Source organism: Talpa europaea (assembly GCF_964194135.1).
Source record: "Talpa europaea genome assembly, chromosome: 11".
Lineage (NCBI taxonomy): Eukaryota > Metazoa > Chordata > Mammalia > Eulipotyphla > Talpidae > Talpa > Talpa europaea.
In genome coordinates, this window is record NC_140078.1 from 11,101,399 (window position 1) to 11,243,790 (window position 142,392).

General features: G+C 49.6%; 6 protein-coding genes across 9 annotated transcripts in view; 1 reads left to right on the plus strand and 5 right to left on the minus strand.

Moving 5' to 3' along the window:
* Positions 1-1,095: 1,095 nt before the first annotated feature.
* Positions 1,096-1,560, plus strand: GTSF1L (gametocyte specific factor 1 like; the record flags this gene model as incomplete). The annotated part of the gene is made up of 1 exon (XM_084247956.1): positions 1,096-1,560. The coding sequence occupies one exon, from the start codon at positions 1,096-1,098 to the stop codon at positions 1,558-1,560; it is 465 nt and encodes a 154-aa protein (XP_084104082.1).
* Positions 1,561-8,471: 6,911 nt separating this feature from the next.
* Positions 8,472-31,034, minus strand: MYBL2 (MYB proto-oncogene like 2; the record flags this gene model as incomplete). 2 transcript variants are annotated; one of them, XM_084247138.1, is made up of 14 exons in its annotated part: positions 8,472-8,955; positions 9,474-9,623; positions 10,734-10,838; positions 11,786-11,899; positions 13,022-13,121; positions 14,361-14,500; positions 15,726-16,136; positions 18,414-18,701; positions 19,703-19,865; positions 21,630-21,850; positions 22,062-22,154; positions 23,000-23,071; positions 27,799-27,892; positions 31,015-31,034. In XM_084247138.1, the coding sequence occupies 14 exons, from the start codon at positions 31,032-31,034 to the stop codon at positions 8,827-8,829; spliced, it is 2,100 nt and encodes a 699-aa protein (XP_084103264.1). In that variant the 3' UTR covers positions 8,472-8,826. The 2 variants fall into 2 exon arrangements, with proteins under 2 accessions (XP_084103264.1, XP_084103265.1); XM_084247139.1 differs by lacking the exon at positions 23,000-23,071.
* A 6,976-nt stretch (positions 31,035-38,010) lies between these two features.
* IFT52 (intraflagellar transport 52) lies at positions 38,011-65,750 on the minus strand (the record flags this gene model as incomplete). Its single annotated transcript, XM_084248232.1, has 14 exons — positions 38,011-38,058; positions 39,829-39,974; positions 42,224-42,332; positions 43,220-43,307; positions 47,613-47,767; positions 51,860-51,928; positions 52,991-53,077; positions 56,773-56,899; positions 59,229-59,300; positions 60,444-60,519; positions 60,820-60,949; positions 61,615-61,702; positions 62,294-62,418; positions 65,730-65,750. 14 exons carry the CDS (start codon positions 65,748-65,750, stop codon positions 38,011-38,013), a joined length of 1,341 nt encoding a protein of 446 aa, XP_084104358.1.
* A 4,646-nt stretch (positions 65,751-70,396) lies between these two features.
* SGK2 (serum/glucocorticoid regulated kinase 2) lies at positions 70,397-81,348 on the minus strand (the record flags this gene model as incomplete). Its single annotated transcript, XM_084247243.1, has 12 exons — positions 70,397-70,561; positions 73,191-73,280; positions 74,574-74,729; positions 75,656-75,751; positions 77,182-77,268; positions 77,760-77,796; positions 78,054-78,166; positions 79,075-79,206; positions 79,940-80,023; positions 80,232-80,289; positions 80,787-80,836; positions 81,313-81,348. 12 exons carry the CDS (start codon positions 81,346-81,348, stop codon positions 70,397-70,399), a joined length of 1,104 nt encoding a protein of 367 aa, XP_084103369.1.
* An 18,711-nt stretch (positions 81,349-100,059) lies between these two features.
* L3MBTL1 (L3MBTL histone methyl-lysine binding protein 1) lies at positions 100,060-122,398 on the minus strand (the record flags this gene model as incomplete). Of its 3 annotated transcripts, XM_084247244.1 has the most annotated exons (21): positions 100,060-100,194; positions 102,732-102,794; positions 103,227-103,384; positions 107,274-107,323; positions 107,414-107,611; positions 107,764-107,863; positions 108,736-108,850; positions 109,300-109,410; positions 109,596-109,681; positions 110,268-110,344; positions 110,694-110,845; positions 112,586-112,677; positions 113,016-113,151; positions 113,929-114,033; positions 114,525-114,613; positions 120,169-120,253; positions 120,877-121,012; positions 121,135-121,285; positions 121,472-121,613; positions 121,869-122,095; positions 122,263-122,398. In XM_084247244.1, the coding sequence occupies 21 exons, from the start codon at positions 122,396-122,398 to the stop codon at positions 100,060-100,062; spliced, it is 2,544 nt and encodes an 847-aa protein (XP_084103370.1). The 3 variants fall into 3 exon arrangements, with proteins under 3 accessions (XP_084103370.1, XP_084103371.1, XP_084103372.1); XM_084247245.1 differs by lacking the exon at positions 102,732-102,794; XM_084247246.1 differs by lacking the exons at positions 121,869-122,095; positions 122,263-122,398 and having other exon boundaries at positions 107,414-107,626; positions 121,472-121,619.
* An 18,288-nt stretch (positions 122,399-140,686) lies between these two features.
* The window catches only part of SRSF6 (serine and arginine rich splicing factor 6), a gene marked incomplete at its 3' end in the record, with an annotated part of 3,282 nt that continues 1,576 nt past the window's right edge, over positions 140,687-142,392 (minus strand). The window contains exons 3-6 of the mRNA XM_084246913.1: positions 142,041-142,165; positions 141,451-141,659; positions 141,136-141,219; positions 140,687-141,038 (exon numbers count right to left, since the gene is read on the minus strand). Of these exons, the coding sequence (XP_084103039.1) occupies positions 140,687-141,038; positions 141,136-141,219; positions 141,451-141,659; positions 142,041-142,165 (770 nt within the window). The remainder of the gene's footprint in view (positions 141,039-141,135; positions 141,220-141,450; positions 141,660-142,040; positions 142,166-142,392) is intronic.

Here is a 142,392-nt window from a genome sequence, read left to right on the forward strand (position 1 = left end):
CTGCTCTCCACTCTGTCTCTGGTGATCCTCTCACCTCCCACACCTCTGGCCAACACTCCAGTTCTTCTACACACAAAAAAATAAAGCAATCTTTAAAAGGTGAACTTCCAGAAGAAATAAGTGCCCCAATGGGAACTCACAGACACAGCAGGCAGAAGTCGCAGGGGGCCAAGCCTAAGCAAACGCTGGTGATGTAAAATGACAACAGCAGTACTGTCTGAAGTTACTTAAAATTAGGCTAAGATACAATAAATCAGAAAAGGCATAAATTAAGAAACAGCCCTATTTTATCCAGGATGAGTCTAACACTTTCATTAACGTTAAAACTTGCTAAGTTGCCTGGGAATGTTGTGATGGGTTGAATAGCCACTGACAGATAAAAGATGATGTGATTTAGTATATTTATCATGTAATACACAACCACAAAATGGAGGAGGTGAGAGTGGAAAGATTTTTAAAACTGGCTCCTTAAGAGCTTTCAAAATAAACCAAAGAATGGGCAGAGAGTTAGCAGTGGCATGTGAACCATGTAAGCCCAGACACAAGGTTGGTAGATTGAAGCCCAAAGCGATCAGGAATTCAAGGACGCATCCATATTTAAAGACAATTAAATGACACAAACAGCACCACAACTAATGGTAGATGGCAGCTTCCCCCAGGCCCAGCCCCCACAGCAGGGACAACAGGTTCTCGGGGTGACTCTCAGGGTCCATTGTGACCCCCACCGTGACTGCTTCCTGACATCACACAGTGCACCTTTTAGAGTCAACAGGCCCAGGGCTGACTCTCTTTGCCTCCCTACAAGAGCTATAGCGCGTCTGGCTCTCGCATCTGCTGTATGTGGTGCTTCTGCTTCTGTCTCACCAACCACTGATAACTGTGTTCTCTGTGCACCTGCTCCTGACAGCACCGTGTCCCTTGTCTAACTCGCCACTCCCAGAGAGTAGGGGACACCAGCGGTCAAGACCTTCACCTCCAGAGTCCAAGGCCAAGCCGGGCACAGGACAGCTGCATCCTTCTGACCAAAGGGCTTTTCCAGGAGAGGCATTTGCTTTTGATTTGGGGCTGCAAGCTACTCTGCTTCAAGAACACCTCATGGAACCTGAAGCCTTAGAGATTTGCCCTTACAACCCGCACCACCGAGTGCCACTCAGCAGATTTCAGTACCACCTTGCATCCTGCCGGAGAAAGAACCCCAAGAAAGCCAAAAAGATGGCCAGCTGCAAATACAACGCCTGCCACGTGGTCCCCATCAAGCAGCTGGAGGAGCATGAGGCTGTGTGCGTCAACAGGAGCACCATGGAGGAAGACGACATCTTGAGCCCCCTGAAAGTTAACCTTCCGGGTTCAGAGCAGAAGGGAGACACCCCTCCAGTGTCTCCCTGGCTCACTCACCCCGACACCTGGAATGTTGATAGCACCAACTGCCACCCCATGTTTGTCCTTAAGACTTTTGTTCCCCAGAAGCTTGTTTGTGAAAGCGACACAAGAGAGTCAAAGAGAGAGGACGCCCCCTCAGCCCCGACCACATCCCAGAAGACCCTCAGACCAGGAGAGTAAACCAGCAGCAGCAGAAAGACACATGGCTCTTAAATGCAAGAAAGGAGAGTACACTCAGCAAAATAAAAAGCATGCACAGTCAATTACGCTGGGAGACTTTTCTTTCAAATAGCAGCCTGGTAAAGATGAAAGGGGTTAAGAATATTCTGTTAGCAAAGGTGGGCCAAAGAAGAGGCACTTTTTTAACATGGGTGAGAATGTAAGTTGATATTCCCCAGAGGGCATTTTGGCAATTGTCAAAATTATCAATACCCTATGCTTTGATGGGGCCATCCCACTGCCAGGAATTTATCCTGTAAGTATAGACACTTGGGAAGAGCGTTAAGTACCAGGTTATTCATTGCAGCATTATTTGAGCAGAAATATAAATGCTAAATATTCAGAGGATTTGATTAAATGAATTGTGGTGCAGCCCTGTGATTGGAATAGTGCACTGCTAGGAAAAAGAAAGAGCATTCTTCCTGTACTGATATGGAAAGGCTTAGGCATATTACTCAGAGACCAGACAATTTCTGCTCTAAAAGGCCAGGGAGTAAATATTTTAGATTGGAGGTTATGGTCTCCATTGCAATCATTCAGCTCTTTGTAGCATGAAAGCAGCCACAAACAATGTGGGGACAAAAACAGATTCCAGTAAAATTACTTAAGAAAACCTGTTATGGGCTGGATATGTCAATTCCTGGTTTCACTAATAAAGGCAAGTCTGGAACACTAGATATATTAAGCCACCATTTTTATATAGTTGCAGGAGAAGACATGCCTATATATGTGGATGAGTAAAACTTCCCTTCAAAAATATGCAAGAACAGGGTCTCCCCATATAGTTTAAAATGTATACTCTGGTCCCCTACAGAAAACATTTGCTGACCTTGTTACTAGGAAATATGACTCCAGGGAAAATAATAGGAGACTGCAGGCTGGGACTTTACTATGTACCTTTCACATGTGAACATGTGCATTTTTCAGTCCAAAAGTTAAAACGTACACTTTTTAAAACAGCAAAAGAAGTCTTTGATAAATTTTTCAAGTTTTTAAAATAGTTATAACATTGCCACTCTTGATTCAACTGTTTCTACAAAGTATTAACCACTTCTCTTGGGGTGGGGTAGAGTTCTAGGTGTTAGTCTTAGAAACTCCATGACTTAATAAAACGCGGGAACTAGAATTGCCATATAGGAAGCAGGTGATATAGAATATATATCGCTGCAAACTCAGGCCAAGAAGACCAAGAAAAAATTAGTTTTTATGTTTTTGGTTATTATTTTTTAATTTTTTTTGTTTGCAGTAGGGGTGAAACAAATTGGTAGTCAGATTAAAATCATTAAAACTGAGTGATGGATATATTTTATTATTGTCTCTACTTTTATGTAAATTTGAAATCTTCCATAATGAAATAGTTTTATATATGTATGTAAATTTATGTGTGTGGTGTGTATATACACGTGTATAAGTATTACAGTGTGGTTGGTATCCTGGTATCCTGGATTGGATCCTGGAATAGAAAAATACAATGGCGAAATCCAAAGAAAAATCGATGAGGCCAAAAGGAACATGGAGGAGATTATGCTTCAGAGAACAAGCGGTAAGTGAAGAGAGACACCTGGAGGCTGTGGGCAGGCAGTGGGAGGCTGCCATATAAACCACAGCACTGCCATCCCACCAGCAGCCCCAGAAAGGGGAGCCACCATTTGGCTCTGACTGGGGGGAAATACATGTAGAGGAGCTGGGGTGATCCCCATGGGCCAGGATCCTAGTGCAAGGAACAAGGATAGTGCCCTGGGCCACACGCCCCTGTGCCACTCAGGACTGGTATTGACCTTGAGAGACTCACTGAGAATGTGCAGAGACAGCAGTCTTGGGTACAGAATCCCAAAAGGGAGTGCCACAAACATGGGCCTGCCTCCCTTCTCCCCCAGTCCCCGTGCATTCATACCAATGGCTTGACACCCACCAAGCACCCCTACCCACTGATTCAGCCCCTACAATATCAAGTCTCAGACAGACCTACAGAAGGGCAGAAAGGCCAAACATCCAAAAATTATAAAAACCACAGTGCCTCCAGCTGGAAGGGTAATAGTAGTTCACATTTCTAAGATCTAAAACAGCAAAATGGACAGACAAAAGCACCCCACATGGCAAATTGAGACCTCAAGGGAATATGACACAAGAAGAGAGCTCTCCAGAATCTAACCACAGAGATAAGGAAGATTTTATCTTCCTATCAGATAGAATTTAAAATTACCATGATAAAGAAATTCAAAGAAATGGAAGAAAATGCAGAAAAGCAAGTCAAAGTGATAGAAAAGAACTCTGAAAAGCTAATCAAAGAGAATTTGGAAAAATATGAATGTCATGATAAACATAATAAACAGAAAATAGAAATTGAAGATTTAAATAGGAAAATAAGGGAGATCAGTGGAGGAGAAAAAAAATCTACTATGGAAGCACACTAGACTGAATGGAGGATCAAATCACTGACCTTGGAAGTGTTAAAGCACAAAAGACCCAGGGAGGGGGGCCTCCCCTGGTAGCGCAATGGCAGCCTCTGCAGCGCCGGTTCGTTCCCCAGCCGCTGGCAAGGGACACACAGACACACAGCACAACCACCACCCCCGCCCCCCTCAGAGAAGAAAGAAAAATACAAAAGATTTAAAAAAAAAAATAAATGAACATTTCAAGTGCTACCCATCTCTATTCGGAAAGGCAATGAGGATGATGGATATAACAGAAGGTAAACAGAGAGGAGGGAACAAAGAACTTATTCAAAGAAAGAAGAAAACTTCCCAAAGCTGCAGAAGGAACTGAATACACCAGTCTTGAGCCATAAGGAACAGCTGGGTTATCTAAATGTACTGAAACCTACACCAAGACACTCAATTGTAAAATGACCAAGAATTCAAGACAAAAACTACTGAAAGTGACGAGAGGAAAAAAAGGTACTCCCATCAGGCTATGTCAGACTTCTCTGAGAAAACCCTGTTGGCAAGGAGAGAATGGAATCATGTACTAAAATACTTGAAGATTAAAAACTGCCAGCCTTATATGATATCCTGTAAGATTTTCCTTCAGCTATCAGGGAAAAATAAAGGTTTCCCCAGATAAGCAGAAGCTGAAGGAGTTTGCCCACAGCACACCTCTCCTACAGGAAGGTTGAAAGGAGCCCTTCTACCTAATTCAAAGAGCAGAAAATCCACACACACACGCAAAAAAAAAAAACCTCAATCAAGCCAGAGAACTAAAGACAAAAACAGCAGTAGCATCTCCTCACAAATCAATAATCACCCTAAATGTAAATGGATGAATTAACCAATCAAAAGATAGTTGGATCAGGGCCTCCCTGGTGGCGCAAGGGGTAAAGACACAATCTATGAAGCAGTCCTCAGCCTCTAGAGCAGCCTCTGCAGCACAAGGTCGATCCCCGGCTGGCCAGGGAGCTACCCACATGGCGCAGCAGACCTCTCCCGACTAGCCTGCTGCTCCCCTCAGCAGTGTACTTTGGTCAGTCTGCCTGTTTTGTTTCCCACTGTCTCTGGTGAATCCTCTCACCTCCCACACCTCTGGCCTGTACGCCAGCTCTTGTATATATAAATAAATGAATCTTTAAAAAATAAAGCCAAATTTTAAAAAAAAAGTTGGATCAGAAAACAAACCCCAACATTCTTCTGTTTCCAGGAGACCCATGTAAGCTCCAAAGAGAAACATTTTATGAAAATTCATCCAGCGCAAACGGGGACTTAAAAATTGAACCTATACCAAACACACCTGCTTTTTTTAACTGCTGCACCCTGCTGCTCTGGCTGACAGCTATGAAACTGATGATTGCAAGGAGCAGCCTTTGAGTCCAGGACTGGACTCAAGTCCCAAGTCTACCCCCATGTGGCAATTTCCCCTCAGAACTCAACTGCAATGGGGCCACCCACACCAGCTTGCAGGGCTTACTATGCATCTAAGAAAGGAGGGAGAAAGCACTCTGGAATGATGTGACAAGAGCCCATCTTATCTGCGGCCCCAACTGTGTTCTCTCATCCCTACAGTGACTCTGAAAGATGAACAATCCTCTCAGTTGGTAGCCAAGCTCCCCAAGGCTCACGGCAGGAAAGAGACACAACTATTGAGAGTCCAGCTGGGATTCACATCCACATCCATCTGATTGAGTTTGAGCTTTCTCCATGGCTGCCAGAAGCCCTGGGGAAGAATCAAACCACAGGCACAGTCCCCAAGACTCCAGATTCCGGAACCCATCATCCCTCTCATCTCCAGTAGTGTTCTGGGAGCTCCAGTTCTAAGTCCCTCCTCCACCTTGTTGAGCCCAGACTGCATTGTTCAGTGTCCTCAGGGTTTTTGAGTGAATACAAGTCCACCTTGTGTATTTATTGGCACAATGCTGAGTAAAACGCACCCCCAACATTCAGTGGCTTCAAATATTAGTATCAGTGTCAATTGGCAATTGTACAATCTAGGTCCACAAAAAGCAGCAGACCAAAAAACCAGGACATTGGCTATTTGAACAAGAGGATTGTCACATTTGCCTCCACTATGCCTGCAGACTACACATTCTTTTCAGATGCATAAGGAACATTTGCAAAAGGGGCCAAATGCTCGACCACAAGGTGAGTCACAACACTTTCCAAAGATCTGAAACCACAGACTGTGTTCCTGATCACAGGAGATTTAAGCTAAACATCAACATTAAGAAGGGCAACGCCTCCCCCTCTTCTCTGACCCTAGCTACCTTGGAACCCTCTCCTTGCCACATTGATTTATGCTGGAGCAGGTATTTACTGAGCACCTGCTGGATACGTCTGGGCTGCTCTCCGGACAGGGTGCAGGGGCTCTTCCTTGGAGAGGACAGACATCCTCCCTCCGGCCCCCTCCAAAAGGCACTGGAGACTTGGGCTCTTAACCTGCCCTTGTCACCCGGTCCCAAAGTACACAGCCCAGTCGGGGTCCATGTGCAAAGGATACCCCCTCATCCTTAAGGTGGAGTTTCTTTCTCAACCCCTATCAAAACTCAGCTTTAATTTCCTTTCAACACATTTGACCAAAGGTGGAAACATAAAATGCATCTTACTGGGGGTTAAATCACTGTCATTACTAAAGCAGAGCCCCAGTCATTTCTGGAAATATCTAGAACAGGGCCTCCCAGGGCTGAGGGGTTAAGTCTCAGTGCTTCACTGACAAGGACAAGGTTCAATCCCTGGCCTGGGAGCTGATCCACTTGGCGCAGCAGCCTCTCCTGTCTTGTCCACTGCTCCCTCAGCAGTGTATTTCAGTAGATCCTCCTGTTCTGCTCCTTGCTCCATCTTTGATGAGTCTTCTTAGCCCCACACCTCTGGCCTGCACCCCAGGTCTTGTATGCAAAAATAAATTAAAAAAAAAAAAAAAACATCCTGGACACAGAATTGATTCACATTGAGGTCTGCTGTGAAAGTGGCTAATCCAAGCAGTCAGATTCTCAAGATAAGCCTGGCCTATCAACAACCTTTCCCGGGTCCCCAATTTCCCCCCAAACCAGGTTCCAATGCCTCTCCATCATTACTATTATTTTGATATTACAAGGGGGAGAATTTTTTCTCTGGATGGAGAATCATTTTCTTCACAATTGCTGTCCAGCGGTGGTGCTGGCAGCTGAGTAGATGAACACCTCTCCCCATCAGCAGAGGTGTTCGAGCAAAGGCCACACAACTGCTGGAAGAGGCTGCTCTAGAGGGAACCTGAAAATCAAAACTGCCCCCAAGGATCTTCCAAGACCCAGAAACAGCCCACTTGACTTGCTGCCGCAAATACACTGACAGCCACTAGGGGGCAACAGAGTCACACTATCATGTCAAAGGCTTACCTAGCCCAGCGCACAATTTTTCCTGAAAATGCCAAAAACCTAATTGAAACATAAGCGACCAAAAAAAAAAATATATATATATATAATATATATATATAGGATTATCATGGCCCATCAATCCCACTTCCAAAATGCTGAAAGCAGGATGTCAAAGAAGGATTTTCACACCCACATTCATAGCACAAGCCCAGTTTCCTCCACAGGTGGATACATATAATGGAATATCGTCCTGCCTTAAGGAATTCCAACACACGACACCATAGGGAGGAAACTCGCGACTGTTAAGTTAATAAGCCAGACACAAAAAGACAAATATGACAGGACTCCTCTTACAGTACATGCCTAGAGGCCACACTCATTGAAACACAGAGCAGGACCTGAGGCGGAGACACGGGAGATGTTCCACGGCATGAATAAGCTACCACCACTAAATTCTACGCTTAAAAACGACTAAGACAGCAAATGTGTTTTTACAAAGAGTCTGGCCTGTGGAAGGAGCCAGGGCTGCTGCCAGGGCCAGAGGTGAGGGACAGCCACCAGTGGTCACTGTAGGGGCCAGCAGGGCAGGAGGTGAGAAGGGCTAGGGCCACACCCTTTTCCCTATACCATCACTCCCAAGTCAGTAACTCAGACTTGCCACCTGCTGCTCCTCAGTGCTCAGGGCCTTCTCAGCTACCAGCCAGGTACCTCCAGGGCCCAGCAGGACAAGCCCCATCCAGTCTGCAAGTGCAATCACAGCAGCAGCCAAGGCCCTTGAGTGTGGGTGGCCTGGGGGAGGCCATGTCACTGGCAGCGCAGTCGCATGGCAAGGACCAAGCAAGGCCTAGACACACCACACCCCTCCTCACCCAAAGGCCAGAGTCCTAGAGCCTTGAGGGACAGATACCCACTGGGTGCAGAGGAGAAACTGCTCCCACACTGCCCCTGGGAGGTTAAGTGTCCGGGCCTGGGCCTGAGCTGCACACTGATGAAGACCCAGTTCCTACATACTTCGGGTTGAGGCCGTCAGTAGGAAGCACAGCCAGGCCCTGGAGAAAGGTGCAATCTAGAGCAACACATGAGAAAGGCAGTTTTATTCAAGAACATGTACCAACGGGCTGCGGGAATGAGAACACCGGCCAAGTCCCCTGTCTAAGCAGGGGTCTGAGGTGAGGCCAGGCCTGACCAGGGCGCAGGAGCTGAAGGTGCCTCCTGTGTACTGGGGAGAGGACCGGGCAGGCCCAGGGGGGCTTTGTTCTGTTAGCACCATGGACTGCCCGCAGCTGCTTGAAGACAGGACAAGTGCCCTTGTCTCACCTGGACAGTCTGGGAGGACTGCTGAAGGAGGCTCCCTGCAGGCAGCCACCCGAGTGTGAATCTCAAATTCCAGAACACTCCACACCCCAGCCCCCTGTAAACATGAGAATGGGCTGTCCAGGGCAGGCGCCTCAGGACAAGATGAGGGTCCGCGATGTGTGGCTGGGCTTCAAGCGGCCCAGGAGCTGGCGCGCCTTCTCCTGCATGAAGAGCTGGTCCCTGGTGCCCCCGCAGGCCACCGTCTTCCAGGCGCTGGTCATCTGGGAGGAGGCAGGAGGGTTACCACCCAGGTGGGACAGCGTGCTCCTGATGAGCCCAGCTGCTGAGCCTGGCTGGGTGAGGGCATTCCTAGGACCCGCCCTCCCTCCCTCCAGAGGCCAAAAATGCTCTTGCGATCCCTCCAGCTGCCTGGTGATCTTGGGGGAGTCACTTCCTGTCTCCAGGCTTCCAGAACTAAAGCTGGAGACTGGACCAGGCGATGCAGCCACCTCCCCTCCAATACCCCCAGTCCTACCCGACGACAGTGCACAGCACCTAGATGGAGCTGACGACATTACCAGTGAGCTATGCCCTGTAAGAGGTGTGTGCGGGGGGGGGGGGGGGGGGGGGGGGGGGGCTGGGGGCATCCTCCAGCAAGCAGGTCCTCTGAGAAGTGGCCCCTGGACTAGATTTGAAGCCGAAGTATTTCAGGCAGTGGAAACGGCCCGTGCAAAGGCCGCAAGGTGATGGGGTCAGCGGGGCCAGTAGCCGAGGGTGATGCCACGTGGCCAGCACTCACCGGGGCCGGGGCTGGAAAGTGGCCTCGGGGCTTGTGGGCTGCCGCCGCTGGCTTCTCGGGCTTGGCCTGCAGGAAGCCCTGGTTGAGCAGGCTATTGTCCCTGCCGCCTGAGAGGGTGAGGCTGGAGGAGCTGGATGGGACACTTGTCTGCTGAAATCAAAACCAAGTCAAAGTCTCACCATTTGGCTACGAGCTGAGTGGGAAAAAGAAACACCCACAGCCACAACAGACCAGCGACTCCTGCTGTCTAAGCTCGGGGAGGACACTGACCTCCCCAAAGTCTCAGTTTCTTCTTTCAGGTGGTAAGCCCATTTAAAGATTAAGGAATAAAGATTCTGAAAGTATTTGCACAGGGCCTGTTTCAGAGCTGGGTGCCAAGTGAATGCCCAAGAAAGCTGCTTCCTAGTACAGGAAGCTGGTTCTCCCCGCTCAGGCAGAGACCAGAGTGCTCCTGGGGCAAGAAATACCCACGACCAGAGACGCCTGCATGCACCCTAGGGGCTGCACAAAGCACCCAGGGGTCCCCACTCTGCTCAGGGCTTACCCCCAACAGTCTGTTGGGCCTGATGTTTCTACAACAGGCAACACCCTGGGGGCTCAGGGAAACCACACCCCAGAGAGCAAGGGTAGTATCAGGGCTCAACCCAGGGCTACCTCACTCCAAGTCCTGGGCACCTGCTGCAACGCTTTGCTTTTCGCTAAGTATTTTCCTGCTGGCCTGCAGGCCTGGCGGGGACCCCTGGTTTCCTCTGCAAGATCTGTGGGTGCTGCTGCCATCATACTAGCAAGACCTGGCCGGGCAATCCTGTCTTTTGGCCCCCACTGAGTGCCAGGGCCAGATGGGCTCACCCCGTTGTGGCTGCATGGGGTCATCGGTGTGGTCTCTGGGGACCCCGGCTATGTGGGCAACGCCCTGTTCCTCAGGTTGGCCTGGGGCTGATATGGCTCAACCTGGCTATGCCTGAGACAGACTCCATGATCACCCCCAAGAGCAGAATGCAAAGGAAGGTGCTGGGGACCCAGATCCAGATCTCAAACTTCCCAGTAACGCAGCTCTTGCTGAACAACTTCTCTGTGGAAGCCGAGGCGGGGGCCCAGCCACACCTGGAATCACTGGACCTTCTACCTCCAGGGTCCACTCCACAGGAATAAAGGGCTCCAGGGGCAGGAGGCCTCCGGAGACTCCAGCCCCCGCCAAGAGGAGCCTCCGGCGCTGCCTGGGGGAAGAGTGGCTGACGGGTGCTTCTCTCGGACCCTTACCAAGGACAGCGCCTTGGGCAGCGTGGACATCATCAGCTTCCCATCCTCGTCCACGATGTCAAGAGCCAGAGACTTGCGGACTTTCTTGATGGGGCTCCGCCGCAGCTGGGGTGGGGGAAGGAGGCAGTTAGGGGCTCAGTGCGCCACGACAGAGCCTGCCCAGCCACAGAACTGGACCCTGCTGCTGCAAGTGGAGCCTCCAAGTCAGGCGTGGCTGTGAGGCCCAAGACCCGGTCCCTACTGGCCCCTGTGCCCTGCCAGATGCTGCAACAGGGACACAGGGATGCTCCTCACCCCAGACAACCCAAACACAGCCCCCAAGCCTCTAACCACTGCCAAACAGCACAGCAGAGAAAAGTCCTTCAAGAATCCTCACACCTAAAATATTCATCTGCAGTCAGGTAATAAAACCCCAGCAGAAGCAGGCCCTGCGCCAGCACCTGTGCAGGGATGCCAGCCCTCGCCCGCACTCCTGCGAGTAGGCTGGAATGGGATGACACAGAGGGCCCTTGTTGCCCCAGGACTAATCCTCACGGCCCCCAAGGAGCAGCGTGCCAAGAGTGATGCCACAGCACAGAACCAGCGTCCAGCTTGGAGGACCGGCCAGGTTCTCTAGGCCTCCATTCCAAGACCCCAGCACCGTGGGCACCTCCCTGCCCACCTGCCCCAGCTCTGCCCACTATCCTGGCACACTGCAGTCCCCACCGGCCCCTCCCCAGGAGAGCATCTGGCAAAAGAGGGGCCTGAAGTCTCCCGCTACTGGGAGGCTCCACAGGCAGGACAGCAGGCACAGGCTAAACTGAGCCACCCTGTGTGCCCAGGTGTCCCTGCTAGCTCTCCACCACACCTGGCCTGGCCGTCCCCCACCTGGCTTACTCCCTCTACGGGGTTCCCTCAGGAAAGAGACAAGAGTCCCTTAGTGCCATGTGGGAGAGTCACATCACCTCACCAACCACCTCACCAACCACCACTATGGGGTCGCACAGGGCACGGGATGGCAGCTACACACCCAGCACCTCCTACAGCCTCATCCCCGGCTCTGCACTGCTCACCCCTGGCTTCCTCTTCTGCTTCTGGGGCCTCACATCATCCTCGATGACCAGTTCAATGCCGGCCTCCGAGCGCAGCACCTCCTTCAAGTCCTCTTCCAGGTGGGGGGTCTGGGGCTGGGAGGCAGGGTAGGGAGCCCGGTGAGGCCCTGCACCTGGTTGGCTGCAGGATATGGGGACGGCGGGGCAGACCCAGCCCCCAATCCCCCACCACTGTCCTGGACAATCAGAAAGAAGGCCCAGTGCCATGGCCCACACACATTATCCAAAACCATTAACTGCCTGCCCCAGACACAGGCAACACCCCACCTCCCTGAGGGCCACGTGGGCCAGAAGCAGCCCCTCGCACAGCACCCCCCACACAGCTCCGCACAACAGCTGCTTCCTCTGCAGGGACATCCAGCTCAGCAGGAGCAAGAGCTGGCCCAAATCATAGCTGTGAGAACCCCACACAGGCCAGGCCCAAACTCCCTCACCCTCATTCCCCTCCACACTGGTTCCATTTCCTTTCCATAGGTCTGGGGCCTCCAGGCAACCTCTCCAGCTTCAGGGGAGGGAGAGCTAGGGAGCACAGCAGGGGCAGGACAGCCGACTCAGAAGCCCCTCGCAAAGCCCCTCTCTACTCTGATAAGTTGTCAAATGCAGTCAGACTTGCCCCCCAAGCCCGTCAGGAGGGCATGCAGACATCTCAGTATCTTGAGGCCAAACCCCAACTCGGACAGGAAAGGGTGTTGCTAACCAGTGCCTGGCTGGTGACTCAGCTCGTCACAGGACTGGGGAGACCAAGCCCCCTGCCTTTGGCTTTCACATGAAGACCCCAAGTGGCCGGGGGGAGGGGTTGGGGGGAGTTGGGGGGGGGCAGGGCCCACAGACCGTTCACAGGTGGTGCTTCTCTAAGTCTCTCAGCTTTAACTTGTTTCTAAAACACCTGGTTGGTCCCTTAAATCCAAGGAGCTGGCTCTTTCCCTCAAGCTGGGAAAAAGCATGACCCCCTCATGCACTGGGGGGCGGGCGCAGCATGCACACTGCCAGGCGAGAACCCCCAGGAGGCACGTCCTCCCCTTCCCTTCCTGGTACTTAGGCGGCAACATCCAATGACTAAGTGACGCAGCCTCACTTCCCACTGGTAAAAATCAGGGTGCCAGCGAGCCCTCGGCTGGTTGGGAGAATCAGGAGCCCTGAGCCAGGTGAGGCCCCATGACACCTGGCGCGCAGGCCCCGCCCGGCCGCCCCACGTACCAGGGGCTTCAGTGGTCCGTACTTCTCCAAGGCATTCTTGAACGGCGTGGGGGTGTGGGGAGTGTTGTCCATGGAGCACTTCTGATCGGGGGTCACAAAGCTGCAGCGCCAGAGGGGGGCTTAGCGAACGGGGTGGGGTGGACACGGCTGCTCCCCTAGAGCCTGGCCTCAGCAGCAGGAGGGCACCTGGCTCGCATGCAGCCTTCCCCATGGCCCTCTCTTGGCCACCCCTCCCCTCCCTGCCCCAGGCTCTTAATCAGCTCAGAGGGTGCAAGAGGGGACCCGCTCTGCTACTGTTCTCTACACTCACTCCACTCCAAACCTAGGGGCCTGGTTGTTGTTCTTTAAACACAAAAAGCAGGTTTTCATGTTGAAGCCACTGCAGTTGACTCTGCCTGCGATTTTTTCTCAGTATTCTGCACGGTCCCCCTCCCTGCAGGCCGTGCCGACTGCCTGTCAAGTCAGACAGCATCCATGGTGAGAAGTTAGGTGCCCCGAATGCGCCTTATCTGTCCATGAGCCACGCCCTTCCAACACCCCTTGCTGCCTGTAGCTCTTTCCAATGTCAAGATTTTTTGAGTGAAGAGGTAGGGAAACAAAAACAAACAAACAAAAAAAGCCTTCTGTGACCATCTGGATTTAAGAGTAAGCAGGGAACCTCTGGTCCAAAAACCTACATCCGGGAGCAGGTTTACTGTCCCGCTGACCCAAGACTTGATATGCAGCAGATGAAGCCACGAGTCTCAGGACCCTGGACATTGGGTGTGAAGGGCAGTGATCCCCAAGATCATAACAAGTGAGGGGAGCCCTCCACAGTGAGAGACCCCCGGGCACAGAGCAGGAGGGGGTGCAGGAGAGCCTTGCCTTGCAGAGACAACGGAGAAAACAAGGCAGTTCAGAGTTCACAAGTCACAGCATCACCGTAAAGGAGAGGCTGCCGGACACCTGCAGAGGGCCCTGACCTGAGGGGCCTGCTTAGACCCCAGAAGACCTGACCTGCAAAGATCATAGGGGCCCCAGAGAGCGGGCGAGAGCCCGGGGTACTCTCATGGCCCTTGTAAGGCTACTGCCACCCAACACAGAGGATTTGCACTTGAAACTTGTAAACACCGGGAGGTTAGTGTTTCCTAGCGACCTGGACTCCCTCCATTCCTGAGATAAGAAAGCCAAACTAAAAACTAAAGACAAGGAAGAACAAGTGAACTCCCAGACTATGCTGACAAAATGAAGGCTGAGGGGGCCAGAGAAGAGGTTGCTTTCTTGAAACAGGGCCTCAGGGTTTTTCCAGAGTGGGAGGGGGCCCCACTCGAGGCCAGCAGCAGTGGGGGACAACACTCACGCAGCGTGCTTCTGGTGCAGGGGCGTCTTGTCCCGGTGCAGGGGTGTGGTGACCACCACCTTCTGGCTGCACACTGGGGTGGACGTCAGGGAGGGGCTTTCCAGCTCCAGCGTGTCCTGCTTGTTCCAGAAGTTAAGAAACTGCCAAGACAAAGGAACCAGACAAAGTAACAACCTGTCTGGATTTTTGAGTCTGCAGAAGCGGGGTCAGCCCTTGAGGCCCAGTGTGGTACTCTATCATGGCAGTCCTAGCAAGCTGTAACCCAGGGTTCGCTCAGAAGTCACCCCCAACACACGGGCCAGGCCTCAATCCCTCTGTAGGAGAGGACAGCACAGCCACTAAATGTGCCACCAGGAGGGAGCAGACCCAAAGCTTCCACCCACCCTTCTCCTGTTTGGAGGCATCAGGCTCCAGGACTAGCCTCTGCTCACCCCTCCAGTCCAGCCTCCCAGAGCCCGACCACCCCTCCACCACGGGCCAGGCCTCAATCCCTCTGTAGGAGAGGACAGCACAGCCACTAAATGTGCCACCAGGAGGGAGCAGACCCAAAGCTTCCACCCACCCTTCTCCTGTTTGGAGGCATCAGGCTCCAGGACTAGCCTCTGCTCACCCCTCCAGTCCAGCCTCCCAGAGCCCGACCACCCCTCCACTCCCCACAGCCCCAGGGCAGGGCAAACCCCTGGGGATATCTAAGGCCCAGCTAGGCCCCTGTCCACACCTGTCACTCCCAGCTCTGGATTCACAGCCCCCACTTCTGTGCCTTTACTCAAGCCAATCTATCCCCAAAACCCGGCTCACACACCAGCCTAGGAAGCCAGAGCCCCTGACCTCTAGGAAAGCCAGGGTTCCCCCTCAGTCCTCCTATGTTACAAATGGAGCCCAAGGAAGCAGCACCCAGGTCACATGCTCTCAGTGACTTATTATCCCCACACTTTCCTCACTGAGTCTGACCAACTCCTTCCAAGCCTGCCCCCTACACCAGCTAAGTCTTCGTGGGCAGGGCCACCATCTTCACCTTTGTTCCCCACAGCTGGCAAATCTCATTTAGAAGAGTTGATTCTTTTAACAAACATCACGTCCTTTCCATTTCTGTCCAGTTATCACCTACTACATCCCAGCTCAAGCAACAACTCCTCCTGGATGACACCTCGGCCCCCACCCCCCACCCCAACCCACCTACAGGTGTCAGCTTCTCCTCCGTTCCATTCATCACATTTACATAGGCCATTTTTCAACGGAAGCTTCATGGAGCAGACCTGGTTCTGCTCATCCCTCTGCCCCAGCACATGCTCAATGCATGCTCAAACCAGCCCCTACCGGCACTGAATACGCAGCCAAACCCAACAGGCAGTGGAGGCTACACACCTGGGACGGCGAGAAGGGCAGGGTCTTGACAGGTGTGCTCTTGGGGGTGAGGCTGTTGCAAGAGTCCAGGAAGGACAGGCTGGCGCTGTTCTCCGAGACGGGGGACAGGGCCACGCGCCTCTTCTTCTGCCGCTTGAGCACCGAGGGTGGCGTGCCGATGCCCAAGCCCCCCACATCAGTGCTGGGGGAGATGGGAATCAGCTCACCCCGGCTGCTCCGGCTCAGGTCAGAGATGGTGTGGCCGTCCAGGCGGTACTCGGTCACGCTGGGCACTTGGGAGGCAGGCTGGCGGCTGGGTGGGGCCTGCTGCTCTGGCAGCTGTGGCTGCACAGGGCTGTTGTTGATGCTACCCTCTGCGGATGGCTCCTCGGGGAGGTCAAACTTACTCAGGTCACACCAAGCATCGGGGTCCTGCCCAAAGAAGGGGGTTAGAGATGACTGCAGTGCTCTGCTCTTCTACCAGCAGATACAACAGGACTCGCTCATCAAAGGAAAATACACAAGGGCAGGGATGACCCCACAGTCCAGGACCCATCATCGTTAATGCTTTCTTGAGAATTCTTCTATGGGCAAGTCTATGTCCATAACACAATGGAAGTCACATCGTGCAGACAGGGGCTTCCTGTGATTTAAGGGAATGTTCCATGAAGTATTTACGATACACAGAAAGCACAAACGAAGTGCAGGTGCTCATCAGTAGACCAAAGAAATAAATCCCCATCATGTCGCTCCAGGTCTGCCTCTCTTCTCCCTCCCTCTGCCCTAGGTGGGAAGCTGCATGCATTAATTTATTTATTTTCACACCTTTATTCTTTTACCACTTACACGTGCCCCTAAATATCTACTATTTTGCATGTTTTTAACCTTAACAGGTATTATTTCTTTATCCTGCATTTTTTTCATTTAAAATTTCTGTAAACCAGGAAACAATGCCTAATTATATTCCTAAGAGTTAAATTTTACTAGTAGCAAATATTCATAATGATGGTGAAAATTTTTTTTAACTTTGACAACCATTTTTAGGACTGTAAAATATTCCAAGACCCACTTAATTTCCCCTTTTGGTTGGACATTTAGTTTTCCAAAATAAAAAATAACATCTTGGATTACAAATCTCCTCCCGCATTTTTAGTTATTTCTATAGTAGCCTGCTCAAAGTGGAAGGCCCGGGGCATGAACAGCTGAGGGTCTTTATCTGCAAGGACAGGGCCCTGCTGGGGAGGGCAGGAGCACCCACCATGCTCCATGGGGCTGTCAACCACCCACGACAACCCTACCAGGGAAGCATCCCTTCACCCCATCATAAGCTAGGAACCCAGGCCAGAGAGGGCACGAGTTGCCCAAGGTCACTAAGTTTCTAAGTGCAAACCTGAGTGCCACCCGGGTTGCCCGTTTTTGCCCAGGAAATGACACCAAAAGTTTCTGGACAGAACCTTCCACTTTGGCCCCTGGAGGTCTGGTCCTGAGTAGAGCCAGACCCTCCAGTGATTTCCAATCCTTGGGACCTGCAAGGGCCTGGGGTTGTTCATTCCTAAGGGCAGGCCCACACTCGCAACTACAAACCCCAATCCCAGGGTGAATCCACAACTACTTCACAAACCAGAGGCACACTCTACAAGGATTCCCTGGAGCGGAGCTGCAGGAAGAAGGGCAGGCGTAAGTATCTCTGCAAATGCTCTAACTCCCACATCAGCTGTGGAAGTCACTGTAAAGAGCCTCAGCATCAAGCCAAACAGCATGGCCCATGTGGCGCCCAGAACACGCACCTGCTGAGTGACACTGGACAAACCTCTTCACCTCACTGAGCTGGGGAGTCCCTCACTGGTGAGGAGCCCACCCACTTCACAGGGCTAAGACTCTCCAAGAGCATGAGGGTAGGTGGCCAGCAGGTAACCAGCCTAGCACACAGTGGACACTTAAATGTTAGACACTACAATTACCAATTCAGCTCCGGGGCTGACTCAACAAAAGTGAGCCTCTCTCCCCTTCTCCACACCTATCATGTAGAAAATACAACATGACGGTAAAGACCAACAGGCTTTCTTGCTGTGTGACCTTGCGGCCACTACTTGACCTCTCTGAGCCTCATCTACAACCTTGAGAAAGGACACCCCTCACAGGACACCAGGTGGACGGCACATGAAGCTCAGAGCCTCGCATTTCCAGACGTTCAAAACACTGTCATTAGTCTCAGCAAGAAGCCAGGTGGAAAGGTGACTTGGTCCCACTGAACTCCACACCCCAGCTGTCAGGCCTCTGCCATCACCTCCTGAAAGCCCCTCCACACCGCAGGCCTCGCTGACGCAGCTGGGAGTAGGATGTCACAGCAAGAGGTGTGGCCCCAGTGGGCAAGGCTCCCCCACGGGAGTCCACAGCGGCATGGCCTTAAATTGGGGTACGCCACCTGAGGGTCAGAACCCACTCAAACCCCAGCACCTCCCATGCCCTCTCTGGACACTATCCCATGCGCTTCATGCTGTTACTGGCCTTAAACACCCTCTCCCCATTATCCTTGAGGACTCAGCATGGTGCCACCTCCTCTGGGGAGCCCTCCCACCCCACCCCATGGGTCCCCAGGCTGTGGTTCCGGGCGGGACCAGCAAGAGCAGGACTCAGGAGTGAGAAGGGGGCCCACCCATGAGCAGTGCTCCCACGGGTGGGTCTGCCTTGGGCCACTGTGACCATTACCGACTCGATCAGGTCCAGGGCTTCAGAGAGGCTGGACTCTGCAGCAGGGATGAGGAGGTTGGCGGCCTCCACCACCCACTTGTAGGGCAGGCTGGTGTCTGGTGGGGAGCTCGCCTCGTCCTCGTGCTTGGAAAAGTCCTCCAAGGGCTCTGGGGTCCGCACTCCATCCAGCTCTGCAGAGACAGGGTCCTGCTCCTGAGAAGCGGCGGCTGCGGGGGCCTCCTCCTCACTGCTTTCCTCCTCCTTCATGGCAGGGGGTGCGGGGGGCCAGCTGGCGACGAGGCTCCCCTGGGGACACAGGGCATGGCACAGCCTTTGGAGGGCTTGATTCAAGATACAGGTTATGCAGCTACAGACGCACAGCCCAAATCTGACAGTAAGGAAACTTGACTCCAACTTGACAAACCTATCAAATAACTGATCCAACCTTATGCTTCAAAAATACCAGTATCATGAAAGACTAAGACAGTCTGATGGAGTATTCCAGATAGGAATGGGTGAAAGAGCTATGTCAACTAAAGCAGTGGGGCCATGGGCAGGAAAAAAATGGAATCTGGACTGTAGGTTAGAAGTCCTGAATCGAGGTTAACGTCCATGGTCTGGAGGTAGCCCACTGTGGGCATGCAAACAAGTGCCCTTATTCTTAGGAAACACACACTTGACGTCTTAAGGGAAAGAGGCACAAGGTATGCGACCAGTTCTCAAATGGCTCGGATTTTTTTTTTTTTAAGATTTATTTATGCATGCATACAAGAACTGGGGTATAAGCCGGCGGCGGGGGGAGGGGGGGCGGTGGTGAGAGGATTCACCAGAGACAGAGCGGGGAATAGAACAGGCAGACTGGCTGAAATATACTGCTGAGGGGAGCAGCGGGCGAGACAGGAGAGGTCTGCTGCACCGTGTGGGTAGCTCCCTGGCCAGCCAGGGATCAAACTCATGCTGCAGAGGCTGCGGATAGCTTCATAGTGCTGTGCTTAATTAACCCCTTGCGCCACCAGGGAGGCCTGGCTTAGATTTTAAAAAGCCATCTGAGTAGAGAAGAAAAAAGTGAAGCAAATCTGGCAAATGTTAAAAACTAATGAATCCAGCCAAGGGCATATGAGCTCTCTGCAGTATTTCTGCATCTTTTCTGTATGCTAAATATTATTTCAAGATGAAAAGCCTGGAAAGGGAACAGGCAGGATGCTGTTGATGAGGCTGAGAAGCCCTGGCAAGCAGAGACCCTACGGCAGGGACTGACGGCTGCGGACAGGAAAGAGAAGAAAGGGCTCTGGTGGGCAGCCCCTCACCTGGCCCTCGGCAGGCCGGGTGCTCTGACAACTGTCCTTGTCCTCAAGCTCCAGCAGCAAGTACACGGGGGGCTTGTAGTCTTTGGACTCGTTCAGGAAGCCTCCTGTGTCCACCTTCCTTTTGATGGTGGAGTTCCAGTGATTCTTCACAGCATTGTCTGTCCTGCAGGGGAAACCAGGACTGTATGTCATCAGGGAGGTCACTGACCTCCCTGAGCTGCCACCTCTGCGGGTGATGGTTCAACCTGATGAACTGAGGTCTCAGCTTTCAGATGAACCTCTCCATTTGGTGAGGAGCAGCTATACTCACCTCTGCAAAATAAGCAAAGGGCTTGTGCAGCCAATGGTAAATGCATCAATCTCAGGTGTTCTGGGACTGTCATCCCCTTTCCACTCACCGTGCACATGCAGAAGCCACAAGGAGACAGCTGGGTGCTGACCCCTGAGGCTGGGTGACTTGAACATAAGCCATGCTCAACTCCCCGTGACTGAAGACTGGCCAGAGAGGACAGAGCGGGGTGGCCCAAAGGATCTGCTACTGTTCACTATTTGAGTCTCGATTTCTCTATCTGGAGATCAGAAGACCTCTCCACACCCCGTCATGACTGAAGCAAGGAGGCATATGTAGAGCAGCATGACGCTGAGAGCAGCAAAGAAGGCGGGGAAGTGTGGTGGCAGGTTGTTAGGGTGGCAGGACAGGGCAGCAGGGTTGCACGGGGAGGACAGCACCACGGAAATCAGATTTCACCTGAGACCCCATCCTTCCCCAATTCTCCCCTTTCAGGCGAGAATCTTTTCTTAAAGAAATCCTGGGTACCTGAATCTGTGTCTCAGGTTCTGTTTCAGGGGAACTTGACCCTAAATATTTGCCCACCCCCTACCACCCATCAATATGGGGTCCCCCAGGCTACAAAGCGCTTCATTCTTTGGAGCTTCATCTTCAGTCACCCCAGGGGGATCCGGGACCAGCAAGTAAGACAGCAAGTGCCGCTTACTTTGCAGAGTCTACTCCAAGCACTCAGAGGACATCGGGGGCCTGACCAGGATCTGGAAGGTCAGAGAAAACTTCTCTGAGGAATTAACACCCCACTGAGAAGTTCAGGATGAGAACATGTTGCTACTCAGCAGGCAGGAGGCGGAGGTGCTCAGGAAGATCGTGCTCGCAAGGTAAGGGTCCAAGGGGCAGAGTGGCTAAAGCCCAGCGGCCAAGCAAGGGTGACAGCGGGTCAAGGCGAGGCTGGCGGCACGGCACCTGTGCGCCAAGCAGGTCACCCAGAGAAGAGGCCAAGTCTTCGACCCCCATGTTAGAAGGGCCAAAAGGATATGCTCATGTTTGGGTTTGGAAAATAGACATTTCAGACTTCAGGGAAATATGCCATCTGGCATTTTATCTCCCAGCCGTGACAAAGGACTGAAGATAAAGCAAAATAAGGCAAACACACACAAGGGAGAAAACAGCATAGAAGACAGCAACGGGAGATCCTTACATGTTTCCAGAAGACAAGAAACAGTTAGGAGAGTGATAATTAGGAACTGGAAGTTGACTCCAGATACAGACCCTGGCAAGGATGGTGCCCCATCTGCCCAGTAGTGGTTCAGACAGAGTCCCAGGCCCCGATGGCACAGGTGCCGGGAGGGCGGGTCCTTCTCCAGAAGAGATCACCAGACAACTCTGGCCACCGCGGAAGACAGACCCAGCAGGGAGCAGAAGTGGGAGGATGTGAACAGTATCGAGTGGGAGGCCTCGGGCACTCCTCCCAGCCTGCTCCAGGATTCCTGAGTCCGGCCAGCGCCCCACCCAAGGGCGCAGGGACAGCCACCCTGGGAAAAGGGAGCCATTCCAGAGAAGTGTGACCAACTCTTGGGAGGCCAGGTGCCCCACCTCTGGGGACACTGCTCCGCCCTGCCTTGTACGTAGGCAGCTCACCTCCCAGGCAGCATCTTGGCGATCTCAGCCCAGCGGTTGCCCAGCACCTTGTGGGCCTCACAGATGATGCGGTCCTCCTCCTCCGTCCAGCAGGACTTCTTCACCTCGGGGTTGAGGTGGTTGTGCCAGCGCTCACGGCACTGCTTCCCCAGCCGGCCCTTCAGGTGCTTGGCAATCAGTGTCCACTGCTTCGTGCCGTACTTCTTGACCAGCTCGATGACCTTGGAGTAAAGCTGCTGTGAAGCCAGCAGGACTGGACACCACACCCACCCCAGGACCTCACTATGGCTGCGAGGCACTACTGCCTGACCTGCCGGACGCCCACACCAACCTCCCTCCCACACCCTGCTGACACAAAGGGCAGCTCACAGCCCCATGACCTGAGGGGTGGATGGAGCCCACAGCATGGGAGGCACCTGCCCCAGTGGTTACCTTCTGGTCTTCCTCTTTGGTCCAGGGCCCCTTGACAAGGTCTGGGTTCAAGACTCTCAGCCACCGGTACTGGCATTGCTGGTCAGTGCGGTTCTGAGGGAGGACAAGAATCACAAGAACTCCTGGGCCAACAGGCTGGGGACCCTGGCTAAGCGCTGGGCTCAAAGGGCTGCAGCCTGTGGCCACTGAGGCTTTTCCTTATTCCCTCCACCCCTCACACCATGCGGCCAGAAGGCAGGACACATATGCTGCCTGTTCACTACAAGAGGGCATGAGTGGCCTGGGTGTGCTCGGACCACTGCAGGCAGCCACCTTCCTGTCTAAAGCCTCCATAAGACCATGTCCTTCCTGGCTTCAGGGCTTTTTTCAATTTCCCTCAAGGTTTCAGATGCCACAGAAGAGGAGACAAGGAACGAAGCAAAAAGGGGTCTGGTGACTTTGCTCCTGAGCGACCCAGGAAACAAGTCAGAAGGTGGCTCATGCCACGTCCCTCCCCACTGAACACCTGCAGTCTGGGGGCGGGGAGCGGGGGACCCACATCACTAGGAGGCTCTAAGTGCTGGATGTGGTGGCACCAGCACCTGTGCAGGGGCCTCACTGTGGAGCTGCTCAAAGTACCATTTCCCCTTAGTTTCGGTCTCACTGCTGAGAAACTGGCAGCAACATGCTCCTGACTTGCAGGAAGAGATGCAAATATGTCACTGATCATTTGCCACAAATGTCACAGACCTACAGACCACCAGGTACACCGAGGCTGTGGGGTGGGGAAACCTGTGTCAAGGCGCCTCAAATTCCGGTTTGGGAAAGAAGGTCCTAAGAAGGTTGCTTTGTTCTGAGAGGCTTGGTAAGGAACTCCCTTTTTTCTCGCTAGCAGATCTGCCCGGGGTCACCCAGAACCCCAGTCCCTAGGGGAGGGGCCACAGAGGAACAGCACTCACAGGAAAGTGGCTGGCCAGGAACTTCCAGTCTTGCTGTCCGAACTGCCTCACCAGCGTCCTCAGCTGCTCGTCCTGCCAACACCGAAAAGACAGAGGGCTTGGCTCACACACACGAAGCCTCACAGCTGCAGCAGCAGAACTTTCTCCAAAAGCACCATGCATCATTATTCACCATGCGTCAAGTGAGAACCAACAATGTGCTGGCTACTACAGGCACAGGGCTGCCCCAACCTCATTGGGACTCAGGGTCTTGAGGGAAGCAGGTGTTGACTGAAGGTTCCTATAAGCAAGAGGAGAGCCCCCAGGTGCTGGGGTATGGATAGGCAGATGGTGACTGTCCACTCCAGAAACAAAGGGACAGGCTCAAAGTCTAGTATAAAATGCAGGAGCAGGTGAGAGATGGGTGGGAGGTGACCCTGGAGGGGCTGGCAGGGGCCAGACCACAGGCAGGCTCGGCAGACCCTGTTATGCAAAACCATGGACACACTTGAATAGTGAGTGGGTGGTCACAGGCGACGTGCTTGCTGTGAGGTTCACTTTGATAGCTGCAGGAAATGGGGTGGTAAGAGCAAAAACAGACAACAGGAAGCCACTATACCCCAAGCTAGAGAGAACAGCTGGAGACGGGGAGGCATGGGTGAGAAGGCAAAACAGCATCTTTTAAACAGCCTCCAGAAAACAAACTACTGGTTCCCACAACAACATGGAACCGGAACATGATGAGTGACAGAGGCCAGACGCGAAGGAGCGCACTCCAGACGGGGACGAGCAACTGCAGAAATCATTAGCAAGCTCCGGGGACGAAAGGGAATGGGGGCAGTGGGAGGGGAGCTGGGGGGACGGATGGACAACAAAGGGGTTCAAGGAACATTTGGGGCAGTGAGAATGTTCTCTAACATGATGGTGCTGGTAATTTCAAGGTGACACCCTAAACTGTACTTTAAATGGTTGTAATTGTGCATAAATATCCCTCATCCAAACTGATTATCATAAATACACATGTGATGTGCTCCTGGCAGAAAAGTAGGACATCACAGAAATCCAGGCCCCCAGTGAGCCCAGGACGCCATCCCCTCCCCTGCTGCTGACCATCACCCTTGCAATGGGCAACGGACACTTTGCGGTTTCCAGTCTCCCACTCCCACAGACGCATGGACCTGCCCCACCTGCCAGCTCCATGCCCTGTTCTCTCCCCGGCTGTCCTCTCTTGCCTGCCCAGCACAGCGCCCTCCCCACCAGTCTCTGCCCCAGGCTGCCCCCAAACCTAGCCGTCCTACACACAGCAGGTCAGCTCTCTGAAGTCCCCCATGTTCCTGTTACTCTCCTGCTGTAAACACCTTCACCATCAGCTGCACCAGCCTACACATCTGAATCTGACATTTGGGGCCTTCCAGGATCTGGCCCCAAGTGTTACTGTCCACGTCACTCACTCTCCCTCTATCACCCTACCCACCAGCCAAACCCAGGAGTCCCTGCCTGCACTTCCCCACCCACAGCTAGTTCCTATTCTAACTGACCACTGCTTTGCCCGTTTTACACATTTTGCAATTTTCCCTGCCTACTGGATTTCCAAATTCTTTCCATGAAACTTTTCCTAACCATTTTAGACAGCAGTCTCTTCTCCTTCTAAAGGTATTTATTTCAACAGTCACCAGGACTCTGGTATGCTAGGGGCCTTCGCGCCAGGCAGCCCAAACACAATGAGGAGCACGCAAACACGAGCCCCGCCACCGCGCCCTGGACCGGCCCCCGCTCATCCACTGTCTGCGCCCATCTTATCTCCCCATCCCAGGCGGGGAGATTCTGTGGGGGAGGGCACAATCCTGCTTGTCCACTAAGCCCACAAGAACCCGGCCCACACTGAGATAACCAGAAAAATATATTTCTCCTCCAAAGAAATGTATTTTATGATTCAAGAGTGAAAAAAAGACCTAAAACTAAACACACCCAGGAAAATAAGAGGTAGAGTTAAAAAGCCAGTAGACCTTCCCGGTGGCGCAGCGGTTGGGCGCTGGGTAGCGAAGCTGCCCGCAGCCTCTGCGACGCCGGTTCAATCCCCGGCTGCTCCCCGGCCACCGGAGGAGGGTCCCTCATGGCGCACAGACCTCTCCTGCCGCCCGCTGCTCCCCTCAGCAGTGTACTGTGGTCCTTCTGCCTGCTCTGCTCCCCGCTCTGGTGAATTCTCTCACCCTCCCGCGCTTCTGACTGTACCCAGTGCTTGTATAAATAAATAAATAAATCTTTTAAAAAAATAAAAATAAAAAGCCAGTAGAAGGCTAAAATGTACTAGCCATTTAGAAAAAGATCTGACAAATTCTATAAAACTAGGGCCTCCCTCGTGGCACAAGGAGTTAAGCACAGCACTATGAAGCTATCCTCAGCCTCTGCAGCACAAGTTCAATCCCCGGGCGGCCGGGGCGAAACCAACATGACGCAGCAGACCTCTCCTGTCTCACCCGCTGCACCCCTCGGCAGTGTATTTCAATCTGCCTGTTCTGCTCCCCACTCCGTCTCTGGTGAATCCTCTCACCCCATGCATGACTGGCTTGTACCCCAGTTCTTGTATGCATAAATAAATAAATCTTTAAAAAAAAAATCTATAGGGCCTCTCTGGTGGCGCAAGGGGTTAAGACACAACCTATAAGCTATCCACAGCCTCTGCAGCATGAGTTCAATCCCTAGCCAGGGAGCTACCCACATGGCGCAGCAGACCTCTCCTGACTCGCCCGCTGCTCCCCTCAGCAGTGTATTTCAGTCAGCCTGCCTGTTCTGTTCCCCACTCTGTCTCTGGTGGTGAATCCTCTCACCCCCTGCACTTCTTGCCTGTACCCCAGTTCTTATATGCATAAATAAATCTTTAAAAAAAAATCTATAAAACTAGACTGCATGACTGTACTGAAGTGTCCTCCCTAGAGAAATAAAAACTATCCATTCTCAGAAGATTCATGTAGGAATCCTAACAGCTCTAGCCACAAAAACCTGCAAACAACCCAAACACCCATCAAAAAATGAAACATACCATAGTATATATCATGAGTGGAATGCTACTCAGCAATAATAAAGCAAATTACTGTATCTCACAACATTATGCTGGGCAAAGAAGCCAGACAGAAAAGAATATCGGGCTGTACGGGTTCATTTATAAAATACTCAAGAACAGGCAAAATGAATCAAACACAGCCACACACCAGATCAGCAACTGCCTGGCACCAGGAAGATGGACTGACCACAATTTGAGGGATAAACAGGGTGGTGCTTATCTGAGTACACACATTTAACTGTTCACTTTAAAAGGTGCACTTGGGGCCTCCCCGGTGGCGCAGCGGTTGAGCGCTGGGTTGCGAAGCTGCCCGCGGCATCTGCGGCGCCGGTTCGATCCCCGGCTGCTCCCCGGCCACCGGAGGAGAATCCCACATGGCGCGCAGACCTCTCCTGCCGCCCGCTGCTCCCCTCAGCAGTGTACTTCGGTCCTGCCTGCTCTGCTCCCCGCTCTGGCTCTGGTGAATTCTCTCACCCTCCCACGCTTCTGACTGTACCCAGTGCATGTACAAACAAACAAACAAACAAATAAATAAATAAACATGCCTCTATTAAAAAAAAAAAAAAAGATTGTCTTAAAAAAAAAATAAAAAAAAAAAAATAAAAAATAAAAGGTGCACTTGATGTTTTCCCTTGGCACAACAGCAGCAACAACTCTCCTGCCCGCCTGTGACTATGCAGGTGGCCTTTTTCTTTCTCCTTTTCCCAATAAACCTGTACTTTTAAAAATGTAAAAAAAAAAGGGGGGGCCTCCCTGGTGCTGCAAGGGATTAAGTCTCAGCACTATGAAGTTATCAGCAGCCACTGCAGCCTAAGTTCGAACCCCAGCCAGGGAGCTACCTACATGGCACAGCAGACCTCTCCTGTCTAGCCCGCTGCTCCCCTCAGAAGTGTATTTCAGTATATTTTATATTTGCCTGTTCTGTTCCCCACTCTGTCTCTCTGGTGAGTCCTCTCACCCCCCCATCCCATGCCACACCTCTGGCTTACACCTAGCTCTTGTATGCATAAATAAATTTTAAATAAATAAAATGTAAGGAAAAAGGCAGGCACATGAATTATATTTCCATAAACTTGATTAAAAGATAAAAAAGTGAATCAATTCAGAGCGTCATGACACAAGATTCAATACAATTAATTTAAAAATGAATAATAAAGATGGGCCTCCCTGGTGGTACAAGGGGTTAAGCACCATACTATGAAGCAATCCTTAGCCTCTGCAGCATGAGTATGATGCCCGGCCGGCCAGGGAGCTACCCACATGGCACAGCAGACCTCTCCTGTCTTGCCCGCTGTTGCCCTCAGCAGTGTATTTCAGTCCGTCTGCCTGTTCTGTTCCCGGTTCTGTCTCTGGTGACTCCTCTCACCCCCCACATCTCTGGCCTGTATCCCAGATCTTGTATGCATAAATAAACCTTTTTAAAAAATTAATAAAGAGAAAGTTGCAAATTTGGCTGAACCTCCTAATTATCAAAGGACAAGAAGCACAATCACTGTCCACAATGTAGTACACGTCAGCTTCTGGGAGACACAACAGCCAGTAGCCGGCACTGAGGTCTAAGGGACATATTCCCTCATATTTGAGCCCAAGAATGCTGAGAGAAGACATCAGGGTGAACCAGAGAACACATCGGATTCTTTCACCAGCTGCTCTTTTGTCCCAGCAGTCGGGACACTCACTGGACACATCCCAGGTTCCATTCTCAGGCCAGCCCACCGATGGCCAACACACCCTGGAATTGCCCCTCACTCTCACTCACCTCCTCGTGGGTCCACTTGACCTTGCATTTGATGTCTCTCTGCTCTGGCACATCGGAATCTGTGTCCTGGTAGTGCAGTTCATCCAGCTCCTCCCTGTAGGGAAAGCAAGGTCAAGGATATGTGTCTCCACATGCTGAGCAAGATGGACAGCCAGTGGCAGGCATCTTGAGGGAAGGTTTTGATGGGGGCAGACTTTTACTCTTTCAGCTTTTGAAAACATGTATGTCCACCCTCCTCTTTTTATTCATTTTTTAAATGGAATTTTGGGCTATTTTTACTTCCTTTTTTATTTATTTTCAAGAACAATCTGTTTTCAAAAACTACAAAAAAAAAAAAAAAAAAGAAGCTATAGGGTCTCCCTGGTGGCATAGGGGTTAAAATCTCAGCGCTATCAAGTTATTGCCAGCCACTGCAGCAAGGGTTTGATCCCCAGCAAGGGACCTAACCCACATGACACAGCAGAACTCTCCTGTCTCACCCGCTGCTCCCCTCAGCAGTGTATTTCAGTAGATCCACCTGTTATGCTCCCCACTCTGTCTTTGGTAAATCCTCTCACCACCACCCCCACCTCTGGCCTACACCCCAGTTCTTGTATGCATAAAAAAAATAAAAAAGAAGTCACAATTTCACAATGAATGTTATGATATTCAAAACCAGACACCATTTAATATTTTCTTTTCAATAAACATTTTTAAACTTGCATGGTTATGTTAAGGATCAAACCTGATGTCATGTAGTCATCATGAACCACTATTTTATTATTACTGGGGGAAAATATTTTAAATACATTATCTCAGTAACTATATCTATTTTTGCATATGTCCTCTCAATCCATGCCTACTCACAGACTTAACAGAGAGAAAATCAGAATATAAGCAACTTTGACTTCTGGGTGTTTTTATTTTGCAATAGGCAATTTTTCAAGTTGCTCCAAGATCCTCACCTTCATAAGGTTTAGTGATTATGAAAATGGAGATCACAGTTCCTCCCACACCCCATATTAGGTGCTCAGGAAGGTGAGTAATCTCCCAGCTCCACCTGGTGGGGCGTGTATCAGGTGACCTCTTATCAGCTAATTCCTAAATTAGGCATTAAGCAGGGAAAGTCCACAAGACAAGCACAGCCTCAGTGACAAAAGCGGGCTTCCTTTAGTCCCTTTCCTTCTCCAGAACTCAGCATCACCCCTAAGCTTGCCCACATCTAGGAAATCCCCAGTCTCAGAATAGTCTTAACGTGCAGCTGCCTATCTCCTTGGCAGAGGTCAGCCCCCCATCCCATGCCCATTCCCCCTACCATATTGGTGGGGCCAGGATGAGGGTTGGTTGGGATGGCTCAGGGAATGACTGGATACTGAATGAGTGGATGAAAACATGCAAAGCTGTTGCCTATTCCTGATAAGATATGCTAATTAAAGTAAATGCTTTAGAGGCAGGAAAATGATACATCTAAACCCAATCAGGAGGATCTAGAGCTCAGCCTTGTCCTGCCCTCCACCTGGGGCCCTCCACCTCACCAATGAAGGCAAAAATTCAACAAGATACTAACAGAATGAAGCCGTTTTTAAAATCACTTCCCCCGCCCATGCCTTTCTGAGAGAAACCTTCGGCTTTCCAGCATCCAGCTTCTAACAGCACAGCACAAGATGAAAAGGTGTCTGTGTGAATGCTTTCTGGTGCTCCAGCCCTCTAATTATTGGGGACCAAAACTCAGATAATTGGAAGAACTCTGTGAAGACAGACTTCTACTACCATCCATTCACATGCATTCTCATATCCCCATTTACAGATGTGGAAACTGAAGCTCAAGGGGGTTATGCCACTTGCCAGGTCCACAAAGCCAGACTCCAACCTGCACTTTGAAGGGTTCCCCTCATGATCCCAGCTGAAAAAGCAGAAGTCAAGGCAGCATTGGTAACCACATGAAGGTCCCACACACCTTTCCTTTGCATTGCAGATTCTGCTCCTGGCCCAGGTGAGTTAGAAGCTGAGCAGGAAATGGGACACTGGTGCAGAGGAATTACAGCCCTTGCCAGGGAAGGCACTCAAGGACATGGGGTACAACAGAACCCATCACTCACATGGGATGGGGTTCCTCCACTGAGCCCCAAGAGTGAAGTGGCAGAGAATATGGGGTTTTGGTGGGGTTTTCTGAAGTAACAACATTTCCTGAACCAAAAACCAGGACAGGGTCTTTCCTGCAAACTCCTGGGAACTGCAGGTGTCCTGGGAGATGCGGGCCTGAGGAAGACAACCTCTGCCAGGCACCTGACCCCTGCCCAGGTTATTAGATGCCTCCCCTCTAAGAGGAATTCCCCCTTGCTGGGGAAAGCCAGCGAGGACCTACAGCCTTGGCCTGAGAAGGCAAACAGCACCATCAGAAGAGGGGTTTAAGGTTACCGACACTGCGACAATCCAAGAAGGGAACCAGGCAGCACCCCCCTGTCCTCCCTGGCTCTCTGACTGGCTGAAAACTCCTGCGCTCCGGCCGCAGGTGCACTGTTGTAAGAAAGGGCTCTGGAGGCCACACCTGGTTCGAGGCCCCGCTCTGCCGCTAATTCTCAGGGGGGGGTAAAATGGAGACGGCAGTTCCTGCGCGGGCCCCAGGGGCTGCGCGCCCAAAGCAGTCTCATCCAGGTCAGCCTCTCCCCCTCACCTTCAACCCCAACTGCCCCCAAAGCCGAGTGCCACGGGAAGACACGTCTCTCCAAACGAAACCCCACCCAGAACTCAGAGATAAGAGACAAAAAAGGCCCCACCCAACACCCTCCGCAGGTCCGGGAAAAGGCTGGGGGTGCTCCGTGCGTCCCCGAGTGCAGAGAAGAGACGCCCCCTGGCAAGTGTCCGCAGACTGCGGCCTCGGGCGGGATGGGGCGAGCCCTTCCCCCGGGGCGCGCCCCTGAGGGCTGCAGGCCCTTCCAGCTGACACGGCCGCCCCCCCACCCCGCAATTAGGCGGGAGACACAATGACATCATGCAGGCCTTGGCCCGGGGCCCAGGAGACCCGCCCGCCCGGATCTGAAGCCCAGCAGGCCCGGGGAGCAGGGCGGGGGCCCCCCAAAGCCCCCCCAAAGCCCCCGGCCCCGCGCGCGCCCCGGGCCTCGGGCCCAGACGCAGCGTTTCCCGCGGGGCCCTCCCGTCCCGAGCACTGGGCCGGGGCGGGGTGCGGGCGGGGGGTCGGGGCGGGAGGGACCCCCGGGGCGGGAGGGCCCCGCTTACCCGCGCGTCCGCCGAGACATCCCCCCGGCCCGGGCCGCGCCGCGCTCGCCCGCCCGCCGGCTGAGCCCGGGGCGGGAGCCGGGCCGGGGTCAGGGCGCGGCTGCTCCGGCCGCTCCGGGCCCGGGGGCGGCGCTCAGAGGCGGCAGCGCGGCTCCAGGTCCCGCCGCGGGTCGCAGGCTCCGCGGCCGCCGCCGCGCGCGCAGAAGCACTTTCCTATCTCCCGCCAAGCGCTCGGCGCCGCCCGGACCTGGCGCGCGGGCCAGCGGGCATGCGCGGGGCGGGGCCTCCGGGGCGGGGCCGCGCGGGGGCGTGGTCTCCTCGGCGGGGCGGGGCCGCGCGGGGGCGTGGTCTCCTCGGCGGGGCGGGGCGGGGCCGGGCGCCGAGCCCCGGGGCGGGGCGGGCTCCTGGCAGGAGAGGGGCCGTCTGGGGCGGTGCTGTGGGTCCCCCGGGCTCTGGCCAAGGATCTGTACCCGCGGCCCTGGCGTAAACCACAACGCCGAGACTGAGGAAAGGGAGTGGGGCGCAAGGAGGGGAGACTCGGAACCGCCGCGCAAAAATTCCAGACAAGCCCTTTAGGCCCCACCCTAAAGCATCTCCCACACCTACTAAGACAAGGGCTGGGCTTCCTGGTGGCGCAGGGGGTTAAGCAGGAGTTCAATCCCCCGCCGGCCAGGGAGAAACCCACATGGCGCAGCAGACCTCTCCTGGCTCGCCCGCTGTTCCCCTCAGCAGTGTGTTTCAGTCTGCCTGTTCTGCTCCCCACTCTGTCTCTGGTGAGTCCTCTCACCACCCCCACCTCTGGCCTGTACCCCAGTTCCTGTATGCATAAATAAATCTTTAAAAAATAAATAAATAAAGACCAGGGCTGCCCTGTTCCTTAACTCTTTCCCCTCCGTTAGGGTCACTCAAAACCACTGTGACATTTCTGAGATGTGAACCTAATCTTACCTCAAAATTTAAAACCTCTTCCTCACCCTCAGGGTAAAATTTCTGCTAGATCACCACCCCGCTAGCCAAAGGAAACCTGCTGTTCTCCAGGCTTTTGCAGGAGCCTTTACCTGAGTCAGAACACGTCCTGCTCATTCCACCTGACCACTCTTTATCTTTCAGTCCACTGCCCACAATCTGCTTGTTTTTTCCCCTCTCTGAACTGTGGGAATGCTGAGGTCCAAGAAGTCCCTCAGTTCACCCCAGTATTCCCCAGGGTGCTGAAACAAACTCATAGAGGCCCACCAGGCTCCCTGGGAGAAGAGTTAAGAAAAAGGTAAATGAGGGCCTCACCTGGTGGCACAGGTGGTTGAGCCCAGCACTATGAAGCTGTCTACAGCCTCTGCAGCAACAGTTTGATCCCTGCCTGCCAGCGAGGGTCCCACATGGCGCAGCAGACCTCTCCTGTCACACCCACTGCTCCCCTCAGCAGTGTGTTTCGTCGGTCTGCCTGTTCTGTCTCTGGTGAACCCTCTCACCCTCCTGTGCATCTGGCCTGTACCCCAGTTCTTGTATAAATAAATATTTTTTTTTAAAAAAAAGGTAAATGAATTAGGAGACAGGAGCCTTGGGAGGCCTGGCTGAGCCCCAGCCTCTTAGCCCCTGCGTATGTCTTAGATCCCTCTTCCAGAGACTGCTGGCCACATGGGGACAGTTCAGCCAGCTGCTGCAAGCTTCACTTACCACAGCAGAAGGAAAACCAGTGTCTTAAGTGCTGAAAGTTTCCACGTCAATTAATTCAGGACATCCCCTTCTTCATTGCTAGAGCATATTTAAGAATGCAAACTAATGGAGGATTAGAGTAGGAAAATAGGGAAGGAGGCATCACAAGACCAGGAACTGGCATCACAAGACCAGAAACTGGAGATGGAGTAAAGATGATAAACAAACATCATCATAGAACCAGTTATAGAGATGAAAAGTCCTCTGGCCCAGCCTGGAAGAGGGGATATGAAACTGGTAGCCATTACAAAAACCTGCTATAGAAAACACCCATAGGAATGGACCAGAGATGGGGAAATGTAGATTGAGGGTCATAATAGAAAATCACAGACCCTTTCAAATCTACCTAGTCACACCCTGGAAGTAATTAACCTAACTATAGTTAATAGTTACACAAAGAAATGAACCCCCTCCCCAGAGAAAGGTTGTATTAGAATAAGCCCGTCCCTTCCAAAGGCTGCTCTCCTGCCTACCTGCGACTATACAGGTGTTTCTTTTCACCGACCTTCTTCCTTTTGAAAGCAGCAGAGACTGCTTGTTCTCTGTGTCTATGGAGGCATCTCTTTTAACAAACCTGTGCCTTTCAGGGGCAGCTTTTTCTGTCCGCTTGAGTCTATGCAAGCGTCCTTTCCTTTCCTTTTATATCATAAACCTGCCCTTTTAGATATAACTAAATGTCGCTGCCTCATGGGGATACTCTCCATGTGCCATTGAAAGGAGAGCTTGGGTGAAACTTTTCTCAGAGGTAACCCCAGGACCCTGTTCTCTGAACCCAACACCTCTCCAAACTGACATTACAACACCAGACAGTCTGCGGTTTAATTCCCAGCTCCATCATTTACTAGTTTTAGGACTTAGACAAATTACTTAACTCCTCTGTGCCTCAGTTTCCTAATCTGTAAAAAAAGACTTGTCATAAATTGAGTTTTTTTTTTAAGATTTTGTTTTTATTTATTTATGCATCTTCTACAAGAACCCGGGTACAGGCCGGAGGTGTGGGAGGTAGGGGGGTAAGAGGATTCACAATAGACTGAGTGGGGAGCAGAACAGTCAAATGGACTGAAATACACTGCTGAGGGGAGCAGTGGGCAAGGCAGGAGAGGTCTGCTGCGCCATGTGGTCAGCTCCCAGGCCTGGATCTAACTCATGCCTGCTGTACCTGCAATGATTGGCAATAGGTTGATAGCACTGAGATTTTAACTCATGCGCCACCAGGGAGGCCCAAATTGAGATCATTTTCACTATTTACCAGGCACTGTTTTGTACACGCTGTAGTTTTGTTACAGGGCAGGGAGAGGGGCAGCCCAAACCCCGCAAACCTGCCTATTCTAAATGGGTTACCACCCTGTTACAGTTTAAGTTAAGTTATCCTCACAACTCCTCTATGAGGTTGCTCCCCAAGTTACACTGTTAGTAAAAGGCAGAGAAGGGATTCAAACCTGGGTTGTCTAGTTCTAGAGTCAACCACAGCACTGGCACCAATTATTTTATTTGTTTGTTTGTTTATGCATACAAGAACTGGAGTACAGGCCAGAGGTGTGGAGGGTGAGAGGATTCACCAGAGACAGAGCAGGGAACAGAACAGGCAGATTGACTGAAATACACTGCTGAGGGGAGTGCGAGTGAGTCAGGATTAGTCTGCTATGTCATGGGGGTAGCTTCCTGGCTGGGAATTGAACTCATGCTGCAGCGGCTGTGGACAGCTTCATAGGTTGTGTCTTAACCCCTTGCACCACCAGGGAGGCCCACCAATTGTTTTTTAAAAGAAACAGCAGCTTCCAAATGGAGTCCTTCATGCCATGCCCCTCCACAACTGACTTGAGACCTCACATGACTTCAGCTTCAGCCCCTCCCAAGAGTGAAAATTTGAACTAACTAATCTAGAGCTTCAGCACTAGTGATGTCATCTGCATGATAAAGACCCTCTATGTTCCTCCAATGAAAGGCGGATTTGCCTGAAATGATCTTTCCTTTCTTTTGCTAATAACCTTGTTCCATCATTAAGCTGATATCATTAGGTTACATTTATATTTTTTATGCTGAAAAACATTTGTATTGTTATTGCAGTAACCTTGCTTTACAACACTATACATATTTTAGGAGTCCAGGATCACACCTTTTCAAATGTGTGTTCCCATACCACACCCACCAGTCACCTTCCACTGCTGTCCTTTGGCCCCCCTCCATCACCTACTCTCTGACTATAAGAACCTTCCATTTTGTACAGCTTCTTTTAAAAAAAAAAAAAAGATTTTATTTATTTATGCATACAGGAGCTGGGGTGCAGGCCAGAGTTGCGGGGCGCGGGGTGAGAGGATTCACCAGAGACAGAGTGGGGAGCAGAACAGGCAGATTGACTGAAATACAGTGCTGAGGGGAGCAGTGGGGAGACAGGAGAGATCTGCTGTGCCATGTGGGTCAGCTCCCCAGCTGGCGATCGAACTTGTGCTGCAGACAGACTTAACCCCTTGCACCACCAAGGAGGCCCATTCTGTACAACTTCTTGCAGCACTTTTCCACTTGTTAGATGGGATGCCCAATTCATGAATCTAATAAAGTCGATTTAGATCTTTAACATTAACTCAGTTAAATGTTTGCTATTTGAGAGTACTTCATAAGGTAGTTGTAATATTAAGTAAGTTAAAGTGTACAAAGTACTGAGAACAATTCCTGGAGCTTAAGATATTACTTTTAGCTATTACTGTGACCCTTGTGCTGCCCTCGTGCTGGTCCTCAGATCAGGAAGCTGCCCTACACACAGCATACCCCCTCACCTGGATTAACAGTCCCATTTCAGGAGAATGACAGGCCTGTCTGCTCAGGCAGGTATTTTGCCCAAGGCAAAAGGCTGCTGAAGAGCCCCTGGAACCTGGAATGGGGCCAGTACACAGGTAGGGAGGGCCTAAGAGGCTCAAGTCGGTGCTGTGAGGCAGGCAGCAGGCACAGCACCCCAGTACCCAAATCTGTCATTTCCACAAGTGTGCCTTCTGCAGTTGTCATCCTACCAAGAGAGGACTCCCAGCATGCTAGGTGCAGCCACACCTGGAGTGGCCCCTGGCCCCAGGACCAATAAGATACAGATTGCACTTTGCTAGGAAACTTCCTGGACCTGCCCTCACCAGACAGACAGGCTCCGGTCATTTGGTCATTCCACAATCTACCCTACCCCAGGCTTCAGATCAAGGGCTTGTCTTGGGGAAACAAGAGTCAAATCTGCTTATGAAATGCTCCAACATTTTTGTGTCCCACAACAGGCTGGACACTGATTGATGACAATGACTGATGAGAAAACATGATAAGTAGGATCATATGGCTCTACGCTGAGCTTCTTCCTACTTCGCAAGCACCCTCCTTCCTTATCATCCTAGGCCTCCCACCACCGTACATTCTCCATCCACAATTCAATTGCTCTCTCAAGAGCAGGGACACTCCTACATTCACATGATCGGTTTGCATGACCCTAGATGTCCATCTTCCAGCATTGGGATAAGTGTGGGGCCATCCACCACAGCACAGGGCAACCAGCTCTGCCTGGTTTTGACCAGACTTACGCCCCCAGCTGTGTTCTTATTTAGGCACTAGCCAAGGATTGTTATTTGGTCTCCTAGAAGCCATTTAACCCAAGTCCCTCGAGTTGCTGATGAGGGTGGAGCGCCTCCCAGAAGAGTGCCCAGACCCTGGGCTGCTTTATACACACACTAAATCCAGCCCACACCCCTGACCACCTTAAGCCTTCTGGGGCATCAGTTTTTGCAAACACGTAGTTCTTTCTTTTGTAAGCTGCACCTCAGCTATCAAGCAGATTGGGGCGTTGAAGACACAATATCAGAGGACAGCAATGGACGCCAAGATAGAAACCGACAGCACAGCCCGCCCCTGGCGGTACCACCACTGTCTGTGAAGACAGAGCGGGGAACTCAGGCCTTGGAGCCTGCCCAGCGCTCTCGCCGCCGCGGTGGCCCGGGAGCAGGGCCCTGCCCCTTCCCCGGAGCCCGGGGTGGTCCGCCTCGCAGGCCCGCACCTGCGCCCGAGCGCGCCCAGGTCCGCGCGCGCACCGTGAAGCCTCGCGGGAGGCGCCCGCCTGACGTCACTAGGGGGCGCCCGCCGGGCCCGGCCGCTGCGGGGACTCCGCGGCGCCTGCGGTCGCGCGCCAAGCCCAGCGGCGGCACCTTGCCCGCCTCGCGGGTTCCGGTAGTTGCCGGGCACGGAGCCTCGGAGACTCCCGCCGCCCTCGCGGCCGTGGGCCCCTGACAGCTCTCCCCCGCGGCTTCGACTGTCCACGCCGCGCGACCAGGCAGCGCTCAAGTCGGACATCTTTTCCAAAGCTCAGGGACTTCCGCTATTGGTTGTATGAATTGCGGTTCTTATGCTCCCGCCAAACGGTTTACCCTTCAGAATCCCGTTCTCCCAGTAGCTTCCCAAGATATCGCCCCAGGTAATCAGCATCAAAATGCTGCCAATCTCTGATCTTTAACCCCATTTTGAAAGCTGTTTCAAAATGACCTTGGCCCACCTCTTTACTCTCCCCCTGAAAGCTCTTCCTTCCGCATCCTCATCTGCACAGAGCCCACTGGCTGAGCTGAACCCCAGTGGCACATCCACTGCACACCAGCAGCAGCCCTGCCATCTTCTGTCTGGAAGGTCCCCAAAGCTGGGGCCTGGGATATTCAGTACATTACTTCGCATGTCCACACCAGACGCCCCATTCTAGCAGGTAACTCTCCCACTGTCCTTGGGGCAGATGATCACATTTTGCCCTGTATTCTAACCCAAAATGAGTGCTAGGAGGCAAAGTGTGAGTGGAGACAACAGCCTCAAAGTGGTCATGTCCTGTGGGCAGCTGGGTGCTGAAGGGGTGACCTGCGCCTAGGAAGTAGCTACACCATTTTATCTTTTCCACTAGGTATTGTAGGGCAAACAGACGGTGTGGACAAGTTTGTTTTGTGTCCTGAACTTGTCCAAAAGCTGTACAATATTCACAACAAACCAGTTATTTATGCCTTTGATAAATAAAAGACAAGATAAATGAAAGAAAAGACTTCAATGACTACTTTATAAATTATAAAAGTACAGATTTAATTAGATTTAATTTAAAAAACTGAACATATCTACATAAGGATCTGTGAGTTAGAAATGCCATCACTACCTGGGCATTACAGAAAGTGCACAGACCTCCCACCACTCATTCATACAAGAAAGAGTGTATAGACAGTTTGGATAAGTAATAATTCAAAAATAGTTTACAAAGAGAGAATCAGGAGGAGAAAATGCTTCCAGGTGTAATCTTCAGAAATTGTTCTGGAATGGTGCTTCACTTGTATCAATGTCATGCTCCTAGATGAGGGAATGAGACAATTTTAGTATTTCAATTAAGCTCTTTGATCAGCAATTCTGAATCGCCACTTACTGAGACACTTAGGTCACCTTTGGCTTTAAAAGCTGAATCCAGTCCAAGGATCAAGTTCTACCATTGCCCACCACGCACCACAATGCATGGAGAGAAACACTGCACCAGTTGAGGCACTGGGACAAAGATCACACCAGACTTCTTGGCCTTGGGGACCTGTCTCTGTCTTGCCACCAGGGTAAATACTGCTGGGAACCTACCTGAGCCCCCATTCCACACTGTAGGGCTGAGCAGCTCTACCAATGGCTTGCCTCTGGGTTCTCCTTCACAGGACTTACCTCAGAGCCCTGGAATGGCCTACACACTCATGTCTCGCCTACCACACAGCTCAGAGACATAGCAACTGCATTGCTCTTGGTCACTGCCAGAGCCCCTATATCTAGCACCATGCCTGGCACATACGAGTACCCAGCAGAGCCAGCTGCCTGCCAGTAGAACCCACTCAGCATCTAAAACTTTAAGCACCTCTATATTAAAGAAAGGACTATACTGTTTAATATCCCCCCACCACCATCTTACTGTATCATGAATGCTGTCCCAAGTCCTTGATATTCTTCTAAAACATTTTCTTTTTTTTTTTTAATTTTTTTTTTATAGAGGCATGTTTTATTTATTTGTTTGTTTGTTTTGTTTATACATGCACTGGGTATAGTCAGAAGCACAGGAGGGTGAGAGAATTCACCAGAGCCAGAGCGGGGAGCAGAGCGGGCAGAAGGACCGAAGTACACTGCTGAGGGGAGCAGCGGGCGGCAGGAGAGGTCTGCGCGCCATGTGGGACCCTCCTCCGGTGGCCGGGGAGCAGCTGGGGATCGAACCGGCGCTACAGAGGCCGCGGGCAGCTTCGCAACCCAGCGCTCAACCGCTGCGCCACTGGGGAAGCCCTTCTAAAACATTTTCAATGTACAGATGTACCCAAGTTACTTAGCCAGATCCCTAGTGAGGGAGACTTTTACTTAAAAAATGCTGTACTGAGCATCCTGGCTGGTAAATGTATACAAATACAGAAATATATTAACGACAATCTTGAGGATTAAATTGCTGAAAGAAAATTGTATATATTTTGAAGCTTTTGGGGTGATAGGGATCGACATCTGTAGTCTATGAATGCTCATTTACCAACAGTGACTGGTCCTTTAATTTTAGAAATCCTGTTAAGGGATAGAAAAAATGAAGACGGGATAAATTTACAGTTCTTGGTCCTCAGTCCAGAGAGAGATGATTTGTACATAAGGCGCTGACCTCCTGTCCTGCTCACTTCTCTAGCCATGCTGATATCATCACTGTTCCTCAAACATGCCGGACATGGCCCAGCCTTATAGACTCTGCACAGGTCTCTCCCCAACCTGGGACGCTGGGCCCCCAGCGAGCTACGAGTCCCTTAGCACCTTCCAGTCTTTGCTCCAATATCAGCTGTGTGGTGAGCCTGTTCTGCCCCCCAATTTAATATTGCCACAGTCGCGCCCTTGATTCCTCTTTCCCGGCTCTGCTTTTTCTTATACCAAAGCACTTACCTTGTAACATACTAGGGGATTTATTCATGTATTATGTCTACTGTTTACTACCTCCTCCAGCTAAAAGATGTCCCATTAAGTGCAGGGATTGTCTTGGTTTGGTCACCTAGTAGATGCCCATAAATACGTATATAATGAATGAATGGCTCAAAACACACATTCCACGCGGCCTTCTAGGCTCTGTACCTGGTTCAATTTCTTGAACTCCACCACTTGAAAGAAGATGTGCTCAAGGATATGTTTGGCATCTTGTTGGTCCTTTGGTAATTTATTGGTTACTCCAAGAATGTCACCACACTTCCTGACGTAGAATTCCAGGTCTTCTTCAGTACCTACACACAGGTGGGGCAGTTACATTAACCCTTAGCTTCTGCACATCCCCAAGTACAGGCACCCCAGCACGTGCCTGCGCCTCTTCAGTCGCTTATCTTTTCACAGGGTAACGTGACCAAAGGACTTAAACACAGACACAGTGTAGAGATCTGTGCTGTTTGGACAAATTAGGACAAAAGCATGACTCCTAACTGGGAAAAGCAGGATAGGTCTTGGCTTTCCTAGTCCCAGACCCGGCACATTACAAGGAACTGAAGCAACCAGTAGGAAATCAAGTTACCATTCTCGGAATATAGCAAGGACCCTGCGCACAAGGCATATGGGTATTTAAGTGGCACTGTTAAAGCGATAATGTAGGAAAGGAAATCACAGAGAAACCACCCCCCCGTAACTGTTTACAAGGTACCAGAAAGCTCCCCCCGCAGCCCTCTAGCGGACGGCTGGAGAGTCACAGTTGCCCCCTTGCTGTACTGTGCTTTCTTTTCCCGTACTTAAGTTATGACAGAAATGTAAGTTTTTTGTAAGATAGTCAAACTGTACCGCTGCAAAAACCTCTCACTCTAGCTCTAGTCCCAGGTAACCACCCAGAGTCACCATGGCCACATATGCCTGCGTATTTCTGTACAGATAAAAAATGGGATCAAACTACCAGTTCTGTGAGTCACCTTCATCACACTTACCAATGCAGCGTGGACATCCCATGTCAAAACCTATGCTCTGCATCTTTTTTTTTGTTTGTTTTTTAAAGATTTATTTATTTATTTATACAAGCACTGGGTACAGTCAGAAGCACGGGAGGGTGAGAGAATTCACCAGAGCCAGAGTGGGGAACAGAACAGGCAGACTGACGAAATACTCTCCTGAGGGGAGCAGCGGGTGGCAGGAGAGGTCTGCGCACCATGTGGGACCCTCGCTGGTGGCCGGGGATCAAACCGGTGCTGCAGAGGCTGCGTGCAGCTTCGCAGCTCAACCGCTGCGCCACCAGGGGAGGCCCTGCTCTATATCTTTAACAGATATGTAACTCCAACTTATTTCAATCAGTCCCCCTACTAATGAACCATTAGACTCTTGACAATTTTTCTTTTTATGAGTTTATTTTTATGAGTTAGAAAATAAGCTTAACTGTAGGTGACAGTGCACACTTCAGAATGAGTGTGGCAGATTTCTCTTTTTTGTTTTGCATTGCTGTAAGGATTTCTGTGGGTAAATTGCTAGAAATAGAAATGCTGGGTCGAAGCCTCTGACCCTGCAGGTCTGTTATTCCCACTGGACCAATCGCTATGTTGTGCTAGTTTTTGTCCAGCGCCCGCCACAGAACAGATGCATTGAAGTGTTTTACACTGAACGTCCTTCCCTTTTGCATCCTCCTTTCAGGTCTCTGGACATATAAAGGCTGTTCACAGACCTAGGATCCTACTGCACATGCAGTTTTATATCTTGCGATCTTCATTAGGATTCACATTTAAATTCTATCAGTGTCACTCCCCAACCTGCATACACCTCTTTTATCATGACTACATGTTACCCACTGACTGTCGCACCGATTACTACAATTCCTCGCTACTGGTCATCAAGGCTCCTCCTAATTCCATTTGATCCTTTAAATAACTGATGTAGGAGTCATAGGTGCATCTATATTCATCGCCTCAGATCAGATTCTCAGTGGCAGGACTGCTGCCTCAGGTGGATGGTGCACAAATTACAACTCTGATATATTATGAGAGCATGAGGCGTGAAGGCCCCTTGCTGTGTGGGAGGCAGGTGCACGTCAGGTGCACCAAGCACCGTGCAGCTGAGCAGCTTAGGCCCCATTTCTTCATCCACGGGTCAAGGCAGACAAATTTGACTCTCTTAGTATCCTTTTGATTTGAAGTCCTTGTGATTCTGTTGGCCCTGACTGAGCTTTCTTGTTTAACTTGCCTGTAACCAATGACCTGGATTTGCTAAGTGGCAGGCAAGGTCGTGATCCATCCACTGGTCAGAACCCAGGACCTACAGGGATTAAAGTCGAGACCGTGGCTTCTGGTCAGCACCGTGCTCTAACTCACTGAGTTAACTGGTCTCCAGAGAAACACCATTTACATGAAACAGCATTTACAAAAATTGTAATTTTTCTTTATACTCCTGTTCAAAGCTAAGCTTTCTCATGGTAAATTGCAGAAGTATGCAATTAAATAGAACTCACAAAAGAAAACAAAAAAGAAATTAAAAAAAAAAAGAAAACAAAGAAAAAACTGGTCAAACTTACACTTATTGGTAATCTGAGCAAGCCGAGCCTTCTCAGAAGAGAAAGTCTCATCTAAGTCAAACAGTTCCAGCGGAGGAGGTGGTAATTCCCTGAAACTGGGAGGGAAAACCTAAAAAACCAAAGTCATAAGTAAGAGTGATGAGACATAGGAATACGAAGGCTAATGCTCAGATCTTCCCTGAGATGAACCCCCAAAGCCCATTACCACTTCCTGCCCTGACCCTTTAGACCCACATCAATCAAGACAACTGCCATTGTGAGCAACCAAGTGGAACCAGCTCCAACTAAACAGTAAACTGACCCAGGTGATACGCCAATGCCTGAACCAGCATGAGGCGATACGTCAATAAAGCTGGGGCTTAATTGGGTTTGTGTTGAACAGCTGATTGCACATCTTTGTTTCTCAATCCTGAGTTGTTTAGGGACACACTGGAGAAGGAGATGTAGATGACTGTAGAAAGTTCTGAAGCTGGAGTTGGAATTGGTAGGTACCAATCCTGATCCTGTCATTTTCTGTGATAGAAATACTTCCACGAAGGCTGATTTCAAGTGGCCAAGATGGAGCCAACCAGCTTGTTACATTCTAGAATGTGAGGGGGTAAGATAATTTTGAAGGCAAGTTGAATGAGTGCTGGGCTGCAATGCTGAAAACCTACGTGAACATGATGATCCATGGGCTGTGAGAATCATGCTGTGACTAAGAACCTGCTGTCTGGAAAGCTGCAGCACAAAGCCTTTCCTCCCTTTCATCCACGAGTCCTCATATATGCCCTCCAACTCCACATGATGGGAACTGACTAGCAAGTGCATGCCCTTGATTCCTCAATTGGGAAATATACCATATAAAGTCCCTGTGGGATACTAGTAGGCTTGGTCTCTGTGCATGTTTGGAACCAAAGAAATGTGCCACAGAAGGATCCACCTGAGGGGCCCAGCAGGTGAGGGAAGGGCTAGCAGTGGGGTTCTGTGACAGGATGCCCCAGCACACCTACTCACTGCTGGCTGAAGGGATGGCAGCGGGGTCTCAAACTGAGGCTGGATGAGCTGGAGAGGTTCATGTTTCACGTTGAGCTGTTCATGAGCCCTGTGTTAACAATAAAGCCAAAAGCAGGGGTCAAGGTGAAACACTGTCCAGCTGATCACACTATGCTACTCTTCATCAAATCAGATGCTGCAGCACTTTTGCAGAAAAACATACACAAAGTGTTGTGAAATGTAATTATTTCACGAATCTGTTCTGTATCATACAGTATGACATCACTAAGAACCGAAAGGGATTCATATTTCATTCAAGTTTCATTCCAGGCTTCTTCTAAATAAACTTTTAAAAAATTTCACCTAGTGGGCACTTGGAATTCACTGTGTTTCCTTATTTGCTTTCACCTTCAAGAGATGGGAGTCAAATCTGAAGCCTGTTTCTAGCAACTGAACACACCTGTACAATATGCACTTCTGCATGCTCATTCCCCAGAGAATATTTACTGAGTATCCACCATGCACCAGGCAGTTTTATACCCAGGAGGACATCAACAGTGGGAAAAAAAGAGACCAAGGCAGGCCCTGGTGGAACTTACATTCTAGTGGTGAAGAGACACACAATACAAAAAAGCCAAGATGCAGGTACCAAAGGAAGAATCTAATCAAGAGAAAGACAAAGAAGGGGCAGGAGGGAGACTGGCCAGAGAAACCCTGCATGACAGAAGGGAAGGACCCACGCAGCGACCTTCAGCGGGGCCCAGGCAGAAGCAAGAGCATAAAGGATGAAGGACAAAGTTGCTCGGCACTGTCACAGAGCACAGGCTGCCAGAGTGGCTATCTCCCAGGGAGAACAGGGGCAGAGGGGGAATATGTCTACAGAGTTAGTGCTATCTTACCCCTGTGTTATTTTGTCCTTCTGCATCATACATAATTTTGTTAGCTGGCTAAACCTCTCTGCGAATGACACAAATGAAAAATGTCCTTGCCTGGACACACCTTAATACTTTACACTTTTGTGGCCTTTCACAATGAAGCTAAAAAACAAATGCCAATGGGTGTGGACCAAGTTCATGTCTGCTTCTACACAAGAGTCATTTCAGAAAGGAGAGAGGAGACTGAAGAAAGTTCATTAGCTGAACTCACTGCTGTAAGCGCCTCCACCAGTCCCTTGGGGAGAATCTTTCCCCCCGCCGTGAATAGATCCCCACAGGGGGAAGAGAAAGAACTTTCATTGAGTACCTACCATGCCATGTATACAGCCTGACCTGTGGTAGCAATTATACTTCCAACATTCAACACAACCAGGTGAGGTGGGGGGGGGGGAGTGGAGGGGCTGGGGGTAGAAGTGTGGGAGGGTGGATCAGGTTGCAATAGAAGAGTTACCTAGCAACAATAAAGGTCCACTTAAAGTTAAGTGATTGTGGATTTGAAGTCAGACACTCCAGGTGGACATGTGTTATTTTCCAACCTTGCTTATTAGCTCCGTGGCTGTAAGCCTAGAGCTGGCAGAGACAGAGATTTAACTGCTTGGCTTTGTTAAGCAAATGGGATGAGGAAAAAAGGAAAGATCTTTTGTAGATCTTTCTACAGGAATTAGGGAATTCATGTTTAAGTATAAACAGTAACTGCTATTATTATGTGTTTTTTGTGTTTTTTTTTTTTTTTTTTTTTTTTTTTTTGTGAGACCCTCGCAGGCAGCAGGGAACGGGAACGAACCAGCGCTGCAGAGGCTGTGGGCAGTCTCGCAGCCCAGCGCTAAACCGCTGCACCACCAGGGGAAGCCCTGCTATTATTATGTTTTAATTGGATTTTTTATAAATAGAACCTTTCATCATGTCTGAGAGCTCTGTTGTCTATTTAAACATTACAAACATTTATTGAGCATGTACTTTCTGCCTGTAGTCAACAAATACTATCACACTTGAAAAAGACATGTGGGTGTGAGACAAGTGAGAACTGTTCTTGGCAGAGATGATGGCAGCCATTATCTTGATATTGCATTTTCTTTTGCTCCTTCTGTCCCAGACCTGTCTTATCCTTTTCTTGCTGTTCCCTGCCAAAAGGTGCCTTTGATTTATGGCAAATGTTTGGGCGTCTCTAGCCCCACTTTGGGTCGACCCTGTTTAGCTAGGCATTTGCTTACAAGGGAATGGGTAATTTTGGGTGTTTTATTGGGAAATTTTTATTAGGAATAGCCCTTTATTTTATTAGGAATAGCCCTCTCTGTATGCAAACTAATTCCATTAAATATCCATCATACTAAGCTGCTTCATTTATCTTTGTGTGCACAGATGACCAAATTCCTCTAAAGTGTGTAACTCTTAATAGTTTGGGGCCCCTGGGTGCCCTGTGGTGGCACACTAACAGTGTGAAGTCCTGTCTTGAGCCCAATTCCCTCCATAGTGCTATCCCTAAACCTTTGTGCAGTTCTCTCAACAGTGCTATCTGGACCTCTTCGTGTCTACACAGTAGTTCCTCCACACAGCCTCACAGGCCACCTCTCAACCACCTTGGATGGAGAGTGCCCTGAATACTCATTTTTCTTCCCTCTTCCTGCCAGTCAGCAGCATCACCAGTTACACAGGTCCCAGAGGAGAAACTGGTCTTGCAGACATCTCCATCACAGCCGCCTATGGCCCACGTCCTGAGAGCCTCTTCTCCCACACCCCTCTTAAACCACAGCTACTACTCTTACTGGCTCCACCTTTCAGTCCTCCTGGTCTGCCGCAATAGTCTCCTAACTGGTTTCTTCATTTCTCCGTACTCCAACTCATCCTACAAACTGCTACAAGAAATTGTTTGTGTTGGCTTTAAAAACGTACTCTCATGTCCCTGCTCTAGAGGTCTTTACAAGTATCCCAGCTATAAATCCAACCCTTACCCTGAGCTGTAGGAGGTTTGTCTGGCCCTTGATCTTTAATGCTCAGGCATGTCTCTCTCAAGTGTTGAAGTCAGAGAATGCATAATGGTATGTTGCAAGTGACTTCAGAGGACAGATTTTTAAACTATTACCAAGTTGGCTTTGTTAGCAGTCAAGAGTAAATGCAGTTTAACGGGCAGTCAGGAAAAAGCGTCCTTGCCTGGACACACCCTGACCACGTGAATGTCAGGGGCTTTGCTCATACCGGGATCCAGACCTTGCTGCAGAATGTTCTGTTCTGATGCCCCACCCATCTAAAATCTTCCTCACCCATTAAAGCATACCCCTTCGTGCCCAGCACAGTGCTAAGCAGACACAAGGCACCAAGAAATGTTGATTGAAATAATCAAGGCCTGGCTAAAAGGGCCCTCTTTCTTTTCTTTTTAAAGATTTATTAATTTTATGTACAAAATCTGGAGTGTAGGTCAGAGGTGTAGGGGGGGTGAGAGGATTCACCAGAGACAGAGTGGGGAGCAGAACAGGTGGATTTTATTTCAATATACTGCTGAGGGGAGCAGCAGGTGAGACAGGAGAGGTCTGCTGTGCCATGTTAGCTCCCTGGCCAGGGATCCAACTCAGGCTATAGTGGTGATAGCGCTGAGACTTAACCCCTAGGCCACCAGGGAGGCCCCCAATAAAGGGTCCTCTTTCATACAGGTCTCTGCTCATCTTGGTCAGAATCAAATTCTCTTTCTTCATTATGCTATGGCCTCCGAGTTTATATTTCAGATTCAACATTAACATAACTGTGCATCACAGCTTTTGTGTGTCTCCTCAATAAAACCATAAACTTGAAGCACAGTGCTTTGCACAGGAACAGCTCTGCATTTGCTGAACTTGAGCTCAAGTAGAGGGGTAGGAAGTTAGACGATCAACTGTAGCTGTGTGTGCAGTGTGTATCCAGATGGACAGCCCAGGCAATTTTGGAGATACTAGAAAATGTTAGTTGCTGACCCTGCCATCAGGGGTGGAAAACAACAACAAAACAGGAACTAAAATAGGGTAATGCTCTGGCTTAAAAATCATTCAGGTCTGACTTTAAACCCCTGCTCTCCCTTTGGGATAATACCTCACCCTCCTTAACCTAGGTATGCTCATCTGGAAATGAGGCCAGTAACTCAGAGGACTACTGAAAAGATGAATTATGCGGGGTGCCTATAGGTGACTGAAGAGATCTACTGAGGGGGTTCCTAGAATATGGGACTCTGCTAAAGCCGGGAAGATCCTAGGCAAACCAGAAAAAGTTGGTACCCCTAAATGCCTGAGACAGAGCCTGGAATACTGTGAGCCTATGACTGCTAGCAGTTCCCTCTGCACGAGTCCCCTACCCAACTTCCCAGCTGCCTTTGCCTTTCCCAGCTCCTCACAGATCCAAGCACACCTTCTGCATATCCCATTTGTGCAACCCTAACTCCCACCCCTAGTCTCATGTTTTTATACCAAACACTCAGAATGGAAGGCAGTGCAGCTCAGACAGCCACAAATACTGACTTGATGACCTTGGGGAGGGAGGTGGTATCCAGCTGGTAAATGGACAAGTCGAAGAGGGTGGTAAAGTCTCGTGGGTTCTCGTCGCCCTCCTGGAGACACACTCGAAGCTGCTCTGACAGGGCGGCTGTGTCGGGCAACATCATGTAGTCAGAAATCTGAAAGCCACAAGAGGGTTCCTTTCAGCAGAGTGGGAGCAAGAGTTTGATCTGTGAAGTCTCTGATGTCACAAGTCTAAATCTGCAATATTTATTATACTCCTTTACCCAAAGATTTCACTGTTCCTGATCATTGTCAACTAAACCTTAAATAAGTCACTTTGTGTGGAAAGAAGAAGAAAAGTCATTTGGTTAAACTCCAGTGCTGACTAATTCTAACTGTTCAATGACTCATGCCAATGCTCACACAGCCAGGGAAATGTGCAAGCCTGCTTACTGGTCACCTTTTAATGTCATGATCACTGACTTGAGTAATTGGCCATAAAGTTCATTTTCCTAGACTATTCACTTTCCCATTACCCCAAGTAATAGTTTCCCTTTGTCAGTTCATCTAAAACGATTTTTTTAATTTTAGCTGAAGATTTTATTTTCTATTTAGTGAGAAAATAGAGGCAATCATAAAATAAAGTCCACAAGCTCCCATTCTGTGTCTGTCTGTCTCCGGCATCTGGGGCATCCACTCTGCTTTCTCACCTAAGGCCTATGAGCCCAACACAGACAATCCCACAGCTGACACGAGATACCAGCCCTTCCCACCTGACCAAGAACATGCCTCTAGCATTGCCAAGCTCTTAATGATGGCACACGTGTGTGCTGGTAACAGTAAGATACCAGGAAACCTAACTGTCCATCAGCAGGATACCGGGTTAAATAGACTCAGGACAACCAGTAGAAAATGCATCTTAAAAAATACACACACACAGGGCCTCCCCTGGTGGTGCAGCAGTGCTGGGCTGCGAAGCTGCCCACAGCCTCTGCAGCGCTGGTTCGATCCCCGGCCACTGGCGAGGGTCTCACACGGTACACAGACCTCTCCTGCCGCGCCCACTGCTCTCCTCAGCAGTGTATTTCGTCAGTCTGTCTGTTCTACTCCCCGCTCTGACGCTGGTGAATTCTCTCACCCTCCCGTGCTTCTGACTGTACCCAGTGCTTGTATAAATAAATAAATATATCTTTTGAAAAAAAAATACACACAAAGAAAACGCTTTATGTATATAAACATGGAAGAATCTCTAAGACATATGGTCATTTTAAAAAGTAAGGTGCTGGGGAGCATATATGGTCCGCCTGTATGTGTAAGACAAGGGGGAAGGAGAACACACACACCCTTTATACATATGTATAAAGGGTCTTTGGAAGAACATACGAGAAGCGCTGGGATTGTTGCTAATGAGGATTGGAACAAAGCAGCTGGGCAAAGACAGAAGGACGGCTGCCCAATGTGAATGCTTGTGAATTCCAATCCATGTGAGTGGATTTACCTATTTACATAGTAAATGTAAATAAATGTGTCTGGCAACGAGAAGTTTATTCCTCAAATGCCTTTGAATTGCAGTTAACCTTGACATCTGACAAGGCCACAGCTTAACAACTGGTCGTCTGAAGTCACCGGTCACACGCTGTTCTGAGTTTTTAAGAGCCAGCACTGGAGACGTGCCTGAGCAGTCCAGAGAAGACAAGCAAGGCCAAAAGGCACATTTTTCTCTACAGACCCCAAGGATCACAAGCTCCCCATTCTCAGTTTTTTTTCAGCCAGGAAACAGGGGAGGAGCATAAACAAATAACTGCCCTTCCCTGGAACATCTAGCTTTGCTAGAGGAAGGGGTCAGAAATGGGCACAGCAAGCCCACAGCCCAGAGGGCGAGTCTCATCTCTGCATAGAGGCTGCAACAGAATGCTTGCTGAGAAGCCTCCCGCCCTAGCTATCCAGTGAGAACAGTGCTCCCAAGACTACTGGCTTCCTAGCAGATTTGAAGGTTAAAACTTATGTAAATTCCATCAGCTCCTTACTGAGCTGCCATTGTAGTCTATTAAATATCATTTGAAACAATTACTACCTAGGTTTAAAAGCTATTTTGACATAACAAGGTGTGATCTGAAACCACAGTGAGGAAGTTCAGTTTTTCAAAATATCTTCTTTGCTATGTTATTGTATCCAGCATTCTACTTTCCAAAGACTTACAATACAATGTTCACTTTTCCCCAGGTCTCACATATGAAGATCTAGGGAACCACATGATTTTAGTGAAACCAGACTATCTTCCCCTCTGAGTCAGCTCCACTCAAGAGCTGGGTCTTCTGGGATCTGAAGAGTGAATTCCTGACTGTACCCTGATTCTTTTATTTAGGGGGCTTACACCAATCTTCAAGAGAAGTTAAGCAAAACATCCATACACTTGTTGTTTCCTTATATATAAGGAACCATTTTAAACATGGGCTGTCCTGTTTCCTGACCCATCAGCCCTGAGAAGCCACATCCTCAGTTGAGGAAGGAAGCACTCGGCAGACCACCATTTCTGATTGCCTTATTGCCCACCTCCCGCTACTCACTGCCAGGAAATAATTTTCCTGATATTTCAGAGCTTAAGAACCACAGAAGCAACCATAGAATGAGTAAGTGGACTTCATGTCAGGAGACTAGGTTTGGGTCCTGGCTCTGCCCTGGCTTGTTACTTCCACACATAGCAATTTTACAGAATTTCAGAATTTCCTCATCTATAAAATATCAAAAAGACCATCTTTCTCCCTGAGAGAATGAGATAAGATGATTTATGTGGAAGAGTAGGATATATATATATTGTGCCTGGTATATATAAATATACATTCTTTGGAAGTCTTACATAGCACTTCTTAGACCTTTAATTGGTAAGTAAAATTACATCTATGAGAGTAGGCCTCACAGTCACACTGTGAGACAGAGCACAGGTATTACTGTCCCATAGAACATTAAGATAAAAAAGCTCAGAAATAGGGCCTCCCCGGTGGCGCAGCGGTTGAGCGCTGGGTTGCGATGCTGCCCGGCCACTGGAGGAGGGTCCCGCATGGCGCGCAGACCTCTCCTGCCGCCCGCTGCTCCCCTCAGCAGTGTACTTTGGTCCTTCTGCCTGCTCTGCTCCCCGCTCTGGCTCTGATGGGTTCTCTCACCCTCCCGCGCTTCTGTCTGTGCCCAGTGCATGTATAAACAAAACAAACAAACAAACAAATAAATAAATAAAACATGCCTCTATTAAAAAAAAAAAAAAAAAGCTCAGAAATAACCTGTGTAAGGGCCAAGCTCTACAGTGGAGCAAAAACAGAACGCAGCCACTGGCTTCTAGAAGACCCAGCTCTTAAGTGGAGCATTCCTCTCTGTGGCCATTCCTCTTTTCTAGCTGAGGAGATCGAAGTAAATAAATTCTTCAAGGTCTCCAATTAGGTTAAGAACCTGGTCAAGGCCTTCGTAATGCCCACATCAGGCCGTTTCTGGAGCCTGTGCCCCTGCTCACTGTCCCCCACACGTGACATGGGCTGGTTTCTATTTCCCCTCGTCTATAAACACTACCAGAACACCAGTCTGATAGTGCCAGACTGCCAGTCCTGAAGGAAACAAAATTATAGTTTAATACTTAAATTTTGATGATCTTTCCTTCTTCATTAAAATATTATTTTTTTTAAAGATTTATTTATGCATACAAGAACTGGGCTACAGGCCAAAGTTGTGAGGGGTGAGAGGATCCACCAGAGACAGAGTGGGGAACAGAACAGGCAGATTGATTGAAATACACTGTTGAGAGGAGCAGCGGGGGAGACAGGAGAGGTCTGCTGCACCATGTGGGTTGCTCCCTGGCCGGCTGGGGATCTAACTCATGCTGCAGAGGCTGCGGACAGCTTCATAGGTTGAGTCTTAACCCCTTGCGCCACCAGGGAGGCCCTGAAAATATTATTTTTATACCTTCCTATTTCTGAAAGAAGTATTTCTCTATGGACACTGATTTTGAAAGTTTGGGCCAGAGAGCACATTTTATTTTCCAGTTATTATACATGTATATCTATATGTATCTATATAAATATAAAAATAGCAGGAACTCCACCCCAATTAGTTCTATCATTAATTATATAATTTATTGTTTCATTTTTTTTTTTACAGTGGGGCCTTCATCACTTATTTCCATCTCTTATAGTAAGCTAGGTAGATTTCTTTGAAACACAAGTGATGATGAGAAATTGAAGCTATTTTTTTATTTAAAAGTTTTCTGATTCACAATCTCTTACCTCTGGGTCCTCAGCATCAATCTGGTTTAGGTGGATGTCTCCTGTTGTGAGCCACTGGAAAACAACGTCCTAGATTAAAAATCAAACACAGGATCAGACAGTTGGTAATTAGTGAAATCACATGAAAACTTAAAAAAATTTTCCATATCCTAATGCAACGTTTATTATGAGACATTTATCTTTGGGCAGTCTACCTTCTAACCAGAGCCAAAATGATAGAAACTACTCACAGCCCCAAAGAAATTCCTGTTTAATGTGCTGATAACAGTTGGAAGAAAATGCTGAATAACCTAGGTCTCCACAGAACGTGTCCAGAGACAATAGAACTCCTTGTGCATTCCAGAGAAACAAAATCTTACTCTTCCCAAACAATCAGAGGCTGAGGGACTTGATTTCATTAATGTCAAGTTTCAGGGGGAGCTTCTGCCTCCGGCAGGCACTTCACAGGAATCACACTAGGGCGCAGCTCTGGTGCGCATGTCTGTGCACACGTCACCCTTCCCAACACACGTGTCCTTTCCTTATCCTGACAATCGACTGCAACGCCTGTACCTCATTCCCCACATTAGTCACTGACCAGTCGTATGCATAACTCCTCCTAAATACCTCCCATGCCTACCATACTCTTGGAATTCACACCCTCACCATCTTCTTCCAGTCCTCCCTTCTTGCCTGGCTGACTCAATCAGCCTCCAAATCGGCTCTAGGCAGCCTCCTCCCTTCCACCTTTCATACAGCAGGCAGAGGTGTCTTCCTTTAACACAGCTCTGACCATACCCATGCTCTGCGGCTTCCCACAGTAAGTTTGAGGTCCTGGGTGTCATATGTGAGGCCATGGTTGGGCCTGCCCTGCACCTCTTCTTCAGGGTCTACTCCCACCCAACCTGGCATACTGCAAAGTTATGCTGCCATATCCTTCTGGATTCACTTCTGCTCTCCTGCTCTCACTCAATGTACTATAATCTTTTCCAAACCAGGCCTGACTCCACTTGGTATTCTCAGTGATGGGCAGAGAATGGCTCTGAATGCTGGCTTTAAATGAATAAAAGAACTGAGCATGATTTTTAAAAAAATGACATGAAAATCATACTAACACATTATATGTTAATGTAATGAAAGATAAAAGTGTACCATGATTTTGCTATTTTCTTCTTTATCCAAATATTGGTCACTGAACATGTGACAGGAGCCAAGCACTGCCAGCTTCCCACCTTGGTTCTGTTGATGACAAAACAGTGTCAAATAGTCAAGTTCCCAAATGTGCCATGTATATCCAAGTCACTCCCCTTAACAGAATCATGTGAGCAACCAATTCACATCAGGATTTAACAGTCTAGAAATATTAACCATAGTCCAGCCTGACTCTCATTTTAGATGCCTCTAGATTCTCTTACTTGAAGTCCACAAAAAGTACTGTGAACTGGTTCTACAGCATTTCCCCATTGTTATCTTATGTAAAGATCATAATTCTAAAGGAAAAAAAAAGATAAATCCAAAGATAATCTGTATGAATTAAAGACATGTATGAGTCCCAAAAGGTATTTAACCAAGACCCAAACAGAAAACTAAGCCACAGCATGAAAAATTCACCAAAGATCTAAGAACTAACTAAAAAGAAAAAAAATTCAATGTTAATATATTTTAATAAATGAAAGAAAGTATTTTGCCTATGAGAACAGTAAATATGAAAAATAACTATAAACAGTATTGGTTAAGTTTCAAAAATTCAGATTACTCCTGAAATTGTCAACAGATGCAACAAAACAGTCTGAAATAAACCAAAAAACTCATGTATAACTTTATAGTCATAATCACAAAAAAATTAGAAAGAAATCCAAAGTCCAAATACAGAAAAATGGTCCCTGGACCCTCTTTTGGTGGTTAAGTTTTCAGTAACATGTAAATACTTCTGTCGTAATATTTGGTTGGTTGGTTGTTTTTTAAAAAAGGGCATGACATAATTTGTACATCTATCCTAGTTTAAAGATTTTAAGGCAAATACACAAAAATGAAGCAAAAGCAAAAATGGGAAAGAAGGAACTTAAATGATCAGCCTGGGCTGCTTAGAGCAGATGGCTGCCTCAGAAAAATGGGCAGGCTGGTGCTGTGTTTTTCAGCATGTCTACAGTTGATTATGTAACACATTTGTTTTTTTGTTTTTTTAAGATTTATTTATTTATTTTTACAAGCACTGGGTACAGTCAGAAGCGTGGGAGGGTGAGAGAATTCACCAGAGTCAGAGAGGAGAGCAGAGCAGGCAGACTGACAAAGTACACTGCTGAGGGGAGCAGCGGGCAACAGGAGAGGTCTGCGCACCATGTGGGACCCTCTCCCTGCAGCCAGGGATTGAGCTGGCGCTGCAGAGGCTGCAGGCAGCTTCGCAACCCAGCGCTCAACCGCTGCGCCACTGGGTAGGCGCCAATTATATATCACATTTGTAAGAAGAAAAAGAGTACAATATTAAAAACACAAAATGAGACCAGTTTTTCAGGCAAAATCACATACAGGAACAGGCACTAAGGAAGAATTACATCTAAGTCAGAAATATTGAAAGATACAAATCCACAATCTCCATAAATAAAATGAAAATTTCAAAATAGACTTAACACTACATGAAAAACAAATGCTTCTTAGGAAAAAAAAAAAATCATATTATTACTTTACCCTAACCATTAAAGAGAGATCAGCTACTGAGAAGAGGAAGTGAATTTGGTGGAATTCTACAGGGAGCAAGGGGAAGTGACTGAATGAACTGTGCTGTGATTTCAATCTACATATGTAAGGAAATATGGGAAGAGAAAGAACTTTTCCTTCTTACTACTAATCACATTCAAGCTTTTCTTTAATGCTATTTTATTTTTTCTTCCTACCTCATTTATTTCAAATAGATTATAGATCTTTCTTTAATCCTTCTATTCTGTCCTGATGGATTCTACCATTACCTTCAGCATTTTCCCAGCATTTGTCTGTAATTTGTTCCAATTAAATAAGAGTATCTCTACTTAAGGACTGATGTGCCCCTTCAGTGAGTCAAAGGAGTCTATCCCAGTAAACGAAAAACCTAGAAAATGTCACAGTAAGGTCAGTGAAGGCATGCACCCTGAGCGAGGAGGCAGAATGCCCAGTGTGAACCTGCCAGTGCTCTTGGTCTCCAGGATGGAGTGGACCTCTCTTGGGGAACACTGGGTTCATCTCACAAACTTAAGAGTGAAGGGCAATAGTGCCTCCCAGGAGGCGCAAGGGGTTACATCTCAGGACTATCAAGCTATTGGTAGCCACTGCAGCATGAGTTCTATCCCCTGGCCAGGGAGCTAACCCAGATGGCACACAGACTTCTCCTGTCTTGTCTACTGTTCCCCTCAGCAGTGTGTTTCAGTGGGTCTGCCTGTTCTGCTCCCCAATCTGCCTCTGGTGAATCCTCTTATTCCTGGTCTATACACTAGCTCTTATATGCATAAATAAATAAGTCTTAAAAAAAAAAAGAGCGTGAAGGTCAATAAACTCTGAAAAAAATTGTTTATCAACCTGCAAATATGAGTAAATGGGTTTTATTTATTTTATTTTATTTTTTTTTTTTAAAGCTTTTTTTTTTTTAATAGAGGCATGCTTTATTTATTTGTTTGCTGGTTTGCTTGTTTGTTTTGTTTATACATGCACTGGGTACAGTCAGAAGCGCGGGAGGGTGAGAGAATTCACCAGAGCCAGAGCGGGGAGCAGAGCAGGCAGAAGGACCGAAGTACACTGCTGAGGGGAGCAGCGGGCGGCAGGAGAGGTCTGCGCGCCATGTGGGACCCTCCTCCGGTGGCCTGGGAGCAGCCAGGGATCGAACCGGCGCTGCAGAGGCTGCGGGCAGCTTCACAACCCAGCGCTCAACAGCTGCGCCACCGGGGAGGCCCAGTAAATGGGTTTTAAATGGTTAGATAGGAATATGATGTTCTCCTATGAATTGCCACACTTAGCACAGCATTCTGAGCCCAATGGATACTCCATAAAAACCCAACAATAACATTGAATAAAACTTATATGCACAGTTAAGAGATAAAATAATTATAGTTTTAGTATTAAACAATCAAAAGCCCCTTAAAATAGTGTCTTAATACTTTTGTGTCTATAAGCTAACAGTTTATATAAATGAATTTTTCCACATTCTGAATCATTTAATAATTTACCCTAGTTTAATATTTATAGCTGTTTGGGAAAGGTTAGCTACTGTAATAGCTATATGAATTTTGTCTAAATATGACCTTTCAAAAATAGCATAGACATTTATTTACTTGCTAATTAGATGAAGCCAAAGTTTTTAAAAATGAGAGGGAAAGGTAATACCTAAGTCCCACAAAGAAGTGGAATTATGAAGAACTTAGAGACATTTGGGGCCCTGGAGAAAAACTGCAAGGTCTGCTGGTGCACTGTCTCACGGGACAAATGAAACCACCAGTGAACTAAAAGGCAGTGTGAAAGTGGGGTCATAGTGAGGAGGGCTGTGTCCTTGGCAATCACCTGTACCCACATTTTGTCAGATCTCCAGGATAAGAACTGGTCAACTGGTCTTCTGATATCTTTCCTGGGACAATTCTGTGCATTTCGTGTAGTTTAACCCACCCTTTCCTTAATGAATTCTCTCAAGTTGAGAGTGTCCGTAGTCATAGGACATAATATAGCCTCATGCTATACTTGAAAAGCTTTGGATTTAGAAAGATAAAAGGCAGGTTTGAGCCTTGACTCCACCAATTACTAGACAACCCATGGTTTCCCCATGAAGTAAAAGGCAAGTAACAGAGATAATACTTAGGAAGACTATTGTGAAGATCAATGAGGAAATGTCTGAAACTCTCAGCAGTAGTGGGTAATGCAGTTTTTACTATTTCAATGATACAAATAGCATATCCACCCATATCTGAGGAAGACTGTACCTTTGAATGATAGAAAGCCAAAATGGGTCTGTTAAGTGGGAAACACACAGAGCCTGTGGACAGGACAGCCACTGCTGGTTTCATGACATTCAGTGTGGCGCCAAAAGGGTAGACAAAGGTGAGGGCCCTGTAAGAAATTAAAGAAATATTAAAAAAAAAATAAAATTGGAAGCTAATGTCAGTGTTTCTTAAGTAATTAGCCATCAAATACAAAATTTCTTCTATGCTTTCTTTGGTTTATTGACTCAAAATCCGTATAACTCTAGCTTCAAAGTTAATTAAGCATTTTAAGAAATATGAAAGTAAATTAACAATTTATAATCCTATATGCAAGTGACAGGAAGAACTGCATCAATACCACATCAATTATAAAACTTTGTATTTTTTAACTACATAAACACATTCAACTTCTACAGGGCAAAATGCCTCAAAGTGAAAAGGTAAATTCAGGAAAATATTTGCAGGTCTTATAAGTGAATAAGAAAAAAAAAAAATCAACAGAAAAATGGTCAATAAGCAGTGAATAGGAAATTCAGTCAGTCAAGAGACTTTAAGGGACTCCTTGGTGGCGCAGCGGTTGAGTGCTGGGTTGCAAAGCTGCCCGCAGCCTCTGTGGTGTCGGTTCGCTCCCCAGCTGCTCCCCAGCCACTGGAGGAGGGTTCCACATGGCGTGTAGACCTCTCCAGCCGCCCGCTGCTCCCCTCTGCAATGTACTTCGGTCCTTCTGCAATGTACTTCGGTCCTTCTGCCTGCTCTGCTCCCCACTCTGGCTCTGGTGAATTCTCTCACCCTCCCGCGCTTCTGACTGTACCCAGTGCTTGTATAAATAAATAATTAAAGGGCCTCCCCAGTGGCGCAGCGGTTGAGCGCTGGGTTGCGAAGCTGCCCGCAGCCTCTGCAGCGCCGGTTCGATCCCCGCCTGCTTCCCGGCCACCGGAAGAGGGTCCCACATGGCGCGCAGACCTCTCCTGCCACCCGCTGCTCCCCTCAGCAGTGTACTTCGGTCCTTCTGCCTGCTCTGCTCCCCGCTCTGGCTCTGGTGAATTCTCTCACCCTCCCGCGCTTCTGACTGTACCCAGTGCATGTACAAACAAACAAACAAACAAACAAATAAATAAATATACATGCCTCTAAAAATAAATAAATAAATGAATGAATGAATGAATAAATAATTAAAAAAAAGAGACTTTAAAAGGCCATCCTATTCACTAGTTTAACTTGCAAAGAAACGCAAGTTAGACAGTATTTTCTTACATTTTAAAAGGACAGGTTTATTAGGAAAAGGAGAAAAAAAAAAAGAGACCCCTGCATAGTCACAGGTGGGCAGGCGAGCTGCCAAAAGAGTATTTTCACGAAAATATTCCATGCTGGCAAGAGCAGTAAAAAGGATGCGTTCATAGGGACTATAAGTACTACAAACTATGTGGAGGGTGATTTGCCAACCTATCACATTTGGCAATGCATCAATCAAGAGACCCTTGACACAGAAATGCCAATGTTAACAATCCAGTCTGCTAAAATATTAGTACAAATTGTACATATAAAGATGATCTTTTTGTGCTTTATTATTTATAACAAATATAAAACTATAACAATAAAGAGAAGAATACAGGCATGGAGCAGGATGCCCAGGATTGAAACTAAGTTCTAACACTCATCAGTTAAGGGAGCTTGAATAATTAAACTGTTATCTCATCTATAATTTTATAGAATTGTTGCTGAAGATTAAATGAGGCAATTCATATCGATCACATAATTAAGTGCTCAATAATGATATTAGTAAAGCAAAATATTAAACTGCTTTAATGTTTCATAGGAGATTGGTCAGGTAAGTTAGGATACATTCAATTTTTGCCAATCATTAAAAGGATAAGATAGATAAGTATATATATATTATATATATAGTGTATATATATTATATATATATAGTGTATATATATATAAAAAATTCTAGAAAGCTAAATACCATACTGTTTGTTTGTTTGTTTTTTAAGATTTATTTATTTATTTATTCATACAAACACTGGGTACAGTCAGAAGCGCGGGAGGGTGAGAGAATTCACCAGAGCCACAGCAGGGAGCAGAGCAGGCAGAAGGACCGAAGGACACTGCTGAGGGGAGCAGCGGGCGGCAGGAGAGGTCTGCGCGCCATGCGGGACCCTCCTCTGGTGGCCGGGGAGCAGCCGGGGATCGAACCGGTGCCGTGGAGGCTGCGGGCAGCTTCGCAACCCAGCACTCAACCGCTGCGCCACCGGGGAGGCTCTAAATATCATACTGTTAAGACTGATTAACTTGGAGAGAAGAAAATGAATTTACAGTAGAAGACTTCTATTCTACTTTCTTCCTTTTGAAACATTCACATTGGGTTTTTTTGTGAGAGTTATTTATGTAATCAGAAATTAAAACTTCATTTTGAAAAAGAAGACTCTTCAGGCGACCTCAGAGAACACACTCACTGGGTATTGTTTCCACTGCCCTCCTCATCGATGATTCCAGGCACAGCCTTCCCAGCAGCTCGGCTAATTTCCCTTGAAGGAAAAAATTAAAATTAGTCAACAAAAAAGTTGGGACTTCACAGTGCATTCATTAACACTAATAATGAAGAGGATGCACTGAATTTGCAGACTTCCTCAAGACACAACTTTTAAAAATTAAAGTACATGCACACATCTCTTTGGGAAGCTTGCAGAAGTTAATGTTAAAATATAACGGTAAGTTCCTCTTGAGTCGAAGGAGGGGTCCATTTCTAGATCCACATTCTAGTTCTATGTTCTAGACTCTGTTATCATCAGACTCAGCAGAGAGCCTGGCACTCAAGTATGGAATCCTTTTGATTAAACGAAAAAGCTCACAGAGAGAACTTGATATTGTTCCAAAGTCCCTCATTCATGTTTCAGGATCTAGTGGATCAGAAAAAACGAACTTCATCTAAGCTGCTAGGGTAGAGAATAGGACTGGCCCACAGTGACCAGCTCAGGATGGGCATGTGGCCTAAACCAGGTCTAACAGAGAAAATCTGAGGCCTATTGCTGGGTATGCCGGAACTAAGGCATGCTCTCTTGTCCTGATATGAGTTTGGCAACTGTTAAAACTATTCCCCACCTCCACCTCCAGGACAGCAGAGCCACAAAAACTGCAAAAAGATAGAACTAGAACCCTGCTCTCATCATGAATCTTTCAATCTATACCCAATACCTGCCCTATTTCTGAGCTTTTCAATCACCCATCCAATGGAGTTTATTGTTTAATCCCATTTGACCAGGATTTTTTATTACTTGCAACGGAATGTATTTTAACTGCCAGAAAGGTAAATGAGTAAGGTTTCAAAAGGTAGAAGGAATTTAATTTGTTGGATGATTCCATGTGTGATAATTTCTAACATTTCTGCTGTGTGGTGGGGATTCATATGTAAGGAATGATGAGAAGCAAAAGATGTTAGAATAGTGAAAATGCTTTTATGAATGAGTTACCCTTTTAATGGCAACTAAATGTGAATAAAATGAAAACACTGTTAAAAAAAAAAGAGAATAATAAATAATAATAAAATAAAACAATAAGGCAAGAAAAGGAAGAGGACCAGTGAAAGGAATGTGTGAGAAGAGATGAAGGCAGATTTATGTATGAAAGAAGAAAGTCATTTGTAAAAACATTTCCACATTTGCCATGCTTACCTGTTCAAGACTCCATTGGAAACTAGAGCTTCTTTAGGATGGAAATATTTATAATATACATTTCTAACCACAGCATCTTTAAGGGGAAAAGACAGGAAGATACATTTTAGATTAGAAATAAATTTTACTATAAATACACACAAACTCTAGCCTGAAAGGAAGCCTGAAACTCTGTTCCAATTCCCCTTCTTTTATAAGTGAAAGAAGCCTGGGTCCAGGAAGCTCAGATTGCTAGTGAGTCTAGAATGCTAAGCCACATACCCTCAGTGGAAGGCTTTTCATTGTACTAATAGGCCCAGAGGGCTACAATAGGAATAATAATAATAAAAAAAAAAAACAGTGCCTTTATTAAAATAATAATAATAATAATAATTACCATTATTAACCATGATTCCATATTCTTCTAGAAGAAAGTTAATATTGGTGTCAAATCTGGATTCCCCCCCCTCTCCTAGCATCACAAAGATATCTCCACCACCTTCAAGGTATTTCTTCAGGACTTCAAACTAGGCAAAGAAAATAAAAAAAACAACAATCTATGACTATACCCAAAAGACTTTTGTCCAAAATGCTATGAACAAAACTTAAAAAAAAATTATTCCATAACATAGGATAAAAGGCAGTTTAATTGCAAATGGAATTTTCCCATTTTCAAGGCAAAAATAGAGTAAAGAAGGATGGCTATTATTTAATTCGCTTGCTGTATGTGTCTGACACTTCACATTTATTATCTCATTTAATCATCACAGCAACTCCATGACGAGAGAGATGAAGTGATCACCTTGAAGTCACACAGTAAGCGGTGAAGTGGGATTTAACCAGGATTTCACAGTTATGCTCCTAACCACCTCATCATATTTCTTCTTCTTTTCTTTTTAAATTTTTTTTGAGATTTATTTATTTATACAAGAACTGGGGTATAGGTCAGAGGCATGGGAGGGTGAGAGAATTCACCAGTGACAGAGCGAGGAGCAGAACAGGCAAATGGACCAAAGGCACTGCGAGGGGAGCAGCGGGCAAGGCAGGAAAGGTTTGCCACGCCATGTAGGTTTCTCCCTGGCTGTCCAGGAGTCGAACCACGCTGCAGGCTGTGGACAGCTTCACAGCGTGGCGCTCAACCCACTGCGCCACCGGGGAGGTCCCATATTTCTTCTTTATGAACAGTTCTTACCTCAGCTGCAGTAAATTTTTCCCTTGGCCCAGCTGTAATCCACAGTTTCACCCCAATTAGCTTCTCGGATGTGATTTCATCTTTTAGGCTAAAAATAAAAATTTAAAAGCAAATATTAGATGTTTAAATTAAACCAATTTATGGGTTATTTTAGTCTCTAGTCTGTATTGAATCAGAGACCACAGAGCATTAGAGGTACCTGGTCCAGCCTCTCTCCCAAAATGAGAATCTAGGATGCCCCAAAGTCATCAGCCTCCGCTCAAGTAATTCCATAAGCAAAGTGTCCAAATTCAACCTGGCCAGTGCAGTATCCTCCAATCACTAATTCAATCAGCTCTACCATTAGCTTATCGATTACATATCCTTACCTACTAAGAAAATACATACACACACATTTTTCCTTTCCCTAGACTGAAGTATTGGCCCCAGTTAAAATATGGAGAAATGCTTTAAACTCTTAAAACACTGGTATGTATAATTTTTTGATTTGTGACTCGGGGGACAACTCAATAATATATTTGCCAATTTTCAAAGAAATATTTTAGTAATTATTTACTTCTCAACAATCTTTCAGTTGAGTTTCTCTCACCACCCAATCTCTTCAACAAGAAAATGAAGACTTTTCAAAGTTACCAGCAGGCCATTATTATTGAGAAAGGAAAAGAGTACACACAGTCACCTCTGGATCTTCCAATTACTCCGAAGTCTTTTCTGCATGGATTTATAGCCATTGTTGGTAGTAAACACCTCTTTTTTGTATGCATTGAAAAGAATGGTGCTCCTAAGCTCTTTCTCCATGGCTACCTTATGGAAAAAAGAAGGGGTCAAAATAGGGAAACAATAAACATGATTCCAAAAGAAAGACCCCAAAAAGAATAGTTGCCTTCTCCTAATTTATCAAGGAAGAGTATACAGCTGCAACCCGGCTATGAAATCCCTAGTTTACAAAGGTGGAGAGTGAAATGCATAGCAGACAAAGAAAGCAAAGTTTTGGGCTTTCGCCTCCTCTTGTCCTGGTCTTCCTCCCAGCCTAGCCTCATGGCCCTGCCCTGCTTCACCCTACTCTTGTTTCCAACCTGATTCTTCATTGCTAATTTTTGCTAAGTGTGGGTTCAGACTTCTAGGTTCTTTTTATACATACATTAAGTTTTATTTTACAAACTAATTTGACTATATGCACCATTATTCCTAGCATGCATACCATATCCTGCAACACATTTTCACCTAACCTTGTATTTTTCATGACTTTCCATGTCAGTACTATGGATCTACCAAATTCTTTCTAACTGCTTTACAATAGTCCTTCTTCTGGATGTACCATAATTTATTTAACCAACCATATACTGATAAACATATTTATTTCCCTCAAATTCTTTTTTTAATAGACCAATGCTATAAACATGATCCCTGAACCCATCCGTTTTTATGCTATTTGTGGAATAAATTCCTACTTACTGAAAGCTAATTTCCAAAATCCTCTCCATAACACTACTAATTTTTATTTCCACTAATACTTTGTTTCCACACATTCCTACGCATGTTTTCCAGTCTTTTCCAATCTTTGCTAATAAGATGGAGGGAACCCTCATTATTGGTTTAACTCACACTTTGAAATAAGTGAGATGACTCACTTTCACTGTGTATATTGATCACTTTTATTTCTTCTGAATTTCTGTATTCATGTATTCAGTTCATGTTCCTATTGGTTTTAATATTTTTCTAAATTGATCATTAAACATTTTCATAAATTTGTCTTTAGAGTTTTATAATATTTCTTATTTATTTATACATATAAGAACGGGGGTACAGGGCCTCCCCTGGTGGCGCAGTGGTTGAGCGCTGGGCTCCAAAGCTGCCTGCAGCCTCTGCAGCACCAGTTAGATCCCCAGCCAATGGGTGAGGGTCCCACATGGCGCGCAGACCTCTCCTGCAGCGCCCGCTGCTCCCCTCAGCAGTGTATTTTGTCCGTCTGCCTGTTCTGTTCCCCGCTCTGGCTCTGGTGAATTCTCTCACTCTCCCACGCTTCTAACTGTACCCAGTGCTTGTATAAATAAATAAATCTTTAGGAAAAAAAAAAAAGAATGGGGGTGCAGGCCAGAGGTGGGGGGGGTTGAGAGGATTGACCAGAGAGAGTGGGGAGCAGAACAGGTGGATTTACTGAAACATAGTGCTGAGGGGAGCAGCAGGCAAGACGAGGCCAGGGATCAAACTCATGCGGCAGTGATTGCTGATAGCTTGATAGTACTGAGACTTAACCCCTTGCATCACCAGGGAGGTCCCATAAATTTGTTTTTAGACTTAGCTGATTGGAGATTTTTTTTGTTTAGTTGAATTTTGCAGGCTATACAGAAAGTTTTCAGTTTTGTATGTTTCCTTTCTGATAACTGGATTGCCGACTTATTTAGAAGAGTATTTGCTAAATTTATGAATATATCCAACAGCACTTTCTTCTTCCAGTAGTGTTTTTTTTTTTTTTGTTTTGTTTTTAAATAGAGGCATGTTTATTTATTTATTTATTTGTTTGTTTGTTCATACATGCACTGGGTACAGTCAGAAGCGCGGGAGGGTGAGAGAATTCACCAGAGCCAGAGCGGGGAGCAGAGCAGGCAGAAGGACCAAAGTACACTGCTGAGGGGAGCAGCGGGCGGCAGGAGAGGTCTGCGCGCCATGTGGGACCCTCCTCCGGTGGCTGGGGAGCAGCCGGGGATCAAACCGGTGCTGCAGAGGCCGCAGGCAGCTTTGCAACCCAGCACTCAACCGCTGCGCCACCGAGGAGGCCCATTTCTTCCAGTAGTTTTATGATGTCATGTTTTAAGATTTAAATTTTAGTGTATTTGTAATTGATTTTGTTGGCTCAAAATGAATTTGGTCATTGTTTTTAAAAATTATTAGAAAAAGTCACCTAACAACCCATCTTTTCAATACTGGTTTAAAAAAAAATTTTTTTTTAATTAAAAAATAAAAAAGCATCTTGACTACATAAAAAACTCCTATAAGCTATCTGCCTATAGTGCCTACTCTGTTCCATATTATTTTAATTACTATAGCCTTATATCATGTTATAAAAATTTTTTTAAAAATTAAAAAAAAAATTCCTGGTTAGCCTCACCTCACTTTCTCACATATTTAGTCTTTCAATTGAACTTTAAAAACATTTTTCAAGTTAAAAAAAAAAAAATCCCCCCAAGATCCCACCACAGCAATCTTTACACGTTCCATTCTATCTGTGTATGTGCCTAGTTTCTGCGTGAGTGCTTAGTTTCCGTGTGAATATACAATGTTGAATTTTGCTTTCTCCGGTTTTCTAAAAGGAAGCTTCATGATTAGCTTAGTGGTTGAGAAACAGCAAAGGGGGCAGGGAGTACTAGTTGATCAGTTTGGTGGGTCCTCATCAGAGCTTAGGCATGCAGGACAGGATCCAAAGCAGACCAACAGTGAGAAACAACAGTAACAGGATTTATTTACACAGCAAGTAATAAAAGGGAGAGCCGAGCGAGAATTTATGAGCTAGCGCGTGGTCAGATGCTGTCTGTCCACCCTTAGAGTCAGGTGAGCAGAGACGCGGGTGCAACCTGAAGCCACACCCGTGGCAAGCTTGCAGCCTCCCCACAACACCCTGGACCTCGGTAGCTACAAGGCCTCTCAGCGGGCTCCGAGGTTGCCCCTCACTGTCCCCTTACAGTCCATGATGTGATGTACTGCGTGATTATGCCACAGTGAACTCAATCACTACCTTCATGAGCATATTTAAAATTTTTTTGCTATCCTACTACGGACTTACATGGCTCTGCTTTTGCCATTGGTTTACTCTTGCCATAGGACAGATTCCTAGCAGCTGGACACCTAGGTAAGGGGGTTGATGCTAAAATTGTAAGATTCGCGTTCAACGCTCTTTCACAGCTCAGCAGGACGACAAATCCGCGCAGCCCGGGGCGATGGAAAACCCGCCCATTTTCAGATCGGAGATCCCGGCCTACACCTGCGACCCCTCTTTACCCCCGCGGACCTCGATTTTCCATCAGACTTGGCCCAGAGGCCCGGAGGACAGTCCGGCGAGGTCCTCTTCCGCTCCCAGCGGCCCCCCGGCGGCCCCATCACATCGGGAGCCCTCTTACCTGAGGCCCAGTGACCACCATCTTCCCCTGGCTCCGCCCAGCATCCATCGGCCAGGTATCCACGGCCGCCTAGCAACCGCGGAGACCCGGCGGCGCGCCGGGAAGGCGTGGACCCGCGCGTAGACGTACCTCCGGAGCGACGTGATGACGACAGAAGGGGCGACGCCAGTTGGCCTCAGGAGTCCGGGGTAGAGGTGGTCGGTGGGGGCGGGGCTAGTGGGGGACTGTACCATTATTGGGGGGGTTGTATCATTATTTTGAGTGAGGGGTAAATTCAAACTAGATGGTGGATTAAGTTCAGGCCACAGATAAACCAATTTAATTTTGCCCTTTAATTTCAAGTCTTATTAAAGACTGATTAAAAAACCGGTAGTCCTGAAGGACTAAACTTGGCTTCCCCTCTCGAGAGAAGAGTGAAGGATTCCGGGGAGCGCGCAGCGCCCCAGCCGCGAGCCCCAGCGCGCAGGCGCAGGGCGGAGCTTGGCGGCTGCGACCCTGGAGCTGGATCGGGCGGTTGGGAAAGGCGGTCGGGCTGCTGCGAGCGCGCGCTGGAGGCTTCCGGGAAGCCCGGGGAGACTTCCCTGGGGATGGCGGGCAGGGTTAGCGGTTGGAATAGTAGTAGCAAGAGGGCTTCCCTGGTGGTGGCGCAGGGGGTTAAGCACAGCACCATGAAGCTGTCTGCAGCCTCTGCAGCACGAATTCGATCCCCGGCCGGCCAGGGAGCTACCCACATGGCACGGCAGACCTCCCCTGTCTCGCCCGCTGCTCCCCTCAGCAGTGTATTTCAGTCAGTCTGCCTGTTCTGCTCCCTACTCTGTCTCTGGTGAATCGTCTCACCCCCAGCACCTCTGGCCTGTAGCCCAGTTCTTGTATGCATAAATAAATCTTTAAAAAAATAAAAAAGAATAGTAGCAAGAGGTATTTTATTCTCTTTGGTTATTAGCCTGCATCCCTGAGTGCCACAGTGCCAGACCCAGGAGGTGACAGAGAACCTGCAGTCTAGGTGGCCCCAGGCAGGGACTTTAGACGTGGCTAGATCAGACTGTATATAGCTATATCTATAAATACACACATAAATACATATATATGTCTAAAACGCCCCGCAGAGCAGAGGTGAGAAGAGAGTGGTATTCATTAAGGCAAGGCCTGGGGAAGGGCGAGCCCGCCAAAGGAATTGCTTATGCCAAAGACCCATCCCACGTATAGATTGCCTTGCCAGCGCTGGTGAAATGAGAAACCAGAAAAGAGCTCTACAAACAGGCCATTCCTCTCCAAAGGAGTGCTCAGCACCTGCCCTGTGAGAGAGTGGACTTGTGTGCAATGCTCAAATGAATACAAGCAGAGAAACCCATCAGTTTTGATTTACATTTCTGTTGCTTACAATCATCAACATATGCAGAGTAGGAGTTTTAAGATTTTAAAACACACAACTCTTATTGCCTTGCACAACTACTGTTGCCACAACAAAAAACTATGAAAAGGATGATTGAGAATTCTATTTCTGGGGTTGCTGTATTTTGGTGCAAAATAGGATGGCTACAGTTTGCACCTAGGGATATAAGTGGAAGTGATGGAGGCTGTACCACTCGAAGTTTGGGACAGGTCTTGGGAGCCTTCTGCCTGTGTGTAGCCAGTGTTTGCTAGACTTGAAAGAGTACCCCACTAGAGCACATCTCCCCCTGCTGGAGGTTGTAGAAAGGGTAGGGTTTTAGCACCGCCTGCCACCAACTTCAATTCTTGGCTGTGGCTAGTACCAGTTGGGTGACCTTGGGCAAATTGCTTAATATCCCCAAGTGAATGTTTCTCCTCTGCAAAGATAACAATTTCCAAATGCTGGCCTAGGTGTAACATGATCTAGTCACTACCGTAGTTTTTCTTTATTTTTATTTTCTATCCTGGTGAAAATTTTGTGATTTTGCAACCAAAGGACAAATTGAACTATTAGTTGTTTCACAACCCATAGTGGATAATGCCATTTTGGAAGTACTACGAGTTTTCTTACAATTAACACTTTTTTTTTTTTTTTGCTTTGGGAAGTTGGGGAAATTTTGGCCTCTCCCCCATCGTGTTTCACATTTACCATTAGGATGGAAATCAAATCAAAGCATAACAACTCTCCCCATATAGCTTTGATTGCTAGTAGGTCAGTGTCATTGGTCTTCTATGTCCTTCTAGCTTCATGCTCCATAATTTCTGGGGCAGGGGCTGGTTAACAAAAGTGGAAGGGGAAGAGTGGGATTGAGTTAAAAGGAAAAGGCGATAAAACCACCAGCACACATGGGTGGTAAGAAAGTTCCTCCCGGGCCTCCCCGGTGGCGCAGCGGTTGAGCGCTGGGTTACGAAGCTGCCCGCAGCCTCTGCGCTGTGGCGCCGGTTCGATCCCCGGCTGCTCCCCGGCCACCTGAGGAGGGTCCCACATGGCGCACAGACCTCTCCTGCCGCCGGCCTCTCCTGCCACCCGCTGCTCCCCTCAGCAGTGTACTTCGGTCCTTCTGCCTGTTCTGCTCCCCGCTCTGGCTCTGGTGAATTCTCTCACCCTCCCGCGCTTCTGACTGTACCCAGTGCATGTGTAAACAGAACAAACAAAACAAATAAATAAAGAAATAAACATGCCTCTATTAAAAAAAAAAAAAAGAAAGAAAGTTCCTCCCCTGTGCACAAACCAAAAGGCTACCAAGACCACCCTGAAGTAGGTGATGAATCACAGGTTTGTGAAAAAGAAGCCACTTTTCCCCTGATACAAGGCATTATGAGACATCCTCCAAGAGCAGGTGTCCTAGTTTCATGAGGCATTATGTGCTTATGCCCTGCCCGGGAAGAATTAACCTTTGGAAATGGCTAATACTAAACACATGGTGTTCCATGGGTGGCCAGAAGCTCTGGTCACCAAGCCTGCACCAGCCTCCAGGTCCATCCAAACCCTGGACTCTCGGGGCCTCCCCAGCGGTGCAGTGGGTTGAGCACAGCGCTGTGAAGCAATCTGCAGCCTCTGCAGCGTGGGTTCAATTCCCAGCCAGCCAGGGAGATTCCCATACGGCATGGCCCACCTCTCCTGTCTCGCCCGCTGCTCCCCTCAGCAGTGTCTTTGGTCCGTCTGCCTGTTCTGCTCCCTGCTGTCTCTGGTGAATCTTCTCACCCTCCCGTGCCTCAGGTCCGTATCCCAGCTATCGTATAAATAAAAAATAAATCTTTAAAAAAAAACAAACCCTGGACTCTTCATGGCCTTACACCTGCCAAGCATTCGGGGGTCTGAGAGATGGAGCACAGATGCACTTGGCAGCCAGACTCAGACGATGAGCTTTGAGTTCGGTGTCTTCTCTTGCAGACCCCATTTTTCACTACATAGTTTATTCCAGCCAGTTCCTGACCTAGCTGTCATGAGAGATTTTGACAGCCATTCTGCGGGGACCTAACAGCCAGGGTGAGGGACAGACCAGCATTAGGTTCCAGGTAAGAGCCCCAACCAGCTCATATGGCACCGCATCCCAGCTCTCATCTGTATTAGTAATGTGAACTTTCAGGCAAAGGAAAACTTCTATGTCCCTCTTCAGTGGCAAAAAGGGGCTAGAAACTGATAATAGACTTGAAAGAATAGCATAGAGACTGGCTTGGTATCATCAGGTGTTCTCAAGTTGACTTTGGCCAAGTAAGCAAAAAAGGAGTGTGTTAAAAGAATCAGAAGCTCTCAAATTCATTGGGAGAACTAAAGGATGAGGGTCAGAGCTTCCCAGGGATGACAGGCTTGCTCCCGGGGCACTGGCGTGACGATGAAGCTGCCACTGCCACCACTGAAGACCAAGAGCTACGATTTGCATTGTTGCCAATTCTACACCAGGAACTCTGTGTTTGGGGTACAGCTGCCTCAGCTGTCACATGAAAGAGAGTTCCCAGTCCCTCCTCTGGGTAAAAATCAGGCACAGGTGAGTCCCACGGTCACATTCCTGGCCCTTGCTGCAGGGAACCTGGAAAGATCAGCATCTTGTATTTTCAGGTACTGTAAATGGAGGTAGTAATTGCCCTTATCAAGGCTCATAAAGAAGGAGGATGCCAGGCAGGCACGCCTAATAACAAATGCCCATTACCACCCGCAGCAAAGAAAGACACCATCAGTGGAGAAAATGAGAGGATGTGGTGATAGCCTCTAGTCTCGTTACATAGCTGTCATTTTACACACTGACATCAAAATCCAAACACCAAGAGGCCTTGTACTGCACAGTGCTAGTTGCCCACCCGACAGTTTCTCCTCCCTTAGGGTCAGAACCCATGTTGCTGGGGCAGTGATGTGCCTCAGTTATATATCTGGCCTCCATTACAGGTGGGGTGGGTGCCTAGCAAGATGTCAGTAGAAGTCACTGGGCGGGGCTGCCAGAAAGGTTCTGTAAAGATGCTGGTTTGCTTTTTCCTCCTTTTTCTCTTCCCAGGACACAGAAGTAGTGACTAGAATTCCTTTAACCATCTCGTAATAATGAGGCAACCCTAAGATTAGAAGTCATTTGCCAAGAATGGCAAAGATGCAGAAAGTCTCTGCATGCGTGATGCCCGTGGGACCAGCCCCAGTTGGGGACCTATCACCATTCTTTTATGTGATGGACAGTTGGTTGCTAGCAGCTGAAGGTCATTCCTTAAAGATACCAGCAGGCATCAGCGGTTCCACGGGACCTTCTCTTCTAGCAGTCTAAGATGGTGTCATCCTCAGGGGCATAGGAGAATCCCAGGAATGCACTTGAGGCCCCCAAGCTGCTGGCCGTGGTGTCAGGAGTGCAGCCGATGGACTTTGACACTGCTTCCTGGGTGAACTCTGGATCAAAGTGTTTCAAGTCAGCAGGACCTGCCTGTGAATATAAGCCAACAGTGAAAAGGGAAGCCTGGGGTCACAGCTGCCAAGGGATGCTAGGTCTCCCCCCTGTGCACCCCATGGGCACCCTTCACTGTTTCCCATGCACTTGTATTAGTTGTTTTATTCCACAAGGCCTGGTGATTACCACATATCAAGTCCTCTAACCCCTGGCACCTGATCCTCAGTCAAGTCTAGTCAACATGTATTTATGAGACACCTACCAGGCACTGTTCATGGCACTGGGAATAGAGGGAAGCTAATCGATGAGTCCCTGTTTTCACGCAGTTATGTCAGGCAGGAAGTAGGAGGAAGAACAATAAGCATGTGCACAAACAGACAAGTAGCTACATTGGGGTGTTGATGGGTCTTAGGAAGAAAATAAAATAGGATAACATGGTCACGGGGCAGCTGTAGCTACTTGAGGGGAAGACTTGTGTGGGAGACAGCTGAGATGATCACAAGTTCTCCCTTCCCCGTTCAAAGCTGATTTGTTTCTCCGTCCCTTTAATGTGGGTCAGCCATGTGACTTGCTCAGGTCAATGGGACAACTACCAAATGTGACGTAAGCCGAGGCTTCAAAAACATGGGGTGTTGTGCTCTTGCTGCACTTGGAACCCTGGGGCCACCGTGTGAACAAGTCCAGACCAGCCTACTGCAGAGGGAGATGCCTCCCGAAAGAGAACCCAGTTCCCAGCTGCCTGCCAACCACCAGGGATGGGAATGAGGCAATGCTAGGTCCTCACTGCCAGCTGGCCTGCCAGCTGACCACTGATGTGAGAGAGCCCAGCACAGCCCAGCTGGCCCGGCCCTGCAATGGGTCCCCACCCCCACCCCAGCTAGCATATGGAATCTGAATGACATAAAACGCTGTTCTAAAACATCTGGTTTTGGGTGACCTGTTAGGCAGCAGCTAAAGGACACAATCTCTCTGTGAAGGCTCAGTCTATGGACAAGAATGGACTACCTGGGTTCACTGAAGTAGCAGGGGAGCAATGGAAGGGCCTCTGATCTGCTTTTGTCTCCAAGTCTTGGGCTGTGGGACCTGACAGACCATGGTCTCCAGTTTCCTCAAAAGGCCACATCGCACAAGGGCCCCAGCCCTGGGCTCAGAGTTCCCAGACCAGAATGTGAATCCTGATCCTGGCCTTTGCTAGCTTGTGTGACGCTAGATAAGGCAAGTGTTTTCTGTTGATTTGTTTGTTTAAGCAAATGAAGGCTTTGTTAAGAAGCTCCCACATAGTAGGTGGCGGAACCAGGAGTTCCTCCCCAGTGGGTCTCAGTCTAAAGCCTACACACTGCATCTGTGACCTCCCTGTCTAGTACTTTGCATGCCACTCTCTCCAGGATGGATGTTCAATATTATCCTCAGGCTCCTTTTCAGGTATCTGGACTGAGTGTATCCTCTCTGACCACTGTGGGCAAGAACCTGGCACTTAATGACAAGTTCATGAACTTGGACCAAAGGAAAGCTATAATCAGCAAGTCCACATGAGCAGTGAGGTGTGCAGACTGCTTGGACGGAGGGGGCTGGCACAGCTTAACATTGCACTTTATAGTGACCGAGAGAATGTCTGAGGTCTTCTTCCAATGAGGCTCCTTTCACTCACACACCATGGCTAATTCACATTTTTAAAGGAGCCAGAATTCAAAGAAATATAATTAAAACCATACAAGGTGCCATTTCTCATTTAAAAGCTTTGGAGAGTGAAAAACAGTTATAGTTGCACATGCTACAGAGAGTAAGGTGAGAGTCTACAGCAAACGCTGCTGATAGAAAGTATTATAGATCGCACTCCCAGCAAAGTGAAGGCAGTATGAATCAAGAAGCTAAAATAGTTATGAGCCAAGAAAGTGAAGAAGTTCATGTTCTTGATCTGGAAATGCCCCATCAGGAATCCATCTTAAGGAAATAATCAGAACTCTGGGCAAGATCAGTACTTAAAGACGTTCATCATCACATTATAATAAAGGGGAAAATAGCAATCTAAAGTTCACTGTTAGGAGCAGGGTTGAGTAAATATTAGCAATGCAGTGTGGAATTATATAGTCAATAAAAGTTAAAAAGTTTTCCACTTGATTTGGGGATATCATGATAGTTTTAGCACAAAAAAGGGAGAAACTATTAACAGTGTGATTTAACTATGCAAAAAAAAAGAAAAAAGAAAAGAAAAGAAAAAAGACTGGAAGGAAACATACCTAGAGCAGTAAGATTATAAACTTTTTCTCCTGGCTGTTTCAAACTTGTTTTACACTCTTTTGACAGTGAATATATGTCATGTTTACTATCAGGATAAAAGCTAATCATAGAAAATAGATTAAAATAACATCACAGGGTGTGGCTTTGTATGTCTCCAAACACTTGACAGACTGTAAAGGGCTCAGAGGAAGGGACAGTGATGCTAGAAATAAGAGTGGCCACCGGAACTGCACAGCTCTACTGGCAGTCAGGTTTCTGGGTTGTAGACCTAATTCTGCCTTGAACTAACTGTGTGGCTTTGGACAAATCATTGAGCCTCTTGGGCCCTCAGTTTTCCCATCTGTAGAAAGAGTGTTGTCCCAGATACCCCCCCCCTAAGCTTTCACCAGCTCTGGGAATCCCAAGAGTCCAGAATATGGTGCCTTACCACGTTTGGGTTGAAAGGTGGAGTCAGCCTCTTGTGGTACAAGTCATCCCAGTTTATAGGGCTGAAGAATACGTGGTTCTTTATCTCAAGCTGCAGGAAGAATGTGCTGATCAAAAAGTAATCTTCCCATAGGTCATGCCACCCTGCCCCCAACACCCCTGGAGCCCCAATTCTACCAGCAACTGACTGTACATGTTTTTTAAAATCATGCATATTTTTAAGATGCAAATTTCCACTTGGTAGGAGGAGTCTAGTCTTCACAAAAGTCCTGTTCTTTAAGCTGGTCAGTGAGAGAGGAGGCAAATGTTCTAAATGTTGTTTCACTTCATAGTATCTGACATGTGGGGATGATGGTGCACAGGCTTTAAAAGCACTTATTATGAGACCGGCACTGACTTTAATGCTATGCAGATGTTAATTCATTGATCTTTGTACTGTCATTACAGATGAGGAAACTGAGGCTCACATAGAGAAAGGTTAAGTAATTTGCCCCAGGCTCTAAGGCACTAAGAGGTAGAGGTTGCTGAACCCATGTCCTCTGCCTCAATCTTTGCATCTCAGCCATGATGCTAGAAGAGAAAGCAAACCTCTAGGGAAAAAAACACTGTGATCTTCTTTTTAGAAATCCAAATTATCTTTGGTTGAGTAAAGAATGTTAGATTATTTTTAAAGTGTTACTTTAACCAAAAAAAAAAAGCCATCAACTTGTTAAGAGAACAGACTCTGTCCAGAGTGCCTAGCTTGGGCAGTATAAACAAATCCAGTCCATTCTCTGCACAGAGGCAATGGAACTTCTTCAAACTTAAATTGGGTCTTATTACTCCCCTGCTCGAAATACACCAAAGCTTACCAGTCTGACCTTGTTCCTACAGCAGGACATTTGCACGTGCCACACCCCTGTATCTGAGATGCTTCCTCCCAGCTCTCTGCATGAGTAGCTCCTTCTCATCCTTAAGTCTCAGCTTAATTGTCACCTCGTCAGAGAGGACCTCCCTGATTGCCAGTGTGAATTCACCGCCTCCTATTATTGTCCATCTCACCTCATTGCTCATCTCTGTTCTCATATTTGTCACATTCTAACAATGGCCAATGTTGTCTGCCCTGCTGGAATAAACTCAGTAAAAGCAGAGACCCAGCTGATTGAATCCCTAGCACCTAGCACCCAGCTCAGTGTCTGGGACATAGTAGGTGCCCAGTAAATATTGTTGAATAAAAACTGAACAGAAGAAAGTAATCCAGCAGCCACAACTGAACTTCCTAATGAGGGAGTTAGCAGTGCCTGGGTTTAGAGGGCAGCTGGGTGCACAGCATGTGCTTGGAGCTGCCTCTGTAAGAAGCTGAGGCCCCCACAAGGGGCCAGTGCCCTGCGGGCAGGTCACCTACGAAGTCAGTTTTGGAGCCCAGCCGCTGCCGCTTGTCCTTGTGGAGAAGGCCCTGCAGGAGGTCACAGGCGGCCACAGTCCGGCCCCCGGGGATCTGTAGCGGCTGGTGCAAAATGTTCTCGTACATCTGGGACACATCTTGGCTGTAGAAGGGTGGCTGGTGAGAGAGGGAGAGATGCTGGAGGATCATCTGTACTGAAGTGGGCTCAGGGAGACTCAGAGCAAAGCCCAGAAGGACTCGGCCAGACCCAGGTCTTGCGCAGTGAGTGACTCATGGGAGGTTGAAGAGAGAGACAGATCTCCCGGCTGCCAGCACAGATGAGGGTGTTGCTGGGAAGGCCAAGAATTCTCCCCCTACCCATGACCACCCCCTTCCAAAGCACCCCCAGCCCATCTCCCTCCACCCAGCTTGTGCACCAACACTACACTTGGCAAAGCCAACACTTTTCCCTTCATCTTCCGGCTCAACCTCAACCTCGGCCACCACCGTTCTTCAAGACATGCTGCAGCTTTTCAGATGCAATTAAGCCACAGAGCTAGGAAGAGAGCCCGCCCCAAGCCCTTGTCAGAGCCCACTCTCTGAGGCTCTTCCTCCTGCTGCCACTACCAGCTCTTCCTCCAGTGGGTTCCAGAGCCTGCCTACTGAGCTGTGTCGGTGGGGCCACTCGGGGAAAGCCTGGCCTGGCTGAGCCTACCCAGGCCTCCACGTAGGTAGGCTGTCCAGCACGGGGCTCAGGGGCTGGTTCCACCACCAGCTCAGTGACCTTTCTGGGCCTCAGTTTCCCTCTCAATAAAATAAGAGCAATTCCATTTCCTGCAACGCCAGCCTCCAAAGGCTGTCTTGAGGCATGAAAGGAATAACACTGTATGAGATGCTGTGCTGAAAACCTCCAAGTGCTGAGCTGACATTATGGAGAAATAGATAGTCCTCATATTCATTTTGGTATTTTTTTTTTTAGCCTGGAGTTGGAGAGATGGCTGGTTCAGTTCCTTGAGCAAAGCCTGAGCAGGTACATGAAGGGCAGAGCCACCCCAGCTCTCCCCAGAGCCAAGTATCCTTGCAGACAGCTATACCCCACTCACCAGACCGTGCAGCATCTCATAGAGAACTGCACCCAGGCACCACCAGTCCACTGCCCGATCATACGGCTCTTTACGAAGCACTTCTGGAGCCAAGTACTGTGGAGGGAAACACACTTCTCTGAAAGACCCCGACCTCGGTCTCATTTGTAAATAAGGCATTTGGAGGAAAAGATGATTGGGGGTTGATGCTGCCGTGATTATCCCTTGGCTGGCTGTGTGGTCATTCACATTGACAAAGGCCTGCTTTGTGCAAGGCCTTTTGTCAATATGCTGGAGACAGAGGAGGGCAGGCAGGGTTGCCCTGTACGGTTTTATGTGTTGTGTACTGCACACGCAGGAGTAGAGAGGAGTAGAGGGGACTGAGGAGTAGAGGGGACTGCAACCCTGGCTAGGATCCCTGCCCCCCAAGCCATAACCCTAGTACAGGGCTATGTCTGACAACTTTACTTTTGTTTAAAGGGGTACATTTATCTGATTAGTCTGCCTAGAGGGAGTGCTTTTATCTGGTTTGCAGAAAAGCATCCAGCCAGTGTCCTGGAATAGGAAAGGCCTGGTAGTAGACCCAGTACAGTGAGGAGACTAACAGGAAGGTGTAAAGAAACAGGGTACATACTTGGACTGGAGACCTTGGTAACAGAGAGATGGAGTGGAATCGGCAGAGACAGGTGACACTTGAGTTCACAGTGACAGATGAACACATGCCCAGTCCTGCCACCTCAGTCCCTTGTCCCCACCCCAACATCTGTCCAAACAACTGGGAGCCCCTTCAGGCTCAAGGTTCAACACTGGTGAGAGTTCAAGGAAAGGTTTTAACCCCAAGGCTGCAAGGACAGACAGACATATATGAATTACTGCTGAGACTCATAATTTTTAACCCTCCGGGAACTTGGTGGCTGAAAGAGGGGGGTGGTCCGTGTTTTTACACTTGCAGGCCATGATCGTAACTGTCAGGCCAGGCCCTCCTGCTGCTCATGGACTTCACACTGTTGGGCAGTGGAGTCCAGGACCACAGCCATTCACCTTATGTGACTACTGAACATTTGAAATGTGGCTGACCTGAGCTAAGATGGACACACTGGATTTCAAAACCTTACACTCCCCCCCAAAAAGAGAAAATATCTCTGTCTCAACAATTATACTGATTATGTATATTGAAATGACACCATTTTACATATATTGGGCTAACTAAAATGTAGCATTAAAATTAACTTCACTAAAAAAAATTAAATTAAATTAAAAAAATTAATTTCACTTACTCCTTTTTACATTCTCAATGTGGATGCTGGAAAATTTTTTATTGCATATCTGCCTTCCGTGTCTATTCTTATTTCTATTGGCCAGCATAGCTATGGAGCTTTACCAGAAGTAGCTGCATCCCAGCAGCCCCAAGTGCCCCCATTGCACAGATAAGGATGAAACGAGCCAGCTCAGGGGATGGGTTTGGGTGGGCGGAGGGAGTCTGCTCAGGGGGACTGTGAGTCTGCTCAGCCATCACAGCCTGACCTCCCCTTGGAGGCTGGGTTTACCTCGGGGGTGCCACAGAACGTGGATGTGGTGGTCTCAGGCTCTACGCCTTCCTTGCAGAGGCCAAAATCCGTCAGTACCACATGTCCCTGGGGAGGAATGAGGAGAGGAGTAGGAGGGGATCTAAGTCAAGAGTAGACTAGGTTTAACCCCAAAGCCCAGATGCCACACCCCAGGGCAGCAGCTGTGGGGTGAGGTCAGCAGGGGCCTCTCTTGCCATCCCCACGCAGGTAGGCTTTCCCTCTGCCCAATCCCCCCTGCTGACCCCATAAAGGTGGATCTTTTGAGAATGTCCCCCAATAACCTTCTCCACCCAATCCCCCATCTCAGAGTTTATCTCTGAGGAACACAGCCTAAGACACGGAGGGAGGACAAAACCTATGATTCTCCACCTGCTTCCTCCCCTCCCCCCCAGACCTCTTACACACACCTGTGGCACACATAAGTCTAGAGTATACAATGCACACAAGCATTTGTGTACGCACATATGTACACATACAAACATGGCCCTACATACATGCACATGTGTGTAGCACATGACCACCTGTACACACATGTAGCTACACACACACACACCAACCTGGCAGTCCAGGAGAATGTTCTCTGGTTTCAGGTCCCTGCAGGAAATAAGAGGAAAAGGCGCTGTGATGTCTTAGCCACTTAGTGAGGAGACCTGGGGACTTGGGGTCCTGGCAGGGGGCTCGCAGAGATGTAGAGGGAGAGCCCAGCAGACGGACCTCGATCCTGGAGAGGTGAGGCTCCGCCCACTCCCCCGAGTGGGTCCTCTTCAGCAAGAAACCAAGGTCATCACCGAGATCTCATCAGGACTTAGAGATCCACGACCTCTTGGCTCTGAGCCACAGACCAGCCTCACCTGTAAATGATATTGAGGGAGTGCAGGTAGCCAATGGCGCTGGCCACCTCGGCTGCATAGAATCTGGCCCGGGGCTCCAAGAACCTCCGCTCCCGCTGCAGGTGGAAGAAGAGCTGCAAGGGAGGAGGTGCTGTGAGAGGGGGCTGCACTCTGGCTCCTGGAGAGCAGGTGGGGGAGGCTGGCCCTGTCACCCCTTCTTGGGACTGCAACTCAGATGCAAGGGGGCGCACTGGCCCCCTCCAGCAGAGCAGTGAGGGCGGCGAGCGTCCCAGGAGAGATGAAGTAGCATGGGTTGAGCAACTACTGTGTTCCAGCAGTTTCACATTTCTCATCTCATTTACTCCTCATGACAACCTCCAGGGATCTCGTGGGCGGGGTCAGAGCAGTCAGGGCCCTGGGACAAGGTCACGTAGCTCATCGCTGGCAGAGCAGGGATGGGAAACCAAGTAGTTCAAAGATGTGCTTTTCCCCGACCCAGGCAACAGGGTGATTATGGGCACTTAGGGCTGCAGGACAAAGCTCCCCTCGTGGTGTCTGTCTAAAATGCATGTGGTCACCTAGGTCAAGTCTGGTGGGGCACAGCAGCCATTAACAGGGGCCCAATGAACTCTGCCATCCTGCTTGGAGAGAGAGTCCAAAAAGGGGCCAGCTGTGCTTCTGAGTCAGCCGGTGGCCTCAGGTCTGCTTACTGCAGTGACCAGTCACCCTGCTCTGTGGCTTATGGTGTCATTTGGGGTCAGTGGACACACACAGAGCACCTCCGTGACCTTTGCAGGGTCCAGTGAAGTGAACCTGTGGGCAGCTCACTACGGGGAGGTCAAAAGTGATGCTGGCTCTGCCAGGTACAGGCTGGGTGGTCTTGAGCAAGGAGGCTACCTCCCCGAGCCCCGGCTCTCTAGCTACCAAATGGGTCTGTGGCAGGGCCAAGTGAGGTCAGTGCAGAACCTGGCACTCAGGGGGCATGTAGGATGGATCATGCCCAGTGATGAGCTAGCCCAGGGAAGCGCCTGCGCCCACCCACCTCTCCCCCGTTGACATAGTCGAGCACAAAGTAGAGCTTCTCTGGTGTCTGGAAGGAGTAGCGCAGGCCCACAAGGAACGGGTGCCGCACATTCTTCAGGAGCACGCTGCGCTCCGCCATGATGTGGCTCTCCTGTGAGGTCATGACAGGGATGGTCATTGCCAGCGCAGCCCTGGCACCCCGCACACCCACGTGACCTCACCCTCTCCCCTCCTCCCTCTCTGTGCTTTCCTGTCTTCCTGCCCTTCCTCTCCTCTCCCCACCCAGGACCTTCTCATGCCCCTGTTCTAACACCCCCTCTGGCTCCCTACTGCCTTCACAGCCAGTACTAGCCGCCTTGCCTAGTATTGAGGATCTGCCTGATCAGCCTCATCCTCAACTGCAGGCAGCTCTAGCCCCCGGCTCAGAAACCCCTGCCCTGGGGTGATAGGCAAAGCATATGTGATTATTGCACAAATGAGTCCCAAGAAAAATCTCTAAGAAGAAAGATGTCATGCTTTATCCACATTCATGTTGTCTCCCTGCCTGGACACCCTCTTTTCATACCATGGGAATCCTACTTTCAAGGCACCTCCCTCAGAAGGACCACCCCTCCCAGCCCGAGATGGCTGGTTAACATTCACTCCCTCGCCTTGAGTTCTCTGACTTGAAATTCATTCCTCTCTCAGGGTTTGCTCAGTCCTCCTCATGGGGTTGGTTTTGTTGAGATTCAAGTCAGCTGAAGCATCTAGAACTCCAGGAGGGCTGTGATCACCCTTGCACCCGGACCCAAGCCTCCCACACCATAAACACACAAAGTACGGAACCACCCTGAATAGGGGATCAAGAAGCAGGACAGGGAATGACTATGCCCAAGCTCTGGTACCTCTTTCTTCTTTAAGATGGACTTTTTCTGTAACACCTTCACTGCGTAGAACATTCCATCTGACTTGTGCTTGGCCAGTAGCACCTGCACAGAAGCACAAGCACAGAGTCCAGATGTGACTGCTGCTCCGAGCCTTGTTTGTATCCAGGGCAGTTCACGACTTCCAGCACCAGCCCTGACTCTGTGGCTCTCCAGGTCGTGAGCGCGCCTCGTTGCACTAGCAGGTAACAGGCAGGAGAAGGAGGCTGCAGAAGGGGAGACCCAGGCCTCCCACCCTCGCTGCATCACTCACCTTCCCGTAGTTCCCTTTGCCAATGACTTTGAGGAAGTCGAAGTCGGTGGGCCGGGCGCTGCGGGGAGAGGGAGGAACACAGGTCTGCATTGGTGAACCTGGGAACCTGGTACCTGAGATCGAATCCAGGCTTCTTTTTCACTTCGAAGCTGGAGAATACAGGGAATGTTCCAGGAGCCAAGGCTTCTTGCTGTTCAACAAAGGCCAAGGTCTCCCATCCAAGAGAGGGCTTGTAAGCCGGGGCGCCCCTGAAGATCTCTCAGGGGAGCAGACAAGAGGCAAAGGGGAGAGAAAGCACATACAACCGCATAGAGGGCGGCAGATCTGGCCCCCCAAACCTGAGAAGGCCCTGAAGGATAGGAATCTGCTAAAAAGGCAGGAACTTGGGGGACACTCCGGGCATGGGGCTCAGCAGGGGTAAATATTGGAAAACTAAAGAGAGATAAATTGGGGGAGGGTCGTGGGTATAAACAGCAAAGGGTCTTGACACCAGAACAGAGAACTTTTATCTCATTCCCAGGTGAGGGGAGACAGGGAGGAGAGACCAGAACTCACTTTGGGTTGGCTGAAGGCCCCAGGTTGATGTTCCCATTGGCCCTTGAAGGCTAAAGACATTTCGAAAAAGATTAGCAGGCTCTGCTCTGTGATGCCCCACCCAGGCCCTGATTCCTTGATCTCTTCTCCATCATCTCTGCTGGTCTGCTTCCCTCCCTCCCTCCCTCCCTCCCTTCCTCTCTCCCTCCCTCCTTCCAGCTTTGGGAGGCTGCTGGCTGTTCTGCCAATGATGAGAGTGAGGAAACTGAGCCCAAGAGGAGCTGTCCAGGGGCTTACAAGCAGCCTCCCTGGCATTAGAACCCAGCTGTGCTCACGCCCTGACTTTCTCACCCCGCTGACTTCTTGAGACCCATGTCAATACTGTTTTCTATTAACCCTGCAAATGGTTCACATCTGTGAGCTCACAGTGACCCCTGCTGGCGCCTGCCCTGCCCTAGGTGGCCCACCAGGGTGGTCAGCACCTCCATAAACCTTGTCAGGGAGGAAAAGGGCCCCCTGGTGGGTGGGGGAACCAAGACCCACTCACCTGAGGACTGGGGCTCCCGGCAGGGCTAGAGTCCATTCTGTGAGGGGGAGCAGGTGGGCTCTGTACACAGGGAGGAGCAGGCGTGAGAGCTGCTGGACAGTTAGCTTCACCTGTCCAGGGCCTCAGGCACCTCTGGCCTCCCTGGTCCTGTGCACCTGCCACAGCCTGAGCAGCTCCTACCCCAGGCTGCAGGGACAAGAAATGCTACCCTGGGCCCAGCCGCTCTAATCACACATCTTGGGGAGAGAGAGGACAGTCGGGGTTGCTCCTCCCAGGCTGAGGCTTTTCAAGGTCGGGGACAGCCTGGGCAGCTGCTGTGAGCCGGGGCCCTCCAGGAGCCCAGCACAACCAGGGCTGGTCCCCTTTCACAGGTGGGGAACCTGAAGCCTAGAAAGGAATTTGCCTAGGGTCACAGAGCTTGGGAGGGGAGCAGGCCAGGCTCCCCAAAAAGGGGTATTGCAACTCTAACTTCCTGGATGTAGCCCAGGTTGAGCACTGGGCTATTAGCGCCCCACAACGGGTCTTCTGCCTCATGTCCTGTGGGGGCAATGACCTGGGGGTCTTGGGCTGGAGCCATGAGAGACCCAAGTCTGGACAGTGTCCATCTGAGATCAAGCCAGCTGGTCTATGCAGCCGGGACCAATGTCCTCCCTGGCCCCACCTTGTATGGCCTGCATGCCCAGGACCCGGCTCAGGTGTCCAGGGTCCCACAGCCCCACCCCTACTTGAAAGGTCAAGGCCAAGAGATGAGGTATCACCCTAGAGGCCAGTTGCTCATGGGGGCTGCTGGGTATATGGATCTCAAGATCACAGCTTAGCCCGCTGTGAGGGCTCAGCTGCAGCCTCTGGGAAAGGACTGCTCCATCTTATAAGGGGGGCCTGGGAGGCACCACGCATGTCCTTCTTGGGAGCTGAGTAGGTGGCCACAGGGGAAGTGAGAGAATCCCCCAGCCCAGGCTTCTCTGAGAGGCCAACCCCATGGAGCCCCAACAGCCAGCAGAGGAGCTGCCAGAAGGGGGTGTGGAGCCTAGTTTCAGTCAGTGCCCCCATCTCTGCTGCCGCTGACAGCCAGACCACCCCACACCCTCTCCTGGCCTGACATCTCTATGCAGGCCCTGGCTGGCCTCCCTGGCAACCCCGTACCTGCACAGCCTGGGAAGAGGCTGCTGTGAGAACCAGCGGTTGGAGCCAGAGGATGGGCAGTGGACAAGAGAGATGCTCTCTGTTCTCCCAACAAGGGCCGAAGTGTCTGTGCCTGGCGCTGGCCAGGCCCCGGCACCCAGCTCGGAACTCCCAGCAGGCAGCGGCGAGGGGGCTGTTGATGTCACCCGGGATCCAACAGAGCTTAAGATGGGACCGGAGACCTCTGTTCCCTCGGGGACATCGCCTCTCCCTGAGGGGGAGGGGGTCCACAGCTGCAGGAGAGCCCAGAAGACACTCGAGGCTTGTTAGACTGGGTGGCTCAGGGGGTGTGGTGTGAGGTGGTCTTGTGCAGGTTTTTCCTGCAGAGATGTGCTCAGTGTCAGTCTGTCTGTCGGTGTGTCTCTGACCTGAAGTGTCAGTGAGTAAATCTGTATGTAGGTGACGGCGCGTGCCCTGCTTGCCTGTGGGGGTCAGTGTCACCACCTTTCTAGTGGGTCTGCCTCTGTCACTGTGTTCTCTGTGTATGTGTGTGTGCACTTTGGTGGGTGTGTGTGTCAGCGTGTCAGTGTGCATTTTATATATATTAATGTGCTTGTGAGCATGTGTGGGTGCTGACAAGTACGGTGTCTATTAAAGTGTGTGCATATGAAAGTCCTTGTTTGTATTATCAGTAAGTGTACGTGTGTGTGTAGGAGTCCTCTCTGTAAGAAGATATGCCCTGCCCAGACCCAGTAGACCATTGGGCTGACCCTGAGGTTCTAGAAGCCTCATCTATGGCAGTTGAGAGCACTTTGACACCCAACAGCCTGCAGCAATTTCAGAGCCCAGTTGTCTGGCTCAGTCCAGCTGGCGTTGGTCTGAGTCTGCTGAGCACTTGTCTCCCTGAGCCCTTCCCTGCCTGCCTCTCCAGGGCTCTGGCCCACTGTCCCTAGGCAGGCCTGGTTGGCCCACAGCTGTGTGGCTGTGTGGCTGTGTAAGAAGGAAAACTGAGTCCCAGGCAGCACTCTGGCTTGTGAACGTCTTGTGGCCTGCTGTCATGATTAGCTACTCAAAGCGTCCCTTCCTTTCCCCCAGAGCTTATAAGGGGTGCTCTGGGGAATGTAGGAGTTGACAGGCCTGACACAGCCCCTGCCTTTCTGGAACTTTCTGTGTGACTTTCACATGCTACACCCAGACCTCCACACCTGGGGGTGTCAGTCAAGGAAAACCCAAGTGAACAATATCAGAACCTTCCATCTCTCAGCAAAATAGAAATGTTGAACCAATACACAGATGGGCAGGATGTCATGTTGACAAAACACAAACCCAGAACAAGAACATTTCTTTTTCATAACAAAACCCTGCTGGGCCTTCATTCCGCAGCTTTGCATGGAAGGGGGAAATGAGAGTGGGATCCTGATGGAGGATAAGAATAGAACAACTGGAAGGGAGATACAAGGTCAAGAACCTAACTCATACAAGAAGGTAGGGGTAGAAGGGATTAGCATAATCCATTAACCCAGTTATCGGAAACCAAGACCCTTAGGCATCAACGCCCAGATCAGGAGGCACAACACCCAGAAACTATCAGACTGCTATAGGGAGTGTCAATGGCACAAACCATCCACCCACAAACATGAGGCCCTCCCTGAAGATGATAAAACCTAATGCAGCCCTCACAATGGGACAGCACTCCGTCTGCCCACCTGTGACTATGAAGGTGCCTCTTCACCAACTGTCTCCCCCCACAGGGCAGCAGCCTCCTACCTGCCTGTGATCTGTGCCCACCGGGACTTCTCCTCACTGAACTCCCTCAGGGGAGGCAGCTCTCCTCAAGGCTGCCCGCCTGCAACCATGCAGGCCTCTCTCAGCAAACCCGTCCCTTTCCCTAATAAACCTGGTCTTTAAATATAACTAACGTCTCCGTCTCATGGAGAAACTCACCCGGGGAACTCACCATGTGTCGCCGAAACGGGAGCTCTGGTGAAACCTTTCCCAGAGTGAGCCCAAGGACCCCGCACTCTACAAAACTACATCAATCCTATCAACCGAAATGTCCACCACAGGATGCTTCAGAGACCCTCTTGCTCTAGTAGCACTCACGGGCCCCGACACCCCTCTCAGCTACTGTCCCATTTCTCTGTTGCCTGAAAAGAGCAGTCTGGGCCCCTCGTGTTCACCCCTCCTCCCTTTTTCTCTTGAACCCATTCCAAGGAGGTTTTCACCCTTATCCTGCGTCAATATGACCAGCAAGCTCCAGGGGTGGAGCTGGTGATGGCTTCTTAGTTCTTATCTCACTCAGTTTTCAAGGATTTAACACACCCCTTTGACCGGCTCAGCTTGTTGTAGAGCAACCCCGATACAAAACGGGGTGCCTGACTGTGGGTCCTCACCCGCGCGCTTAAAAGGACTTATCAATGCTCTACTGCAGGCACACGTGAAAGGTTAATAAAAGGTTTATTTACAAGGGAAGGGGAAATGAGGAAATATACAGCTCTGGGAGAAAAGCGGGAGACAAAGTTTTAAATGAGTCCTACCCGATCCGCCGATCTGGAACCCCAAAATGGCGCTCTGAGAGCTGGCCGCCAGCCAGGAGCGGTGAAGCCGGGAGGCGAGCGATCGCGAGCCAGAGAGAGCCCTAGGCCCACGTGTTTGGTTTTTTATATCCAACCTGGCTGCCCAACTCCACCCTCAGGTCCCAGCCACCCTCCCCTTGGTGGTGATGGGATTTGTCTTCCCCAATGTCCTGATGGTTTTAGTCTGGAGTGGGGGTGGAGTCCACAAAGCCTGTATGGGATTAACTCAGGACATCACTTCCCCCTAACAAGCTAAGGAGCCCCTGGCTTTTCCTTACTGACTGATCTTCTTGCATCTCTTCTGCTGGACTGTGCTCCTCCGTCTGCCCTTGAACTGGCCCGGCCCAGGGCTGCATCCTTTGATTTCCTCTGTACCTGCTCCTAGGTGATTTCGGCCAGCTGAATTGGGGCTGTAAGTACCAAGCATATGCAGCAATTCCCAAACTTAACACTCTCCTGCACTTTGGATTCATTTATCTAACAGTTTCCTCTTTATGATTGTCTGGAAGTGACGCACATTGCTTCCACTCCGCCCCTGCCTGCTCCTCCCTGCTCCTCCTGGTCTTCCAGCTCAGTAAGGGCGCTCCACCTACTCGAAAGTTCAAGCCAGCCACTTAGAATTTATTTTAGAAAACTTGGTCCCTTCCCCCACCTCCACTCCACCATGAAGTCCCCTTAGACTCTACATATACATCAGAGACCACTGCTGCTCACCCCACTGTGCAACCTGCTGCCTGAACCATCTCTGTCACTTGCATGGGAATGATGGAGGATAAGAATAGAACAACTGGAAAGGAGATACAAGGTCAAGAACCTAACTCACACAATTTGGTAGGGGGTAGAAGGGATTAGCATAATCCCATAATCCCAGAATCAAAGACCCTTAGGCATCAACACCCAGATCAGGAGGCGCAACACCCAGAAACTAACAGACTGTTATAGGGAGTGTCAGGGGCACAAACCATCCACCCACAAAGATGAGCCCCTCCCTGAAGTTGATAAAACCTAATGCAGCCCTTACAAAGGGGCAGCACTCCGTCTGCCCACCTGTGACTATGCAGGAGCCTCTTCACCAACTCTCTACCTTTGCAGGGCAGCAGCCTCCTGCTTGCCTGTGATCTGTACCTGCTGGGACTTCTCTTCACTGACCTCCCTCAGCGGTGGCTGCTCTCCTGGAGGCCACCCCACTGCAACCACACAGTCCTCTCAGCAAACCTGCCCCTTTCAGGGCAGATCTTCCTGCCCGCTTGTGTCTATGCAAGTGTCTTTTACTATCCTGTCCCTTTTCTAATAAACCTGCTCTTCAAATATCACTACCGTCTCTGTCTCTTGGAGAAACTCGCCTTGTGCCGCGAAATAGGAGCTCTGGCGAAACCTTTCCCAGAGTGAACCCAAGGACACAGCACTCTACAAAACTCCATCAGGACTAAGGCAACAGCTCCCTACTGTCTCCAGATTGCTGTCATTACCCACAGCAATCTCTCCACCCAAAGCCAGAGTGACTTTTAAAATGTAAATCAGTAAAACCAATAAACACCCTAAGGAATGGGAGAAAATATTTGCATGTCATACACCTGAGGAGGGGCTAATATCCAAGATCTACAAAAAGCTCAGACAATTCAACAGAAAGAAAACAAAGCAACCAGGGCCTCCCCTGGTGGCGCAGTGGTTGAGTGCTGGGCTGTGAGGCTGCCCACAGCCTCTGCAGCGCCAGTTCATTCCCCGGCCAACGGAGAGGGTCCCACAAAAGAAAAAAAACAAACAAACAAAAAAAAAACACAAAGCAACCAATCAAGAAATGGACAGAAGGGCTAAATAGACTCCTCTCCAAGGAAGATATACAGATGGCCAATACGCATATGAAAAAATGTTCAACCTCACTTATCAGGGAAATGCAAATCAAACCTACATTGAGATATATCTCTTTCCAGTGAGAACAGCCCATTTAAAAAACAAACAAACAGTGGCTTCCCTGGTGGTGCAAGGGGTTAAGCACAGCACTATGAAGCAATCCGCAGCCTCTGCAGCACTAGTTAGATGCTGTGCCAGCTACCCACATGGCAGAGCAGACCTCTCCTGTCTCGCCTGCTGCTCCCCTTAGCAGTGTATTTCAGTCAGTCTGCCTGTTCTGTTCCCCACTCTGTCTCTGGTGAATCCTCTCACCCTGCTCTGGCCTGTGCCCCAGTTCTTGTATGCACCCCAGTTCTTGTATGCATAAATAAATAAATCCTTAAAAAAATAAAAATAAAAATAAAAAACAAACAGATCAGAAACAACAAATGTTGGGTGTGGAGATAAAGGAACCCTCAAAAACTGTTGGTGGGGGGCCTCCCCGGTGGCGCAGCGGTTGAGCGCTGGGTTGCGAAGCTGCCCGCAGCGTCTGGGGCGCCGGTTCGATCCCCCGGCTGCTCCCCGGCCACCAGAGGAGGGTCCCACATGGCGCTCAGACCTCTCCTGCCGCCCGCTGCTCCCCTCAGCAGTGTACTTCGGTCCTTCTGCCTGCTCTGCTCCCCGCTCTGGCTCTGGTGAATTCTCTCACCCTCCCGTGCTTCTGACTGTACCCAGTGCATGTATAAACAAAAACAAACAAACAAATAAATAAATAAATAAATAAATAAGCATGCCTCTATTAAAAAAAAAAACAAAAACTGTTGGTGGGAATGCAGACTGCACAATCCCCTGTGGGAAAAAGTGTAGAAGTTCCTTAAAATATTAAATATACATCTACCGGGAGTCCCTGGTGGTGCAGGGGTTAAAGTCTCATGCTATCAAGCTATGGCAAGCCACTGTGGCATGCTTCGATTCCCTGGCAGGGAGCTAAACCACATGGTGCAGCAGACCTCTCCTATCTCATCTGCTGCTCCCCTCAGCAGTGTATTTCAGTAGATCTGCCTGTTCTGCTCTCCACTCTGTCTCTGGTGAATCCTCTCACCCCCTGCACCTCTGGCCTACACCCCAGTTCTTGCATGCATAAATAAATAAAAATAAATCATAAAAAAAATACATCTACCATGTGATCCAGCAACTCCACTTCTAGGTATCTACCCAAAGAATGCAAAATCACTAATTAGAAGGGATATATGTACTCATATTGTTATAAGACAGGGAGAGGGGCAGCCCAAACCCCGCAAACCTATTCTAAATGGGAAGGAACTTTAATACAATTTGAAAACAATACAGGAAAGGCAAAGAATCTAGTTTCTCAATCAAGCACCCAAAGTTACCCGTCCCCTCGTGGGTAAAACTCCACCCAAATGGGATTGGCCCAGAGCAAGGCCCCAAAGCCTGCCACAAGTCCAAAGCATCTTCCAGTGGGAGCCCACAGAAAAGGGTCAGAAACAACCAGACAAGCCCGGAAGGAAAAGAGCAAAATCAACATCAAGATAAAAGCTGCCATTGTCACCTCCCCACGGGTCTCACCCACATCTGTGTCACCCAGTCCATGACCTAAAGACAAGCGCAGTTTCTTCACATGTCTCTAGGCTCCATGCACCTCCTCCAGGTCTCCTGGCTCCATCTTGCTTCCTTCCTTTCTCAGTCTCCTCTGCAGCCTCTTCTCTCCCTGCTCAGCTCCTCCACCCTCCCTTGGGTGGGGCAGGGAACCTGAAACCTCCCCCTTTCCTGGGGACCACCCTGTTACAATACGATTATTGCAGCATCATTAACAATAGTCAAGTTATGGAAACATCCTAAATACCCATCAACAGAGCAGTGGATTAAGAAGATGTGATATACATGCACAATGGAATACTACTTAGCTATAAAAAGACGGGCTCTTGCCACCTGTGACAACATGGATGGAGCTGGAGAGGCTTATACTAAGTGAAATAAGTCAGAAAAAAGGTAACAGATAGTTTCACTCATATGCAGAATATGGAGAAAAAAGCACAATGGAACAGACAAAACTAGACCAAAACAAACCTTAGAAATATGACTGCAGAATTGAGGCTACTAGTCGGGGAGGAAAATGGGGTAGGGGCAAAAGGAGGAGGGGGTTCAATACCCTAGAGTAAAGGACTAAGTAAGGGTGCTTGTATGGGGGTGGTGATGACATACATCTGAGAAGGTATGAAAATATTCCTCTAAATCATATACAGCATTGTAAACCAATGTTACCCAATTAAAGAAAAAAATGTAAATCAGATCATGTGCTTTGTTACCCAGGAATTCCAGGGCTTTCCATCACACCCAGGATTAAAATCCAAAGGCTTCATCATGATCCCTGAGGTTCCATGCAACCTGGCTCCTGGCTCCATCTCTGCCTTGGTCTCCACTAACCTCCCTCCCGCTGTGCTCCAGCCGCTCTGGCTTTCTTGCTGTCCCTCAAATATACGGAGTGCCCCTCTGGTCTCAGCCCCCCTGCACCAACTTTTCCCTTTTCCTAGAATGCCCTTCCCCTCCCACATCTGCACAGCTGCCTTCCACTAACAGCTCAGAGGTCTCTGCTCAGAGAGGCCTTCTCTGATTGCCAGTGACTGATTGTCCCAAATTGTTTGGCTCTAAGAGGTGTCCCAGGATGTGGGGCTTTAGTGCTGAAGTCAGTATGGTCCTGGGCAAAGTGGGGTGGCTAGTCTTGCTTCAAACCAGCCCCACCCACTCCAATGACAGCCCCACCCCCTCCCTGTCACTTTTTCCACTTTATATTTTACTTTTGCTACTTATCACTCTCTGACTCTTTACCACACAACCCTGCTACTGTTTGTTTTCACTCTAAACTAGAATGTCGGCTCCATGAGGGCAAAAACTTTTCTTGTTCATTCGAAGGCCCAACACCTAGAACAGGGCCTGGAATATAGTCCGTGTTTGGTACATTTTTGACTAATGAATTAAAGAAGGAGCTGATAAGATCAATTACAGTACACACATAAAACGGAAAATCACCCAGCCAAAACACAATATGGAAAGAGGAACATAGATGTGATACAGTGTCAAACCAAAAAAGCAGGTTTCAGAATGGCAGGTGAATCAGGGATGCCAGAGAATAAAAGGGCATGAAGACGTGCGTGCCCCTGAAGGCTGGGGCAGAGCCACCGAAAGGCTGGAGGGCCATGACCCAAGGTGACCCCTGTGATGACCGATCTGGTCTGCTGGGCTAACCTTGTCCTAACATCTGTCCTCATTTGCCTTCCCGAAAGCCTGTCCAGACAGCACCCTCCGACCCCGTCCCGTGAACACCCTCTTCCCTCTTTGTGGCTGTGGTTAGCTTTCACTCTAACTCATTCCCACGCCTGGCGGCCTGGGACATAGTAACGACAGAGCAGTGACAGTACAGCCCAAGGGCCCACTTGACCTGATTTTGTTCCCATACCACCACCATGCCTCCTTCAAGGAGGAGGAAACTGAGGCATGGAGAGAGGAAGTGGCTTCACCAAGCTGGTAAATGATAAAACCGGGATCCAAGACACGTGGTCTGACTCTAAAATCCAAGGCCTGGAATTTCAGGAAGAAGTTAGGGATTTAGAAAAGGAAGGAACGAAGTTAGTGGGAAGGATGTGAGGATGTAAAGTGATTAGTTAGGAAGGAAAAAAATCAAGCAGCTGAGAAGGCAGAGAGTTAGTTGAGCAGGAAAGGAAGGGGGTAGGGGGAGAGGAAGAAAGAAAGGAAAACAGGAGAGAAGGGAGGCAGAGGAGTCAGGAAGGAAGGGAAATAGGAAGGCAGGGAAGGAAGTAGGTAGTTAGGAAGCAAATTAGCTAGGGAACTAGTTAGTCCATTTGCAGATGAACAGACCGGCCAGCAGGTGTCCCGCTCAGCCTCCCACCTGAAGATTCTGGGTCCCAGCTCAGGTCCTGGGGAGCAGCCCGAGAGCGCAGCACTGCGACCTGCCTGGTTCTCTACATGGTCCTTCTGACCTGAGACCCAGTCCTGACTCACCCAACAGCCTTCCCAGGCGGAGCAACCTGTCACCCACTCGCTCTGGCTCCCAAACTAGCTCAAGTTCAACCTCCCAGTCCTGGCAGCTGGGAGCTGGCTGCTGAGTCTTCCAGTTACTAATTAACCACTGGACCTGAATCATGATGCTGCCGGCACCCACTGGTTCCTAGGTGGGGCCTGCCCTGGGGACCCTCTGAACTTGTAAAAGCTACTGTATAACTTAAGTGTGGCCTTGGGCAAGTGGCTCAGCATCCTGTGCTTTGGTGACTGTGACCTGTGTCCTGCCTCATGGGAGGGTCATGAGTGACCTTTCAACACAGCCACATCGCCATTCTCTGAAATGTCACGCCTCTTCCCCAGGCCCAGCACACATACTGACTCTCATATACAGCCTTCCCCGACCCATCAGCTGAAACTTGTTCCCTTTCTTCTAGGAGCTGGAGAACTGGCCACACCACCCTTCACAACCTTGTTGTCCCACACAGCCTTCCCCTGGTGGGGACCACCGGCCTGTGTTTAGCTCTTTTGTGGACACCTCTGGGATGGGCAGCTCATTCCCTTCTGACCCAGCCTCCTTGCCTGACACCTCTGGCACTGCCTGGGCACCATCCTAGGAAGAGAACCCCCGTGACCGAGCTGAGACCCAGGCCCTATCCTGCCATTCTGAGACCTGAGGCTCAGGCACCAGCTCACATGGAAGGAAAACTTTCCCTGGTTGATCCAAAGCTGCCCAAGCCTTCATGTTCTAACCCAGGCCAGGGACAGGGCCTGGCCAGCTGGACAGGTGAGAAAGTCTCTGCCCAGTGACCCCCCACCCTCCATCCTCAGGGGGGCAACTCAAAGCTTGCTGGACGGCAGCTTCCTCCACTGCCTTTTCATGAGAATGTCAACACCCCTAGGCTGCTCTGGCTGCTGTGCTGTGCTCTGCAGGTGGCTGGAAGGGGCACCCTCCCCTCTCTCCCAACACTCACAGCAGCAAGACTCTGGCTCTGGCTCCCGCCCAAAGAGGGGAGGTGGCCAGTGCCCAGAGCAAATCAGGCCCGAGCTTGGAGTGCTGCCCCTTTCCAGAGCTGGTCCCCCCCCACCCCCCCTGCTCCACCGACGACTCCTCCTCCCCTGCACCAAAGCCAGCTTAAAAACCCCGTAGTGGTGTTGCATAAGCGCTATGGAAGAATTCCAGCCTATAGAAGAATGTGGAGTAAAAAGAGAAAGCTGCTCCTCCAAGCCGTTCTCAATGCCTTTTCCAGAGGTTTCCACTGCTGTTAACTAAGTGGTGTCCCTCCAGGTTTGGTCATCCTCTCATCTGCAGATCTCATTCATTTTCTCCCAGAAAATCAGGGTCATCCTACATGGATTGTTCACCAACTTACTTTATCGCCCCCTACACATCCACACACATCTTTCCATGTCAACATAAAGATTCAGTTGTGGTTTTTTTAAACATCTTCCTCGCAGTGTTTAATGTGGGTTTGATTTCACTCTCCTTGTTCCTATTTGCTGCTCCTTTCCTGATAGTCAGTTGGGCTCTCACCACTTTCACAATCATTTCAACAAGGCTGCAGAGAACAGCTTTGTATTAGTAACCTGTGGCCTTGTCTGGTGTTTCTGCCTGATGACCGCCTACTAGTGGAAGTTGGGTCACCTATCTGCCCGGTGCCTGTAGAAAGCTGTATCACTGACAGACACCAGCGGTGCTTGAACTTGCCCATCCCCTTCAGGGGTGCTGCAGAAAACTGCCTAGGGTCTCCTTCTCTTCTCTTGCTTCTCCCCGCCCCCCCCCACCCCCCCCCCCCGTTGCTTCTCTCAGATGCTGGGATTATGTTGTTTGGGTATGAAGGTCAAACAAAGGTTCTCGTGAGAAGGGGAAAAAAGAGCCTGAACCAATGGGAACCACCTCCAGGAACATCCCCACCACTTTTCTGTCCTTCCTCTGTCCCACCCACACCTGAGCACACCTTCTCACACCAAGAGTCATCTGTAGGCAGAGGGAATAATGAAGCCAGAGGGTCAGTAGAGAAAAGTCTGTTACCCACAATAGGTGTAGCTGTGCCTTTGGTTGTATGAACAGAGTTTACACAAAAGCTGGTTCTCTTTATGAAAAAAAGATCTTTAGAAAGTGATAAATGTACAGCATCTTCCAAATCCAACAACAAGAGGCATGATGGAAATGATCTGTTCCATATCTCATTCCTCACCTTATTTTATTTTATTTTATTTTTTTAAGATTGATCCACTTATGCATGCAAGAGCTGGGGCACAGACCAGAGATGCAGGGGGCCGAGAAGACCCACCAGAGACAGAGTGGGGAGCAGAACAGGCAGACCAACTGAAACACACTGCTGAGGGAAGCAGCGGACAAGACAGGAGTGGTCTGCCGCGCCATGTGGGCCCCCCAACCCCCACCCTTCTGTGGAATACGAATAGATTTCATCCATCCAACATAGACTTCTAAAGTAAACAATTGTCTCATTCGATGGCTTGAGATATTGAAAATACATGTGTGTGTACACATACATATAATTCTCTCCTAAACTCTCTGATAGAGCTGATAGTATCACCTTAATGCAAAGGGTATATACCTGTCTTGACTTTATCTTTCCTGGTGCCTCTCCTTCTTGTATTCTCACCTAGACAGTAGCTCAGTTATCCTGTCCTATCACCCTGGAAATTCCCTATCTTTTTTTTTTAAAGATTTATTTATTTATGCATACAAGAACTAGGGTACAGGCTAGAGGTGAGAGGATTCAGCAGAGACAGAGTGGGGAGCAGAACAGGCAGATGTACTGAAATACACTGCTGAGGGGAACATCGGGCGAGTCAGGAGAGGTCTGCTGAGTCATGTGTGTAGCTCCCTGGCCAGCTGGGGATCCAATTCGTGCTGCAGTGGCTGTGGACAGCTTCATAGGCTGGTCTTAAACCCTGCCCCACCAGGAAGGCCCGGAAATTCCCTTCTTTCTCCTTGTTAGCTGTCCTGTTTCCTGGATCCTATGTCCCTCTCTTTCTTATTTGAGAAATTGTGGTTAAATACATATAACATTGGGCCTCCCTGGTGGTGCAGGGGTGAAGTCTCAGCACTATCAAACTATCTCAAGTCACTGCAGCATAAATAAATAAATCTTTAAAAAAGATCATTTGTACATTAAAAAATAAAAATACATACAACATGAAAATTACCATATTAGTGGACAATTCAGCGGCATTATGTACATTCCCAGTGATGCTGATAGCTATTTCTAAAATTTTTCATCACCCACAAGAGAAACTCTGTAGCCATTAGCAGTAATTCCCCATTCCCCTAGGAACTGTTAATCTACTTGCAGTCTCTATGAATTTATCTATTCTAGATAGTTCATATAAGTGGAATCATATATTTGTCCTTCTGTGTCCAGTTTCTTTTTCTTTTTCTTTTTTTTTAAGATTTATTTATTTTTGCATACAAGAGCAGGGGTACAGGCCAGAGGTTTGTGGGGGTGAGAGGATTCACTGGAGACAGAGTGGGGAGCAGAACAGGCAGACGGACTGAAGACAGTGGTGAGGGGAGCAGCAGGGGAGGCAGGAGAGGTCTGCTGCACCATGTGGGTTGCTCCCTGGCAGGCCAGGGATTGAACCTGTGCTGCAGAGGCTGCCAACAGCCTGTCTTAACCCCTTGCGCCACCAGGGAGGCCTAGCTTATCTTTCTTTCTTTCTTTTTTTTTTTTTTTTAGATTTTTTGGGATCCTCACATTTCTTTCTTTCTTTCTTTTTTTTAATTTATTTATTCATTTATACATGCACTGGGTACAGTCAGAGGTGTGGGAGGGTGAGAGAATTCACCAGAGCCAGAGCGGAGAGTAGAACAGGCAAAGTGATGAAGTACACTGCTCAGGGGAGCAGCGGGCGGCAGGAGAGGTCTGCCCACCATGTGGGACCCTCGCCCGTCGGTCGGGAATTGAACCGGCGCTGCAGAGGCTGCAGGCAGCTTCGCATCCCAGCGCTCAACCGCTGAGCCACCAGGGAGGCCCTCTTTCTTTTTTTTTTTTTTAAATTTATTATTTATTTATTTATACAAGCACTGGGTACAGTCAGAAGTGCGGGAGGGTGAGAGAATTCACCAGAGCCAGAGAACAGAACAGGCAGACTGATGAAATACACTGCTGAGGGGAGCAGCAGGTGGCAGGAGAGGTCTGTGCGCCATATGGGACCCTCACCTGGCGGCCGGGGATCAAACCAGCGCTGCAGAGGCTGCGGGCGGCTTCGCAGCCCAGCGCTCAACCGCTGCGCCACCAGGGGAGGCCCCATTTTAAATTCTTTAGGGTATATACTGAGGAGTGGAATTTCTGGGTACTATGGTAATTCTGTTTTGTTTTTTTCAAGAGTGAGAATGTTCCTCAAAGAGACAAAACTTTCTGCAGACTACACCACCTATGTCCCACTGTCCCATGTAAGATTATGTCTCTTAGTATCTCACTGCTTTTTTTTTTTTTTTATAGAGGCATGCTTTATTTATTTATTTGTTTGTTTGTTTGTTTGCTTGTTCATTTATACAAGCACTGGGTACAGTCAGAAGCGCGGGAGGGTGAGAGGATTCACCAGAGCCAGAGCGGGGAGCAGAGCAGGCAGAAGGACCGAAGTACACTGCTGAGGGGAGCAGCGGGTGGCAGGAGAGGTCTGCGTGCCATGTGGGACCCTCCTCCGGTGGCCGGGGAGCAGCCGGGGATCGAACCGGCACCGCAGAGGCCGCGGGCAGCTTCGCAACCCAGCGCTCAACCGCTGCGCCACCGGGGAGGCCCCTGTGTGTGTGTTTTTTTAAAGGAACTGTCAAATTTTTTTTTTTTAAAGATTTATTTATTCACACAAGAACTGAGATACAGTCAGAGGCACAGGAGGGTGAGAGAATTCACCAGAGACGGGGGGGCGGGGGGCAGAGTTGCCGAACAGGTAGATGGACTGAAGACACTGTTGAAGGGAGCAGCAGGGGAGGCAGGAGAGGTCTGCCGCCCATGTGGGAATCGCTGTGGCCGGCCGGGAATCGAACCAGCGCTGCAGAAGCTGCAGACAGCTTCACAGCGGCGCTCAATCCGCTGCGCCACTGGGAAGGACCCACTCTCACTTTGGTTTTAATTTGCATTTCTCTAATAACTAATGATGTTGAACATCTTCTGATGTGTTTTCAGTTATTTATCTTCTTTGGATAAATGTCTAATCAAATTCTCTGTCCATTTTTAAAAACTGGGTTGTTTAGTTTTTGTTATTTATATATATTCTGGATATTAAGCTTTGTCTGATACACAGTTTGCAAATGTTTTCTCCCATTCTACAGGTTGTCTTTGCACTTTCTTAAGAAATGTCCTCTGATGCACAAACGTTTTTAATTTTGGCGAAGTTCTCTTATCTACTTGATGACTTGTGCCTGTGTAGGAGTCAAGGCCAATAACCTCAGCATTGTTCAAGGCTCAATACTGGACCTCAGCCAGTCCTCTAATTTTTGTATCTGTTCCCATTTTTTATCTCTTTTTATTCTGCTTTTGGGCAATATCCTCAACTTTGTCTTTCAACCCTTATATTATTTTTCTGCATGTTTAAACTTCCAAGAATTCTCTCGTCTTTCAATGTTTCATTCCCTTTTCCACAACTCATGGTGGGTGGGGGATTAGATGCCAAAAAAATCAACTCTTCTCTGTGATAGGTAGGAAAGAGGGAAGGATGGATGGGGTGGGGGGTATGGAGAGCAGGTGAGGTGGCCAGAAGGTGGAGATTCTCGTTCTGATGACTTCCATGTTCTCTGTGGCACGGACGGTCAGGACATCTACTGATTCAATGGGGGAGGGTAGCGGGGTAGGAACATGAAAAAGGAAGTCGCGGCTAACTTAGGAAAACACCCAGCTGCTTTTTGGGCAGCCCTGAAAGTCTACCTTGAATCCAGAGACTATCAAACAATCTGCTCAGTCAGTTAAGTTCCTGGAAAGATGCTCTTGGACAGCTGCATGGCTGGTATTTTCCAGGCAAGTTGTGGACATGCAGCAGCCAAAGGAATTAAGGACACTGACAAGAAAGAGGCTGCAGTGATGGAAAACGGAGAGTATCTGTCACTTTCCCACCGCTCCCAGTCTTTGGGAGCCTAATAAATTCTCACCATTTAGCTTCACATTGCCTCACCTGCAACTTTGACATTCTTTTAAAAATTGGACACCGTGAGGCCTCCCTGGTGGCACAAGGGTTAAGACACAACCTATGATGCTATCTGCAGCCTCTGCAGCATGAGTCGATCCCCGGCTGGCCAGGAAGCAACCCACATGGTGCAGCAGACCTCTCCTGACTCACCTGCTGCTACCCCAGCAGTGTACTTTGTCAGTCTGCCTGTTCTGCTGCCCACTCTGTCTCTGGTGAATCCTCTCACCGCTGCCCCCCCCCCAAAAAAAAAAAAAAACTTCTGGCCTATATCCCAGCTCTTGTATGCATAAATAAATAAATCTTTAAAATAAATAATAAATAAAAATTGGACACAGTGAATTTTCCGCCCTTGACCATTTATAAAATGTCAAGGACTGGCTCTTTTTCTGGAAGACTCCATTGTTAACACTTCTCAATGGAGACAAGTATCCCCATCTATTCTTACCCCTTGTTTCTTATCTTTCAAAATAGAATAAAAAATGGATTCTTCAGGATCCCTAACTGCAAAGAGGCATTTCTCTTCAGTAATAGCATGATTGATACTCATCTTGTGTTTTCTGGAGATTTTACTGTGAAAAGAGAAACAAACTCTGGCTTCATATGATCCAGTTATTCAAGTTTATTTATGTTGTTTCAATACACTGACAAAATACACCACATTTTGTTTAGAACTTTTTCTCTCTCAAAAGTGACTTTAGTTTAAACCAGAGGATTCTCTTAACACACACACGGGCACATACGCACAGACACACACACACACACACACTCACAGAGGCAAGTACAAAAAGGTAACCCCACTAAAAGTGCATGTGAATGAAAGTGCAAAAGCCTTCATTATTGAACTCAGATCAGTCTCTCTGCTTCAGAAATTAAAAAGAAGGTCCTCACTGCCCTAAGCCAGGGCTAGGCAAGGGCTGGGTGAGGCCACCGGGGCCAAAGTGTAAGTGGCACCTGCTGCTGGCACAGGGCAGCGGGCACCACTGCCAACTCCCTCCCCTCACGCACTCCCAGGTCAAGGTGCAATGAACTCATCTGGGGACAGGGCAGGGGCACAAAGGGTGGGTAGAAAGCAGATTTCTTTCCCTTTTTTATAATTTGGTTTCTTTCAGAGTTTGACATGGGTGCAGAAAGTGCTTAGGCCTCAAGGCCTTTTCTCCAAAGCCCTTGGACCATCGTGCCTTCAAGCATTAGGAGCATGGCCAGAAGACCCGCGTGGCGAAGCCGCCCAACCCTCCCCCTTAGAATCCTCAATGTCCCCAGCCCCGCTCTGAGTACTTGCTGTCTCGTCACACCAGCCCATGAGCGTCCTTCCTTGCTTTGTGCAGAAGCAGATGAGGCCAAGGGGCTGGGAAGTTTGGCCACTCCCCAAGCAACTGAGCAGAGGTTCGGACTTGTTCCTCCTTGGTCTTGTCAAGGGGGCACCAGTGCAACCTCTGTAAACCAGCCCAGGGCCAGAGCCATGGCCTGTCCAGCTTCCCCCAGGAAGGTTGTCCTAGAAAGCTGTCTGGGCATATGTGAGAGAGGGTTCCCATCTGGGCTGTAGCAGGAAATCGACAGTTTCGGGGTCCCCACTTCTAAGGGAAAAATAAAGTTTCTTATTTTAATAATAGCCCTTGACAATATCCCAATAGCCTTACATCTGCACTCTGTCAAACACTTGTCACACACACACACTCACACTCACACACACTCACATGATGGAGAGGAGTCTAGGGAGGGATTCCCGGTCCCATGCCCTACAGACCCATTTCAGCACCTGGGGCCATAGAATTCTGACAGTTGCTCCTCACCTCAAATGGGATCAGATCCCACGGGGGTTCTGCCCTTCACCCCCAGGCTGGGAGGCAGGTTTGGCAGTGGTTCAGTTGAGGCTGGGCCCCAATTTGTAAAGAATGATGAAGCCCCAAGCCTTCACAGGTACCCAGCTGGCAGTGCAATGGAGAATGGTAAGAAGGGCTTGAGGGATGTGGAGAATTCAAAGATAGAATTCACCTTCCCAAAGTCCAACTGTGAGCGGCCTTTGTGAGGCTCCTCAAGAGCAAGACATTTAAGGGGCAGGCCGAAAGCATTGTCACAGGGTGTGTGCTAAGCGGGGTGCCGCACGCCCATGGCTGGGGTCTGGCAGGCACAGTAACCTCACCCCATGGGCAGCACTCTGGCTGAAACCCACGGCTACGGAGAAGGATACGACGCCCAACTCGGGGACCACCCTGCCTCTGTGACCAATGGCCCGAGATTGTCAGACATGCCCTTGGGCTGTTCTCAGGTACCCTCCTGGCCAGGCTGCCTCCTCCCCACACCCAACATGGGCTCTCACTACCTCCTCACTCTGCTTTAGAAACAGGACTTGGCACGTGAACTAAAAGTAGCGTAAACCTGGGCACGAGGAAAAGGCACCTTGGCCCAGAAGCCCCTACTTCTGAGCCAAAGGAAAAGAGGCAGTTCAAGACCCCCAGCAGGCTGTTAAAACAGGTCTCTGGGGCTGACACCCCCAAAGGGAAAGAGCCAGGGGAACTGGCTGGGGAACTGCCCAGGGAACCAGGCAGCAGAATGGGGGTGGCAAAACCAGCAGAGAAAAAGGGGTGAGGAGTCTTGACAAGTAACCACATTGGTGGCAGGGTCAGAGAGAGGAGCCGAGGGAAGGAGCGTGGAGAGATGCCGGAGACAAAAGGGCTTGTGTTTGGAGGACTCCTGTTCTAACGCTAAGAGTCGCTTGGAGACGAGACAAGTCTCTTGGAGGCGGTGGCTGCCACAGGCAGGGCACCTCCAACCTACTCCGGCCCGTCACACCCTCACTGGACGCCTGCTGGCAGATGAGCTCCAGGACGCGGAGGCTTGGACTCCGTCCTCCCCAGGGCTCATCTGCTCCCTTGTGCCTTCAAGAAGTGGCTCCAGAGAGGAGGACCACCCCCGGTGGGCGAGAGAGAGATGGGGCACAGGTGGGCTATGAGGAACTCAGGTCGGAAAGGCAGTCTCAGCTGCAAAGGAAGGCCCAGCTCAGGCCGGAGGAGGGCCCACCCGGAGCCCATCACTTTAAGGTGTCATCGGCGTTTTTGAACATGAGAATGGAGTTATAGATCTTCAAGGCGGGGCCCAGCTTGACGCTCATGATCTTCACAATGTCCGCCTGTGTCAGCAAAAGGAAGGCCTCGCCGTCAATCATCTGAGAGGTTGGGGGAGGGAGGTGGAAATCGGAGAGGTGGAAAGGGTCAGGGGAAGGGGTGAAGGCGAAGTGGGGGTGTGTACAGGGAGTGGGGGGAAGAAAAGTGGAGTAAAGGATGTAAGAGAGGGCAGGAGAAGGGAGGGAGGGAAAGAAAGGGAAAGGGAGGGAGGAAGGAAAAAAGGAAGACAGCCATGACAGCCATGGGGACAGAGGAGGAGAGAGAGGCCACCGGCTTCCCCACGGCCACACACAGACTCCTCGTTCTCTCTGCCTGCTGACTGGTCTGGATTTTGGGGTGCACTGACATCAGGTCTGAATCCTCACCAACAGTGATCTCAAAACACCTGCTGTTGCTGTGCCCACATGTATCCACTGGTCAATCCTGGTGCGCTTAAAAAGAGGTAAGCTGGCACCATGGGCCTCCTGCTGTGAGGCAGCACGAAACATGAGTTATTTGACAGAGAGGAAGTCAGGGCCTCCCTGGTTAAGCCCAGCAGCTCTATGAAGCTCCCCGCAGGTGTCACTTCCTGGGTCATAACAAATGACCGGGAAGCAGTGCTGACAATGAGGAAGGGCTCTGTGTGTGTGTGTGCGCGTGTGTGCGCGCGCGCGCGAATGCGCACGCAGGTGGGGTGGGTTGGGGATGGGGTCCGGGGCATATGGGAATCCCTGTACCTTCCTCCAATTTCGCCATGAACCTAAATGGCTCTAAAAATAAAAATGAAGTAGGGCCTCCCCGGTGGCGCAGCGGTTGAGCGCTGGGTTGCGAAGCTGCCCGCAGCCTCTGCAGCGCTGGTTCGATCCCCGGCTGCTCCCCGGCCACCGGAGGAGGGTCCCACATGGCGCGCAGACCTCTCCTGCCGCCCGCTGCTCCCCTCAGCAGTGTACTTCGGTCCTTCTGCCTGCTCTGCTCCCCGCTCTGGCTCTGGTGAATTCTCTCACCCTCCCGCACTTCTGACTATACCCAGTGCATGTATAAACAAAACAAACAAACAAATAAATAAACAAACAAATAAATAAAATACGTGCCTCTTAAAATAAATAAATAAATAATAAAAATGAAGTATTTAAAAAAAATAAAAACAAGGGCCCTCCCTCGTGGCGCAAGGGGTTAAGCACTGCGCTATGAAGCAATCCGCAGACTCTGCAGCACGAGTTCGATCCCCGGCCGGCCAGGGAGCAACCCACATGGTGCAGCAGACCTCTCCTGTCTCACCCGCTGCTCCCCTCAGCAGTGTTTCAGTCAATCCGCCTGTTCTGCTCCCCACTCTGTCTCTGGTGAATCCTCTCACCCTCTGCATCTCTGGCCTGTGCCCCAGCTCTTGTATGCATAAATAAATCTTTTTTTCCCCCTGCCCTACCCCAATAAATAAATCTTAAAATAAATAAATAAATAAAAACAAAAACAAAAAAAAACAGTGGTCAAAATAAAATGAAATAAACAAAACAGTGGCCCAACACAGCGCATTCTGTATTGGTCAGTGGGCATCGGCCCTGGACACCTGCACTGACTTAACAAGATCAACAACCCACAAAGCAAGTGCCTGGGGGAGGGAGGAAGTGCCCGGACTGAGGATGAGTTTGTGAGTGTTGCCCACAAAGATGGGCAAAGAAAGTGGCTGTGTCGGGCCTGGATCCAGAAATTCTCCCAGGGAAAGAGAAGCAGGCTTCTTTCCTAAGTGCCCCTGGCCTGCAGTGGGCATATATGGGGAGCTGAGACTACACTCTGCGGAAGGAAGTGGGGTGAGTGTATTCTTTGGAAGGAAGTCAAATGTCCCTTTTGGCTTTAAACTCTACAAATGAGCAGAGTCATGATAAAATTGTTTATTTAAGGACAATTCTGCATTTAAAAATCAGAAGTGCCACTGACCGAGGCCCTGCTGTCTCAGGCCTCCTGGTGCCGTGATAAGCTAGTGTATTACTCTACAGTCTGCTGCGTAACAATACAGAGATTAGTGAGATAATCAGACCAGATGGACAGTTCTGGAACAATGATCCACCTACTGTTTCCCATCTCGCCATCATACCCATTCTATCTCCATCTTACAGACAGAAGATGCAGTCATAGAGACAGGAAAGAGCTCCACCACCACTGGCCTGCAAAGCCAGCATTCTTTTCTCTACCACTCGCTGCTTCTGGTCTCTGGTCGGCTTTTGGGTCTCAATTTTAAGTGTATGAAAGGGTCCCTGCTGTACAGAGTATAGCATCCAAACGTACAGTGCCATTCACAATACACTTTAATTTGCCATCACTGGTGAAGCTCAGTTTGGAAAACAAAAGACTGGGCAGAGAACGGAAGGTAAGGGCATCCTCTCTCCAGGGGCCTGTTTCAATAGGAGGGTCCCAAACACAGAGGGCTCCCCAACTGGACCGGGGTCCACACCAGACCAGAGAGGCGGGTCACCGTGGCAAGTGCCCCCTGGTGGGATAATAGAAGCCCCTCCCTTGCTGGGGCAGTGCGGTGAGTGCATCTACTTCCTGCCATCCCGGGGTGGGGGACCCTTCTCTGTGGCTGCATGCTGCACTTGCACCTTACCTCATCTTTGAAGAGCCTGGCTTGGTCCTCACAACCTGTCAGGGTCTGAACGAAGCCGAAGACCTTGGAAACCAAAGAAGCCATGTTGCCAAGGGGTGAGGGCGGGGCAGTGTAGCGAGGCGGGCCTACAGGGTGTGGAGCCTTCTGGGCTGGGACTGTGCTGCTTTTTCTTAGCAGCCTAAGAGGACCCTGTGTCTGAGCTGTGGGGTGTGTGAGGTGAGGCCCCTGGCTCCGTGGCCCTGGGTTGAGGCCCTCTCTCCAGCTGAATTTCCAGCACATCCCCCTCCCTTCCCACCAGGATGGGCCTATGGGTGGCACTCAGTCGACCCCCTGCTAGATAGCTGGAAGGGACTGTGACCGGAGGGCTGAGACAGAGGTAGTGGCCAGAGCAGCGTCCGGCTCTGTCTGAGGAGGGCCTTTCCCCAGCCCTCCCACCAGGGTGTAGTGAGAGGCTCAAACAGGGAGGGGTGAGAGGAAGGGGCCCGAGCTCTTCACCTCATCGATGGTCCACTTGGCAACGGTCGAGGCCGAGATGCCTGCCACACCGGGCAGGAGCTTGCAGTGTTGCTCCCAGCACACTGAGAGCGACCGGTCGGGGTGGGCGGACAGAGCCGACATGAAGAGAGACTGGCGCATGACATCGCTACTTAGCGCTGGAAAGCAGAGCAGAGGCTGGCAGGCGGTGCCAAGCACTGACCCCAACTAGCGTAGCTCTTGAAAACACCATTCTCTAGATACTTTGCACCAAAATGGCCTCTCACGTCCACACTAGCACAGCCCCAACAGCAGAGGCCCATTTCTGCTCTTCTTTCCTAAACTCTTTCTGACACGCTGACCAACTCTTGCAGAGCCAGGGCGATTCAGCCCAGCCCTCCCACCCCGTCAGTCTGGGCTGGTTCACTACCTGCATGTGTCCTGTCTACACTGGCACAGAGTCATGCCTGACCCACTCCCCAACTCTACATTGCCAGCCACTCTGCTTCCTGATATGCTCCTGCAGTCCCTGGCTTCTGCCCTCCAGCTCAACGCTGTTCGACCCCATGAGTGGCACCACTCTGCCTGGGCACCTCCCTGGCCAGGCATGGCCCTCACTGGCTGACTTCAACATTGTGGAACTCTGACAAACCTGGTCACCAGTCACCCTTTCGACTGGGCTGGCTTTGGGCAATGTGGCCAGTGTCTGTGGGGCTCGCCCTGTCTCTGCCCATTGTCCAGAAGAGCTGGCTCTTTCCTGTTCACTTAGTGCACGTTCTACCCACGGGGATGCAGCAGGCTGCTCCTCACGGGCCCTCCCTGCTCAGACTTTCCACTTAGCTTCAGCCTTTCACCTCACACTCAGCCTCGGAGTCTCTGGGATCCCATTCCCAGCACCCCTGGCCTGTTCTGTAGCCCTTGTTTCCCTCCTGCCTTCTCTGCTCACCAGCCCAGCCTGAGCGCCTGCCCACACTCCAAAGAGCTCCACCTTCTGCATCAGCAGGAGCTGCTCCCTCCGCCACTCAGCCAGCCTGTCTGGGGTCACCCAGGGTGTCCCTAGAAAGTTACTACCAGCAGCACTTCATCTTCCTGGCCAGGCATCTGGCCTCCCATCCATGTAGGCGTCCTTCAACACCCTCTGCTCTATGCACCAGGAGCCCTAAGGAGCTTTGCTCCTCATGGTCTTCCCAGCACAGGGCGGCAGCTCCCACCAGCAGTCACCATGATTACCTAACTGTAAACCATCTAACGGCTGATCTGGAATTCTTGGGTTTTTTGGTTTGCTTGGCTAGTTGGTGTTTTGGGGGCTTAAAAACAACAGGAATTCACTCCTCACAGCTCTGGCGGCTGGCAGAGAGGTGTCTGGTGAGGGCCTACGTCCTGGTTCTTGCTGTGTCCCCACTGGAGGAAGGGGTGGGGTCGCTCGCTGGAGGTCTTATAAGGACACTAATATCATTCCTGAGGACTCCACCCTACGACCAGCCCCAGGTCCCCACATCCAAGGACCATCACTTTGGGGATTAGGTTTCAACACATACATTGGGGTGGGGGACAACACCCGCTATGGCACTGTTAGTGGGCGTTAAACATGGTGGCAAGGCAGGGGGAGCTGGGGACAAGTGCGCAGTGTAGTGGAGAACACACATGGACTCCGAAGAGGGAGGTAGGGTCAGTTTCTCTAATGTGCCCCTTAATCCTAGACAAGGCACTTAGCAGGGGCCTCAGTTTCTCCATCTGTAAATTAACTTTGGATGAGGCAAGCTCTGTGGTTATCTCTTGTTCTTTTAAACAGCTGGTGTTCATGGGGCCTGAGTGGCCTGTGAGCAGGCGGGTGTCGCTGAGTCCTGGCCTCTCTAAGCAGCTGTACCCTAGCAAACCAGGGGCCCACACTGAGGGGGCCCACGGATGGGTGAGAAGTCTCCTCCGGGACAAAATCCAAGGTGAGCTGGGGCCTCCCTCTTGGCGCAAGGGGTTAAGACGCAACCTATGAAGCTATCCGCAGCCACTGAAGCACTGAGTTCAATCCCAGACCAGGGAGCAACCCACATGGCACAGCAGACCTCTTCCGTCTCACCCGCTGCTCCCCTCAGCAGTGTATTTTAGTCAATCTGCCTGTTCTGTTCCCCACTCTGTCTCTGGTGAATCCTCTCACCACCCACACCTCTGGCCTGTGCCCCAGTTCTTGTATGCATAATTGAATAAATCTTTAAAAAAAAAATCCAGGGTGAACTGGGTGTCCTTAGCGTGAAGGCCAGCTAGTGGAGTAGGCAACCCTGCAGAGGAGACAGAGACCTGTTCCTGAAGGGCCTTGAGGTCCTGGCAGTGGCCTTCCTTGCCCTCTAGGGACCACAGCCTCAGGCTCTGGAAAGACTCAACTTCCCCAGTTCTCAGGATAATTCTGGAATGAACACAGTAGGTCCGCGCCCTCTGGTGGTCAGAACCTGACCCTGCAATGAAGCCTAGTGTGTACACCACTTGGAGTGGTGTGGGGTGGGTAGAACAGGGGCCCGCTGGGGTCCCATCTCAGAAGCCTCACCCTAAGGGCCACGAGGGAGTCCAAGACCCAGCTCACTCAGGCCTGAGGCTGCAGGAATTGCCTTGTTTCCACCAAGAGGAAACCATACAGAACAGCAGTAAGAGTAATTCAGGCAAGAGATAGGACTGATTACGCCAGCAGGTAGTTTTAGTTAAACTTTACATGGACCATCTCATGTAAGCTCCCCCCACACACACACCTTTTGAGGGCTCAGACGAGGGACTCAGGGGCCATGGAAGGTGGTCTGACTTCAGGACCCTGCTCTTCTGTGCTATATACTACTCCAGGCACCACTGCTTCTGGAGAAGACCTGGCATAAAGTGGGTCCTGCCCAGAAGGTACAATACTCCAAGTGATTCCTCAAGGTATCTTCTAGACTTGAACTGAAGTCATGCCACTCAACTGAGGCCAGATCCCCAGCATCCGGGGGGCCCAAGCCAGTACTTGAAGAGGTAAGCTGAATCTGTCACCCACTGGAGGGCTCAGTCCTTTGTCCCACCGATGGAATAGGCTATGGGCTGAACTGAGTCTCCTCGCCCCCAAATTAATTTGTTAAAACCTTAACCCCTAGGACCTCAGAATATGACTGTACTTGGAGGTTGTGCCTTTAGAGATTAAGCTAAAATGTGGAACCTATCCAATCTGACTGGTGTCCTTATAAGAAAAGGAATTTTGGAGACACAGAGGGGCACACATACGGAGGAAAGATGACAAAAGGACCCAGCAAACCAAGGAGAGAGGCCTCAGAAGAAACCAACTCAGCCGAGACCTTCAGCTTGGACTTCTAAGAAAATAAATTTCTGTCGTGTGTGGTTGTGGCAGCCAGGCTAAGACCAAACAAGTGGAGAGGTGAGCTAACCTTTGGTGCCCACAGATGCGTACCAGCAACATGAGGCAGGGGAGGTCAGAGCTGAGTCTGGATCCCAGCTCTGCTCCTCACAGGCCTTGGACGATGTCTTCACTCTGAGCCTCCCATTCCTCATCTCTCCGGAGAGAATGACATCCACATTCCAGGATGTTTGTGACAGAGACAGTGCATGTAGAGCACCTGAAACACTGCTGGCACATGGCAGGTGCTCAGTAAACAGCAGCAGAACTGCTATTACTTCAGGTAGTGGCCACTTGTAAGGCAGACATTATTCATGTTCGCATATGAGGAAACGGAGGCTCAGAGATGCAAAGTAACTTACTCAAGGTCACACAGCTAGAGTGTGACTGCCATGGCCCCCCTTCCAGGAAGCCAACAATTGGGAAGAAAAGAGCAGGGGCATCACTCTGCCCCACAGCACAGAACTGGAGGCCAGAGAGGCTCTGTGCCTTTCTCAAAGACTCACAGCAAGGCCATGGGTAAAATGGGGCTGGACCTGAGGTCACTCAAGGCCCCATGCTGGGCTCTTGCCATGACTCTGCACCCCCCAAGTATCTCAAAGGGAGAGGCAGACTCCTTTCCATCCTCTGGGCCCCCCAGCACTCATTTCACAGTCACTGAGCCTCACTGTGGAGGACATGGGAGCAGATGGGTTGGAACTTACTCGGGAAATCTTCCTGCGGGATCTTCCGATACTTCGGAGGACGTCCGATTCTGGAGAGAGAGGGATCAGGTTGGTGGCAGGGAGTCAGTGCCTGGCCTGGCCCAAGAGGACACAAGGCCCTGCACCCTTGCCCTCCGCACCGGCCGTGATGGCGAGGCTTCTTCCTTAGGGAGAAGCCCGAGAGGTTCCTCTTACGGGCCGAGGCCTCCGTGTCGGACAGCTCCGCCTTCAGCCGGCTCTGGTTCCTCTCAGCCAGCGGGCAGCCCGAGAGGCAATGGTGAGCTGTGAACTTGCCCGTGACGTGGCCAGAGCCATCACAACCAGGAGTGGGGCACTTCCTGGGGAAGAGGAGGCTTACGTTGGGCCCAATCCGCTCGTCTTGCTGAGCCCTTCCCAAGCCTGGGCCCACCTGGAGAGTGTCTTGGTGAACCCTGATGGGCCACACACAGGGGGTTGCTTCCCACATATCCCGGCAGGGCCCGGCACTCACCGGTGGTGAAAACTGTACTTGGAGGTCCGCGTGTGTGGCAGGCTCCGGTAGCTAAGAGGGGGACAGCCCCCTGGGGAGGTGGAGCTGGGCTCTCTGGGGCCTGGAGGAGCAGGAAGGAGATAAGCACAGGTTCCCTGGGGGGCGGGCTGGGGTAGAGGGCAGGGAGGGGGAGTTTGCCCAAGGAAGGGCAGCACCAGGAACTAGTTCCCCAGATATGAGGCCCTGGGCTGGCCGAGACACCACATTCCTCTGCTGAATATCTACCCTCTATGGAGAGTGAGGGCTTGGCTATCACACACTTTGTGGAAACCTGCAGGCCATACCCTCTGCCCAGAGAGAACCCTGGGGGAGAAGATCGACTCAGAGCTGGTGTGGACACCACTGTTCCTCAGGAGCCACACCAGGCAGCTTCATGAGATTCTCTGTGTTTGTATCCCTGTTTTTACCCCAGAGACTCTGGTGACGTTTTTCAGGCTTTGCTGATTCTTAGAGAACAATCAAGACCCCAAGTGAAACAGAAGTGGTGGCAGCAGGTTAACAAGGGAGGGGAATCCTGAGGGGAAGGACTGGGGCTGAGCAGTCCAAGGCCCCACCTCTAACTCCCACCTCCACAAGAGACCACGATTTAAGGGAGCCCACATTTCCTTAGCAAACACAGGGCATGCCTTGTGTGGCTATTCTGGATGCTGAGAGAGCTCGCCAGGTCTTAACGACCTCCTAAGCATATGTTCCCCAGTGAGTTCACAGTTCAGCACCCCAAGCCCCACAACTAAAGAAGCTAGAGTAACTGAGGCCCCTGGAGAGGAGCAGACCCATGGACGGGGAAGGTGGGAGATTCCAGAGCTCACTGGGGGCACTGGAGCCATCAGTGTCAGAGCTGGGTGTGGTGCCCAGCCCAGTCCCTGGGTCAGCGCTCAGGGGTGGGGTTGGACACTAGTAATAAAAGGGTCAGAGGGCCCTAGGAGTACACACGGAGAGGAGGCTGCAGGGGATGGCCTGTCTTGGAGCACCAGCCCGCAGGGTGGATGTCCGGGTGGTCGGCGTCGATCCAGAAGTCATAGGCATGACTCCAGCCATCGAAGTGGAGCTGGGGAGGAAAGTCCCTTGAAGGTCAGGCAGCCCAGCTCAGCCAGGAGATCCTCCAGGCTGAGGAGGCTCTCTCTCCCCCTGGGGCCTAGCAGAAGCAAGATCCTGGATTGGAAGAACCACAGGGCCAACCTCCCAATAATCCACCTCGACCGCCCCATTTTTCAAAGGATTCACTCATGAAGCTTTGGGTCTCTACCATTAATCCTTAGGCAGGACAAGTTGATGAGGCCCATTTTACAGATGAGATGGTTTAGGCTCAGAAATAACTTGCCCAAGCCCACCAAGGGCAGTCACAGATGAAGCCAGACTGAGATCCAAGAGCTCTGGCCTGGAGCTGACAGCTCTCTTCCCCACGGTGCACGGCCTCATTACGTCTGGCTCATGCTGTGCCCTTGCACACTGGCCAGTCTACAGAGTTTCTGCCCAGTTGGAAGGTCCCGGAGCCACCTTTATCCGATGGTCCTCCACGTCCTCCACGCTGGACACACGAATCAGAGCAGGATTCCTGCAGTCCACAGCCTCCAGCTTCATGTTGACCAGGAAGTTGTGTGGGGGTCGCTGCAGGGGGACAAAGACCTTTAGGCCAAGGCCCAGCTCAGCAGGGCTAAGCCCCGAGAAGGGAGCTCAAGAGCTGTGCTTGGGACATTGCGGCTGCCAAAGCAGGAGGTTGGGGTCCCACCTGGCTGGTGGAGTGCTCCTCCACTTCCCAAGCTGTGCTCTGGAGACAGAGAGAGCTGACTCACCACCTTGAAGGCCCAGGCAGGCACAGCAGAGGCCCCGGTTTCTTCCAGATACTTCTCCCAAGAGAAGCTATCAGGGTCTGGATAGTCTGGAGGAAAGATGAGAGCAATGTCTAGACTCCCAGGTGCACTGGGGGAGCTCTCTGCCCCCAAGTGGGATCAGGAGCACAGGATGGACAGAGGCCCTTGCAGGACAGTCTCCCTGCACCACAGCCAAGCTCCTTGCAGGGGTCTCCTGGGGCAGATGGGTGCTGGTGAGAGGCAATCATGTCACCCTACTGGTGGCAATGCTCTCTGGGAACCCTGGCTCCCAGTCCCTCCCTTGTCCTGTTGTTCCAGCCCCAGCTCAGGCTGAACGTGCTGCACAGGGGTCAGCATAGAACTCCAAAAAGGATATACTTTTTTCACTCTGGACACCTGTTCCATGGGAGGAGGGGTTTGGGGAGGTGGTATTCATCTGATTTCTTCCTTAAAGCTCAACAGAACCACAGTTTGACAAAACTCCCTTAAAATCAAAGGCTCCTCAATTCCCAGGCAAGGAAGCTGAAGCTCCAGGACACACCTGTCCTCTCTTCCCAACCCTTAAGACTCAGCTCATGAAGTACTAGGCTGGGGTCAGGGCAGAGGGGTCAGAGGCCAGGCCTGGGAAGGGGCGTGTGCTCAGGCTGCAGTCACCTTGTGGAGGGGTGAGGGGCTTTCCTTGTTTCTGGCACCAGCCCACGGGGTGGATGTAGGGGCTACTGGGATCACACCTGCAATCCAAGAACACTTCACTGTCCCAAGTGAAACTCTGAGGTCCCCCCTCACTCTATTATTCAGTGCAAGTTAGATGGCTGATGAGAAAGTCACAAAATTACAGCGGAACTACACACTCTCATACCCCTATAACATCTAAGGGAAAACCACAAATCGCAAGCATTTATTCATCTTAACCCTGGTCATTTTAGATAAACATTCAATATTGCGTTGCTTATTATGATACAGATCAAATCCACAGGACAGTCAATTATTCCCCTGAACAAATATGAATTTATGTGGTTTCCTGGGCTCGAAAGTGCTGCCTCTGCCGCCTGCCCGACCCTCACCCCTCAGGCCCACTACCAGTAGTCGTAGGTATCGTCCCAGTTGTCAAAGTGCACCAGGAAGCGGCTGTCCACCACGTCGGTCACGCTGGCCACGCAGACAAGGGACGGGTTCATGCGGTCAACTGCCTCCAGCTTCATGCCCACCTGGAAGCCCAGGGGTGGGGGACTCTGGGGGCAAGAAGAGGGGCTGCCACGGCCAGGCCCAGGCTGGCTGGTATTAGCCCAGAGCCCACTGGCAGAGAAAGGGATAAGTTCCCTAGGAGTATACCTGAGGCAGGCAGGGGGTGGGAAGGGAGAAAAAGGCTGGAAAAGAGGGTCCTCTCTCCAGTACACACCCCCAGGCCCAAGCCAATCAGGAACTTTTGGCTTCCCTGTGCACCCAGAGGAAGCCTCACTCTGCCAGGAGATGTGGAACTAGCAGGAGGCCACACACGCAAAGAGTGTGCCAAGCTGAGCATGGCTTCCTCTATCCAGACAAGCCTGCCCGAGCCTGGGCTGAGGTGGTTGGATCAAGAATAGGGTGGTAGGGAAGGAGGAGCTGACATGGGGGGCAGGGGACACCTGCCATGTGTCAGGTATAAGCCTCCAAAGCCCTCACCTCCCTGATCTTTACAGCCTCCTGTGAGACAGATCTCACCATCTCCACTTTGTAAGTTAAATGACGTGCCTAGGACCACATGCCAGTCAATGGAGGGGCCAGGATATAAAGTTTGACTTAAGAGTCTGCATTCCCTGCCCCATTAGCAGACAGAAACCCATCAATCCCCTGGGAACCTGCAATTATGGTTTCTGGGGCAGATTGGGGTTGGGAGTAACGGCCATGCCTGACTAGCACCAGGGAGTCCCTGGCCCAAGGCAACCCTGGACTTTCGATGTGATAACACTTTTTTTAAAGATTTATTCATTTATTTATACAAGAACCAGGGTACAGGCCATATGCGGGGGAGGGTGAGAGGATTCACTGGAGACAGAGCGGGGAACAGAACAGGCAGACTGATGAAATACAATGCTGAGGGGAGCAGCGGGCAAGACAGGAGAGGTCTGCTACATCATGTGGGACCCTCGCCAGCTGGCCAGGATCAAACCGGCGCTGCAGAGGCTGCGGACGGCTTCACAGCGCAGCGCTCAACTGCCTGCGCCACCAGTGGAGGCCCTGATGTGACAGTACTTTTAATGGGGTTCCCTCTGCCTCTCAGACCTTTCACTGCTGGATGAAGCTGCCAGCTAAAAGGGGTGAGTCGTTGGCACTGAATGGAAGAGCCTCAATGCCGGGCAAAAAGAAAAACCAGCAACCAGTGGGCCTCCCTGGTGGCGCAAGGGGTTAAGCACTGCACTATGAAGCAATCCATAGCCTCTGCAGCACGAGTTCCATCCCTGGCCAGCCAGGGAGAAACCCACATGGCACAGGAGACCTCTCTTGTCTCGCCTGCTGCTCCTCTCGGCAGTGTATTTCAGTCAGTCTGCCAGTTCTGTTTCCCACTCTGTCTCTGGTGAATCCTCTCATCCCCCACACCTCTGACCTGTACCCCAGCTCTTGTATGCATAAATAAATAAATCTTTAAAAAAAAAAAAGAAAAAGAAAAAGCAGCAACCAGAATAGAGGCTTGGATGTTACACCAAGAAGCGCAGAGCAAACCAAGCAAGAAACAACAACAACATCTCAGCTTCCTGGCTGAGGGGGTGGACAAGGGGCTCCAAGGGGTTGTGGGAGATAGGATTTCTGCAGAAGGAACTGGGGGAAAATCTCTAAATGGTTCCCTTGGCCCTGGGCCTGCCCAGCTCTGCCCCTCCCGTCTGGTATGAGAGCCCAGAGCAAAGCAAACAGCGCTCTTGCTGGTCAGACACTGAGCGGGCAGCTGCGGTGACTGTCCCGGGGGCGGGTGCCCACTCTCGCTCAGGGGCACTCACGTGGCTCTGGCTCACAAACAGGTGCTTGGGGGCAGCCTGAGCTCTGGTGCTGCGCAGGTACTGGCTCCAGCTGAACTCCTCCTCCTTGTAACCTAGGCCCCTCAGGGGGGACGAACAAAGTGCCGTGCAGACAGAGGCTGGGCTGAGGCCAGGGCACCCCACACTGAAGCAACGGAATCAGGCAGGCCTGAGGGCCCCGCTGCCCTCAAGAACTTCAAGAACCTGCCCAGGGACTCCCCTGTTGAAGCGAGACAACACCTCAGGGGAACTCCAAGGGCCAGCGCAAAGCACAGGCCCTGGGGCCGAGTCACAGGAGGTTATGGACACAGGCTAATTGTGGATCAGGGAGCAAAAAAGGGGGGACCACAGGGAAGAAGGAATGGGTCTGAGGGCTCAAGGCTTTACCTGACCAACCCAGCTAAGGCCTTACCTTTGGGGGGCTGCAGTTTGTGCCCAGTCTTCTCGAACCAGCCAGCGGGGTGAATGTCAGGGGAGTTGGCATTGATCCAGAAGTCATGGCATTCGGAATACCCATCAAAGTGCAGACGAAGGCGGTAGCCACACACCTGGCCCCGTGAGGGGAAGCACAGGGACTTGAGGCTTGCTGATGGCTCACTCCCTTCCCCTGCCCCTCCTTTAAGTGAGCATGTCCCCCACCTCCCTTCCTCCTAGGCTTCCCCCATCCTGGACTTTGCCCCACGCGCTCCCATCCTACGTGAGGTCTGGCCATGTACCAATGAACCCTGAGTCCTAGGCGCGTGACAGGGAGATGCTTTGTCATCCTCGGGCCCTGGACAGAAGCCTGAGGGCACCTTCCGAAACTCAGGCCTGCCCAGGGTCCTGACGACCCAACCTCCTGTTACCCTCTCTGAGCCTCCCCACTCGCTCACTGTCAAACGTGTCCCACCCTACATGCCAGGGCCTTTGCTCATGTGGCTTCTTCTGTTTGGGACACCGGTTCATTCACAATTCCTCTCTCAAGACAGCCAAAGAGGCCCCACTCCTGCCCCCTCATGCCTCCCTGCTCATGTCTGCCGTCACCCCTGATGTTTACTTGACTGATTCCCCAACAACTGTGACCTCTAGAGGACAAGGACTTATCGGTCTCATGCCAACACCCCTGTCCCCAGGACCTCTCCTCCTCAAACTCTCCAGCACTCAAGTACCGTGACTACCCCCAATACATGTGTGCCTTTTGGCTTTCTGTGTTTTCCACCCAATCCCCTACTAGGTTGTGAGCTTTCCCAGGGCAGGCAGTGTCTCTCTCGTCTGAGTCCTGGCCCCGCACATCCCCGCAGGATGTCTATCCTGAGGCGTCAGAGCAGTGCACGAGCCCCGCTTACCTCGGCCACGGTGAGGATGAAGTACATGGACGGGTGTTGGGGGTCGATGCCTTCCAATTTCATGCCCAGTCTGAAGCCATTCTTATTATGAGTGACCGCCTGGTACTGTCAACGCACAGATTGGAGAGGACCCAGCTTCCATCCAGCCTTATCCTTGCCTGGCGGGCTTGGGGTGAAGGAGCTACCTTTAGGCCCCATCTGCCTGGTACTGCCAGAGGGGTAACTTATTTGGGCATCTTTAGTGCAGGGAGCTAGGCGAACAGTGTAGCTCCCAGCTCCCTTGAAAATTATAAGCCAAGTCGGTGGGGTGGGGTGGGGGGGACTTAAGGGACTGGACTCTCACCCAAGTCATGGAAAGATAGCAGAGACGACTGAGTGGAAGGCACCAGAATTCAGGAGTCTGCGAGCCCAGTGTGGGGTGAGCCTGGGGCCCAGCCTGGAAGCCCCACATGCTGGGTCCTTCTCTACTCCAGACCCACAAGCAGCCGCTGCCTTCCATTCTGCCAGGAGCGTGTCAGATACAGATGACACCGTGGCGAACCCCTGGGCTGGGCATGCGGGCTCTTCTGAGGTGGGAATTGTATTGTCTGACTCACGTCCTGGAAGAGGCTGACAGGGGCAGTGACGGCCTTCTGTTCTTCGAGGTAAGACTCCCACGACCAGCCTTCCTTCTTCTCACCCGACGCTGTGGGAGGACATAGACAGGCTGACCCTGGGCCAGTCCTGACATGCTCCTTTGCGCAGTTTCCCCTGAACTAATCTACTTATACTCCAAAGCAAACCTTGGCCTGGGTCCATGGCTGCAGTCAGGTCCCACGCAACTAGGATGCAGGGGCTTGGACCTCAGGGAGACTCCGTGCCAGGAGAGTACTCTGGATCACATAGCACCTCACTGAGGTTACAAGGTCTTGGGCATAGAGGACCCTGTTCTCAGACAAAGCTGAGTGTGAGGACTTAATCCTAGTGCCACCTCAGCTCTCAGGGGGAGGAGGAGAGAAAATAGGGGGAAAGCATGCAAAGGAGAAGAAACAGAGGACACCCAGAAATAGGAACTCTCTTTGGATTCTTCTTCCTCTGAACACTTACAGGCACACAGAGACTCGCTGTATATCTGTGTCCTTGGTGTGCCCACAAGATAGACGCTGATTCCATGGCCTCCCAGACACCTCCATGCTGTGCACAACAACACATACTCACATGCACACACTAGAGTCAACCTGCATTCCTCAAGGCTCCGGGTCCTGGGGAGGAGGATACAAATTCCCCTGCAGGACCTTCGATTTAGCCTGAGGTGGAGTCCTGGCCTCCAAGTCAGAGTTAAAGATCCCTTAAGGACTAGCACAGCTGGGGACAAGGAAGGTAGGTTCACCAGGTCACACTCAATGCCTTTAACCAAAGGCCACAGACAACTAAAGAGGAAGCAACTTGCAAAAATCAACCCATATCCTTTGGGTACACAGCATCAGCTTCTAGAAACTTCTTCACCTCAATTTCATCATCTGTAAAATGCAGATAACAGCATCTACTATAGATGGTCGTAAGAAGGAGTAACTGAGATGCTGTGAGTAAAGGATCTTAGGAAATACGAAGTGCTGGACTCGTTCTACTCATCCCTCCTAGGTCTCTACTAGGTCTGTCTGATTTGGATTCTAGCCCTGCCTTGCACTGGCCCACTTGCTATTGTCCTGGATCATTCAGGTGCAGAGTGATTTGTCACTCATGTGTCTGGCAGCTACCTAAATCCCATTGTTTCTGTGTTGAACCCTAAGATCTGACCATCTGACGGCGTGCAGACAAGTATTTTCTTCATCAGTTGATCAACTGAGCTGTCAAACTCCCCAACACAGCCTACATCAACACAATCTTTTATCCTTTGTCTGGTGAAATCTGAGTTACCTTCTAGACACCGCTGGCTATTTCCCCGCAAGAAACCCTCGGTTCTCCCACTCAGTCTTGACTCAGCCTTACTGAGGAGGGAGGGAGAAGAGAATAGGTGCAGATTTTAGGATGCCAGGCTCAGCCCCCTCTTATTTTTTCCACTGGAATTCCACATCATCCTGCATAAGACTCGCTTTCCATGTCAGAGCTACCATTACCAAGCCCTTCACAAGACCCTCCCTGATGCCATTCTTTTTTTTTTTTTTAAAATATTTATTTATTTATTTATTTATTTATTTATTTATTTATGTATGTATGTATGTATGTATGTATGTATGTATGTATGTATGTATGTATGTATTTATACAAGCACTGGGTACAGTGAGAAGCGTGGAAGGGTGAGAGAAGTCACCAGAGCCAGAGCGGGGAACAGAACAGGCAGACTGATGAAGTACTCTGCTGAGGGGAGCAGTGGGCGCAGAAGGAGAGGTCTGCACGCCACGTGGGACCCTCACCCGGTGGCCGGGGATCGAACCGGCGCTGCAGAGGCTGCGGGCAGCCTCGCAACCCAGCGCTCAACTGCTGTGCCACCGGGGAGGCCCTTTTTTTTTAAAATTTTTTAAAAAAGATTTATCTATTTATTTATATAAGCACTGGGTACAGTCAGAAGAGCGGGAGGGTGAGAGAATTCACCAGAGCCAGAGCGGGGAACAGAACAGGCAGACCGACGAAATACACTGCTGAGGGGAGCAGCGGGCATGGCAGGAAAGGTCTGTCAAGCCATGTGGGACCCTTGCTGGCTGCCAGGGATCAAACTGGCACTGCAGAGGCTGCGGGCAGCTTTGCAGCCCAGTGCTCAACCGCTGCGCCACCAGGGGAGGCCCCCTGATGCCATTCTTTCTGCCTCATTCTTCTAAAGCTGCCACATAAGCTAAGGAGTTGACTACTTGTCAGATTTCCCATCTCAGGCCCTTCTGCCCTTTCTTGGCTCTTCAACTTCAGGTTCATCCCCCTTTAGACATACTCCAACATGGCCAAGCTCTAAGACTCCCATGCCACCGCAGAGAACTCTGGCCTCTCCGGTTTCCCTCTTCACCTGCCATCCTTCACCCTCCCATCTCCCAGCCTTGCTATTCCCCTGCCTGAGCCTTTCTTATCTTCATTCTTTTACTAGTCACAATGCATAACAAGCACACACTGTAAAAGTCTTCACGGCATACCATCTAACCATTCCTTTGATCACTGAGTGCTACCTCCAATGTGCTAGAAACTGGAGGCACAGGGATACCTCTGAGATGTCATATCCTACAGATTCTAAAAAGATGAGGGGGGCCTCCCCGGTGGCGCAGCGGTTGAGCGCTGGGTTGCGAAGCTGCCCGCGGCCTCTGCAGCGCCGGTTCGATCCCCGGCTGCTCCCCGGCCACCGGAGGAGGGTCCCACATGGCGCGCAGACCTCTCCTGCCACCCGCTGCTCCCCTCAGTAGTGTCCTTCGGTCCTTCTGCCTGCTCTGCTCCCCGCTCTGGCTCTGGTGAATTCTCTCACCCTCCCGCGCTTCTGACTGTGCCCAGTGCATGTATAAACAAAACAAACAAACAAACAAACCAGCAAACAAATAAATAAAGCATGCCTCTATAAAAAAAAAAAAAAAAGATAAAAAGATGAGGGGCTATCATGAACAACTTTATATCCTTTTGACAATTTCCCTTTATAACGAGCCCATCAAGTCTACCACTACACACTAGTGAAGTTGTTCTTGAGTCACCAGGGCCACAATCCCAGGCCTTTTCTCACTCCTCTGTTCTCCTGAGCTCCAAGGACCACCAACCACCTGTTCCCTATCACATTTCCTCTGGCTGTGCTCTCCTTTCTCTGTTCTTCTCTCCCCCACCCCAACCCTACTTGTCAATGGTAGATCCCTAGAAATCGATACAGTGTACACTTCCTCTGCTCACTCTCTCTGCTCACTATCTTGGGAAGCTTCATCTGCCTGGCTGCAGTCATTTTTCTAGACATAATTCGAAAATCAGTGGTTCTGGCCAGGCCTTTCACTACAGGGTCCAGAAAAGAGACAGCAATGTAAACAGAAGAACAGAACAGGGACCTCCTTGGTGGCGCAAGGGGTTAAGACACAGCACTATGAAGCTATCTGCAGCCACTGCAGCACAAGTTCGATCCCAGAACAGGGAGCTACCTACATGGCACAGCAGACCTCTCTTGACTCACCCGCTGCTCCCCTCAGCAGTGTATTTCAGTCAATCTGCCTGTTCTGCTCCCCGCTCTGTCTCTGCTGAATCCTCGCACCCTCCCACACCTGTACCCCAGTTCTTGTATGCATAAATAAATAAATCTTCAAAAAAAAAAAAGGCAAGGCACAGACTCGGAGAAAATATCTATTATATCTATATTTATTATACATATATATCTATTATGCATATATAATAGAAAATATCTATTATACATATACACACATATACATAGATACGTGTGCTATACACATGTGTATGTATATATATATATATATGTATTTGACAAAGCACTTGAATACAGACTATGTAAAGAATTAAATATGAGAAAATAAGCAACCCAGTTAAATATGGACAAAAACGGATGTTAAAAGTAGCTATAAGGAAATAGAACAGGATCCTGCAGGAGTACTCTGAATCTGAAAAGGTTATAAAAAGTTGATCCTGAAGCATGCCACTGCTGATACACTATTTGGATATTGGCAGACTGAGAGAGAACATTAAAATATCACAACTATTAAAATGATTCAAGTAGTTATTAATGATGAAATAAACTGTAAACACTTTTTGATAGTACATCAGAAAATGATCCTTCACACCAAATAGTTATTGAAATGGTGAAGAAGAGAGCTGAGAGAGAAGGCCTGACTATGGACATGAATTACATGGTTCTAACTCAAATTACTGGACCATTCCATCAGGACCTCACATGTCAGGTCTGTAGAACATGAATACAGTAATTGGCCATCAAACTGCCAGCGTGTAGATAAACACAGATTCTATGCACACATAGGACACTCAAATAGCATGTCATTCCCACCCCTACCCCCAGATTCTTCTGCCAAAAGAACTTGAAGATAAGTGGGAAATAATTCAGTCATGAATACAAACTTCTCCCTAGAGATAATTTCTTCCATTGAATAAGAAAAAAAGGCAGAAGGTAGAAAATATCCAGAACCCAATGTTACAATGATGTTCACAATTGAAAAAGATGAATCAAAAGATAACTGTGTATGGGTAAACAGGACCCAACTAAAGAGGATGTTGATTTATGAATCTATTTCTCAAGACAGAACAGTTAAGCCCACAGTAGTTAGAGACCATCTCCTTCCTCTACCTGGGACTTAAGAGGCACAAACCAGTGGCAGGTAACTAAGCCTTTGGCTTCTGATATCGTAGTCCTGGGAGAAAGCAGTGAAAACTTGGTTCAGCTCCAATGAGCAGAAGTGGGAATAGGGACTATCAGGTTCTGAGCCCTGAACTCAGATTGGGGTCCTCTGGCTGGCATGCAATCCACCAAAACAGAATGATGTCCTATGAACTGACTGCACCTTCTGGCTCTCTCTGGGAGAGTAAAGACAGTGACTCATGCAACTGAGCCCCGGTCCAGAGAAAGTACCAACCCACAACTCAACAATTAATCTACTGAACAAAGTAACTCAATCTACTCTACACCAGTCTCTGGGCTAAGCACCAGGAATACAATGATTAATAAAAGAGGTTCAGCTTTGATGGAAGAAGATAGACATTAAATAAGTGGTTACACAGGTTTTGGGTGATTACAAGTGTGATAAATACTATTTAGTATCAGTTGGCGATTGTCACATGCAAATGGGAGATAGCAATGGAGAAAGCCTGAGGGTCAGAGCTGGCTATGAATGACCTCTGTTCCATTTTCTTAGAACAAAGGATCAGAATTGGGCCCCAAATAGGAAGGTCAGACCAATAACCATTACAAATTTGCTCATACCACCCAAAGAAAGGAATGTCAGGTGGTTAAAGCCAGCGCAAGTCTTAGAATGCTGAGCCTGGCAAATGGGCAAGAGGATAAACACACGCTTAAAGGAAACACATATACCAAAGCACAAACCAGAGCCTGTCTCTCTCATTCTCTCCCTTTCTCTCATTCTCTCTCTCTCTCTCTCTCTCTCTCTCTCTCTCTCTCTCTCTCTCACACACACACACACTCTCACTCTAACTTATGCTGATCTATATATTTACAACACACAACTGTAACCCACACTCCCAGCTTCACACCGCCAAAGGTACACACATATACAAAGGTACACACACCGCCAAAGGTACACCACATGAATATATATATGCAGGTCATCATACCAGGCTGACTGCTGCTCCAGTCCTCACTTTCTGGGGTGCTAGCAGTGGGTTGACCCTCTGGATCCTTTGCTTCTTCTTGCTTCTCCTGTGGAAGGTAAGCCTGATCCAGCTTCCTGTCTTCAGGGATTGGAGTGAAACCCCAGTGTATGATGCTGGCATCTGCTTGACTCTCGCTTCATAGTGTTTTGTTTCAAACCACTGGAAATTCTAGGTCACCAGCAGGAACACAGCTCCAGCAGACAACCCCCTACTACCTAGTCACAGGCTCACATGAGCCACAGCCTGCCAATAACTCTCCTCATTCCCAGCTGGGGTTCAGACAAACACCTGCCCACTGGAAATTTCATGCTTCATCTCTTTCAGCTTCGGTGCAGCTAGAGCCCTGCACAACCTGACCTCTGGACTAGAGGCTGCACTCGTGAGCAAGCTTTTCATCTGCCCACAAATCTATCTTGGGTGCTGCTTTGTGTGAGTGTTTCTTAACCCTGACACTAAACTTAGTAGGAAGAGCCAGAGAAGCAGCAAAGTGACTTACTTATTTCCCACCTACCATATACAGGACCCGACTCAGGATGGGACCCCGAAACTATGTGAGTGAGTCATTGTGAGTGTTTCCTCTGCTCCAGCCCCATGACTTGGGTTGATGGAGGTTACAACTGAGGCAGAGCCTCTTGGCTCCCTTTTACCTCCCCACTGGCCTCTTCTTACCATGGCCTCTGGCTCTGACTCCTCCTCTGATGGGCTCTGGTATTCTCTGCGCTTCCTCTTCTTCATGGGTTTGAGGAGCTCAGAAGCGCTGGCACAAGAGGAGCTCAGGCCTGAGGAGTTCTCCACTATGACCGACCTAAAGGAGGGGCAGCCTGAGGAAAAGAACCACCTGCCCAGCACCTCTCCTAAGCCCTGAACAGGAGTGGGGTTTTGGGGCCCAAAGGCAAAGCAAGTAGGACTGCAGCCAGTGCCCCTTACCGCTCCTGAAACAGCTGGGGGCAGGCGTCGCTGGAGGAACCGGGATCTGGACCGGCACCTTGCTGAGGCCCGCAGGCCTGGCAGTGACAGGTGCCACCATCCTCTGGCGGGTCCTGAGGGGAATCTTCCGGAGGGTCTTGTGGGAGGTCGGCTGTGGGGGCCAAAGAGTCCTCAGGCCGGACGGAGCCCCCCTCAGACCAGGCCTCAACCTCGGCCCCACCTCCTCGTCTCTCCTGGACAGGTGCCCCGGGCCTCCTACACCACAGGACCACCCCTGGGCACGCCTGCAGGCCACGCCCCCGACGAGGATCCCCGGCTCAGGGCCCGGACCTCTTACCCGGCTGCTGGGGGCCCGCATCGCCCCCTCCCGCCGGGGCCTCGCCATCTTCATACTCGGCCACACCTTCCCTCCGCAGCTCCGGGCTCGGGGGATGCTCCGCTCCCACCATGCTCAGCGGCGCGAACTCGCTTATCCGGAACTGCGGGGCGGGGGCCGGGGGGCGGGGGGCGCCCGAGGATGGCGACTCCGGAGCCGCCCCCGACCCGCCTCCCGGCCGCGCGGGGGCCCCCCCGCGCCGCCTCACCCCAAGCCCCGCCCCCAGCCGCCCGCAAGGCCGCGCCCCCGGGTACCCCAACCCCGCCCAAGCCACGCCCCCGGGGCCCCGCCCCAGCCCCGTCCTCTCGGCCGGGCCCCCACCCCCCGCCGCAGGCCCCGCCAGCCCCCAGACACTGACCCGCAGGCCGCTCCCGGCAGGCGGGGCCGCGGCCTCGGTCCACTCCAGGAGGCGCACGGTGCCGCCGCTCGAGCTGGCCGCCGGCACCGCGCTCAGCTGCGGCAGGACCGTGGCCGTGACGGGGGCGCTGCCCGCCCCTCGCTCCGGGGCGCCCACGTGGATCGGCTCCCGCGGAAAGCAGGGCACCTCCAGGGCACTGCTGGGCAGGCCAAGAGAGGCCGAGCTGGCTGCGAACAGGTACACGGGCAGACACGACACAGGTGAGCCCGGAGTCCCTGTCCCAGTCCTGCATGTGTGTAGGCAGGTGGAAGGGAGTGTTTCCTCCCCAAGAGCCACAGCTGCTTGGGCAGGTGTGGAGGACTCGCCTCCTCCCCAGACCCCTAGCTTGGCCCACCTGGGATGATGAAGGCAGTAGCAGGCTGGTGAGGGCCAGCACCTGGGCTGTCTCTGGCCACCAGGTGCACGCTGACCTCCCCTGTGGAGGGCCCCTTCAGTGTCCTCAGCATCTCCATTTCAGCATGCCCCTCCATCCTGGCAGGCCTACAAGCTGAACACAGCCCCCAGGGCGATCAGGAAGGAGAGAGGTGTTTCTCTGAGAAGGAGCTGGTCACCCTCAGGCTGGCACCCTGCAGAGGAAAGCCTCAGCTTTGAGGGGATAAGTGTCTTAGGAGACCAGCATCAAGTCTGGCCAAGCACTGCACCTCCCCCAGTCTCTGTAAAATGGCCTTTGGGAAGGAGCTTTGTGTACGGTGAGGTGCAGAATTAACTTAGGGGGGTATGTCTCCGTCTCCAGCCACGCACGGTTCTGTCTAGCCAGCTGCCCTCATGACAAAGTCTAGGTCAAGGATAAACTTCTCTCTTTCTCAGCCCTCACCTCCATCCCCACTGAAATCACTCCCTTCTCCTTCAAGAGAAGGGAGTCCCTGGTTCTGGGGAGGAGGAGAGTCCAGCCTCAAGGTGCCAGGTTCTCCCTCACTCATATAGGTCCATTTTCCTTGGATGTGATCTATCCTGCTCACATTTTTTTCATGCCGCTGCCCATTACTCCCTCCAACTCCAAGCCCAGCGTAGCCACTTAGACATCTGTTGAGCAAGTACATACATCTGAAGAGCAAAGAGGTATGAGAACCTGGGTGGTGCATGATTTTGCTTTATGAAAGCAAGAGTGATGAAAGCATTTCATAGACTTGGTTGAACAGGTAAATATATGGAGGAAAAAGACAGTAACATAACAAATGTACTTAATATCTACCATTTACTTAACTCAAATGTGGGCCACTGTCCTAAATGCCAGCAATGTCAAGTGGAATTTTCTGTGACGGTGGAAACGTCCTCTACCTACATTATCTAATACAATGGCTACTGAGCACTTGAAATGTGACCAGTGTGACTGAGGAACTGAATTTTAAATTTTATTTAACTTTAATTAGATTTTGTAGCACAGGGGCCACTGCTACTGTATTGGGCAGCATCGCTGTATAGGTATTATAGCTGGCCCATTGGCTCAACCTCCAGGACACATCACAAAGCTGATTGCTTCTCCATCTGCACTGTCGTTGGCTAGTCCCGACTGCCATCAGCTCTCCATGTACTTCTGATATTGCCTCCTACCCCACCTCCCTGCTTCCTTTCCTGCCCTGCACAGGATATTCACCAATAAATGAAAACTTTGCACATGTAAACCAAATCAGATGATTTCCCCATCTAAAATTCTTCAGTGGGGGCCTCCCTGGAGGCACAAGGGTTGAGACGCAACCTATAAAGCAATCCGCAGCCTCTGCAGCACAAGTTCGATTCCCGGCCAACCAGGGAGCAACACACATGGCACAGCAGACCTCTCCTGTCTCGCCCGCTGCTCCCTCAGCAGTGTATTTCAGCCAGTTTGCCTGTTCTGTTCCCCGCTCTGTCTCCGGTGGCTCCTTTCACCCCCCGCACCTCTGGCCTGTACCCCAGCTCTTGTATGCATAAATAAATAAATCTTAAAAAAAAAATAAAATTCTTCAGTGGTTCTCAACTGCCCTTAAAATAAAATCAACATGTGTAAGTCCACCCACCCCCATCTTCGTCGCTGACTTCATCATCCACCACTTTTCCCATGTTCTCTATCCTTGACATACTCAGGTTCCCTTCTGTTACTTGACAAATGTTCCTCCCTCAGAGCCTCTGCCTATGGTGGTCCATCCACCTGGTATGCTTTTCCCCAAGCTCTCTGCTTGGGTCTCAGCTCCATGGTCACCATCTCAGAAGAGGTCTTTCCTGATCACTCAATTCAAAGCAGCATGTCTTTCTCCCCATCTACTACACTTTCTCTCCTTACTGTGTTGATTTCCTTCACATTATAATCAATAATGATGAGTCATCTCCACATCATGCTAAGTTCCACCAGGATAAAGACTATCTATTTTGTTCATTGCTATAGTGCCAGCACTTGGAAGAGTGTGTGGCCCTCAGGAGGTACTCAGTAAGTATTTGATTTGGGTTTCAACAGCTTGAGCTTGTTGATAGAAAGCAACTGATTGTTGGTTGCTGTAAGGGATCAGCAATAAGGGATCAGCAATATTTGACAATGATTTCTGGCACACAGGATAGAGGAAATGACATGAGCTTAGGCGTAAGACAGACTTCAGTTTGAGCCTCAGCTCTGTCACTTAATACCTGTGACTGAGTGAGTAGCTTTCGCCCTTTGAGTCTGAGGAAACACGAGTTTCCTCGTGTGTAAAGTGAAGGTGGCAATGGTATCTACCTCAAAGGACTCAGGTGAAGATTAAAGGAGAAATATAAAGTCTTGATACCATTAAATCTTCAATAAATACCAACCCTCTCCCTTCTGGCAGAAATTACAGAGAGCTTGGTAACTTCTGGTCAGTAACATGTCAGTTGCTTGTTTGTAAAATCAGCTTACAATGGTTGCTATCTCTTCCACCCTCCTGCCCCAGCGCATTTATTTCTTTTCTTTTTTTTTTTTTTTTATTTATACAATAGCTGGGGTACAGGCCAGAGGCGCGGGAGGGTGAGAGGATTCACCAGAGACAGTGGGGAGCAGAACAGGTGGGCGGACCGAAAGCACTGTTGAGGGGAGCAGCAGGCGCGACAGGAGAGGTCTGCTGCGCCATGTGGGAATCTCCCTGGCTGCCCGGGAATTGAACCAGTGCTGCAGAGGCTGCAGACAGCTTCTTAGCGCTGTGCTCAACCCGCTGCGCCACCGGGGAAGCCCATGTTTATTTATTTTCTAATTTTTCCTCCCCAAAATACAAAGTCCATCCTCTACATTACAGAGAGTAAAATCAGGTAGCAATGGCTAGATATATAACGATTAATTAAAGCAACATTCCAACCAAGACTGGTTTCCTTTTTTTAAATTATGAAATAGAATTCCCTTAATTTTAATTCCAATTATTTTGCTTTGCACAGCCAATGTACTTGTACTATTTGAATATCTTTTAAACAGCGTCAATCTAGTTATTCAAAATACTGGCAGCCATTAAGAGTGACTGTGTTAACTCCTGGAAGAATTCCATTCTACTTCAAAACCTATCACATTGGGCCTCCCCGGTGGCGCAGCGGTTGAGTGCTGGGTTGCGAAGCTGCCCGCAGCCTCTGCAGCTCCGGTTCGATCCCCGGCTGCTCCCCGGCCACCGGAGGAGGGTCCCACATGGCGCGCAGACCTCTCCTGCCGCCCGCTGCTCCCCTCAGCAGTGTACTTCGGTCCTTCTGCCTGCTCTGCTCCCCGCTCTGGCTCTGGTGAATTCTCTCACCCTCCCACGCCTCTGACTGTACCCAGTGCTTGTATGTATGTATGTATAAATCAATTCAATCAATCAATAAATCTTTAAAAAAAAAAAAAAAAAAAAACCTATCACAGGTTTCAGGTCTATCAAAGAAAAGTGGCTGAGAGGACTGTCCTTTCAGGTTTGCCGCCCTTTTTCAGCAAACGTTGAGGGGTCAACCAGGTGTCACCACCATGGTGTGGGCTGGGGATGTAGACTCAAATAAAACAAAATGTTCTCATGGATCTGAAATTCTAGAAACAAGTGATAAAGTGGGGCTGGAAATAGGAGTTTGAAAACCATTATGCGGGCCTCCCCTGGTGGCGCAGCGGTTGAGTGCTGGGCTGAGAGGCTGCCCGCAGGCTCTGCAGCGCCAGTTCGATCCTCAGCCACCGGCGAGGGTCCCACAAAAAAATAAAAATAAAATAAAATAAAAAACCATTATGCAAACCACAGAACTAAGTATAAAGAAAAAGATGGAGCCTTGAGTTCTCCAAGATTTCTACATTGGGAAGATGTTGAAGATCTAGCAAAAGTAACAGAAGGAGCCACAAGGAGTTGAGAGAAAATCCAGAAGAGTCTGGTCTTCTGGAAGACTTCGGAGAAAAGTTTTCAAGAAGGTGGCTCAGCTCAATGGTGTTAAATGCCACAGATAGGGCAAGTCTGATCATTTTAGCAACAAGAAAGTCATCGGATACATGGACAAGAGCCATTTCAGGAGCTGTGGCCACAAACACCTGATTGGAGTGGATGCTAGAAAGAAATCATCGATTCATTCAGTGTTCACTGAGCACCTATTATGTGCCAGGCACTATTCCAGGCAATGCAGATTGCGAGCCAACAAAAAAAACAGACAGAAACCTCTATCACCAGTGTACATTCTGGTTGGGGGAAACTGATGCTAAGGACGGCTCCTCATAGGAGAATGAGAGAGAAGGAATGGGCACATTTCCTTTCAACATCCCTTTCAAGGGTCTGTGATGTGAGTGGGAGCATGAAAGTAGGGGGCTGGTATTCAGAGAATGATCTGGTCTCAAAGAAGGGCCTGTTTGGTTTTTAAAAATAGGAGACATCACAGCATGTTTGTGGCTGATGAAAATGAGCCTAAAGAGAAGAAACTGATAGCAAAGCAGGGGTGGAGGGGTGGGAGAATAATTCTAGAAAACAAGTCCCTGAGTGTGCAGAAAGGGAGAGGATCCAGCATGGCTGTGCTGTGGGGACCCATCACTGTTACCCCTCACTGGCTAGCACCTACTACTATGTCTGTTTTCGCCACAGCTAGCCCGTTCACTCTTCTGAGCCCTGAACTGCCTTATCTGTTACTTGAATTCACCCCTCCCACCCCTGGGGTTCGCAGCTCACACAGCATTTCCATAAGCCTTGTCCCGGGAGGTCCACACAGTGGCAGAACCAGTGATATGGCTGTCAGGGGTGAGCCAGGTCCTAGGAATCCTACCCCTGCAGCCTGGTCACATCTTCAGACGCCACTTCTGTGGCCTCTGCACATACTGTCCTTTTTGTCTGGTACCCTTTCTGCATCCCATATGTCTGGAAAATTCTTAATCATCCTTCAAGCTCCAGCTGGAGTGACACCTCTTCTCTGAAGCCTTTCCAGCCCCTGAAACACAATCAATCACTCTCTGTCCTGTGCTCCACAGTCTAACTGTGCATCAACTTGTTCTGTCTCCCCCCAGCGCAAAGGACTCTGAGCCACAGTCCTTTGGTGTGCAAAGGACCCCGGCCAAAGGCTGCACTGGACAGTCATGGAATCAATGACTCTGAGAGGGGGGTGGCCGAGAGTGGTCAGTAATACGTGGAAGAAGAAACAAAGGTACTGAAACTCATGACTGGCTTAGCTATTCCTGCCTCAGGGGCTACCCTACTATTTATTGCCCCCTGAGCCGCCCAGGCTGGCTGAAGTGGGGTCCAGTTTCTGTCAGGTCGTCACTGCCATCAGCTTCTCAGAACCGCCCTCGGCCAGGGATGCTGCCTCACCACTGGCCCCTGGTCTCCTGGAAGCAGCAGCCTTCCAGGTTAGTTGACCCCAGGACTTGACTAGTTGAACCCCCCAACCCCAGCTGGACCTCCAAGCCTCAGTGCTTCCCTCAGGGCAGGCTGAGGTGGCTCTACAGACCACTCCCCTAGTTCAAATCCCCTGCCCGACCACCTCGCTGTCTTCACACCCCGACAGTAACGGGGTACTGTCGACACTCCCACGGCACCTCAATAACTGTGCACTTGAACCTCCCTCCAGGGTCGGTTTCCGACCGAAAACAAGCCCTGGAGGCCCAGTCCAGGGCGCTGTCCGGCACATAGATGTTCCACAAATATTATGGAAGGAGCGTGCCCCTGTTTGTGTTCTCCTGGCTCTGCCGCACCCCCCATCCCCGCCTTGCCAGGCCTGGCCATCAACAAACCCTCCATAAATGCCCTCGCGCTGGTACTGGAGGGCGGGGAGACAGCGCCCCACACAGCTGACCGTCACCCCAACACCCTCAGAGCCCCCGCGAGCCCGAGCGTCGGCAACTTGGGGCCTCAGCCCCGCCCCCGCCGGGACGCGGGAGGAGAGGGAAGCCGGGGGGGGGGGGGGGTGTCTCCCCCCTGGGGCGCCCCGGGACCAGCCGAGACGGCGGCGGCGCGCGGTCCCCGCCCGGCCGGCCCCGCGGAGCGGCCACTTTTTAAAACGCCAAAATGGCGGAACTCTTCTTATTCTTTTTCTTTATGGCCAAAATAATCATCCTCCAATTTTCCGTTGTAAAAACCGGAAATTAATGGTCGGGAAGAGAAAGTTTGCCAAATGATTCATTTCCTGAGAACCCCCAAACCCCGCCCTCCACACCCGCTCCCATTAATGAAAAACTCTTAATGGACGGCGTCGCCCGGAAAACGCAGCCGCTCCCCGCGCCCCCTCGGGCTCGCGGTCGGCGCGGCCCCCGCCCCCCGCCCCCCGAGGACCCCCGCCCCCCAGGCTCGCCGCGGCCCCGCGCGCCGCCCGGACCCCGCCGCGCGCCGGCGGCCCCAGCTCCCCCCGGGCGCGCGGCGAGGGCGCCCCGGGCTCCCGCCGGGCTGGGCGGGCCGGGAGGCGCGGCGCCCCGCGCCCGGGGGGCCCGCGGGGACCCCTACCTGAGGCCGGCCCCGCCGCCCGCGCCCAGTGCGGTCCGAGCCGCCGGCGCGCGCCTGCGCGCACTGAGGACGGGCGCGCCTCCCGCAGACCCGGGCGCGAGCCGCGCGCCTCGCAGGTTCAGGGGGCGCGGGCCCCGGCCCCGCAGCGCCCGCGCCCGCAGGTCTTCCCTTAGAGCCCGGGGGCCCTGCCCTGGGGGCCGGCGGCTCTGCGGGCCGGGCGAGGCCCCCTCTCCGGCCCCCACCCCTGCCCACCGCGCGCGGCGCGAGGGGACGCGGGAACCACCCGGACCCCCAACCCGGGGGAGGGGCCGGGGACGAAAATGGAAAGTCGTGCCCTCAGGCGCCCCGGCCGCGCCGCCGCGCTACCCCACGCCTTCCCGCCCCGCCTGGCCCACACCTGGAAAAGGGGAGCCAGCGCGCTCAAGATGGGTGAAGGGGTGTGCCGCCGGGGGAGGGAGGCCTGCGCGACCAGCGACGTGGGTTCTGATCCCGGCCCTGCCTGGCGTCAAGGGCAGCGCCAGCCGCGTCTGCCTTTGATGACCCCCCCCACACACACAGCTGTGGGCGGATGCTGTGAGCTGGGGCACCCCACTAACCTGGTCCTCCCGGTCTCCATCTGTGAACACTTCTGTGTGGCACGCGCAAGGCTGTGCGCTGTTGCCTTGGGCAAGTCCATGCTTCCCTGTGCTTCAATTTCCTCGGCTGATCGTGGTGGCGCCACAGTGAGGCATGCGCAAATCTTCCTTTATCTGCTCCAGAGCACGCAACATCTCCTTCTTACACATCACAGCTGTGACTTCACATAGATTTGTGTTGTTCAAGAGGTTAAAAGACTGCAGACCCCCAGAGGGAAGGAAACAGGTTAGTTTTTGCTTTTTTTTTTTTTTAAAGATTTATTTATTTATTTATGCATATAAGAGCTGGGGTACAGGCCAGAGATGGGGGGAGGAGCAGAGAGGATTCACCAGAGACAGAGCAGGGAACAGAACAGGCAGACTGACTGAAATACACTGCTGAGGGGAGCAGCCGGTGAGACAGGAGAGGTCTGCTGCGCCATGTGGGTAGCTCCCTGGCAGGCCAGGGATTGAACTCGTGCTGCAGAGGCTGTAGATTGCTTCATAGTGCGGTGCTTAACCCCTTGCTCCACCAGGGAGGCCCCAGGTCAGTTTTTGTGTCCCTAGTAGCTGGCACAGAGCTGGACACTGAGTGGGCTGACTCCAGCTACATGCAGAAGAAAACAGAACTCTTGGAAAACTGCAGCCTCCTTCCCACAGGGATGATTTAATCCAATCCCTTATTTTACAGAAAAGGACATTTGGCCAAAGGTCATAGCTACAGGTCAGATCTCTAGGCGCCTGACTTCCAGTGTGGATGGAAAAGGGGTTCCTAATTGATGGTAGGCAACCCCCCCCCCCAAGCTGTTGTGATCATCGGGTTTAAATTTATGCAGACTTAACTATTCTGGTTGCCACGCCAACGCATTACATGTTTTCAGCCTCACTGCAATGTCAATTTTTAATCACATCTTGTATTATTGGGAAGAGGATTGCATCAGTTGAGGATGCTGGTTGCCATAACAATGGAAGTCTCTTTATACACACTAATACACACATACAACCATGCACTCATTTTCCTCTTGTCTCTACCCAGACTGCTTGTTTTGGATTCCAAAAGGTTTATTTTAGGTGTTCAGATTACATGAAAGTGGTGGAACTATACAAACACACGGCTTCTCAATAAGGCCTTTTTTTAGACGTTTAAGATCAGTTAAGTGGAACCTGAGTGGGGTGGGTGGGTAACCAGGAACAAACAAATAACAAGCCAGTGATTTGACTTGCTCAGACATTATTTTCCTGCTCACTAACCTATTTGGTGGTCTTGATACCTTTCGTGACCAGCTTGCTGGAACATCGTCAGGAATGGAGAGCGTGTCCCAAATGGATGTGATTTGGGGCAAGTTCAAGTTCTGCCTTTTGTACAGTGGGAGTTGGTTCTGCCAGTCCACTCTGTCCTCAGGATCAGCCCTCCTCTCAAGTGGCATCTCCCTTTTCTACAAGTTAATAGTGCCCGGTCTCAAGTTACCCCCTATCCAAGAATGGACTGATTTTTTTTTAAATGTTGATGAATAGGAGCACGAAAAAACTATTGTTTGTAAGCAGCACACACCGTTCTGTTCCTGAAGGTGACTTGAATCCATGGGCAGTCCATGTATTTGAGGAAAAAATCAGGATATGCCCCTCATGTTAAGTACCAAAACCACTACCAGGGGCCTTCCTGGTGGCACTAGGGATTAAGTCTCAGGACTATGAAGTTATAGGCAGTCACTAGAGCACAAGTTCAATCCCCAGCCAGGAATCCACATGGTGCAGCAGACCTCTCCTGTCTTGCCCGCTGCTCCCCTCAGCAGTGTATTTCAGTAGATCCACCTGTTCTGCTTTCTACTCTATCTCTGGGGAATCCTCTCACCACCCCCCCAGACCCCACACCTCTACCCTGTACCCCAGTTCTTGTATGCATAAATAAATAAATAAATCTTTAAAAAAAAAACACTGCTGGGTCTAGGGAATGGCTGACTTTGCTAATAGGGAGCACATTCTAGCACAAATACCTTAATAATCTAGGATAAAAGCTTATAAGAAAGGAGACGTTGCTGAACTTTCAAGAATGGGCAATCAGCAGGAACCAGAAACAAAAAGGGAAACAGGAGGGGGGATGGGAGGGGGGGCCATGATCCCTGATATCTTCCTTGTCCAGGAGGTGCCTATTGGACAGAGGCAGGAACTCGCTGCTAGGGACTTGGGTTTCATCACACACATAATGTAGAAGATTGGGATCTTGGGTCCCTGGAACACTGGGAGTTGGATCTGAACCCCCTGTAAAAACACTGGACACTCCTAACCCCAGACTTGTGGGTCCCATGGTGGACAAGGCAAGTTTCCAAATTAGATAAAGTTTAGGTCTGCTTCCCCTCTACGCATGGATTTATGTTATCCAGAACATCAAAGACTGACAACGTTGAGCTATGACTTCGAGAATTTACCATTGCAGCTTTTATTTGTCAGAAAATCGGTCTGTAACCACTAGGAAAATTTGCTCCATGAGGATCAGAGCCTCAGCTATTTCCCTTCCCCCAGCCTGCTACATACCTGAATTCTGTCCTCAACATATGGGTAGTATTTCCCAACAAAAAGAATCTGCTGGGGCCTCCCCTGGTGGCGCAGGCGGTTGAGCACTGCACTGTGAAGCTGTCCGCAGCCTCTGCAATGCTGTTTTTTTTTTTTTTTTTTTTAAGATTTATTTATTTATTTATACAAGCACTGGGTACAGTCAGAAGCGGGGGAGGGTGAGAGAATTCACCAGAGCCAGAGCGGGGAGCAGAGCAGGCAGAAGGACCGAAGTACACTGCTGAGGGGAGCAGCGGGTGGCAGGAGAGGTCTGCGCGCCATGTGGGACCCTCCTCTGGTGGCCGGGAAGCAGCCGGGGATTGAACCGATGCTGCAGAGGCTGCGGGCAGCTTCGCAACCCAGCGCTCAACCGCTGCGCCACCTGGGAGGCCCTCTGCAATGCTGGTTTGATCCCCACTGGCTGCGGAGATACACACGTGGCTTGACAGACCTCTCCTGTCTCGCCTGCTGCTCCCCTCAGCAGTGTATTTTGTCAGGCTGCCTGTTCTGTTCCCTGCTCTGTCTCTGGTGAATCTGTTAGGGGGAAGTGATGTCCTGAGTCGTTTTGTATCGGGGTTGCTCTACAACAAATCCTCTCACCCTCCCACGCATCTGGCCTGTGCCCTGGTTCTTATATAAATAAATGTTACTTTTGGGTGAATGACCTGTGGGATGTATGGAACGTGGCCTCCACACAGGCTCGAGATAAGGGCAGAGTGCTCTGGGGGATGACTCCACCAGTGGTCACATGCCGGCTGCGCTGAGAGTTTAAAGATTCTGAGTTTCCCTAACAAAATGGATAGAACCTTAAAATAAAATGCCACCTCACTCTACCTTCAATCAGCAGCAAGTCCTAAAAAAGAGCCCAGAGCACACTACATTTTCTCCCCTCCTCAACCACACTCTCTCCTCGATAGGCTTCAGGAACATTCTCCCAGACCATGCAGGAGTGCCAGGCTCCCATCACCACTCAGTCTAAATCCCAACTCTTCACAGAGGCAGCCTGCCCCTCCGCTCTCATTCCTAACATCTAACACACCCATGTGTCTCTAACACACCCTCGTTATCTTGTCTCTGGTCCTGACTTGCTGTTCCTCTTTCTAGAATGCTCTTCCCTGAATGTTTTTTAAAAGATTTATTTATTTATACATACAAGAGTTGGGTACAGGCCAGAGATGTGAGGGGTGAGAGGATTCACCAGAGACAGAGTGGGGAACAGAACAGGTGGATCTACTGAAATATACTGCTGAGGGGAGTAGAGGGTGAGACAGGAGAGGTCTGTTGCACCATGTGGGTTGCTCCCTGGCCGGTTGGGAATCTAACTCTGCTGCAGAAGCTTCGGATTGCTTCATAGTGCAGTGCTTAACCCCTTGCACCACCAGGAAATCTCCTCTTCCCTGAATTTTTAAAAGCTGTCTGACTTCTGTAGGCCCAATGTCCCAATGATACACCAATCATTCTAGACAACATACATCCACTCCATCACTCACTCCATTGTTTTTATTTTCATGAGTCCTATCATTAAACTGTTTGTTTACTGTCTCCCTCCCTGGTAGTAAAAACTCCAAGAGGCCAAGACATCATGAGTCATGCTCACCACTCCATCTCCAGTGTTTACAACAGAGCCTGGCACAGGACAGGAGTGGAACAGGTACTTGCAGAATGAGTATTATCATTGTGTGAGGGTACACAAACTGAAAAGCTAGATAGGACTGTACAACCTCTCCCAGAAGCATAAAAAAGCCTGCTTTCTTTCCCAGTACCAAGCATTTTCTCCTGAAGGAATTACTTTATCAAGTGGAGACATCACTCCAGAAAGATGATAAAGAATTGAAAGTTTCTTTAGAAGCCATTATCTTGCTTTGCTCACGCTGTCTGCCCCAGGTAATCTTTTGGTTCCATTTATCAGGTCCCTTCATGTCTTAGCGTGTTCAGGTTGCTATGACAGAACACCATACGCTGGCTGGCTTATAACAACAGAAATCTATTTCTCACAGTTGTGGAGGCTGGCAAGTCCCAGATCAAGGCACTGAGCCATCTTCTGTCTTTATTTTTTATTTTTTTTTTAAATATTTATTTATTTATTTATTTATTTATTTATGCAAGCACTGGGTACAGTCAGAAGCGCAGGAGGGTGAGAGAATTCACCAGAGCCAGAGCGGGGAGCAGCAGGCGGCAGGAGAGGTCTGCGCGCCATGTGGGACCCTCCTCCGGTGGCCGGGGAGCAGCGGGGATTGAACTGGTGCTGCAGAGGCTGCGGGCAGCTTCGCAACCCAGCGCTCAACCGCTGTGCCACCAGGGAGGCCCCATCTTCTGTCTTTAGAAGGCAGAAGCATGAAGGCAGTTCTGGGGTTTCTTTCATAAAAGCACCGATCCCACTCAGGAGGGCTCTACCTCCAAATCTTACCAGGGGTTATTTTTACATGTGAATTTTTTTTTTTTTGGGTGGGGGACGTTCAGTTGATATTCCTTCATATCTAATAATCAGCTTTTGGGAGTGGGGTTGCTAGGAAGTTACCTTCTAATCTCTCCTCCACATACCAGGCACTTGGGTGGTGTCAGCCAGGTGCAGCCTGGGGGATTGGGTGGCATCTCCCTTGGAAAAGCTAGTCTACTGAGAGGTAAGAAAAAATTTCCTTGGTGCACTTATTAATTAGGGAACCTCTTCCTGGCTTTTAACAGCAAATGAAAAAGTGAACTTTTGTAATTTTGCTTAATCTGCACCAGGTACATGTTTAAATACAAAATATTTACTCACTGTGTAATTTAATTGCTGTTATTAGGGTTGTGACAGGAAACAGTTGGTATACTCCAACTGAGTAAATTTGAAGAGAATTTAATAAAGAGTCTTTACAAAGGTGTGGGCAGGGTATAGGGAAATCACAGTAGTTGGTGCAAGACCATGGGGCTAGGCCCACGGGAAGCAGTGTTACCAGGACCTGAAGCAAGAGAGGGGTGTGTGCAGCAGATAATGCGATCTTCGGCTAAGGGCGACCACCAGCCTTAACTTGGCAGGGAGCATAGCTGGGGAATAAATACTCCACCCTTGAGGTGCTGCTTGCTAGTGGCTGAGCCCAGAGGCCAAGGGAATAGGACTATGGCCACTGGAGGTTAGCTTCCTGGGGCTCAGAATAGGCAGGGAGTGGGGGTGGGAAGGCCAGTGGACCATACATATTTGTTTAGGCAAAATGAAAGAAGTAACTGGACTTCAGAACTCTGTGTGATGCTGGTGACATGCATTGATGGTGTTTCATAATCTGCAAAATGCTGCACAACAACTTTCCACCAGTGACTGTGAAGATCCATGTGGCGCACCCTGACTCAGCTAGCACCCTAACCTCACACAGAGCAGCACACAGCCCCGGTGTCCTTTTCCACACATCTGCAGGTTGGCTGATTTAGGCTGGGCTGCTTCATGTAGGTGGCTGGGGCTAGCAGGCCTGCCTCTCATCTCTGAGGACCAGCAGGCTGAATGAGGCCAATTACTCCCAAGGTGATGGCTGAGATGCCAAACGTACAAGTGACTCAAGTCCTGAATCGTGTTGTATTATCTTCCTGTAATTGCAGGGCAAATCACCACATCTGGTGGCTTATTTAAACAACGCAGGCTTATTTATTACCTGACAGTGTAGAGAGCAGAAGTCCAAAATGGGTCTCACTGGGCCAAGATCCAGGTGTGGGCAGGACCACACTGACCTCCAGAGCTGCTTTTCTGGCCTTGTGGTGCCTTCTTCCAATTCTAATTTTCTTGCTTTCACTTGACTTTCTGATTTTTCACCTTCTGACCTTCCTGTTTATAAGGACCCTTGTGACTGGGCACACCCAGACACCCAGGATAATCTATTCACAGACTTAAATTTAATCACCTGCACGTAAAGTCCCTTTTACCATGAAGGGAACATAGTCACAAGTTACAGGGACTAGAAGGGGGACATCTTTAGGGAAAAGGAGAGCAATTTATCTAACCTACCAGGAAGAGGAATGGAGATATACAGACAGTAATCTGTCACACACTTGGGTAAAGCCTTTAATAAATGTGCTTACTGAATGTGCGTTTGGACCAATGTGACTCAGGGCACTACATTCTTTGCGGGCTTTCTAAAAACAGTGAAGAGCATAGATCATCTTATTAGAAGAGCAAAGATTGTCTTGTTAGTGACAGCCTTGGTCATCTGGGCATGAGCTCCTACTGGGCCTGCAGGTCATTGTCATCTATAGCAAGGGAATGAAAGCTGTCATTTAAGACATTGCTTATAACGCTGGTGTGTACGCTAGGATAGCATTGAAGTTTAAGCTCTGAATTTTCCATCCTTCTCTACTGGTTAACCCTGAGCAAGATGGCGCACAATCTGCTTTAAGCCCTCTCAAAGTGCAGAGGAGATTCTATAGGAGTATTGGAGTTTCTTCATCCTTTTGCCAGAACCGGCCCAGAATCAGCTGAGGAAGTGTCTATTAGGGCAGGAAGGCCACATACTCTTGTTCTGCCTGATCACAAGAAGGCAAACCTGGAGGGAGACCACTAGTGGGCCCCCCTCTTACGTAAAGGGGACCCAGAGTACAATAAGACAACTGGGTAAGAAAGGAATTTAAAACTGCTGCCTTGAAGACCTCTCCTGGCTTGCTCGCTGCTCCCCTCAGCAGTGTACCTTAGTCAATCCTCCTGTTCTGTTCCCCACTCTCTAGTGAATCCTCTCACCCCCCCATACCTCTGGTCTGTACCCCAGTTCCTGTATGCATAAATTTATCTTTAAAAAAAATTTAGAAACAAAACAAAACAAAAAACCGCTACCTTGATAGTTTTGAGGGGATGTTTAGTTTGGAGAACTTGATCTACATTTCTAACAAATTGCAGTTGATCCATTAGGCTACTACATGGGCCCAGGCGCGGCTCTTCAGAGGTTTGCGCTGGATCTATTTACAGAGGGTGCAGGGGACATGAACAAATGACACTGAGAATGCAAGCAGCAAAAATCAAGACCGGGCAACTCCATGGCAATGATCTTCAACAAATATAGTGCAAGGGTATAAAAGGAGAGAAAAGGGGACCCTACAGACCAAGGAGGCTTAAGATACCTTTCAGAGGTGTATACTGAATTGAGGACTTCCTTAAATCTGGGGGGGTCCTTCCCCAGGTGGCACAGAGGTTAAAGTCTCAGCACTATCAACCTATTACCAGCCACAGCGCCCTGAGTTTGATTCCCGGCCAGGTAGTGCAGACTTCTCCTGTCTCGCCCACTGCTCCCCTCAGCAGTGTATTTCAGATCCACCTGTTCTGCTCCCCACTCTGTCTCTGGTGAATCCTCTCACTGCCCTCTCCCCCCACCTCTAGCTTGCACCCCAGCTCTTGTAAGCATGTTTAAAAAAAAAAGTTTGGGCCTCCCCGGTGGCGCAGCGGTTGAGCGCTGGGTTGCGAAGCTGCCTGCGGCCTCTGTGGCGCTGGTTCGATCCCCGGCTGCTCCCCGGCCACCAGAGGAGGGTCCCACATGGTGCGCAGACCTCTCCTGCCACCCGCTGCTCCCCTCAGCAGTGTACTTCTGCCTGCTCTGCTCCCCGCTCTGGCTCTGGTGAATTCTCTCACCCTCCTGTGCTTCTGACTGTACCCAGTGCATGTATACACAAAACAAACAAACAAATAAATAAAAAAACATGCTTCCATTAAAAAAAAAAAAAATTCTTAAAAAAGTTGGTACTGGAAGAAAAAGCAGCTGTCATGTGTCCCTTCAATAGTGTACTAACCAGCCACTTAAAATAGATCTCTCTTTTAGCATCTATAAGTAAAAACAAATTGCAAATGCATGAATAGCTTACTGAAGAGAACAGGCATCATGACCAAAGTTCTGGGCAGATATATACATAACGTTAAGAGTGGAAGACAAGGGCCTTCCCAGTGGCGCTGCGGGTTGAACGCTGCGCTGTGAAGCTGTCTGCAGCCTCTGCAGTGCGGGTTGGATTCCTGGCCGGCCAGGGAGAAACCCACATGGCGTTGCAGACCTCTACTGCCTCACCTGCTGCTCTCCTCAGCAGCGTCTTCTCTTCGGTCCATCTGCCTGTTCTGCTCCCTGCCCCGTCTCTGGTGGATCCTCTCACCGTCCTGCACCTCTGACCTGTACCCAGCTCTTGTATAATCTTTTTTTAAAAAAAAGTGGAGATTATACTCTGAATACATACTATTCTTGTCTTCAAATCAGAACTTTAGAAAGGTCTTGATAAAGCATGATTAAAGCTTCCTAATTCATGAGAAATTATGAAAAATGTTTAAATCTGGGTAACTTTAAAGTGACCATAAAGCAGGTCAATACAGAAGATTTGGCACATTTTAGTCCTTCCTAATTAATAGCAGTTAGTACTTATACCACCTAAGTATTACTAATCATATAACCTTTAAACTCAGTTCATAAGGGTTTATCCCTACAATTTCGAAGTAGATATTGAAGCATTAGAGCTAATGATTTGCCCAAGACAAACCTACTGTCATTCTTAACTCAGATTTCCGAGGAACTGAATACAAGATCCTTTTCTCACATTCTTGTCAGGAGCGGCTTGTCAATGGCAATTCTAATTCAAAAAACCATTTTGCCAGTAACTTGGCACTGAGTAGGAATGCACAATAAATAAAAAAACAAGCCTTTCCCGCAGTAAGGATTTTATTAAGGTGATAAAGCATGAAATGGGTTAACAAGGTGGAAGAAAGATCCCAAAATTAAAGGTAACACAGGAAAAGTCACAGGAGCAGGTAGGATTCAAAATGGCCTGAAAGGCACTGGGGGAACCAGGATGTTGCTAACGACGTTTGCTGTCAGCTCAACATTCCACAAAGACACAGATGGAGGTGTGGCAAGCTACAGACTCGGGTTCTATTCCCATCGGAGCAAGGAACTAACACTTTTGCTTTCAAGTGGGCCAGCATTACAAATGCTTTAGCATATCCAATGGTGCATGTCATAAAATGGGAACAGGTTTTTAAGCCAGTCTTTGCCATTACTAGAAAACTTTTACCATATGGGCATTTACTTATACAATTGCCCACTAAGGAGCAGTTAATGACATAGCCAAACCCAAGTCTTAGCAAGTCATATAACTTAAAACACAAGATGCCAGGCAAAGCACCCTGCATACTTCTAGAAAGTCAAATTTCACAATGTAATACTTTCCAACGTCCTTTTAAAAGGTTAGTTTTAAAAGCTTTTGTTCTTTCTCTGAAAGGCAGCGCTGTGGCTGAAGTCAATTCTTTAACTTGCACTTAAACATCAAATTCTGAAAGCCATACAGGGCTGACTTCTGTGCTTTCAAATAGGCAAAATAATCAATTATATTGAAGAAAAAATATCCCCATGTCTTACAAACATCTAACTTAAAAAAATAAAGGCACCAAAATTGAAGAAAATTCATGGAAGCATCAAGCTTTTGGAGCACTATATTCCTAAGATTAGGCGCCAAGATTTTATAACGTTAAGTCTAGGAATTAATTTAACTCAATTTTTTCCACACAGCCTCATCTTATTTGGTGTATACTCAGCTATTTGAACCTACAAAACAAATCCATTGTCACGCCCAGTCTGTGGCACAATGAGCAATGAACACCAAGACCCAGCACAATCTGACCCTTGTCTTACAGGGACAGCTTATGGATCGGTAACTTGTTCATGCCTATAAGCCTGCAGTATTACAGTTTCCACTGATCCTATACTTTATTCAGGATAAAGTACAAAAAATTTAGGGGTTACCCATTTAAATTTAACACACCAACCACACATTAAGTTTATAAGGAAGGTTGGACTAATCACCATCGAACCCCCCCTTCTAGCTACACCAAAGGGGACTGTCTAGAACTTTCACCCAGTAACTCATTTACCAAGTGATGTAAATGTTAAGTATAAAGACCTTCCAGGAGCAAAAGGCAGTACATGCCAAGTTTCTGCTCAAAGAAAAACCACTTCCATCTTCTCATAACATTAAAACCTCGACACCACACTAAACACCTGACCGCTTTGGGAAAGCAAGAGCACCAGGCTGATTAAGACCCCCAAGGACAGAAGCTACTTCCGGAAGTGTTCAAATTTCAAACTGAAAGTTTCATTTAAAATTAATTTAGGCAAATTTATATAACAGATTGACTACGAAGGCTTTTATTTTTCTTGTTAAAGAGGCAGATGACTTTGGCAAATTTAACAGCACAAAAATAATGTTACCAAATTGAATAATTTATTGCTGGTCTGAGGCTTGCTGTTTTACACTTAAGTAGAATTTACACTGTTTCCACAAACAATGTTTCAAGGAATTTAACAGTGACCTATGCAATAAGGCAATCATCTTGGTAGCAAACTTTTATTGAAATCTTACATAACTCAAGCTTTATAAAAAGCCAACATAATTGAAAATTTGGTTCTCCCTCTAAAGCCTTAAGTATTCAAAGCTTGAAACGGTTAATTTAAAGTAAGCAAACAAATAAAACAACAAAACCCCTGCAGCAGATCCTGCTGAAATACTTAAAAAAAATCTAAATGAGCTTAATCTTTACAAAAGTTATTTTAGCTCAAAAGCTATAAAATCAAAGTTATCTTAATTCTACAAAGAAGGGAGAAGGTCTCTGACTTCATGCCACCATTTCTTTAGAACCTTATCTTTTCCACCAAATTTGGCCACAAATCAAATTTCGGTTTTAGGAGATTCCTCCTGTAGAAGAGGCCAAGTACAAATATGGAAGAGTAACTGCCTAAGTAGGAAAGTGTTCCATAATAGTGTGCAAAGAACTTGGAGTTCTGGGTTAATCTCTGGAACTCGATCTGGACCGTGACCTTGACTTTGACCGTGACCTTGAAGCTCTTTTTGGTGGAGGGGACACAGAACGAGCCTTAGAGGGTGGAGCAGGTGGGGGTGAGTTGGAACGAGACTGGCTCCTTGATCTAGACTTTGACTTTATATCACCTTTTCCATTTTCTTTGGGGGAACGAGATCGAGAACGAGATCTGCTTCGAGATTTCTCATACTCATCCTTAGATCTGCTTCGAGAGCGAGAACGGGAGCCCCGATCAGACTTAGGCTTAGACTTGCTCTTTGATCTAGATTTCCTGCCTTTTGATCGGGAACGTGATCGACCTTTGCTCCGAGACCTGGATCTGGACAAGAAAAGCCAGAATTTTTTTTAATACCTTGCCAGAACAGACAAGTATTCCACAAACAAATAACAGTACCAATAAGAAAAAGACCCAATACCTGGAACGACTTTTTGAGATACTTCGAGACCTACTGCGGCTGCTCCTCCTACTCCTACTACGTGACCTCCTTCTAGACCGTGACCTGTGACAAGAAACAATAAAATATCTCAATACATCAACATGCATGTTTGAGCCATTTATCAAAAATAAATGGCTCAAACTACTGTCAAAACATCTGGTAAAGAATCCAATGATATACAAACAAGACGTCTAAGCAATGACCTATTTTTAACGAAGCATCAACACTACCAGAACTTTTCTTTGTTCTTGGAAAATATACTTTCTTCCCTCTCCACATCCATCAACATATTACCTTGACCTGCTTCCAGAGTAAGACCGCCTATGGCTTGTTCGTGGTTTATCTTCAATGAGTCTGATATTTCTCCCATTTATTTCTGTACCATCCAGTTTATCCAAAGCACGCTTCATATCAGAATAGGAGCGAAACTCAATCACACCTTCATTGGTGCGTTCTTTGTGAGCATCCGCATAAGTTACTTCACCTGCTTGTCTCATGAAATCCTAAGAGTGAAAAAACCAGTCAGATCCAGAAATCTAAAGGTCTACAATTGTACCTGATTATCAGAAATAAACTAGGACAAGACATGGTACCCTTTAAACATCAGTCACACATGTTAACAACCACAAGCTATACTGCGTACCATCCCCCCCCAGAATATACGCTTTATTTATTTAAATATTTTGTTTTATATCATTCTTACATCTTTTTCATCTTTGCACAATGTATGCATTTACATTTTGGTTATATTCCCCAGACAACTGCACCTCCCCCCTTATTTTGACTCTAGTCCTTCCTTTCCCTCCCCCTCCCAGTGTGTCTCTGGTTTATAGTTGCTTGTTGACTTTTACTTTGTATTGATTAGTCTTTTTTATACTGCGTACCTTCAAATCTTGCCAACTGCAACGACTAGACAGATTTTCTACAATAAGCCTGAATTCTGTACGAACAGGTGGTCCATATTTGTCTCTGCCAGATGTTCTTCGACTGCTGTATCCACCTCCACCACCTTTATCATATGAAGAGAACAGTTAGATGCTTTGTAATGATAGAAATGCATGTTTTTGAAAGTTAGTACAAACATATCAACTTTTATTTACTGGAGTAGGACTTTGCTATTATACTGCTAAACCTTTGATACAGTTGTGATTTGCCATAAATTAAATTAAGGGCAAGTCAAACAGACTAAATTCCAACTAAACTTCTCCTACAACTGTTAGAGAGTGACTGCTCCTT